The 144,179-nt window shown below is 45.7% G+C and overlaps 1 protein-coding gene across 1 annotated transcript; it reads right to left on the reverse strand.

Annotated features, from left to right (window-relative positions):
* Window positions 1-2,080: 2,080 nt before the first annotated feature.
* OXTR (oxytocin receptor) lies at window positions 2,081-104,042 on the reverse strand. The gene is made up of 2 exons (XM_068252774.1): window positions 102,515-104,042; window positions 2,081-7,302 (listed from the first exon to the last, which is right to left on the reverse strand). The coding sequence occupies exons 1-2, from the start codon at window positions 103,419-103,421 to the stop codon at window positions 7,052-7,054; spliced, it is 1,158 nt and encodes a 385-aa protein (XP_068108875.1). The 5' UTR covers window positions 103,422-104,042; the 3' UTR covers window positions 2,081-7,051.
* Between the last annotated feature and the right edge of the window lie 40,137 nt (window positions 104,043-144,179).

Raw genomic sequence — 144,179 nt, forward strand, 5'->3', positions numbered from 1 at the left:
CCTTGCATGCTGCGACACAACTCAACACAACGCATCTATTTTTCAATGGGATGCAACGCGACGCAACTCAGCGCAACGCAACCAAGTGTGAATCCAGCCTCAACTTAGTACTTGGTAACACCTCTCTCATAAGCCCTGCCATAGCCTGGGCCACATCCAATCCATACCTCGCCCTGATGAAAGCCATCTGAGCATGTTCCTAACTTATTCACATGTCATGAGTCTGCCCTGTGCCTAGTGAGAAAGCATGTGTGAAAAATGAAAGAATCTCAGGCAGAAATAGCCCAGCCTGATCAGAACTGCCCTACAAGGCAGGGGCAGTAAAATGGATCCAATCAGGCTTAGCTATTTCCACCTGAGCCCAAAGTGCGAAGCTCACACAGGAATGTTATGATCCTGGAGCCCGAGGTAAGTAGTCCCCAGGAGCACTTTTTTTTCATACAGATTCTCTTTAACATTTTTGTAGTTAATCTCTATTGACAATTGTTTTTACCAGGTAGAAATGACAAATGTTTTGTTTCCTACCCAATGCCCGATCCAATGAAACCTCAGTCAAGAGTTCTCCTTTAATCTATTACCATGTTTTGTTCTCATGGTTTGCAGCACATGGAACAGCTGCGCGCCGGGTACGGAGAAGCGCAGGAAGCATTGCGTGTAACATCTGGGAATGATTCGGGGCCGTCGCATTCCACCGCTTCCTTATTATGGCACAATGATAGATGACAGATCTTTTCTCTATCGTTATTAATTACACCCTCCATTAATTCAGGACATATTCCTCCATCTCGCTTACTGACCCCCCCAGCCCCCGCTCCCTCACAGACTTATAAGGGGAGGGGACATTTGGAGGTGTTCTGATCAACCCTTTGAGACCATCATGTTATATTGATGGATGTTGCAAGCTGTGCATATAATGTACGGCCGATTGTGCAACGGGTAGCATCCAGCCTTGTGAGCAGGGCTGGCGCTTCCATAGAAGCAAAGGGGCAATTGCCCCTGGGCCCCAGAGCCTGTGGGGGCCCCCCAAGGTACCACCTCCCCTCCAGTTGTGGTGACTCATGGAAACCCCCAAAATGCTATTTAGGGGACATATGATGGACACCTAATGCTATTGTGTGATGGGGGAAATTGGATCTGGCCTGGCAGCCAGCTAAGGGGCCCTGGGGGTGATTTGGTTGCAAGGTGGCATCAGGGGGCCTCCCAAGTTACTTTTACCCCAGGGCCGCATTGTAGCAAGAACTGACCCTGCCTGTGAGATGCTACACCAGGCACAATCCCCATTTTACTGCTTGGCAGCTGAGGCTTTTTGTGTTTAAAGTTGGAGTAGTAATAAAGTTTACAGTTCAAAATCTGGATTGAGTCTAGATGGTAATGATTAAATAAAAAAACAAATGTTCTACTTTGTACATATTGAGCAATAAAGAGATTTTATATGTCTGGAAATCCCAAGCAGCTCTGCAGATAAATCATCACAACACAAACAGATCTCGTAAATATATCAGTGTTAAAGGAAACCAGAGATGATGAATACTTATCGTTTTATACATACCTGAAGCTTTCTCCAGCCCCATGCACACAGGTCGCTCCCATGCCGCTGTCCTCCGCTGCGTGCAGATACGGTATCGGGTCCTATTACTTCGGCCAGTCGCAGCCAGTCTGTGCAAGAGGAAGTGCACGCTCTACGTATCTCTTCAGTGGCCGCTGGAAAGATACGTAGAGCGCACACTTCCCTTGTGGCAGAAATTACGGGACCCGATACCGTAGCTGCAGGCAGCGGAGAACGGCGGCATGGGAGTGATCCGTGCACATGGGGCTGGAGCAGTGGCGTAACTAAAACTCATTGGGCCACCCTGGATGGATGGGGGCCCCCCTTGACCCTGCTGAACACTGAATAGGGACTGTCTACAGATCTGTGTCTGTAAAACTTTGTATGATTCCTTATTAGTGGCTGAGCACATGCAGTCATTAGAAAAATTGTGTAGAGAACAGAAATTGTTTTTCTCCTTACCCTTAGTTGTCAGTCTCTAAGAACAGGGAAAATGAAACTCTCCCCCCCCCCCCCCCTCACGGGGCCACCTGCAGCTTCTGGCCCCCCCTGCAGCTGCATCCCTTGCAGGGTCTATTGTTACGCCCCTGGGCTGGAGGAAGCCTCAGGTATGTATAAAATGGTAAGTATTTGTCATCGCTGGTACACTTTAAACACACACCGTGTTTCAGGAACAGATCATGGAAAAGTAAGTGTTGAAAAATTAAAGTGGGCTTCCAACCAGAGATGGACGAAGATGTAATGGGGCCATAGGCAAAGTAGTAGATTTGGGCCACCTTGTGGTCCTTTTGGTAAGCTGAAGTGGAGAGAGGTCAGAGAAGGTGGAGGGTGGGCCCCCTTGACTCCCACTAGGCCCCAGGCACCTGCCTAGGTTGCTCGGTGGATTACCCTGCTCTACTTCCAGCCAAAACGTTTTGGATAGGTGCACACTTCGCAGAAACGCAAGCGTTGAGGAAAACACTGCGTTTTTGCCGCTAATGGAAGTCTATGGGCCGCATGAAAAAACGCATATGTTTTGTATGCGTGCGTTTTTAAAAACGCTACTTTTGTTGCATGGTGTTCAAAAACGCATCAAAAACGCACATAAAGAAAGTGGAGTGGGGACACAATATTACGTTTTGTATGCATTATTCATGCGTTTTTGTTTTTTTTAAATATTGTGATGTATTTCCGCTTCCTGTTGTCTTCCAAGTGATTTGCATAAAACACAATGTAAAAACGCATTGAAAATGCATACAAAACCCATATGCGTTTTGTAGATGCGAACTGCAAACGTGTAAAAATGCATACATTTAAATACCCAAACAATGTGATCACAGACTGAGTTAGTGGGGGAGGGACTCACCACAGCTGAATCCGGTCTGTTGCCGAGCGGTTCCCGTGTCCAGGATACCGCCCCGAGCCTCCGGCGCGCACATTGATCACATTGTTTGGGTATTTAAATGTGTGTGTCATTTAGCTCTAATGGTCTCTGAGGAAGCAAGCAGCTTAGCTTGCGAAATGGCTGTCAGACCAGCTACTTGTTGCCTGTGTTTGTCTATGAGTGGGATGAAATAAATTGGTGAATTGCAAACTATTGGTGCCCGGCTTGCCTTTCTCTTTGGACTGCTGGATAAAAAAAGCATATACTTGCGTTCTGCAAAGGGAACCTAAACTGAGAAGGATATGGATTTTTCCTTTTAAAATAATACCAGTTGCCTGACTCTCCTGCTGATCCCGTCTCTCTAATAATTTTAGCCACAGCCCCTGAACAAGCATGCAGATCAGGTGCTCTGACTGAAGTCAGACTGGATTAGCTGCATGCTTGTTTCAAGTGTGTGATTCAGTCACCACTGCAGTCATAGAGATCAGCAGGACTGCCAGGCAACTGGTATTGTTTAAAAGGAAACATCCAAATCCCTCTCAGTTTAGGTTCCTTTTAAGGACTGTCTCACCCAAAAATCTAGCATGTGTGCAGCTGCCCAATGAGCCCTTTGTGCTGGTACTTATTTGCCTTGCTGAACACCGCTCCCTCATGCATTGCCGCTTCCCCCCTCAGTACATGCTAATGCTACCTGGCTGTAGCCTAACAGTGTATCTGTACAGGGCTCATTCCCTGCAATGTCAGCCTAACGATTAAGCAACCAATGCTAAGGGCGACATTCATTGACAGTGTGTACAAGATTCAGGTGTGGTGTTATCCATCAGATATGGCAGCTATTGATTCGAGATGGTCACTAGAGATGATCAAAGATATGCAAGTTCTTCTGAGTTGATGCAAATTTTTATGGAAATATACGCAACTTGAAAATGGGCCAATCAATTTAAACCTGGGTTAAAATTGATTAAATTGATTGGTCCATTTTCAAACTCCATACATTTGCATAATTTCAGAAGAATTAGCATCTCATTGATCATCCCTAATGGTCACTGAGATGCTAACAAGTCCACCTCGCATGTAAATTGTATGCAAATGCACTTCCTGGCCCAATTCCAAGATGCATACAATTATCTTAAAATATGAATGAAAGCCAGAATTACTAGCAACCCCTTGACGATTAGGGGTGGTTAATGAAATGCAAATAATTTTGCATGCAAATTTATGCAGATGACAAATGGACCAATGGAATTTTATCTCAGCAGGAGTTGATTGATTCTTGTTCAAGCTGCGTATCTTTGCATACAAAATTTGCAAAATGCTGCATCAACTCAAAAATATTTGCATCTCACTGACCATCTGTAGTGGGATGGAACAGCTTGAGGGCGGTTTTAGACTGTCAACTGCCGGTAGCGGTGTGGTGCAGCTCGGGGGCTGCATCACCAAAAACAGGCCTTCGTTCGAACTTCTAACGGTACTAACGCGGTAATCCCCATCAGGCAGATGGCCAAGCAGGAAGTGTCGCTCACTTCCTGTTGGGCAATCATTAACATGCAAGGAAGTGTATTGCTTAAATACGCTTCAGCGCATGTGTAAAACTATGGAGGGTCGGTTTAAAACACGTGCGTCGCTATAGACTTACGTGATTCCCGGTCCACCGCACATAACGTAGATATGCGCTCGCGTTACATAGGATACTTCCGGCGCAGCACACCGCTAGTTCACCTAACGACTCACAATACCTGTGGTAGGCTGCAGCGACAATGCTGCACAGCACTGCCTCAGTGTGAAAGGGTCTTGAAGATATTTGAGTGATTTTTAAATAAGGCCCAACCATGACAGGAATGATTGGACAAAAATTGTGCAACCAGATTTTTGGCCAACTTAAACCCAATTATTGAAAGGATGTCTCTAAAAACACAGATTTGTAGGTTAGCTATGCAGTAAATGTCTTCAAACAGGGCACAAAGAGCAATAAAAACCCAATTCAAACCTAACCCCCCCCCAAAAAAAAGTAATGACCGGACATCTACTTTACAGACACAGACAGCAGTAAAAGTTCTAGCCCTTCCCCATTCAATCCAAAATATAACAAGAAAAGTATTGACTGCAGCTCCACTTTACAGAAGTGTCTCCACTTTCAATGAGTTCTGAAAAGTAATTAAAACAGGAGTTAAAAGAGTCGACTTCTTTCTTACATTCTTATAAACTCTTCGGCATATTCGGTTTGCCCTGATGGGCCAGGCTGCTTGAGAAAGCATTCCACGCTACGCGTCATTCAATGCTGCCGGTGGCGGCCACTAAACACGTCATAAAAATATTGCACATCATTTTACAAAGCGATAGCTGAAGAATCCAGCAATGTGAGGGCTGCGTAGGAAAGAGAGGGGGCGCTGTGATCCAGACATGACTGTGCCGGGAATACAGGTGAGTATATTTTGTGGATCCTATACAGGGTGATTTGTGATAGTGCAAGAGGGCAGCAGTTATGATCAGACCACAGTCATGTTCCACACCATCCAATATCTTTGACTGGTACTGCCACGCCCAAGTCTGTGATGCCTTCAAAGTTGGATATTTTGTGTTAGCTGGCTGGAAGGCAGTGACATCACCAAGGCCATGAGGCAAAGCAATCTGTCCAGGCTCGGTCGTTTTCAGTAAGATGGCATGGGTTAGGGTCAGGGATAACATCGTTCATGTGAACTGTTGACGTTACTGGAGCCATTTTATGACTGTTCACCAGGAAATTGGTTCAGCACAAGAAGTCTGTCAAGCCATAGCTATGCTGTGTGTCAAGTTGTTGCTGATTCATGACATCAGTGACACCATTTTGTCAACTCACTGGTAGATAGTGACTCAACAGATGCCATTTTCTGTCAACGCATCGGGAACGAATGATAAAGCTGGAGCTTAATGGAACTGAAGGTTTCTCTGAGGGCTTATTATGTCACCTCATGTGGAACTACTGACCCAACAATAGCTGGCTAAATAGATCTTACATCAAATCACCAGAGGCTAGTGGCATGACCAAAGTTTTGCTATTCAAGTTCAGCTTCTCAGCTTCTTAAAAGCTTTGAAGTCCTAAAATACTTTTCCATAATATGACACAGATTAATTGTGATATCCCTCAGCTTCTTCACCCCATTCAGCAAGATCAACAAAGTCTACAGATAGATCCTTTTCTCGTTTTGCTTTCTCCTGCCCTCAAGGACCTGTTCTACCATTCCTAAAGGTTTTCAAGTTCCCATTCTCGGTGGTTGCTAAACATAATATAAATTACACCGAAAGGAAAAAAAAAACCCTGGCTCCATTAAGATAGACATGCTCCTTGCCCTCAGCTTATATCTCTCTAAAATGCAATACTAAATCATAATCCTACACTAAAGTCTATAATATGATAAGTATGTCTGGGAAAGTTTAAAGAAAAATAAGCCAATGTTTACGGGGCCCCCTTTTTTTTTTTAATCATCAAGAAGAATATGAGTACATCCTAAAAATAATTTCAAATACAGTATCATAGAGCTAAACAACATTGATTTCAAGATACATTGTGGCAAATTTATCTAAACCAGCACCAAGAAAATTAGACACTTTCTATGCTTCTGCACTTTTTATGTGCCACTTTTGTTTCAATTCTTCTGGTACTGGTTTTGTTAAATCTGCCCCACTAAGTGGGAAAATGTGCACCTGGTAGTTATGCTATTACCAGTGGACAGTAGGGAAGGGCAAGGAGTAGGCACATCTAAAAGAAGCTAGGAGGCATTTTTCATAGAAAAGATAATATAGACTGACTCGTCCCCCCTTCCACCTCCACTCATGGATGCCTCATATCTTCCAGGAGTTTGAGGAACATCTAGTCTACATAGAACAAAATACATCCTTAGAACTGCAAGATGCTGGCATTAGTTCGAAGAGGTATGGACAGTAACATAACAGTCGAACGTTATCTTTATCTAAAACATTTTTGGTTTTTTCACCCTTCTGTCTAGCCTAACTTAAGTTTCACCCTTTAACATCAGCTCCAAGGCAAGGTCCATCATCTACAGCTTGTAGTTCCCAATGCCTTGTCTACTTATGTCTCGTGAGGAGGTTCTCATTCAGGATAAGCATCCCTTCTCAATTGTTTGCCCAACAGTGGGCGGCAGTAGTCATGCTGTAGATGGCTGAGTGATACTCTTCTGACTTGAACTTTTGCGACTCAAGACGAAGGTTGAGGAATTACTCTTCCTGCTGGCGCTCAGGTCGCTCCCTTGCTGCCTGGACTTCAGGTACCGCGCAGAGCAGCAGAGGAACCGTTGCAGGAGATCATGGAAGAGATGTCCGGTGAAGAGCATGTAGATCCAGGGGTTGCAGCAGCTGTTCAGACTTCCCAGGAGCATCGCGATGATGAACATTGAGGCTGCATGAAACAAAGACAAGGAATCAGACCGGTTCATGTATCAGAGGGGTTTTTTATACATAAAACTTATTACTAGACTTTTATTGCTCCCCTTTTAGGTAAAGAACATTGGGGTTACTAGCCATTATTTTTTGTATTATTATATAGCATTGACATATTCCCTAGCATTTTACAGAGTAGACAGTCATGCCACTTACTGCCCTTCAGAGAAGTTCACAATGTATTCCATTTATCCCCCACTTTAGTCATATGTGGCTATCATGGTCAAAGGCCAATTTTGAAAGAACCAATTAACTTGTCTGTATGTGACTGGTATGTGGAACTTAGGGAACCCACAAACACTCAGGAAGATCATTAAAATAGATAGGTAATATAATCTCTTACCCACCCTGTTTTAAAAGAACAGGCAAATGTTTGTGATTTCATGGAGGCAGCCATCTTTTTCATGGGGGCAGCCATCTTTTTGGTTGAAAGGAGGTGACAGGGAGCATGAGACATAGTTCCAACTGTCCTGTGTCCTGATCACCCCTCCCAGCTGCTAGGCAACGAAAACAACAACATCAGAAAGCCCATCATGCTTTGAACAGCATCAGGCAAAAAATGCCCAGACATTTTTCTTTGATGGGGCGGAGCTTAGCTTCTAAGCAGCTAAAAATTAGGCTTGGTTTGAAAAACAAAGTTCTGATGCTGTGAAATTGTTAAAGAAGCACCAAGCCTTTTCAGTTCTGCTGAGTAGATTTTTAGTCTGGAGGTTCACTTTAAAGAGGAACTCCAGCCTAAACAAACATACTGTCATTAAGTTACATTAGTTATGTTAATTAAAATAGATAGGTAATATAATCGTTTACACACCCTGTTTTAAAAGAACAGGCAAATGTTTGATTTCATGATGGCAGCCATCTTTTTGGTTGAAAGGAGGTGATGGAGCATGAGACACAGTTCCAACTGTCCTGTGTCCTGATCACCCCTCCCAGCTGCTAGGCAACGAGAACAACAACATCAGAAATCTCATCATACTTTGAACAGCATCAGGCAAAAAATGCCCAGGCAGTTTTCTTTGATGGGGCGGAGCTTAGCTTCTAATGCTGGACATAGACGGTTCATTTCTGCGGCTTGATTAGCCACCGGATCGACTCCCGCCGCATCCCCACTCGCGCCTGGATCGATTCCCGCTCGTCCCGTGGGCGCTTCCTTATCTTCCGCTCGATTTCCGCTATTGTCCGTCCGTGGGTATCGAGCGGGGAATCGATCCGCGCGGTGATGGGACCTGTCGGATATTATCAATCGAGCCATCAGCGGCTCGATTGATAAAGAAAAACGAACAGTCTATGCCCAGCATTAGCAGCTAAAAATTAGGCTTGATTTGAAAAACAAAGTTCTGATGCTGTTAAAACTGTTAAAGAAACACCAAGCCTTATTAGTGCTGCTGAGTAGATTTTTAGTCTGGAGGTTCACTTTAAGTACACAGATCTTGTCCATTCACCAGCAATAAGAAGTTTGCCTTGGATGTATATGGTATGTCCTTTTATTAATGGACAGGTTTGCCTGGAGAAGTCCTTTAACCACTTGAGGACCGCCCCCAGCCGATGGGCGGCGGCAAAGTCCGGGCCCAAACGACCGCAATACGCCCATCGGCGGGGGCGGCATCAGCGGTGGCTGTGCGGCGATCGCGTCATCAATGACGCGATCGCCGCCGGCAATAGGATCCGCCCACCCTGCACGGAAACCCGCCGGCCAATTAGCAGCGCCGGCGGGTTTCAAATGCAGCGATCCGGCCAATCAGGAGAGTATAATACACTTTGTTATTGTAACAAAGTGTATTATACTGGCTGCCTCCTCCGCTGATGGTCACTCGTCGTGCGACCATCAGAGAGGACAGGCAGCCTACCGATAAGTAGAAAAGCACACACTTTGCCCCACACAGACCACCCGATCGCCCACCCCAGCCCTCAAAACCCCCCCTGACCACCCCAGCACACCACTGCTAGCACCCCACCACCCACCTAAGAACCCATCAATCACTCCCTGTCACTATCTAGGGACGCTATCCCCTAGGTTAGGTCCCTAACTGCCCCCTAGGGTCCCCTGATCACCCCCCCTACCCTCAGATCCCCCCAGACCCCCCTCCCAGACCACCCCCCTGTATGCTGTATACAGCTATATAGCTGCCTTACCCACTGATCACCTGTCTATCACCCATCTATCACCTGTCTATCACCCCTTGTCACCACCACCCATCAGCGCAGACCCTAAACTGTCCCTTGGGGGCACCTGATCACCCACCCAGACCCTCAGATTGCCCTCAGACCCTCCTGATAACCTCCCCAGTGCATTGTTTACATCTATTCTCCCCTGTAATCACTCACTGATCTCCCATCGGTCACCCCCTGTGTCTGCCACCCATCAGATCAGGACCCAATCTGCCCCGTGCGGGCACCTAATCAACCCCCCATAACCCTCAGATCGCCCTCAGAACCCCCCCCCCCCCCCCCAATCACCTTCCCAGTGCATTGTAGTTGATTGTGCTGTAATTGTATTTCATTGTGCTGACATTCAGTTTGATTGTGCTGCAATTGTATTTGATTGTCCCGTGATTGGCTTTGATTGTCCCGTGATTGCCCTGTGATTGGCCTGTGATTGGCTTTGATTGTCCCGTGATCGGCTTTGATTGTGCCGTGATTGGTTCGATTGGCCTGTGATTGACCTGTGATCGGCTTTGATTGTGCAGTGATTGGTTTGATTGCCCTGTGATTGGCTTTGATTGGCCTGTGATTGGCTTTGATTGTGCCGTGATTGGTTTGATTGCCCTGTGATTGGCTTTGATTGTCCCGTGATTGGCTTCGATTGTCCCGTGAATTGAGTGCCCTGTGATTGGCCTGCGATTGCCCTGTGATTGCCTTTGATTGTCCTGTGATTGTTTCTGATTGCCTCTGATTCCCCACTCGCCACCACCCCCCTGTCACTATCCTAGTGATCTAAAAACAGTGATCAGTGAAAACTGTCACTTTTTTAGTATCACTAGTGTTAGCAGTTAGGCCAGTTAGCTAGGCCCCTTTGTGTCAGTTAGTGCTCAGCCCACTGCACCACAGTCACTAATTAGCGTCATCACTGTCGCTAATCAACATTGGTACTATATAGTATCTGTAAGTGATCATTACTGATCGCAGTCAGATCTATTAGGGTCACTAGGATCCACACAAAAAACACAGTGTTTGCCCGATCAGGCCTGATCGTTCGCCTGCACTTGCGTTCAGCCCGCCCCACCGCAGTGACAGAATTTTTTTTCTGATCACTGCAAAAAAACACTGTACAATAGCTGTGGCACTGTAAACCTCAGTTTTGATTTATTTTTTTATCAAAACTCAGTGACCACAGCTTTCTACCTCTCAAATACTCCCTTTTGCTAGGTAGGTGCTCTTTTTTTCTGGGTAGTCTCAGAGGAATACCCCCTAAATTTAGCAGACCACCATGGCAAGAAAGGGGTATTCCGATGATGAGGTTCTCAGGTACATGGCCCAGTCGGATGAGGACGATTGGGACGCCTCATTCGACGAATCTTCCGGGTCAGAGTTTGAACCTGAATTGAGCAGTGTCTCACTGACCGAAAGTGATGACGAGGTTGAGGTCCCGGCTAAAGCCAGGCGTACCACACCCCATGTTGTTGGACCGCAGGTGGCGCAGGATCGGCCTCAAGGGCAGCAGAGTGGTGTTCGTGCTGGTCTGAGATTTCATGGTGGGGCAGGCACCAGCAGCACAACATCTCCTGGACCTAGCACCAGTACTTCCGTAGACCCTGGTGAAGTGGCGAGCACCAGCATGGAAGTTGAAACTGGTTCGGTGGCACGTGCAGTAAGATCCCAGTCGCAGCCACCAAGAAGACGGGCCCGTACTACCCCTAGTTTACCAGAGTTGCTGGCAAACCCAAATTGGCAATCCCCTGATTCCGCCGCACCCGTACTTCCCCCTTTCACCGCCCAGTCTGGAGTCCAGGTGGAGACAGATAATCTAGGATCGGCCCTAGACTTTTTCTATCTGTTCTTCACCCAGGATCTCTTAGACTTAATTGTGGCAGAGACCAACCGTAAGGCCACACAATATATAACCGCCAATCCGGAAAGTTCCTTGCCCAGCCTTTTCGGTGGAAACCAGTCCAAGTTTCCGAAATGAAAATTTTTTGGGGCCTTCTCCTTCACACGGGACTAGTAAAGCAGAATGTGTTGCGGTCTTATTGGTCTACGGACCCAGCATATCATGTTCCCCTGTACTCTGCTGCCATGTCCAGGACACGATTTGAGAACATCCTGCGCTTCCTGCACTTCAATAACAACGAAACCTGTCATCGAAGTGACCACTCTGCTTTTGACCGGCTCCACAAAATTCGACCCCTCATAGACCACCTGTCATCCAGATTTGCAGATGCTTATACCCCTGACCAGGACATATGCGTAGACGAGTCCCTCATACGCTTTACCGGGCGCCTTCGCATCAAACAGTACATCCCAAGCAAGCGCGCCCGGTATGGGGTGAAACTTTATAAGCTCTGTGAAAGGGCCACAGGCTATACATCTTATTTTAGGGTCTATGAGGGAAAAGACTCAAAATTGGAGCCGGTCGGATGCCCTGACTACCTGGGGAGCAGTGGAAAGGTTGTGTGGGACTTGGTGTCACCCTTGTTCCAGAAAGGGTACCATCTTTTTGTGGACAATTATTACACAAGTGTGGCCCTCTTTCAGCACTTAAAAATCGAAAAAATCCGATGCTGTGGCACCGTGCGGCCTAGTCGCCGGGGCTTCCCCCAACGGCTCATTACCACCAGACTTGAACGGGGGCAGAGGGCCGCCTTGTGTGCTGACGACCTGCTCGCGGTGAAATGGAAGGACAAGAGGGAGGTTTACTTCCTGTCCACCATTCACGCAGACACGACAGTTGAAATTCAACGGCGAACTCAGGTCATTGAAAAACCCCTTGTCGTCCATGAGTATAATACTAACATGGGAGGGGTGGATTTCAATGACCAGAGGTTAGCGCCCTATTTAGTTGCCCGAAAAACAAGACGCTGGTATAAAAAAGTGTCTTTTTACCTCATTCAATTGGCAATTTACAACAGCTTTGTTCTCTACAGTAAGGCTGGGAGAACTGGATCGTTTATTAAATTTAATAAACAGATCGTGATGGAACTCCTGTATCCAGGAGGTGCCGTGGCCCAACCCCAAGATGCAACTAGCCGGCTGCATGGAAGGCATTACGCCTATCCAATTCCGAGTACCCCAGGTCAACGAATCCGAAGAAAACGCTGTTGTGTCTGCAGCAGGGCTGGAATAAGGCGTGACACCACTGTTTATTGTCCCACCTGTCCTGACCAGCCTGGCCTATGCCTAGGGGAGTGTTTTGAGAGGTACCACGAGCAGGTACACTATTAGAGAGTAGGGAACTCCACACACAGCGGTAGGCACACAAGGGTCTCTCAGTGCTATTTCACACTGCTGCGATGCGTTAGGGCAAAATGCCTAGCAAAAGTCACACTTTGCGGTCCCCCCCTACGCCAGAAGTGCTTGACTTAACGCTAGTGCATGCCCACGTTACTGCGTGGCTTCTGTGGCAATATCGATCGGCCCGGAAGTCATGTTGGTCTATGGCGACGCAGTTCATTACTAGGCCGAATGCTACTCTTGTGGTATTGCCTGAAGGTCTGTTTTGGACTATACGGTGCGGCGGGCTCGACCCACCGGATATGTCAATATGCAGTGTGAAACCAAACATCGGGTTTCCAGAGACCCTAATACACAGGGCTGCCAGAAACCTCTCCTTTCACTTGGGACAAATTGCGTAATGTACTTCGCCACAACTCTGTGCGATTTGCACTTCGCACATTGTTCCATGGGGGAGGAGAGGTTTGTCCTCGGGAGGTAAGTTAAAAAAAAAACAAAAAAAAACAAAAAAACAGGTAAGCAAAGAAGTTAATGTTTGGTTTGCAATGTTAAGTTTTTTTATTAAAAAAGTTCAAAGTTTATTAATGTTAATGAAGTAATTGCTTTGCTGCTTGCTTGTTTTTTGGGTTTTTTTGTATTTTTTCCATCCAATAACCTTCCAGGTGGACCGAGCGAACGACTAACCAGCTGCAGCACTGATGGTGCATCCTGACAGAACATTGCGCGTCTGTCAGCTTACACACAAGTCAGTGCATGCAGTGCTGCAGGACGAGATTTCTCCTCCGCAGTCAAAAAGATACGTTTGCCGAGGCATATGGGCCGAGGAGTGGTGTTGGGGTTTCATATGCTTTGGCAAACACTTTGTATCAAAAAAGAACTCTGGCAATGATTTGTTCATTCACATCGATCGGTGTGAATGGATAAATCAGGTTTGCCAGGGCATACGAGCTGGTGGGTTTGGATTTTTGGGGTGGCAGCTCCTATGTCCTGGCAGACGCCTTCCCCTCCTTTTTGTATTGTTTTGTCTTTTTTCTTCTCTCTTTTTTCTATCCAGACCGACCAATCAGCTGCAGCACTGATGGTGCATCCTGACAGAACATTGCGCGTCTGTCAGCTTACACACAAGTCGGTGCATGTAGCGCTGCAGGACGAGATTTCTCCTCCGCAGTCAAAAAGATACGTTTGCCGAGGCATATGGGCCGAGGAGTGGTGTTGGGGATTCATATGCTTTGCAAACACTTTGTATCAAAAAAGAACTCTGGCAATGATTTGTTCATCCACATCGATCGGTGTGAATGGATAAATCAGGTTTGCCAGGGCATACGAGCTGGTGGGTTTGGATTTTTGGGGCGGCAGCTCCTATGTCCTGGCAGACGCCTTCCCCTCTTTATTTTTTTCAAAATTTTTTTGGCAGATATTTTTTCATCCACATTGATTGATTGATTGTTTGACGTTCATTTTTCCTTTCAGCCCAGAGTGCATTACCCTTATGCCCAATATAAGGCGTATAGCAGAAACTCCTAATACTGGCCATACATGTAATGATTGCAGAGACCCTAAAATGCCAGGACAGACCCCACGAATGATGCCATTTTGGAAGGAGGACACCCCAAAGTATTCCGTTAGGTGCATGGTGAGTTCATAGAATATTTTATTTTTTTGTTACAAGTTAGCAGAAATTGTGTTTTTTTTTCCCACAAAATGTCATTTTCCGCTAACTTGTGACAAAAAATAAAATTTTCTATGAACTCACCATGGCCCTCATGGAATACCTTAGCGTGTATTCTTTCCAAAATTGGGTCATTTGTGGGGTTTGTTAACTGTCCTGGCAAGTGGGGGGGGGGGGGGGGTGCTAAATTGTAAGCATCCCTGTAAAGCCTGAAGGTGCTCATTGGACTTTGGGCCCTTTAGCGCAGTTAGGGTGCACAAAAGTGCCACACATGTGGTACCACCGTACTCAGGAGAAGTAGTTTAATGTGTTTTGGGGTGTATTTTTACACATACCCATGCTGGGTGGGAGAAATATCTCTGTAAATGGACAATTGTGTGTAAAAAAAATCAAAAGATTGTCATTTACAGAGATATTTCTCCCACCCAGCATGGGTATGTGTAAGAATATACCCCAAAACACACTATACTACTTCTCCTGAGTACGGCGATACCACATGTGTGGCACTTTTTTGCACCCTAACTGCGCTAAGGGGCCCAACGTCCAATGAGTACCTTTAGGATTTCACAGGCCATTTTGAGAAATTTCATTTCAAGACTACTCCTCACGGTTTAGGGCCCCTAAAATGCCAGGACAGTATAGGAACCCCACAAATGACCCCATTTTAGAAATTATACACCCCAAGGTATTCCGTTAGGAGTACGGTGAGTTCATAGAAGATTTTATTTTTTGTCACAAGTTAGCGGAAATTGCTTTTTATTAGATTTTTTCACAAAGTGTCATTTTCCGCTAACTTGTGACAAAAAAATAAAATCTTCTATGAACTCACCGTACTCCTAACGGAATACCTTGGGGTGTCTAATTTCTAAAATGGGGTCATTTGTGGGGTTCCTATACTGTCCTGGCATTTTAGGGGCCCTAAACCGTGAGGAGTAGTCTTGAAATAAAATTTCTCAAAATGACCTGTGAAATCCTAAAGGTACTCATTGGACTTTGGGCCTCTTAGCGCAGTTAGGGTGCAAAAAAGTGCCACACATGTGGTATCGCCGTACTCAGGAGAAGTAGTATAATGTGTTTTGGGGTGTATTTTTACACATACCCATGCTGGGTGGGAGAAATATCTCTGTAAATGGACAATTGTGTGTAAAAAAAGCAAAAGATTGTCATTTACAGAGAGAAATCTCCCACCCAGCATGGGTATGTGTAAAAATATACCCCAAAACACATTATACTACTTCTCCTGAGTACGGCGATACCACATGTGTGGCACTTTTTTGCACCCTAACTGCGCTAAGGGGCCCAACGTCCAATGAGTACCTTTAGGATTTCACAGATCATTTTGAGAAATTTCATTTCCAGACTACTCCTCACGGTTTAGGGCCCCTAAAATGCCAGGACAGTATAGGAACCCCACAAATGACCCCATTTTAGAAATTAGACACCCCAAGGTATTCCGTTAGGAGTACGGTGAGTTCATAGAAGATTTTATTTTTTGTCACAAGTTAGCGGAAATTGCTTTTTATTAGATTTTTTCACAAAGTGTCATTTTCCGCTAACTTGTGACAAAAAATAAAATCTTCTATGAACTCACCGTACTACTAACGGAATACCTTGGGGTGTCTTCTTTCTAAAATGGGGTCATTTGTGGGGTTCCTATACTGTCCTGGCATTTTAGGGGCCCTAAACCGTGAGGAGTAGTCTTGAAATGAAATTTCTCAAAATGACCTGTGAAATCCTAAAGGTACTCATTGGACTTTGGGCCTCTTAGCGCAGTTAGGGTGCAAAAAAGTGCCACACATGTGGTATCGCCGTACTCAGGAGAAGTAGTATAATGTGTTTTGGGGTGTATTTTTACACATACCCATGCTGGGTGGGAGAAATATCTCTGTAAATGGACAATTGTGTGTGAAAAAAGCAAAAGATTGTCCATTTACAGAGATATTTCTCCCACCCAGCATGGGTATGTGTAAAAATACACCCCAAAACACATTATACTACTTCTCCTGAGTACGGCGATACCACATGTGTGGCACTTTTTTGCACCCTAACTGCGCTAAGGGGCCCAACGTCCAATGAGTACCTTTAGGATTTCACAGGTCATTTTGAGAAATTTCATTTCAAGACTACTCCTCACGGTTTAGGGCTCCTAAAATGCCAGGACAGTATAGGAACCCCACAAATGACCCCATTTTAGAAAGAAGACACCCCAAGGTATTCCGTTAGGAGTACGGTGAGTTCATAGAAGATTTTATTTTTTGTCACAAGTTAGCGGAAATTGCTTTTTATTAGTTTTTCACAAAGTGTCATTTTCCGCTAACTTGTGACAAAAAATAAAATCTTCTATGAACTCACCGTACTACTAACGGAATACCTTGGGGTGTCTTCTTTCTAAAATGGGGTCATTTGTGGGGTTCCTATACTGTCCTGGCATTTAAGGGGCCCTAAACCGTGAGGAGTAGTCTTGAAATGAAATTTCTCAAAATGACCTGTGAAATCCTAAAGGTACTCATTAGACGTTGGGCCCCTTAGCGCAGTTAGGGTGCAAAAAAGTGCCACACATGTGGTATCGCCGTACTCAGGAGAAGTAGTATAATGTGTTTTGGGGTGTATTTTTACACATACCCATGCTGGGTGGGAGAAATATCTCTGTAAATGACAATCTTTTGCTTTTTTTACACACAATTGTCCATTTACAGAGATATTTCTCCCACCCAGCATGGGTATGTGTAAAAATACACCCCAAAACACATTATACTACTTCTCCTGAGTACGGCGATACCACATGTGTGGCACTTTTTTGCACCCTAACTGCGCTAAGAGGCCCAAAGTCCAATGAGTACCTTTAGGATTTCACAGGTCATTTTGAGAAATTTTATTTCAAGACTACTCCTCACGGTTTAGGGCCCCTAAAATGCCAGGACAGTATAGGAACCCCACAAATGACCCCATTTTAGAAAGAAGACACCCCAAGGTATTCCGTTAGGAGTACGGTGAGTTCATAGAAGATTTTATTTTTTGTCACAAGTTAGCGGAAAATGACACTTTGTGAAAAAAACTAATAAAAAGCAATTTCCGCTAACTTGTGACAAAAAATAAAATCTTCTATGAACTCACCGTACTCCTAACGGAATACCTTGGGGTGTCTTCTTTCTAAAATGGGGTCATTTGTGGGGTTCCTATACTGTCCTGGCATTTTAGGGGCCCTAAACCGTGAGGAGTAGTCTTGAAATGAAATTTTTTAAAATGACCCGTGAAATCCTAAAGGTACTCATTGGACTTTGGGCCCCTTAGCGCAGTTAGGGTGCAAAAAAGTGCCACACATGTGGTATTGCCGTACTCAGGAGAAGTAGTATAATGTGTTTTGGGGTGTATTTGTACACATACCCATGCTGAGTGGGAGAAAGATCTCTGTAAATGGACAATTGTGTGTAAAAAAAAATCAAAAGATTGTCATTTACAGAGATATTTCTCCCACCCAGCATGGGTATGTGTAAAAATACACCCCAAAACACATTATACTACTTCTCCTGAGTACGGCAATACCACATGTGTGACCCCTTTTTGCAGCCTAGGTGCACTAAGGGGCCCAACGTCCAATGAGCACCTTTAGGCTTTACAGGGGTGCTTACAATTTAGCACCCCCCAAAATGCCAGGACAGTAAATACACCCCACAAATGACCCCATTTTGGAAAGTAGACACTTCAAGGTATTCAGAGAGGGCTATGGTGAGTCCGTGGCAGATTTCATTTTTTTGGTCACAAGTTAGCAGAAATTGAATTTTTTATTTTTTATTTTTTTTGTCTCAAAGTGTCATTTTCCGCTAACTTGTGACAAAAAATACAATCTTCTATGAACTCACCATGCCTCTCAGTGAATACTTTGGGATGTCTTCTTTCCAAAATGGGGTAATTTGGGGGGTATTTATACTATCCTGGAATTTTAGCACCTCATGAAACATGACAGGTGGGTGGAAAAGTCAGAGATGCTGGAAAATGGGAAAATTCACTTTTGGCACCATAGTTTGTAAACGCTATAACTTTTACCCAATCCAATAAATATACACTGAATGGGTTTTTTTTAATCAAAAACATGTTTGTCCACATTTTTCGTGCTGCATGTATACAGAAATTTTACTTTATTTGAAAAATGTCAGCACAGAAAGTTAAAAAAATCATTTTTTTTGCCAAAATTCATGTCTTTTTTGATGAATATAATAAAAAGTAAAAATCGCAGGAGCAATCAAATAGCACCAAAAAAAAGCTTTATTAGTGACAAGAAAAGGAGCCAAAATTCATTTAGGTGGTAGGTTGTATGAGCGAGCAATAAACCGTGAAAGCTGCAGTGGTCTGAATGGAGAAAAAGGCTCTGGTCCTTAAGGGGCGAAAAGACTGTGGTCCTTAAGTGGTTAACCAGCAAAGTCACAGAAACCTTTCCAATGATAGACATGACCAGGCACTTCTTGTAGAGTTCTCCTTCTCCCAGGGAATACGGGGAGGGATATACACAACATGAGATCAGCAATACTGGCTGATTTTGGTTTGTACAGTGATTAATGGGCATTAATGAACGGAAGGTAACAGACCTGCACACACATTAGCAGAACAGATGCAGTTTACAGATGGATTTATCACCATTACAGGAAAGCGTGGCCTCCCATATCCCTGAGATCAGTATTCTCCATACGGCCTCATTGTAGCGCAATCATTCCATGAGAGGGAGAGTGCAATGAAAGCTTGAGGGCCCGTTTCCACTGCTGCCGAAATCGGGCCGAATCCGCAGAGTTTCCCCGCAAGCAAATCACATGGCGAAACTCTGCCATAGGGGATAATGCTGCCGCGTCCGAATCGCTTGCCCTAATGATTCATTGCAGCATTTATTCATGCGGCAGGCAGCAAATCCCATGCATAGCACGGCTTCTGTGGTTCGGCTGCGAACTCGCACAGTAAGGACGTGCCGCCACACGTTTCACAGGACGCACGGTGGCTAGTGGAAACGGACCCGGAATCTGATTCTTGCAGCAACAGGGGAGCACAGACAGTCCTTATTTCTGGAGGACTGAATCATGCAACGTCACAGTAAAGTTAAAGTGGGATAAAACTCTGAAGTCACATTCAATAAAAATGTGTTTTCCTACTTTTTATTATCCATACAGTTACTATATTTGCTTTTGTACAAAGTCTGTTAACAAATTACAAATTCCCAGTACAGTGTATCTGCTCAGAAAGCTGCCGTTGCATTTTATTGCATAGCTGCTGTATTTATCTATTAAAATCTATCTAGTCATCAGCTCTTTCTGCTTCTCAGCTCAGTACAGCTCAGTTACGGCAGTCTGCTAATGTTTACTTAATGTATCTGGCAAAGGAATGTTGACAAAAGATAATGTTATCACCTCTTCGGATGAGGCCAGAAGCTGCCCCTGGAAGCAAGGAGCTTTCCACTGAAGTACAAAGTGCTGTGTTTAACTGTTTGAATGCTGTTCTGCTATTCATTTTACTTTTGTGGTAGTAGATTTTATGCTGTAAATAATCTTTTACAACAAATGCTGAGTTTCAGACTACTTTAAATGAGCTTTAATGGAAGGGCAGGCTCACACTAAAGTCTCTTGCTTTCCTGTGGGCCTGTTCAAGACAAGACAAATAACATTTATATCGCGCTTTTCTCCTGGCGGACTCAAAGCACCAGAGCAGCAGCCACTAGGGCGTGCTCTATAGTAGCAGTGTTAGGGAGACTTGCCTAAGGTCTCCTGCTGAATAGGTGCTGGCTTACTGAACAGGCAGAGCCAAGATTCGAACCCTGGTTTCCTGTGTCAGAGGCAGAGCCCTTAACCATTACACTATCCAGCCACTCACATATCCTTGCCCAATTTTGAGGTATATTTACTAAACTGCGGTTATGAGAATAACGTGTATGAAGTCTTATTTAGACTGCCCAGTAGTAAGAGGTGGAAATACAGTTTTTTTCTTTCACAGTACAGAAGCTTAACCACTTTGTCCTCCTTGACATATAAAAACGTCAAGGAGAACAGGCGCGCTCCCGCGGCCGATCGCGCGCGTGCACGCGCACTCCCGGCCGCGGATTCGGTAGCCACGGAATCAATGTATCGGGCTATGGAGCCCGATCACTGATTCCTCTCCCCCGCTGAAAAAGCGACAGCTTCTCTCGGAAGCTTCGCTTTTTCTGAAGCCATGTCCCTCTAAGCGTACATTGTACGCTTAGAGTGACGTCATGTAAACAAAATCGAGATTGCCATCTTGTGGCCAAAAAGTAAAACTACAAGTAAATGTAAAAAAACATTACCATACACAAATATTTCCCCAAATAAAACACTTTTATATCCCACCCTCCCAAAAATGCCCACATAAAATGTTTAATAAAAAAAAACTAAAAACATTACTATAAAAAAAACAAAAACACATAAATATTTACCTAAGGGTCTAAACTTTTTAAATATCTATGTAAAGATGAAATATTTCTCTCTATTTTTGTATTATAAGCTTGTAAATAGTGATGAATGCAAAACGGAAAAAATGCTCTTTTATTTCCAAATAAAATATTGTCGCCATACATTGTGATAGGGACATAATTTAAACGGGGAAATAACCGTGACAAATGGGCAATTACAATACGTGGGTTTTAATTATGGAGGAATGTATTATTTTAAAACTATAATGGCCGAAAACTGACAAATAATGAATTTTTTCATTTTTTTTTCTTATTCTTACTGTTAAAATGCATTTACAGTAAGGTAGCTCTTAGCAAAATGTACCATCCAAAGAAAGCCTAATTGGTGGCGGAAAAAACAAGATATAGATCAGTTCATTGTGATAAGTAGTGATAAAGTTATAGGCTAATGAATGGGAGGTGAACATTGCTCGGATGCATAAAGTGAAAACGACTGAGAGCTTAAGTGGTTAAAACACCCAGGGACCTGCACACTCATAGACATGTTCACATAAACACGCACTGCATTACATTCATACACAGCTCCACAAGTCATTATCAGTCACTGTACCCAATTTAAATAACTCTCAATTTTACAAGGGCTCTCAGCCCAATGCAGAATTTAACATCCCCTTGTGAATACACTTGTTGTTTCTCACAACGATGCTGTTTCTGAAAAATAGTCTATAAAGGATTACAAATTATTTTCTTACTATAATTGTTATGAGAGGCGTGCAGCCATTTATACTGTTTATGTTTAGCCTGGGTCTTTACAGGTCACTATATTGTCCCTTTGACAACCACTAAAGAGAGAAGGTAAGGTCTCTTTTCCACTGACTGTTGAGCTGTGTGCTCAGCAAGCAGTTACCAGGCAGCAGTGAGCAGTTACCAGGCAGCAATGAACAGTTACCAGGCAGCAGTGAGCAGTTGTGTGAGTTTGAGAGGCATTTCACTGCCTAACAACAGTCCGTGGAAAAGAGGCCTTATGCTGGGAATACATGTCTCAATCCTGAGCCATTTAGATGGCTCGATAGATAATTTCCGGCATGTCCATTCTCCCGCCTGATCATTTCGCCGCTCGATTCTGCATGGAGGACAATGGAAAAAGATAAGAAAAACGAGCGGAAGATAAGAGATTCGCATGCGGAATCGATCGAGCGGGGGAATCAAGTGGGCAGGAGAATCGAGCGGCAAAATCGAGCCGTGTATGCCCAGCATCAGACAATGCGCTAGGCTAGCTACATGATTTACAAAAAAAAATTTTTTAAAAAGTGCTGCGCCGCCTCCCTGGTGGTTTTAACCACTTAACATCTCAGTCGTTTTCAGCTTATGCATCCGAGCAATGTTCACCTCCCATTCATTAGCCTATAACTTTCTCACTACTTATCACAATGAACTGATCTATATCTTGTTTTTTCCGCCACCAATTAGGCTTTCTTTGGGGGGTACATTTTGCTAAGAGCCACTTTACTGTAAATGCATTTTAACAGGAAGAATAAGAAAAAAAATGAAAAAATTCATTATTTGTCAGTTTTCGGCCATTATAGTTTTAAAATAATACATGCCTCCATAATTAAAACCCACGTATTGTTATTGCCCATTTGTCACGGTTATTTCACCATTTAAATTATGTCCCTATCACAATGTATCGCGACAATATTTTATTTGGAAATAAAAGAGCATTTTTTCCGTTTTGCATCCATCACTATTTACAAGCTTATAAAAAAAAAATAGAGAGAAATATTTCATCTTTACATAGATATTTAAAAAGTTTAGACCCTAAGGCCCGGTTCACATTAGCGGTGGCCGTCCGGAATCGCCGTGCCGGAGCCGGACCGCTTGCAGAACGGACGGAACGGACGCACGGCAATAGCAATGAAAGCCTATGCGTCCGTTCACATGCGTCCGTTCTGCCGGACCAGAGCCGGACCGGATCCGGACTCTGGCGTCCGTTCCAACATGCGCTATTTTTTGGTCCGGCTCCTCCGGCAGCCGTATCCGGGGCGGAGCCGGACTGCACCATCCGGCCAATACAAAGTAATGAGAACCGGAGAGCGCACAACACACTGGCTACAAGAACCGGACGTTCTACCCCACTTCCTATGCATTTTGGATGGGGACCACATGGAGTTCACAGAGTGGGGCAGCAGCGATTTCATGCTGGAGCTCTAGGCAGCAACATGTCTGATATAAGTCTGATAACGAGGAGGCGAACAACAGAGAATTCCCAGGTATACGAAAAATGCCTGGATCCATGGTCCCAACTGCAGTCTCTGTATCCACGGATGGTCTCCACACGTCCACCTGTCTCCAACAATGACCCCAGACCCTTCTGCTGACCTCCCAGACCCCAGGTATTTACAGGTTGTTATCTCCTTAAGAAACCGGATCCGGACCGCAACCGTGTTCACACCGCACGGAAACCGGATGCAAACGGACCGGATCCGGACCGGATCCGGATAGGAACCGTACGGATCAGGTCCGGTCCGGATACGGTGCGGTCCGGACATCCGGTGCGGTTTTGACAAAACCGCAAGTGTGAACGGGGCCTTAGGTAAATATTTATGTGTTGTTGTTTTTTTATAGTATTGTTTTTGTTTTTTTATTAGACATTTTATGTGGGCATTTTTGGTAGGTGGGATATAAAAGTGTTTTATTTGGGGAAATATTGGTGTATTGTAATGTTTTTTGGCATTTACTTGTAGTTTTACTTTTTGGCCACAAGATGGCAATCTCGAGTTTGTTTACATGACGTCACTCTAAGCGTACAATGTACGCTTAGAGGGACACAGCTTCAGAAAGAGCGAAGCTTCCGAGAGAAGCTGACGCTTTTTCAGCGGGGGAGAGGAATCAATGATCGGGCTCCATAGCCCGATACATTGATTCCGTGGCTACCGACTCCGCGGCCGGGAGTGCGCATGCACGCGCACGATTGGCCGCGGGAGCGCGCCTGTCCTCCTTGACGTTTTTATAAGTCAAGGAGGACAAAGTGGTTAATAGACCGCCAGGGAGGTTAATTAGCACATAAATAGCACCTGCCATACTAGTGTTTTGCTATGCAGGGCTCCTTTGTGAATGAGCATCCATCCCTCTCTAAAAAAAGGACCTGAACTCAGAATTTCCTCTCTGCTCTAAAAGATACACAACAGCATTATAACCTTTAAAGAAAAACATTTCTTTGCTACAGGTGATACAAATCCTAGAATACATCTGCAGTGTTTACGTCCTGCTTTCATGGAAGCCAACATATTGCTAACAGCCTGCGCTTTCAAATGAGCTTATCTGCTGTGGCAGTCAGGTGACACAGGGGAGAGATGAAATCACAACTTGTGATTAGACACAAACTCTCTAAATACATACGGGGTGCATTTTTCTATGGTTTCCTTCTGTCCTGTGCAAGAGTTCAGGTCCACTTTAATGGAACTAGAAATGATGTATAAAAAAATTCATGAGGACTCGTTCACACTGGAGGCGCTTTTGGAGGTTTTTTTTAAGCGCTGGTGATTTTTCCAAATCGCACTGAAAGCGCTTGTGCAATGATTCTCAATGAGAGAGTTCACATCTGAGCATTTTGTTTCCGATCAGAAAAGCGCCGCCTGGAACATTTTTGAGGCGATTTGCCTCAATGGAAGGTATAGGAAAAAAATCGCTTTGTGCAGCGATTGCGTGAGCGTTTGTAAGAATAAATACATTGTATTTCAATCTGACATCAGGAAGTGAAAAAAGGAATCGCACTGCAAAACCGTTTACAAAAACGTTTACCAAAACCTCCCAACTCACAGAAATCGCTGGGAAGGGGGAAAAAAGTGTAAAAAAAAGTCCAACGCAAACACAACCGCGATCGGAACGCAATGTGAACGAGGCCTAAAGCTGAGTGTGCTGAGAATAACCCTGTGGCACACTATGCATCTGCTTGGTTTGCCTATGCCTAAAAACAGCCATGTGTGCAGCATTGCTGAATCGCAGTGTGGGGGATACAGTAAAATGTCATCGCTTACCTGCCTAAAAAGGAGCAGTAAGCTATAAAATGTCTCTCTCTGGCAGCATCTAATTCTAATAACTCTGATTCTGGCAAGCAAGGATTTCAGCAAACCTCACGCTACATGAGCCTGTGTGGTTTAGCACAGACTGCTTAATTAAAGGGGAACTGAAGTGAGAGGTATACGGAGATTGCCATATTTATTTCCTTTTAATCAATACCAGTTGCCTGGCAGCCCTGCGGTCTATTTCTCTGCAGTAGTATCTGAATAACACCAGAAACAAGCATGCAGCTAGTCTGTCAGATCTGACTTTAAAGTCTGAAACACCTGATCTGCTGCATGCTTGTTCAGGGGCTATGGCTAATAGTATTAGGCAGAGGATCAGCAGGACTGCCAGGCAACTGGTATTGCTTAAAAGGAAATAAACATGGCAGCCTCCATATACCTCTCTCTTCAGTTCCCCTTTAAAAGATGCTGAATGAAAATGAGAATCTCCGCCGATGGCCTGTAGATGGCAGTGTTTGCCCACAAGCCTCCTGACACATTTTCCGCGTATCGCGAGTTACCAGGGAGCAGTGAGGATAACATTAAACGGAAAGAAATTGTACGCCCCACGATTCCTGCATATAAAAGCATAATTAATAACAACAAGGCAGATCGCAATCTAATAATCATGTAAAGTACAGACAAACTACAAAGATAATTGAGCAGGAGAGAGGCATCCGCAGACCCGGCTCCCACAATAAAATGCTGGTAGACAATTCAATTTCCAACCAGTTTTCAAGCAAACTTGAAGTGAAAATAAACTTATGAGATAATTAATTGTATGTGTAGCACGGCTAAGAAATAGAACATTAGTAGCAAAGAAAAGGGTCTTGTATTGTTTTCCAGTACAGGAAAAGTTAAAAAAAAACTTCAGTCGTTATCTATGCAAAAGAGCTTCTTTGATCCAATACGGTCCTGTTTTCTGCAGCACTTAACAAGCAAGAAACAGTGAGAGACAGCTTGAGATAAGGTTTTGCTGCAGGAAAGTGCAAAAGGTCATTATTTCTGCTTTGTTTTATAGTTTAAAAGACAGAGGGCCATATGCATTTAACTTTCACACCTGCGTAATCTCCTAGGAGATCATTTTTCATCTTCTGTTTAGACTTATTTTAGTTACTTTTGCAATTGAAAGAGTAACAAAAAGTAGGTTAAAAATGCTATCAAAATTATTTTAAAGAGACTCTGTAATTTAACCTCTTGAGGACCTCAGTGTTAAACCCCCCTAGTGACCAGGCCATTTTATGTAAAATGTGCCACTGCAGCTTTAAGGCCAGGCTACAGGACCGCACAACACAGCACACTAGTGATCCCCCTACCTTTTCTCCCCACCAACAGAGCTCTTTGTTGGTGGGATCTGATCGCCCCCAGATGTTTGTTTGTTTGTGTTTATGTGTTGTTGTTTTTTTATAAAAAGGTGTTTTTTAATTTATTACTGTAAACCTCCCTCCCTCCCTCCACCCACCAGCCAATCCCTGTGATCAGCTGTCATAGGCTTCAGCCTATGACAGCCGATCACTTCTGTGCCTCAGGAGGGGACAGCCGTGTCACATGGCTGTCCCCAGTACAGCGCTGCTGCTGATCGCATCACTGTACAATGGAATTAGACTGCGGTTCCGCCGCTCAGAGACTGAAGGCGGAGCTCCGCACCGCCCACTGAGCAAGAGATGCGCACGCAGCGTGCGTGCGATCTCCTGCAAAACAGAGCCCCAGGACTTTACACCAGTTGGCGTTAGGCGCCCCTGGGGCTGCCGCCGCGGCCGTTAAAAAAAACCCTCTGGGGGATGCTTACCTCGGGAGGGGGCAGCCTTAGGGTCCCAATGAGGCTTCCCCGTCCTCAATAGCCTGGGGGATCCTGCGCTGGCTCCCCCAAAACCTCCTCGACAAGCCGGGTTGACAAGCGGGGATATTTACCTCACGCGATCCAGCGCAGGCGCAGTGGCAGCTCTTTGTTCGGGTAAGGCGGAAATATCCAAACCCCATCGTATCCGCTCTACTGTGCAGGTGCAAAGGACTCGCTCCTGCGCAGTAGAGCGAATCGATTGGGCTCGGCTATTTCCACCTTCACCCGGCAGAAGCGCGGCTAGTGCGCCTGCTCAGGATCGTGGTAGGTAAATATTTACCTCACCGCAGTTGGGGGGGTCCCAGCACTCGGACAGAGGGACGGAGGAGGCCTCCTTAGGATCCAGAGGCTCCTGAGGTAGTATTCCCCAGAGAAGGATTTTTTTAATTACAGATTCTCTTCAAGTATTTTCTTACTTTCTGGTGGGTTAAAAGGAATTTTATTGACAAGTTTAAAAATATCACCTAGGAGCAAACCCAGGAGAAAAAATGTATTGCAGATGGGCCAGAGTGTGCTATTAAAACTGCAACTGTGACAGTATGATGCACTGTTATAAAAATAAAAAAAAGCTATATAACTGAAAATAAAAATATGAGACTCTTTTCTTCGCTACTAATGTTCTATTTGTTATCCATACTACACATATATGGTCAAAGACAGATACGTTTTTTTCGCTTTAGGTTTGCTTTAAGGTGGCCACAAATGATAACATTTGCCGAATGATTGTTTATGAACGATTCTTCGTATGAATGATCAGAAATAGACAAAAATCTCCTAACCAATCTGATCAGTTTGGTGGGATCGATTCAAAAATCTGATCGATTTAATTAATCTGATTGGATTGGTCAGGAGTTTTTTTCCATTGTGGTCACAAATGATTATTTCCGAAGAATTGTTCATAAATGATCAAACGAGAATTGTTCAACAGCAATCGTTCAGCAAATTGTATCATAAGTGGCCACCTTTAGGCCCCTTTCACACTGGGGGAGTGCGGTGTGTCAAATTAACGCATTACTAACGCATTCCAATGAAAGCTTTTTGAGAAAATCGATTTTAAAAATCCAAAGTCAGCGTGTGGGAAATATTTCCCAGCATTTAATAGCAATGGCCCTTACATCCTAGCAACACCAAATTTGCAGGATATGTTAAAAAAGATAATGGGAAACAATATTTTAAAAAATATATATATATATTTTTGGGAAATGTTCTGAGTGTGGGAAATCAGAAAAAAAAAACGACGTGGGCTCCCCCCTTCCGAGCCTCTGTAACCCCTTGTCCCCCATGCAGGCTGAGATAGCCAGAATGCGGAGCCCCGGCTGACTGGGGCTTCGCACCCTGAGCTATACCAGCCCACATGGTCCATGGTATGGGGGGCTCCGGGGGACTTGGGCGGCCAAGTCTTCCCCTCTCCCTTCAAGCCCTTGTCCACCCCTCTCCCAGGAGTCCCCCCATACCATGGACCATGCGGACTGGTATAGCTCAGGGTGCGAAGCCCCAGTCGGCTGGGGCTTCGCATTCTGGCTATCCCAGCCTGCATGGGGGACAAGGGGTTACAGAGGCTCGGAAGGGGGGAGCCCACGCCATTTTTTTCAGATTTCCTACACTCAGAACATCCCCCCCCGCCCCCCATTTTTTTTAACTGTTTCCCACTATCTTTTTAACATAACCTGCAAATTTGGTGTTGCTAGGATGTAAGGGGCCTTTGCTATTAACTGCTGGGAAATATTTCTTACACTCTGTCTTTGACCGGCGGCATTTAAATGTATCAGGTTTTTTTTTTAACTAAATTTTAATTATTTTTTTTTAAATATTGTTTCCCAATATCTGTTTAACATATCTTGCAAATTTGGTGTTGCTAGGATGTAAGGGGCCTTTGCTATTAACTGCTGGGAAATATTTCCCACATGCTGACCGGCGGCATTTAAATGTATCGTTTTTTTTCTTTGAACTAAATTTTAATTATTTTTTTTAAATATTGTTTCCCACTATCTTTTTAACATATCCTGCAAATTTGGTGTTGCTAGGATGTAAGGGGCCTTTGCTATTAACTACTGGGAAATATTTCCCACACTCTGTCTTTGACCAGCGGCATTTAAATGTATCGTTTTTTTCTTCTTTGAACTTTTAAAATCTATTTTCTCAAAAAGTACAAGGTGTTTTTGAATTTTTTGCCTCTTGTTCCCACTGTTCTTCTTAAAATTCCCTGCAAATTTGGTGTTTCTGGCATTGAAGGGGGCTTTGCTATTAACCGCTAAAGTCAGCAGACGTTTAATTTTCCCACGGTCAGAAGGAGAATTTTAAAATCGATTTTCTCAAAAAGTATAAGGTCTTTTTGAAAAAAAAAATGTTCCTCTTGTTCCCACTGTTTTTCTTTACATTCCCTGCAAACTTGGTGTTTCTATCTTTTAAGGGGGCTTTGCTATTAAACGTTAAAGTCAGCGGGCAGACATTTTCCAAACGGCTGCAAAGCAGGGCTTAAAGGGATACTGTAGGGGGGTCGGGGGAAAATGAGTTAAACTTACCCAGGGCTTCTAATGGCCCCCCGCAGACATCCTGTACCCACGCAGCCACACACCGATGCTCCGGCCCCGCCTCCGGTTCACTTCTGGAATTTCAGTCTGAAAACCACTGCGCCTGCGCAGCTGCATCCTCGCTCCCGCTGATGTCACCAGGAGTGTATTGCACAAGTCCAGTATGGTCTTTGGTCTGCGCAGTATGCTCCTGGTGCCATCAGCGGGAGCGAGGACACGGCAACGCAGGCGCAGTGGTTTTCTGACTTTAAAGTCAGAAATTCCAGAAGTGAACTGGAGGCGGGGCCGGAGCATCGGTGAGTGGCTGCACGGGCACAGGATGTCTGTGGGGGGCCATTAGAAGCCCCGGGTAACTTCAACTCATTTTCCCCCGACCCCACTACAGTATCCCTTTAAAACGATAAATAACGTTCAGGCAGAACAAAAATAAGCAGGTTTTAAAACAAATTACGTTCAAAAGGTCGGCACCATTTTTTAACATTTAAAACGATAAATATCGTTTGATAATGTAAGTGAATGGGGCGCCATTTTTATCTATCGGTGCTGGGCACAATTTTTCACTGGCCTGACCTCTATATGTACCTTCATTAACAAATATAATATATTCAGTGCTGGGGGGCAGAGACAGAGTTCTAGGAAGGCCACAAAGGAAATGGCCTTGGGTGGTAAAAGTAAAAGAGCGGCAGGACTTTTTCTTTCAAGTTAGTCAATAAATGGTATCATCCTATTTCAAAACTTCCTTCTGAGTCCATTTAAGATCTGTCCTTCCTTGCTTTGTCTTAAATCGCCCTCTAAGTGCTAAATTGTCACTGTTTAAAGTACACCTGAACTGACACTACATCTATGCCAGCATGTGTAGTTTGGGATCCTTCTACTTACCTGTTCTCTGTCTTGGATGGGCTTCTCTCCATTGCACTGCCCTGTCCTCTGTTTGTGGCTCTGACCGCAGCCAGTCACACAGAGGATAAAGAAGCAGCGCATGCTCTGGCCACTCACGCTCCCTGCCACCTGTTTGTGGCTCCGACTGCAGCCAGTCGCACAGAGGACAAAGAAGCAGCACATGCTCTGTCCACTCACACTTCTTGTAATTTCCTGCTCCTGCCCGGATGTGTACAGCAGCTGAGGCTGGCAATGTTATGGCTATGCGTACTTGACAAGTGCTGTTCATACATGAGCATCACTTCTGAACTATGTATGCCCAGAACACTATCAGCTGCTATGAACATCCAGGCAGGAGTGCAAAATTACAGGGAGTGCAAGTGGACAGAGCATGCGCTGCTTCTTTGTAGAACGAGGAAGCAAACTGGAGGAGAGCCCATTCAAACCAGGGATCACTAGTCAGAGTGTTGGACAGAATGGGGGGGGGGGCATTGGGGGGCCCAATAATAAAATCTGCACTGCCCCCCTTCCCCGTACAACTGGCCTAGCAGTACCTGAGGCTGACACTTTGCCTCACATTGTCTCATAGCAGATGCGCACCACTGTTTCTGCCAATCACAAACACAGACAAAATACAATAAAAAGAAAGGATACAAACATTATAAAAATGTCAGAACAGCCCCCTGAGAAAGAAAGAAAATTAAATAGTTTTATGTTGGCGCTCGTAAATATAACCATTATAAGATGAAAAATTCAGAGTCCTGGCGTAAAAAAAAGGTCAGGATTGTCAATAAAAAAAACCACAGGCATACCTAGGATAATACAGCTAAAATCAAAGAGCACTGAATTACATTTCTGGCACAAAAACATCAGGCAGAAATATTTGTACAAGAATCAGAAATTAAACTAATTGAAAATAAAAACAGGATTGTGAGTTTATACCTAACAGACGCAGACAGAAGAAAACATGTTAGTTGTAACATTTTGTCAGAATCACATATAGATTTTCTATCTAATAATCACAGTACAGTACATACAGGTAGTCCCCGACTTATGAACGCCCGACTTACAAACGACCCGCCGATATGAACGACATGGATTCAGTGTTTCCATGGGAACAAGCCCCAAAACAAGTCTCAACTTGTAGTTTTTGAGAAAATCGATTTTAAAACATTCAAAGGAAAAATGGCTTTTAAACTTGTATAGGCATGTACAGAGGGCAGAGGTGACACAGAGGGGGACACTGGAGGCACAGAGGAGGTACAGGGGACAGTATGGCACATTGTTCTGACTTAAGAACAGATTCAGGTTAAGAACGAACCTTCAGTCCCTATCTTGTTCGTTAACCAGGGACTACCTGTACATAAGAACGAAAAATAGCTATAACTTTTAGGCTATGTTCACATTATAAATCGCCAGCGCTATCGCAAGCTTTTTAAAATCGCTTTTTTCTGCACTTTGCGCTTAGAAAAGTGCTTTTCTAAGCAGTTTTGCTGAGCGATTCGGAAATGAATAAATACAATGGGCTTGATTCATTAAAACAAATATCATACCTTATCAGAGTTAACACGCCTTATCAGAGTTAACACACCTTATCAGAGTTAATGTGCCTTATTGGAGTTGAATCTGATAAGACACGCTATTTGTCTTAGTGAATAAAGCCCATTGTATTCATTCATAAAAGCGCTTGGGAAATCGCTATACAAAGCACTTTTTCAAGGGCTTTGTGAATTCTCCATACCTTCCATTGAGCCAAAGCGCTCAGAAAATGGTACATGTAGGCATCCATCTGAAAATGGCACCTGTGAATAATGGCGCACAGTGTTGCCGCTAATCCGTTTGCCGCTTATCGCTATTTAACGTTAAAGCCTTATTGTTATTCAGCGTTAAAGCCTTATCGTTATTTAGCGTTAACACACAGAACCTTCTCTGTACCTATCCCTAACCCCTAAACCCCCCCGGTGGTGCCTAACCCTAACCACCCCCCTGGTGGTGCCTAACCCTAACCACCCCCCTGGTGGTGTATATTGTACTGTAACTATACCTAAAGGCCCATACACACGTCGGATTTCCGCGAACGACGGGTCGTTTGAACATCCCGTCGTTCCGTCGTTCGCCCCGCTAAATCGGGCGTGTGCCCGGCGGATTGCTCAAACTCACCCTTATCAAGCGAACGACAGTCTGTACACACGCCCGATTTAGCGGGCGAACAACGGAACGACGGGATGTTTAAACGACCCGTCGTTCGCGGAAATCCAACGTGTGTATGGGCCTTAACCTTACTCTCACACAGAACCCTTCCTGTACCTAACCACCCCCTTGGTGGTGCCTAACCCTAAGACCCCCCAGTGGTGCCTAACCCTAAGACCCCCCAGTGGTGCCCAACCCTAACCTTGACAGTGTTACATTAAATCCATTCACCGTTTTGCAGTTAAATAACGTCTGCAGTTTGGCTTATGTAGGCTAGCTATTGATAAATAACGTTACTGTGCGCAATAACATCTGCTGTTTGGCATATGAACGGCACTATTGATAAATAACCTTAGGGCCCGTTCAGATCACAAATGCGGATGGCCATGCGTGCGGAACGCGTGCGGACTGCAACGCGTACGAACGCATGGCCATCCGTGTTTGTGTGCGTTGCGTGGCTGATCCCATCCCTGAAAAGTGAATGGGACAGCCACGCGTTTTAGCAAAATCTGCGTGCAGCATGCGTTCCCGGACCGCACAGGTCCGGAACGCATGCAGTGTGAACATCAGACATTGCACTCTATGCAATGTTTGATGTCGTGCGTATCGGCCACCTGCACGCGTTTCCAAAACGCGGCTGGAAACGCGTGCAGTGTGAACGGGCCCTTACTGTGTGCCGTTTTTCTTCTTATTTCCCTGTGCACCATTATTATGCAGTACTAACGATAAATAGCGATAAGCGTATCTTTTTAATGCGGTGCCATTTTTATGCATAGGCGCTGGGCGCCATTATTCACTGATCCCACATGTAGCGCATTTGCGATTACCTTAGGACCCTTTTTCACAGAGAAATGTGATCACAATCACGCAATTTCCAATGCAGCGATTGCGCGATGCAAAGGCGGTGCGATTGTGGTGCATTTGCGATGAGACACACACACAAAAAAAAAACTGTTGAGAAAATGTTGCCGGGTCACAAAAAATAAAAAAGCAGCACAATTGCTATGCGAGTTTTACTTTGATAAAGAGCTAAAGGGCGCAAAAAATGCAGCAGACGTGATGGGTGAATAGAAACGTTCACCATGGATTTCATTATATTTTTAAAGTAACTAGTGTTGTGTGATCCGCAAGCGATTGGAATCGTATCGCAAATATGCTACTAGTGAAAAAGAGCCCTTAGGAGTCATGCACACTTGTCCTTATCGAAAAAGCATGCAATTTTCTGTATGCTGGATTCTGCTTTTGCATTTTTTGTATTCTTCTTAGAACGAACATCCGCACACTGTTCTGGAGAGAAATTGTGACTTATTCATGTGCAATGACATACTGTATATACTCGACTATAAGTCTAGAAATTTAGGTATGACTCACTAAATAAAAGTATAGGGGTCGACTTATACATGAGTCACATGCAACACTGAGCACACTGAGTAAAGTGTGTACTATTATTGACATACCCAATTGCAGCAAATTACCCAATGGTTAGTGACCCTTTCTTGATAAAGGAAATGCCAAAAAAACACAGGTCTGAAAGTCCTGGCCACAACAAATAACAAGGAAAGGGGCGGGGGGGGGGGGAGGGGAATACTGGGCTGCAGGAAGGGGGGTGAATAATTGCTGAACTTGGGAATCTGGAGGGGTTATTGGCTTCACTTAAGGGACAGGAGCGGTTAATGGCTGCAATATTGTATGCGGTGCAGTCATTAATCCCTCCTCCAAGTGCAACTGTTAATGCCTCCTGGTTCCAAAGTGCTGCCATGAACTTTACTTGGTAGACTTATACTTGAGTCAAAAAATTTCAAGCTTAGGAGGGTCAAATATTGTGGACTTGACCCTGGAGATTGCCAGTTTACAGATGGGCAGGCTATATTTCACAGTGGGCTAAAAAAAACCACTAATTTCTCTCAATTATTTATTTAAAGCTCATCTTTACTGTGTCAAAAAAAGTGGAGTTTTATTTACCTGGGGTTTCTTTCAGCCCCTCTGGTCTGTCAGGTCCCTCTGAGTCCTCTCCTATGTGCCCCTGTCCCCACAGAAAGAGCTGCAACTGGAATTCTAGCTGCAACTACTATGCACGTGTGGTCCTGTCTGCACACATTCTCGCTCCTGTCGCCTGGCGCGTTGCACGTGGTACTATTCTTTTGAGAATTATTTTAGCGCAGAACACTCCTTGCGACAGAAGCAAGATTGAGGCCAGTTTTACACCTGGCCACAGTGTTGCAGTGCAATGATCTGCACCCCTCCTCCCGTCCCAAAAAAATCACATGACTCTACAAAGTGCACCGACAAGGTCATATGCATAGCTCCGCCCCCGCCCAGTGACATACTCCCTGCTGGACAGGAAGTATGTCACTGGGATTCTTGGCTTCCCCATCATATTTGTATCATTCCACGCATGTGCGTCCCTGCCAACAAATTTTAAATTTCTGCGCCGCCCATTGACTTCCTTGCATTCCACCGCTACTGCGTTGCCGAAGTCACACGGTAACATGCTGATGAGTTTGCAGCGGGTTGGTGGTGATTCCACGAATAATAAGAATAACACACCGCGGTTAGTGTACTTGGCCCCATACACTTTCTTTGCTGTTGCGTTATCCTGCGTGCAGAAAGGGTAACGCAACGCAAAAAAACTGCCCTAGTGGCAACTGAAAATCCACTTTGGTTGTCCCAATTCAGGCGTTCTTAACACAGTTGCTATGCATTAAATATGGAAAGTGACCTATCACATAATGACTGCACAAAACAGAACCTAAACTAGGGCTATACTGACATAATGGCAGCTTCCAGCGACAGGAAGTGAGGTAACACCTTCCCAGCAGGCACAAAGACAGCCGTAAAAGCCCCAAAACACTCGTTCCACTTTCCAAACCATCCGCATCTGGAATAACATGTATTCATGAAATTGCGATTCTTAAGTTGGGCTTTGAAAAACCATTCCAGAAAAATGACAGGCATGAAATTCATTACTAAAAATTATAATATGGTTTGGAAGTTTTTAGATGCAAAACGCCTACCATTTCTTGCCAATGATGATGGGAAAAGGAAGGATTGAAACAAAAGGGTCATGTATTAATGTATGACACTCCGTTTACTTTTATAAACAGAGAGCGGAAAATAAGGAAGGACAAATCTTAATATAGTCTCCTAGCTACAGCAGGACGCAAGCATGTGCTGCTGCCCGCGGACAGAAGAGGGTGCTGTGGAGCAGGGCTTGGCCATGGCAGGCTGTCCCATAAGGCAGCATATCAGACGTAAGTCTAAATCTTATAAAGATCTCAGTTTCCGGAACTTCTCGTCCCTCTAACAATATCAGGGGTGATCACAGGAACCACATAATGTAGTTTGAATAGAAACTGATAATAATGGGCTGATAAGAACATGGCAGTTTGGAGCCAATGCGGTTGGCATTCGGGTGGTTTTGAATAGAAATCAGACTATAGGTTCCGTTTCCCACGTAGGGCCGGGAGGCTAATTGTAGATAGTGAGCGAAGATGACGGTTTGTAGGTCCCGACACGCAAGATTTCCATCAAACACAGGCCACAGCCGCAGTACGTAACCTTAAATAATAAACTATTGTTTCACTCGCAAGAATGGATAGTAAAGGATCATTCTAAGAAGCAGTCCCAATGGAACATAGAATATTTATATTGTGCTTTCCTCCTGGCGGACTCAACGCGCCAGAGCTGCAGCCACTAGGGCACGCTCTACAAGCAACAGCAGCATTAGGGAGTCTTGCCCAAGGTTTCCTCACTGAATTGGTGCTGGCTTACTGAAAAGGAAGAGCCGAAATTCGAACACAGGTCTGTGTCAGAGGCAGAGTGCTTAAAGAGGAACTCCAGTGAAAATAATGTAAAAAAAAGTGCTTCATTTTTACAATAAATGTGTATAAATGATTTAGTCAGTGTTTGCCCATTGTAAAATCTTTCCTCTCCCTGATTTACATTCTGACATTGATCACATGGTGACATGTTTACTGCTGGCAGGTGATGTCAGTGGAAGTAGCTGGTGCTTAATTTTTGGCAGTTGGAATCAACTGTAAACAGCTATTTCCCACAATGCAATGAGATTCACAGACAGGAAACTGCCAGGACCATGGTCCTCACAGTTTCCTGTCAGAGGGGTTTCACTACAATATCAGCCATACAGAGCCCCCTGATGATCTGTTTGTGAATAGGAATAGATTTCTCATGTAAAAGGGGGTATCAGCTACTGATTGGGATGAAGTTCAATTGTTGGTCACGGTTTCTCTTTAACCAGTACACTATTCAGCCACTGTCCAGACATAGACTTTTTCCATCCAGCAGGAGAGATCGGTCAGATTTTTTTTTCTGCATCAATATCTGACCGATTCAATCATTTGATCTATTCTGCTAGAAATCGGTGCAGAAAACAATTCTCGATTGTTATTCAGCTGAAATTGATCGATTCGATGGATTGTCCTGGATGGAAGATTTTGCTTGATGCATTGGAAGGGGGCACGCCGCTAGTGGCTTTCGATTTCGCAACAACTAATGGAGCAACGTAGCTTACACTCACCTGTCTGTTAAGCAGGGCCGGGATCACCATAAGGCACTGTAGGCTCGTGCCTACAGGCGCCTGTTGATGTTAAGGTGGCTTACTTCCCTCCCATAGTGTCTCCCTCCCTCCTTCTCTATGCAGAGTCCCAAGTGAAGCATAAATGAGAGGTTACTCACCCAGCTCTCAGCATTTAGCAGACGAGTTCTCCCTTCAGTCAGGGAAACCTCTAGCTACCCAATACCTAGAGGCAACTCTAGCAACTTAGGTAGCCAGAGATACACTCAGTATTAAGGGACACCTGTGGCTACCTACTGTGGGCAGGGGAAGTAAGGAAGAAGTGACAGCGGAGCCAGCCAGCATATTTGGGGTGCAGGTCAGCGAGGTGTTGTAGGTACGTGGAGAGCTAAGTTTAAGGTGCCAGAACATCTGTTCCTATAGGCTATTGTGATGTACATCCAGGCCTGCTGCCAAGCCGGGCTCTTCTTCCTGAATCTTCTCTCCCGCCACCTGTGTCATGTGATAAATACTAGAGGCTTCTAGTGTTTACCATGTGATGCAGCCCCCCCTCCCCCCGAGAGAAAAGAGGCAGGAAGGAGAGCCCAGTGGTGGAGTAAAGACATGCGGCTGATAAGTGAGAGCTGACTAATCTGCACGGCCTGGGAAGATTGGGGGGAAAGGGGTAGGAGGCTTCTCCTTCTGTGACTCTGCCCAAATTTATAGAAAACTTTTGCTGCTTATTGACAGCAAATAATGGAGGAGCTCTGTGTAAATCCCTCCTGCAGAAGGCAGACAATCTATCATGCTGGTGACAGACAGGACAGAGTCAGAGGACTTACGAGGCCTCATCCTCGATCTCCGCAGTGACACGGAGAGGAACACGCAGAAGACGATGAAGTCGGAGGCGCAGCAGACGGGAGGTGGGAGGTCGTCACAGATTGGACATCTCTCTCTTTCTTGAAACATTTTGTGGAATCAGATATAATGCAATGATCCAGAAGAAGAATAGTGCGGCTATACCGCCTGCTGAAGGTTCTTCTGAATAAACTTCTTCTGGACCAACGCAATAAAAAACAGAAAGTGGAAAATCTATAAGTAAAACTCATGCTAAACAACTATACATGTTCTGATAGATCAGCAAAAACTCAGTATACAGAGGCGCCAGAGTAGAGTATAACGTTTTAAAAAACGCTTAAAAGCAGAGGGGGATGTTAGGGTGGACTCACCTCCCTCTTACAAAAAAAGAAAACTCACTTGAGTCTCGATAAAACAGAATTGACAAATCATTTATTCAACTCAGTGAGTCAAGCACCTATTGCTTGACCCACTGAGTTGTGCTCCCATTTTTGCCTGAGGAAGCGGGGTCACGCCCGCGAAACGCGTTGCATTTGTGGAGTTGAATAAATTATTTGTCAATTCTGTTTTATCGAGACTCAAGTGAGTTTTCTTTTGTTGTAAGAGGGAGGTAAGTCCACCTTAACATCCCCCTCTGCTTTTAACCTCCCTGGCGGTTAGTTTTTTTTTTCAAATGGGCAAAAATATTTTTTTTTTACATTTTTTTTTTGTTTCATGTAAAGCTACCAGAGTGGTAGCTACATGAAACACCACTAGAGGGCGCATGTGTCCCCCTAGTGCGATCGTTGCCGGCACTAATAGCAAACAGGGGAGCGCGTATATAACGCGTTCCCCTGTTTGGCTTCTCCTGTCCCCCATGGCGACGATCGGAATGACATCATGGACGTCAGCCAACGTCCTGACGTCAGGCGCACCAGATCCAGCCCATAGCGCTGCCCGGAACTCATTGGTCCGGGCAGCGCAGGGCTCTGGCGGGGGGGGGCCCCTCTTTCGCCGCTGCGTGCGGGCGATCACCGCAGAGCGGCGGCGATCAAGCTGTGCGCGCGGCTAGCAAAATGCTGGCTGCGCGCACAGCACTTTGAATTGGGCGAATCGCCCCAACAGAGCCGGAGAAATCCTCCTGCGCGGCATAGCCCGAGCTCAGCTCGGGCTTACCGCCAGGGAGGTTAAGCGGTTTTTAAAACGTTTCACTCTACTCTGGCACCTCTGTATACCGAGTTTTTGCTGATCTTCTAGTCCACCCTGGGTGGAGGGGTGCATCCCCATCTACTATCTACAGAGAACGACTTCTTAACCTGAGTGGGGTCAGGTCCTAATGCTCCCCACCTGCATTTAAAGTGGTTGCCTATGGGTAACCCGTGTTTGTGAGTATATATACATAAAATTGTATTGAACTCTTCATTTTACCTGACAATACTGCACCATATTGGGCTCTCCATTCTCTTCTTGTTTTTAAGCATACATGTTCTGATAGAGACTAGAAACATAATAACATAATAAACATAGTAATATATATTATAATAATAGTATATTATTATAAAGAAACATAATAATAGTATTTTTTCTATTATACATATGTGACGTGTCACGGAGATCTGAGCATTTGTTGTGATGTGTCACAACGTCAAAAAGGTTGGGAACCACTGTCCTAGGAGATATCTCAGGAGAAAAAGTGATTTGCATATGGGCCTGTGTGTGCGTATGCGCGAAGAGGATGAAGGGGGGGGGGGCACAAATATCAGGTTTCGCTCAGGGCGCTGTGAAACCTAAGGCCAGCCCTTACAAGAAGGCTCACAGATGGCAAACTGTCAGGACCTTGGTCATGATATTTCACAGTGGGAGGGGTTTCATCACAATATCAGCCATACAGACTCATCCGATGATCTATTTGGGAAAAGGAAAAGATTTCTCGTGGGAAAGGGGGTATCAGCTACTGATTGGGATGAAGTTCAATTCTTGGTTACCGTTTCTCTTTAACCACTATTGCCTCCTGCAGCAGTATATCTTCACCCGCAGGACTTCAGTTCCCGCACAGATATACGGCCGTCACCGTGATCGCTGCCATGCACGCTCCCGAGCGTGCGCCAGTGCAGATTCTCGTCGCCACCAGTTAACCCAGAGATCAGTAAATGATCAACAATCTAATTGTCCCTGTCATTGATTGCCGGCATCAATGAGATGCCTGCGGTCAATGTAACAAAACAAAATTACACTTACACACATTACTTCCTGTTCGGCGTGCTATTAGTATGCGTCAGGAAGAAAATGCGTGAGGATAAATAGTAAAATTACACCTACATACATCTGACTACCTATAGTGGGGTGGGGGCTACAACTGGAATCTTAATACTAGGGAAGGGAGGGTCCTCATGCTCCCCATACAGGAAGTCACATCTGACTACCTATAGTGGGGTGGGGGTGACATCTGGAAACCTAATACTGGGGGGGTCCTCTGGCTAGCTATACTGGGAGTCACATCTGACAACCTATAGTGAGTGGGTGTCTACATCTGGAAAGCTAACATTGGGTGCTCCTTTGGCAACCTATACTGGGAGCCCCATGTGGACACCTATACTGGGGGAGGGGGTTGTATATGCCTGACTTCCTAATACTGTGAGCTCTTTTGGCTACCAATGTTGTGGGTCACCTAATACTGTGAGCTCCTCTGGCTACCTATGTTGGGGGTCACCTAATACTGTGAGCTCCTCTGGCTACCTATGCTGGGGGTCACCTAATACTGTGAGCTCCTCTGGCTACCTATGTTGGGGGTCACCTAATACTGTGAGCTCCTCTGGCTACCTATGCCGGGGGTCACCTAATACTGTGGGCTCCTCTGGCTACCTATGCTGGGGGTCACCTAATACTATGGGCTCCTCTGGCTACCTATCCTGGGGTCACCTAATACTGTGGGCTCCTCTGGCTACCTATGCTGGGGGTCACCTAATACTGTGAGCTCCCCTGGCAACCTATGCTGGGGGTCACCTAATACTGTGAGCTCCCCTGGCAACCTATGCTGAGGGTCACCTAATACTGTGGGCTCCTCTGGCTACCTATGCTGAGGGTCACCTAATACTGTGAGCTCCTCTGGCTACCTATCCTGGGGTCACCTAATACTGTGGGCTCCTCTGGCTACCTATGCTGAGGGTCACCTAATACTGTGAGCTCCTCTGGCTACCTATGCTGGGGGTCACCTAATACTGTGAGCTCCTCTGGCTACCTATGCCGGGGGTCACCTAATACTGTGAGCTCCTCTGGCAACCTATGCTGGGGGTCGCCTAATACTGTGAGCTCCCCTGGCAACCTATGCTGGGGGTCACCTAATACTGTGAGCTCCTCTGGCAACCTATGCTGGGGGTCACCTAATACTGTGAGCTCCCCTGGCAACCTATGCTGGGGGTCACCTAATACTGTGAGCTCCCCTGGCAACCTATGCTGGGGGTGACCTAATACTGTGAGCTCCTCTGGCTACCTATGCTGGGGGTCACCTAATACTGTGGGCTCCTCTGGCTACCTATGCCGGGGTCACCTAATACTGTGAGCCCCTCTGGCTACCTATGCTGGGGGTCACCTAATACTGTGAGCTCCTCTGGCTACCTATGCTGGGGGTCACCTAATACTGTGGGCTCTTCTGGCTACCTATGCCGGGGTCACCTAATACGGTGAGCTCCTCTGGCAACCTATGCTGGGGGTCACCTAATACTGTGGGCTCCTCTGGCTACCTATGCCGGGGTCACCTAATACTGTGAGCTCCTCTGGCAACCTATGCTGGGGTCACCTAATACTGCAGGCTCCTCTGGCTACCTATCCTGGGGTCACCTAATACTGTGGGCTGGGCTCCTCTGGATACTGGTACTAAGGGTCACCTTATACTGGGGGGACCTCTGGCTAGCATATGTCATCAGTGCTCCTGAGACTGTAGGGGGAGGGGAGGAATCTTAAACCCAAACAGATATTAAGTTTCAAAACTACCCTGCCTTTGTGCTTCACCTATATCTGTATACAATGGTCACTATGGTAGCCTTCCTGTGTTACCTCTCCCGACTCGCTGTTTAGACTGTAAATGAGCATTACTGAGGGAGAGGTGAGGTCCTCCCTTCCTGAAGGCTGCCTGCACGCCCCCCTCCCTTGACTTTCAGTGGACTCAGACACTCAGTGCAGAAGCCCAGGTCTAATTTTGGGTGCACAAGGGATCATGGGAGGCTAATATAAAAACTGACTTCAGCCGGCTCAGTGGCAGTGGTTAAAAATACATTTAATGATGTTTGATCTAATACATTACGGGATTAAATGAGGTTGATATGCACTTGTAAACAGACTGTCAATTTAAATCATTACAGCGAGCCAGCTCATCAGCGGATATATGCAGCGCTCATTGCTCAGAGTAGAAAGACGAATATAAACCCCTTCGCCGAATGTGGAGAGTGATAGTTCTGATCACAGGACAGCGGGTCACAAGGCTTCGCGCTCTGAGACCAGCTTCCCGCTAGAGACTTGGCACCATCAAAGTCTCTCACTTGTGGATCCACAGCCAGGAGAAAAGGAGAAAGAGACACACCTTTCTCAGAACATAACAGGAGATTCATATACAGGGTTCCACTACAGGGTCACTTTAAAGCAGGGGTGTCAAACTGAAATACAAAGTGGTCCGCCATCGAAAACTGGTCTAGTGCCCAAGTTACTCCCTTATAAAGTTCCCTGGTGTCTAATGCCCCTCTCCCTCCCCTATGCAGTTCCTTGGTGTCTAGTGGTCCTCACTCCATCCTCTATACAGTTCCCTGGTGTCTGGTGGTCCTCACTCCATCCTCTATACAGTTCCCTGGTGTCTAGTGCCCCCCTTCCTCCCCTATACAGTTCCCTGGTGTCTAGTGCTTTCTCCTCCCTCCCCTATACAGTTCTCTGGTGTCTAGTGCTTTCCCCTCCCTCCGCTTTACAGTTCCCTGGTGTCTAGTAATCCCCCTACCTTTCCTATACAGGTTAGGCGTTAGGGGTGGCTAAGGTTAGGCATCAAGTAGAGTGTTTGTGGGGGCTGGAGGGTTAGGGTTGGGCGTTCAGGAAGGGTGTCCATGCGGGAGAGGGGGGGGGTTGACATTTTGGGTTAGGCGTCGGGGGGAGGGTTCTGTGTGAGAGAAGGGTTAGGTTTAGTTATAGTAAAATATCGGTATAAATTAGACGTTTTGTGGCTGATATTTGTATTTAGTGACTACCTTTTTTCTATGCATTTTAAAAGGAAAATTAGGAAAAAAGTGAAAAAATACACAATTTATCCACTTTCATACATTATAGCTTTAATGTAAATAGTTCTATTGTACAATAAAGCGATCCCAAGCCTAAACTTGGAATCAAAATCAGATACCTTAACTATTTGACATTCCTGGACGTGAAACTCACGTCCAGGAAGCCATGTGCGCTCCTGCGCGTTCCCGCAGCCGATCACGCGCGTGCATGTGCGCTTCCGGCCCGCAGTTTGTTGGCCAGCGAATCAGTGAATCGGGCAACGGTGCCCGATCACTGATTCCTCTCCCCCGCAGAAAAAGCGACAGCTTCTCTCGGAAGCTACGCTTTTTCTGCTTCCTATGTTCCCCTACATCGCTCTAAGTGTACGTGTTACGCTTCGAGTGACGTCACTGTAAACAAACTCATGGCTGCCATCTTGTGGCCAAAAAGTAAACTGAGGCTAAATGTTAAATAAAAATAAAAATACACATATTTACAAAAAAAAAATACAATTTCAATCCCACCCTCCCAAAAATACCCACATAAAATGTTTAATTAAAAAAAAAAAAATTACAATAAAAAAAAAAAACACAAATATTTACCTAAGGGTCTAAACTTTTTAAATATCTATGTAAAGATGAAATATTTCATTTTTTTTTTTTTATTATAAGCTTGTAAATAGTGATGAATGCAAAACGGAAAAAATGCACTTTTATTTCCAAATAAAATATTGTCGCCATACATTATGATAGGAACATAATTTAAACGGTGTAATAACCGGGACAAATGGGCATATACAATACGTGAGTTTTAATTATGGAGGCATGTATTACTTTAAAACTATAATTGCCGAAAAGTGAAAAATAATGATTTTTTTCCGTTTTTTTCTTATTCTTCCTTTTAAAATGCATTTACAGGAAAGTGGCTCTTAGTAAAATGTACCCCCCCCCCCCCCCCAAAGAAAGCCTAATTGGTGGCGGAAAAAACAAGATATAGATCAGTTCATTGTGATAAGTAGTGATAAAGTTATAGGTTAATGAATGGGAGGTGAACATAGCTCGGATGCATAAAGTGAAAAACAACTGAATGCAAACTGGTTAAGAGAGGGAAGCCTCAGGATCCTATTGAGGCTTCCCACGTTACTCATATGTCCCCCGCCTCTGAGTGCAGCTCCCCTCCAGATTGGGGTCGCGCTCCTTCCTGTCTTGCAGAGTGGCCACGCAGTGGACATATGAGCATGGCTCTGGCTTACTGCGCATGCGCGGGCAACAGGGAGAGAAGCAGCGCGGCCCTAATGTGAAAAGTGAAAACGTATTAGCAACAATCGCTAATTTTCGAGGGGGGGGGGGGGGGTGTCCGCGCTCAGCGACGGGGGACATAAGAATACCGAGTAAAGCCTCAATAGGATCCTAAGGCTTGCCTCTTTTTAGGTAAGTATCCAATTTCGGGAACACTTTGAACCCACACATTTTATTTGTCTATCTCTCCTGCTTATTTTAACAGTTCATTTGTGTTCATCATGTAATTAGTTACACATTGTATACCCTACTAAATTATTACATCTGTTTTCTCTTGGAATGTTTATTTCACACTTGTTTACTCATTAGCCCTGCCATTGAATTCCCTGGGGGGAGCAGAGGAGTTTACTGTCATTCCTTTTCAACTCTTTAGAGTTTTTATCAGCTCAGAGATAAATAAACTGTGTTAGGCTCCCTGCACACTGCAAATCCGATTTGCGATTCCGATTTTTCCTGAATGCTATCAACAGAAAAACACAGAAAAAAACCGCAGCATGCAGTAACGATTAAAAATCGGAAATTGAAATTGCATGTAAAAAACGATTAACAATCGGAATCGGATTCGCATGCAGTGTGCAGGGGGCATTATCTAGGATTTTGTAGACTTATTTTTACGTCATGGGGCAGGAACTGGTTAAAACCAATATTTTACAATACTTCTTTACACTTTAATAGCAGAGTATCAATTAATATACCGATATTCTACTATCGGCTTTCCTGGGCGCCCACATTTCCAGGCACCCTTTTATTATGTACGCCGTGTGCAGTCCCTGCCTCCATGGCTCACAGCTGTTTGGTGACTCATTAGGGGTTCCGCACAATATTAGACAGGGGGTTGTGCCTGATCGATGAATCATCACCTGCTTTTGCCCAGGTTTGCTCGCTTTAATATAACATTTAGGAACGGCACAAAAGATGATTATGAACAAGCTGCGGATTCAGCTACAGAATAACACAATATGATAATATGTCGGTTGTTGTGCCTCTGCAGCAATGGTCTGATGTGCGCTGGGGTGTGTTCTTTGTAGCCAGAAGACACATTGCCTGGTTATATAACCTTGCACTGCATTAAAGTTGGTGCCAAGATTATTTAAAGGGATACTGTAGGGGGTCGGGGGAATATGAGTTGAAGTTACCCGGGGCTTCTAATGGTCCCCCGCAGACATCCTGTGCCCACGCAGCCACTCACCGATGCTCCGGCCCCGCCTCTGGTTCACTTCTGGAATTTCAGACTTTAAAGTCTGAAAACCACTGCGCCTGCATTGCCGTGTTCTAGCTCCCACTGATGTCACCAGGAGCTCACGGCGCAGGCACAGACCATACTAGGCCTGCGCAGTAAGCTCCTGGTGCCATCAGCGGAAGTGAGGACACGCAACGCAGGCGCAGTGGTTTTCAGACTTTAAAGTCTGAAATTCCAGAAGTGAACCAGAGGCGGGGCCGGAGCATTGGGGAGTGGCTGCGTGGGTACAGGATGTCTGTGGGGGACCATTAGAAGCCCCGGGTAACTTCAACTCATTTTCCCCCGACTCCCCTACAGTGTCCCTTTAAGCCGACCTGAACTCAGAACTTCCTCTCTGCTGTAAAAGATAAGCAACACCATGATAACCTTTAAAGAAACACATTTCTTTGTTACAGCTGATACAAATCCTGCAATAAATCTGCAGGGTGTCTACTCCCTGCTTTTATGGAAGCAGACATATTGTTAACATCCTGCGATTTCAAATGAGCTTATTTGCCGAGCTAGTCAACTGACATAGGGGAGAGATCAAATTACACTTGTTATTAGTCACAGATGAGGGGGGGGATTAGACAGGCTAAAGTCTCTAAATACATACAGGGTGCATTTCTCTAGGTTTTCCTTCTGTCCTGTGCAAGAGTTCAGGTCCACTTTAACAACATTGTAGGAGATTGTAGGAGGGCAGTCACTCCTGTGTGCCAGTCTCACATCCGCCCTTACCACCACCGATGGCCCCCCTAAGTGGCTTCATTGCAACAAGCAGACAGCGGGTCAAGTCCCCAAACTCTCACCCCACTCTCCATACAAATGCCACATCTGTTAGCAATGGCAGAGAGTAGCGCCCCCTGCAGAGAGTGGCCTCATTACTGCTTGTCCCATTGTCTGCCCTCCAAATGCGTCCGGCCAGTCTCCAAACCTATACCATTAACAACAGTCTGTGTCTGAAGGGCTACACAGCAGGGAGAGGGAACCGAAACAGCTAATTTTGGCGCCGCGCTGACGATTTGGGCACCGCCAAAGGCCGTAATGCAATTTAGGGATATAGCAGCGCTTGGTGACTAATTTAGGCGACAGCAATAGCCGGAGCTCAAATTAGCAAAAAGATGAGGTAATTTGGCTGAAGGCAATAGCCTGAGCCTGAATTACATGTTCCCCTAGTGAGAACAGTACTTGGCATGGGCAGGAGTTTGGCCACAGCAGGGCGAGGTGTCTTTCAGCTTTATCCCGCGCCAAAATTTGCCTGCGCCATTTTTAAACACACACATAAACACCTGCTGAAAAACTACAACTCCCATCATGCCGCCACGACAGATATATCTCCAGATTAAGGGCAGGCTCACATGGACGGTACGGGCCTATTTCCATGCAACTGTTGCATTTTACTGCAGCAAGCACCCGAATCCCTATATGGGCCGTTTCACACTTACGTTAAATGTTCGCGGAACGGATATTGTTCAAACAGAACAGATCCATTGTTAACCTATGGAACCGTTCACATCCGTCTGTTCGAACGGAACCACTTTGTACGTTCTGCTCAATGGACTGCAAGTTTGCTGATGCACCAAGCAAACTGGCAGGGAAGATGAAACCATGCATTGGGGCAATAAGAGAATGGACCAGTCTAAGGGGCAAAATCCACTGGGGGTGGAGGTCTGGGGGGGATGTAGTGACACGAACCGCGCCTAAAGTGTACCTGAGTGGGCGGGTGGGTGAGGGAGGGTTAAAATTTACCCAGGCTTCCGTCTTCTTCCGCCTTCAATTGTAGCCGGGCAGTAGGGAGGGTTTCTTTCAGGCTTCCGTCTTCTTCCGCCTTCAATTGCGTCCCACGTTGCGTCACATGACTATGCTTCCTCCTTCAACTCAGAATGTGGTCACATGATGCAACGTGGGACGCAGTTGAAGGCAGAAGAAGACTGAAGACTGGAAGAAACCCTCCCTACCGCCTCCTCTCTGCATCCTCCACTGCCACGCTATGCCCTCCCCCCCCCCGTTCCTGCAAGCTTTCCAGAGGGCAGCTCTCCCTGGCCACACCCCCTGCTGCTCCCCCGCCTCCCTGCACACTGTGAATGAGAGACACAATCTCTCCTTCCAGCGTCGTAACCCAGAGGTCATGAAGGTGAAAGTGGCCCACAGGAGCGGAGGAGAGCAGTGGTTTTGGCAAGTACCTGATCCGGTCAGCCCCCTGGACCAGGTAGCATAGGTTTTTTTTTAAATTTCATGAGCCCACCTCGGGCTCTCTTTAAAGAAAAAAATAGGTGAGCGGAATCCTCCTTTAAACCCGACCATGCTGAGGGATGAAATACACCGCTGAAATGTAACCTTAGCTCATCATGAGCAACCGTTCCAACCTCCGTGTCACATCTATAATCCCCCCGAGGCCTTGCTGATGTCACGTCTCTTGCCAGTATTTTTAGCGGTGGCAGAGAGCGGGAGCGGTGCGACGGCAGAATTTGTAGAGATTTAATCAGAGGGATTTATGAGACTGTTCTGTTGCCTCCGCTGTTATACAACCGCAGCAACGTGTCATTCTCAAGTCTGCCTTGTAAAGTTTACTAGAAAGTAATTGTTATTGTGGCTTACGCAATCTCCGGCCCATCAATTCTCAACTTCACTGCAAGAAAATAAGTCACGTAATAAAGCTACATACACGAGCTCAATAATTATCACCTGAAAAAGCCGTTAGTCGTTTCAGGTGACCAGCAGGTGCCTCAGCGTACTAGCTTACATGATGAACCCGCCTATGGCCACAGGTAAACGAGGTTAGGTTAGTGTAAGGCATTAGGAGGGGAGGTTAGTGTTAGGCACTAGAAGTGGTAGTTGAGTGATATGCACTAGGAGGGTTAGTGATATGCATTAGGAGAGGGGGGGGGGGGGGTAGTGTTAGGTTGTAGGATTAGGGGTTAGTGTTAGGCACTAGAAGTGGTAGGTTAGTGATATGCACTAGGAGGGTTAGTGTTAGGCATTAGGAGGGGGAGGTTAGTGTTAGGCACTAGAAGTGGTAGGTTAGTGATATGCACTAGGAGGGTTAGTGTTAGGCATTAGGAGGGGGAGGTTAGTGTTAGGCACTAGAAGTGGTAGGTTAGTGATATGCACTAGGAGGGTTAGTGTTAGGCATTAGGAGGGGGAGGTTAGTGTTAGGCACTAGAAGTGGTAGGTTAGTGATATGCACTAGGAGGGTTAGTGTTAGGCATTAGGAGGGGGAGGTTAGTGTTAGGCACTAGAAGTGGTAGGTTAGTGATATGCACTAGGAGGGTTAGTGTTAGGCATTAGGAGGGGGAGGTTAGTGTTAGGCACTAGAAGTGGTAGTTTAGTGATATGCACTAGGAGGGTTAGTGATATGCATTAGGAGTGGGGGGGGGTAGTGTTAGGTTGTAGGATTAGGGGTTAGTGTTAGGCACTAGAAGTGGTAGGTTAGTGTTAGGCATTAGGAGGGGAGTTAGTGTTAGGCATTAGGAGGGAAGTTAGTGTTAGGCATTAGGAGGGAAGTTAGTATTAGGCATTAGGAGGGAAGTTAGTGTTAGGCATTAGGAGGAGGTTAGTGTTAGGCATTAGGAGGAGGGTTAGTGTTAGGCATTAGGAGGGAAGTTAGTGTTAGGCATTAGGAGGGGAATTAGTGTTAGGCACTAGGAAGAAGGCTAGTGTTAGGCATTAGGGGGGGGGGTAGTGTTGGGCATTATGGAAGGTTAGTGTTAGGTGTTAGGAAGGGGGTTAGTGTTAGGCAGTAATGGGGGGAGTGTTAGACACTAGGGGCCTGATTCACAAAGCGGTGCAAAGTGTTTGCACGCCTGTGAAAAGCCCTTTATCACGCCTAAACTCAGTTTAGGCGTGATAAAATGAAACTCGCGCGAAATTCCCGCGCGCAAAGCATTAAACCCTATGGGCGCTGCGCGCGGAGTTGCGCGATAAAGAGCACAAAACGGTGCTAACTCAGCAGTGCAAAGGTTATCACGCCTAAAGTCTTTTAGGTGTGATAACTGAGTTATCACCGCTTTGTGACTCAGGCCCTAGAAGTGGTAGGCTAGTGTTAGTCATTAGGAGTGGAGGGTTAGTGTTAGGCACTAAGAGGGTGGTTAGTGTTACACAAGGAAAGGTTAATGTGAGAGTAGGAGACAGGTAAGTCAGTGTCATGTATGTCGGTTCTATGATGTAGGACAATTCGACAGACAGGAAATGATGGGAATGTAGGTTACTTTGACTGTGTAGGCTATTTTGCTGGAGCACCGGCCCTAGTTTAGCTCCCTGCCAATACCAATAGAATACCAATGGTCAGTAAAGGTTGGTCAAATAATTCCTGTTTGCATACAATTTTCATGCAAAATCTATGCAGCTTGGGAGTAGGCCAGTCAAAATCCACAGTAAGTGCCTGTGGTTGGCTCCAAGCTGCATACACCTTGCATGCAAATGGCCTTATTAGCGAGCATGGCCGCAAAGAAAAAAAGGGCCCCAAGCAGCAGCTGTGGGCATTAGGAGGGTCCAGGAAGCCTTTGGATGCAGAGGTTACTGAGGTAAGTATCTAATTAAAAAATATTTCCTCCTTACAGGTTTACTTTAAAGTGTGTGTTTATTATGTAGTCTACATCCTGACCCTGCATTCCAATCGAATCATAAATGTTTCTGCTGTAATAAATCTTATCTCAGTCACCCTGGCTCTATTTGGTACATTGCCAGGAAGAAGGAAGCTTGTTATCTCCCCTCCCACATTCCTGCTCCTTACTGATTGGCTGAGGGCAGTTCAGTGGGACATGAGACTGAGAAAGGAAATACACCTCACCCCTCTGCAGAAACTGCTGAAATATGATCTATGCTGTGCTCACATGTGTTTACAAAGCAAACTAGATATGACAGAGCAGTTTCTAGGAGAAAAAAAGAGTAAGGGAGGAAATTACATCAGGATTGGCTTCAGTCAGAGACAGTAAAGATGAAAATGCCTGGAACAGTTTTTTCACTATTTACTACATAAAATTCTCTGAAATAAAAATGTGGACAGCACAATACATATGTTATGTAAGTAGAACAAATATTTATCTACTTATATATGTGCGTTTCCCCCCTGGGATAGTATGGCTGCCCCTGTTGCTTTAACCACTTTGCATCCAGACCTTGTTTACCCCTTATGAACCAGAGTAGTTTTGAGCAGCATCTTAGCTATGTCCCTATTTAACCACTTCGCCATATCTGGACGCATATATCCGTCCAGATAGGCAGTGGTGCTGCAGCCGTGTGGTGCGCGCGATCGGGCGCGCGCCCGCACGCGCTCCCGCTGCCTCCCGCTGCCCCCCCCCGATCAGTGAATGGGAATATAATTCCCATTCACCGATCTAAGTCCCCGGCAGAAATACCGACGCTTTCTCATCAGAGAGCGTGGTATTTCTGCCCCCAGGAAACTTCTTCTCTTCATTTTAGTTCCTAGATGCGACATCGTTCGCATCTAGGAATTTTTTGAATGTGGCCATCTTGTGGCCAAATAGTAAACTGCACCCACATACCTGTATTGAATAAAAAAAAACATTATATTACATCTAAAATTGGCTATTTACCTCCCAAACTAAAATTACCCAAATACATTTTTCTATTAAAAAAAAAATAAAAAAAAATTACAATTAAAAAAAAAAACTACATAAATAGTTACCTAAGGGTCTGAACTTTTTAAATATACATGTCAAGAGAGTATCTTATTAAATTTTTTTTAATTATAAGCTTGTAAATAGTGATGGACGCAAATTGAAAAAATGCACCTTTATTTCTAAATAAAATATCGGCGCCATAAATTGTGATAGGGATGTAATTTAAATGGTGTAATAAGCGGGACAAATGGGCACATAAAATGCATGGGTTTTAATTACTGTAGCATGTATTAATTTTAAACTATAATGGCCAAAAACTGAGAAATAATGATTTTTTTCCATTTCTATCTTAATCTTCCTGTTAAAATGTATTTACAGTAAAGTGGCTCTTAGCAAAATGTACTACCTAAAGAAAGCCTAATTAGTGGCGGAAAAAACGAGATAGAGATCAATTAATTTTGATAAGTAGCGATAAAGTTATTAGCGAATGAATGGGAGGTGAACATTGCTCGGATGCATAAGATTTTCGAAGCTGTAGGCTGAAGTGGTTAATCAGCAATAACTTTATCCCTACTTATGACACCTAAATTAAAAATGTATCATTGTTACAAGACAAACTAGGCTTTCATTGTATGGCATTTCGTCCCTCGAACAATGTTATTTTCCGTGCATTTTAATGGGAAAAAGAGGGGAAAAAATTGAAAAAAAAAACACATTTCTCAGTTTTACCAAATGCAGTTTAAAAATAAAAAGCGCTACTGTAGATAAAAAACACTAATTTTGTTTGGCTATTTCTACTGTTTATCACAAAACTTAGATTATGTTCCTGTCACAATTTATGGTGAGGATATTTGATTCAGAAATAATGCTACAGTGTATATTTTTCACCATGAACTGAGAAAATAAAAGCATGTGTAATGGTAAAAATCAATTTTATTGGCTCAGGGAACATATATTCCAATTCAGCAATTAGTGCTGCAGCAGATAGTGCTAGAGGTGTGCACAGGAGCAATACCCAATCGTGCACAGCTGTGCTTTAGCTACAGGATGTATATCTACGTCCTCGTGGCTTAAAATGAAGTCCCAGAGGATGTAGATATAATGTAGTGGTGGATAAAGTGGTTCAGCTATAAGCTGGTATATTTGGCTCTGTGTACAGAGATGAACTTTTATAAGACACACGATAACTGATAGAGTAGATAGAGGAACTTTGAAAACTGAAGAAGCAGTTAAATTTGTCTACATTTTCATTTTTTTATTTTAAAATCGCATTTTCTTGTATCCCCGAATGTTCCTTTGAACGGACTGCCACTTTTTAATAGGCTTCAAAGGTATTTTTTTTTTTTTAAAGATTCTTTATTTTCAACATATAAAGGACAGAGTACAAAATAGCAAAGACTTGCTTATCTTATTTCAAACTGAACAGACGTGTAAGCTTCACAATAAACTTTATCAAGGTGATATCGTATACCACCTGACAGCACCCCCCATAATATACTTGCATTTAGAGACCATCCACTGCAAGAGGAAACCCTTAAAGTTTTGGTATCCTGGTGCCCCGTAGGGATCATACAGCCAGGTACCTGCTATATTAGAAGTTAACGGATCCCTTAATTTCCTTTTGGGAGCGCTAAGACTTATCATTTACTGCTATATATTAGCCTTGGTGCAGAAAGAAAAAAGAAAGGAGAGAGACAGGAAAAAGAAAGAAAGGAAGAGAAGAGGAGATAAGATTTCGGTGGGTTGGAGGTGAGCACAGGTATTATTCCCGGCGGCGTCCATAATTCCTGAGAGCAGTGTCAGGGGGCCGTGAATGGATAAGTTATCCGGACATGAGGGTGGTGAATTGAGGAGACTCTTTGAATTCAAACCACCAGAACCATGTTTTCCAGAATTGTTCTGACCTGTCATATATAGTGGCTGTCAAGTCTTCCAGCTGGCAGATTCTATCCACCTCCTTTAGCCAATCTCTCAAAACCGGAGGTTCTTGTGACTTCCATCGTCTAGCGATCAACGCTTTGGCAGCGTTTACTAGGTGTCTAGTAAGAGACTTTTTATACTTTTTGATGGACCATGTATTATGATGGAGAAGGAAAAATTCCGGAGAATCTGGTGGTAGGAAATCTGTCAGCGCATGTATCTGTGTGCGTATATCAAGCCAGAAGTTGGCGAGACAGGGGCAGGACCAGAAAATGTGCAACAGGGTACCTGGATCTTGTCCACATCTCCAGCAACTAGGAGAGATGGAGGGATACATCGCATGGAGTCTCGATGGAGTGAGATACCAGCGCGTAAAGATTTTATAACCCGCTTCCTGACTGCTCGATGATATGGATGATTTGTGGGCAAACAGTAAAATCTTCCCCCATTGTTTTGTTGAGAAGGAGATGTTAAGGTCAGCTTCCCACTTCAACTTCAAATCTGCGGACGGCTCATCTGTATCATTAAGCAGAGAGTACACGAGAGAGATAGTTCCTCTGATTGGTCCCGATCCCCTGCAGGTTTGCTCAAATAGAGTGAGGGGTCTTCCTAGTTCAGCCCTGGTACCCTGTTGCAATAGAAAATGTTTAAACTGAGTCCAGCTCCAGTGGTCCAATGCCTGGGAGTTCAACACGTTCCTTAAATTGGGTAAAGAATTCCATTCCCCCTCATGAATGAGATGATATGCGCAGAGCGGCTGGGCATTGCGCCAAGGAGGGTAACTCCGGGGGGGCAGACCTAGAGGGAATGCTGGATTATTAAGAATAGGTAGAAGTGGCGAAGGCCATGGGGAAATTAGTCTGCCAGATCTATATTTAGCTAAGACCTTGAGGGTATGGGTAACTAACGCAGCGGCAGGGTCTAGCGTACGCCTCGATTGAGTTTGCCAGGGGATTAGGCTGAGACTATCTCCTGCTAGTTCTTCCTCCACCTCCACCCACCTCTTCTGGGTGGCGTGTCTATTCCAGTCAATGATTCTAATTAAAACTGCTGAGGCATAGTATAATGCAGGGTTTGGGACCGCCATACCCCCCATTTCTTTAGGAGCTGTTTGCAGCGCATATCTCAGTCTAGATTTTCGACCTCTCCAGATGAATTTAGAGAATTCCTGTGTTAATTGTTTGAAGAATACAGCCGGGATGTATATAGGGAGAGTCTGAAAGAGGTACAATAAACGAGGCATGATTGTCATTTTGATTATGCACGTCCTTCCGAACCAAGAGAAATGGGGTTTATCCCATTTTTGTAGGTCTGATTTAATTCGGTTTAGTGCGGGGGTAAAGTTGGTGGCCATTAGGTCTTTTGGATGAGGAGTAATGTGTGTGCCCAGGTATTTAAGAGCTGTAGGTGGCCATTTAAAAGGGAAGTTGGTCCGCAGAGTATCTTTTAATGTGCCCGGAAGCAAGACCCCTATTGCTTCACTTTTGTCATAATTAATCGAGAGATTAGAGAGTAGTCCATAGTCCTGGAATTCCCGTACCAAATTTGGTAGGGAGATATGTGGATTTGTGAGAAAAAAAAGCATGTCATCCGCGTAAGCTGCGACTTTATGGGAGGATTTCTTAAGAGATACTCCTTGGATGTCTGGGTTAGCTCTGACTGTACATAAGAAGGGTTCGAGAGAGAGTGCAAAAATCAGCGGGGAGAGAGGACAGCCCTGCCTCGTTCCATTACGTATGTCAAAGCTATCAGATAGCACTCCATTTGCTTTTACTTTAGCGTTAGGTGAGGAGTATAGGGACATTATGCGTCTGCACATTTTGGTGGACAGACCAATATGCTGCAGAGTACCCTCTATGAAGTCCCAGTCCACCCTATCGAAAGCTTTTTCAGCGTCAGTGGAGAGAAGAAGGATAGGGGTGGACTGGGACCTTGCCCAATGGACTAGGTTCAGGGTGCGGATGGTGTTATCCCGTGCCTCCCGGCCTGGGACAAAGCCTACTTGGTCCGGGTGAATCAAGCCACAAAGAGTAGGGGATAGCCTATTCGCAAGCATCTTGGCATAGATCTTTAAGTCTACATTGAGCAGCGAAATAGGACGGTAGCTCTGGCACATCGAGGGGTCTTTCCCCTCCTTGGGCAATACTGAGATATGCGCTGCAAGCATTGTGGTCGGGAAATCCAAATTTTCTCCCTGCCTTTCGGAAATAGCATTGAAAGCCTGTAGCATGTATGGGGTTAAAACACTTTTAAACTTCTTATAATATTCGGAAATGTATCCGTCAGGTCCCGGGGCCTTCCCTGTGGGTAGTTGAGCCAATGCTATTAATAATTCGTCTTCCGTAAAGGGTTCTTCTAAGGTTTCAATATCCTCTATAGGGAGTGTGGGCATGCCTGACTTTGTCAAGTATTCAAATATTTTTGTACGTTTAGATTCAGGGGAGGGAGCACCAGCAGAGGGGGGAAGGTTATACAAGGAGGCATAATAATTCCTAAAAGTTCGTGAGATATCATCATATTTGTGCACCAGCTGTGAATGTTTATCCTTGATTCCAGATATGTAATTAGAAACTTGCTGGTCTTTCAGGGCTTTAGCTAGCATTGAGCCACATTTGTTGCCGAATTCATAGAAAGAACGGCGGCACCTGGATGCTGCATATTTAACTTTGTGGAATAGTAATTTCCGAAGAGTTTCTCTCTTACCTGACAATTCTAACAAAACTGTTGGAGAATTGCTCCTTTTGTGTTTTGTTTCTAGCTCCGCTATAGAGGAGAGAATATGTTCGACTTCTTTGTCACGTTCCCTCTTTCTCCTGGCTCCCTCCCTGATCAATAGGCCCCTGATGAAACATTTGTGCGTTTCCCACAGGATTAATGGGGAAGTGTCCTCCTGATCATTGAAATGGAAGAATTCCTCCATCTCAGCCTTGATTTTTTCAGATATTTGTTTGTCCTCTATCAGGGAGCTATTCAGTCTCCAAGAGGCGGGGCCGCGTCTGCACCCTCCCAGTGAGATCTCCACCGTGACAGGCGCATGGTCCGAAAGGGTCACGCTGCCTATCCCGGGAGAGGCCGACACCGAGAGAAGGTTGTGCGAAAGGAATATGTAGTCAATCCTCGAGTAAGTATTATGCGGATGGGAGAAAAACGTATAATCTTTTGCCGAGGGGTTGTGCATTCGCCAAACATCTACCAATTGCATGGAGTGCAGAAGAGAGTGGCACTTTCGTAATAATTTCTGAGATACAGGGCATCTCCCCGAAGAGGAGTCAACTAATGGATTCAAGGTGAGATTTAAATCTCCGCCCAGGAGGACACTTCCTTCCGCAAACGAGTGCAAGCGGGATAGGAAGGATTGAAGGAAGGAAACCTGATTCGTGTTTGGTGCATAATAGGAGCCTATAGTAATTTTTTGGTTGTGTAGAGTGCCTTTAATTAGGTTGAATCGACCTTGCGGGTCCCCATATTCGTCAATTAAAGTAAAGGGAGTGTCTTTAGAGAGGAGTATCGCCGTACCCTTCACCTTGGCCTCTTGGACGGGGCTACTGTATAGTGTTTTGTAATATTTATTATAAAGTTTAGGTATTTTGGGCTGTTTGAAGTGGGTCTCCTGTAGACACACAATATTAGCATGCTCTTTACGACATAAATTGAGAACGGCCGATCTTTTTTCTGGGACATTCAAACCCCTGACATTTAAGGACAGCAATTTAAGTGACCGCTGGAATGTTGGTCACTAGTAGACGCTCCCCGGGACCCGTACCCCCCAACAACCCACGTTTAGAACAGCAATTCTGTAGAGAAGAGAGAGAGAGACAAAGCAGAGAGGAAATATAGAGAAATGAAGTACGCAGAAAAGTGCGTATAGAGCACAATAGGAGCAAATGAGTTGAATAAATATTGTTGCTCACCCATCGTGCTCGCCAGGAAGCAGTCTCCTGACATTGGATAACGTTGCCTCGGGGCCTCATGGGCACCATTTTATGTCTGGCAAATCCCACTGGGGTAGGGGAACTCAATGAAAGGACCTCAGTCACGGGACCCCGCCCCGACCATGTACGCATCGCTAATAACATCTTAATACATTAACCTTTTGTCCCTTTTAAATCCTATAACCCCCCCCCCCCCCCCCCAACAAAAAAAATTATAAACCTCAGGCATATTAATAGTTAACTAGGTATCTTATCCCTCAAACGGCAGGAAGAGCATAATATAACATTTCCCCTCCCCTGCCGGCCCTCCCAGGCCCCCCAGGGTGTAACAAATTAGTTTACAGTGGAACATTATGAGGGCCCACCCCACTCTCCGGGAGGCCCATCATGCTTGTCCCATAGGGGATAGGCCCCCGCCCAAGATGCTACCTGCATCTCCCAGACCCACATCAAGTCCCCTCGCCCCCAGGAGTCCACCCAGGAGATCGCCGTGACGTGACGCACAGGGAGAAACACTGCTGTAGTGCTATTCGCCGGAAGGCGGAAGGAGTAGAGCCGAGGCGCCACCGTACCTTGGTTAAAAGAGGCTTGTGGTAGAAGGCAGTCATAATTGCCGCCACCTTGAGAACACAGGGGCACCCAGGCTCCCCCCAGGGAACCGCCACAGCGCCCCGCGCGTCACCCGATGCACGCCACGCCAGAGCCTCCCCCACCCGTATACAAGCATGTTTATCCTGTTAGCCCATTAAGTCACATAACATTGAGCAAATATATAGAGTATCCCGCCATCCCCATCTATCGGGAGAGACACGAGGCCCCCCACCGACCCCCACGACCATTGCATACATATATATATATATATCGTTTACCTGAGGAGTGCATTACCCCATGCCGCGGGAGGTGAGGCGCCGGTGCCCATCCTTGCATAGTAACGGGGGAGCCGAGGGGAGCGGGCAATTAAGCCCCCTCCCCTCCACCCCCCATGCTAGGGCCCAGTGACGCCCCACCAGAGCCGCTCAACCATTTCACCCATGCATTAAATCTTCGGAGGCGTCAGGCTCCCATACCGTGTATGAGTGAGAGCCACCTGAGCCCAGAACACTACACATTGTTTCTTGTAAATTCAGGCAGTTTTTCAGCTTTAAGGTCTCTGTCATGGTTTCTTCGGGCAAGTGGGGGGGAAGAGTCCATCAAAGTGCGCATGGGGGCAAAAGGGGGGCAAAGGGACCCGCCGAAAGAGTTCAGCTGCGTGTGGTGGGTACCATAAGATGATGCCGCATTTTGCAATTATGTGAGCACTGGGAGTCACAGGACACGGGGCAGTATGTAATCAAGCGGGCAGCAGGGAGGAGGGGAAACAAAACTTACATTTCGACCCACTTCTTATCGTTGCTTGCGTGGCTTCTGCGGCCCTGCAAAATCCATTGTGTCAGGATTCCATTCAGGAACCGCCACTGTGGGGATGTCCATTACTCGGAAGAATTCCGGAAGATCCTTTGGGTGGCGGAGAGAGAAAGACTGAGTTCCCTTCTTCACCATCAGCTGAAAGGGGAATCCCCACTTATATGTGACTTCTTCAGGGGAGAAAGACTGCAAAAGAGGCTTTAGCGCCCGCCGCTGAGCCAGCGTGGAGGGTGCCAGGTCTTGAAAGAGAGACACCGCTGCTCCTTCCCAATCCAGATTGCCTTTCTTCCTTGCTGCTATCATGATCTGCTCCTTCTCTTGATAATTGTGCAGCCTGCAGATGATGTCGCGTGGCTGCTCCTCCCTTCCCGGTGCAGCCCGGAGGGCCCTATGCGCTCTATCAAATTTTAGCTTTTGGTCCGCTGGTCTATTCAGAAGTCCATTAAAGAGGGTGCGTAGCGTGGGTATAATATTATCCGTGGAGACATGCTCCGGAACTCCCCTCACCCGTATATTGTTTCTGCGTCCTCTATTCTGCATGTCCTCCATCTGGGTGCGCATGGAACGGGAGACTGTAGATTGTCTCTCAGAGTCTTCGCGTAGCTTAGCCACCTCCGCTTTCAATGATGCCAAGTCTCCCTCCACTGATGTGACCCGATCAGCCAGGCCATTGATATCTGCATGGATGGCGGCTATTTCGGATCTCGTGGAGGCGACTATTCTTTCGGTCTGTTCCTCCATATCTTGCTTGGTGGGGAGCCCCTTCAGGAATCTCCATATATCCTCCAGACTTGTAAGGGCGGATGGGCCCGACTTCAGAGAGCCTGAGATTGCCGGCGGCGAGGGGGCCTGTTCCGCCATTTTGTGAGTAGCCTGGTTCTCACCTCGTGCCTGGAAGTACCTAGTTAGAGGTCTTTGTGAGGGGGTATTAGGGCACTGCTGGGCCGAGTCACCCTTCTTGGTTCTTTTCATGCCACTTCAGGTCAGCAGGGAAGGGATTCAAGGTCAGTTTGAGCTATAGAAGACGCTCATGGCCGGGAGCTGAGAGAAAGCGCGTCCTCACCCTTCCATTGCAGGCTCCGCCCCCAGGCTTCAAAGGTATTTTAATTTGATTTGGCTGTCTGATTGCAAAATGCTAGGGAAAAATAGATCACTAGGAATAGAAACGGCCAAAAAATCTATTAAGCAAGTATTGTATTTTGTAGATGTTATCGCTACGCTACACTAAGCAGCACCACATTGAGGAGGATGAGGCAGGCTGTGTTTGGCTCTTGCAAAAGTGGCGTTTTACCAAGACTGTTTGCTAAAAGTAAAAAATATATCCCCAGTCCACATACTGTACACACAGAGACATACCACAACGGGTTCAGCGGCGTCTGCTCAATAATTGTGAAAATATCCAGTTGGTTCTTGGCTACACAGTTATGAAGAATTTGTTTTTTAAGGAGACACTTTAAGTGAAAAAAAGTACCCCCAGGGGTACTTACATTGGGAGGAGGAAGCCTTTTGGATCCCAAGGTAAGTACCCCCAGGGGCACTTTTTTCCTTACATTATCTCAGGTTGTTTTTATTTTCCGATTTTCAACAGACAAATTTAAAGTGGGATTGTCACCATAAAAATCAAATTTCAACAGCAACTGGTCTGAGTGTATTAAAGGGGAACTGAATAGAGTGGTATAGGGAGGCTGCCATGTTTATTTCTCTTTAAGCAATACCAGTTGCCTGGCTGTCCTGATGATCCTCTGCCTCTAATACTATTAGCCATAGCCCCTGAACAAGCATGCAGCAGATCAGGTGTTTCAGACCTTAAAGTCAGATCTGACAAGACTAGCCGCATGCTTGTTTCTGGTGTTATTCAGATACTACTGCAGAGAAATAGACCAGCAGGGCTGCCAGGCAACTGGTATTGATTAAAAGGAAATAAATATGGCAGCCTCCGTATACCTCTTACTTCAGTTCCCCTTTAAGTGATAAAGATGCTTATCCTGCATTCTAAACTTTTTCTGCTGTTATGGTTTGGAGTTATAGCATACCTTAGAAGCACTGGCCTTTAATTGCAATTGCCATAGGCTGGCAAAACAGTTGCATGCTGGGGGGTCTTTTTTATCTATAATATATTCCTCCTCTTCCCTTTATTTCTCCTCCTCCTTATGACATAAGACAGTGCACTTCCTAGTATAGACCTCAGTGGGAGTGTCTGAAGACTCTGGAAGGAGGGCGGGTAATGAATACACAATTAGCAAGAGGAGAAAAAAGAGTGAAGGAGGAAATTATGTCAGGATTAGCTTCATTCAAAGGTAACCAAGATGGTAACTGTCTAGAATAGGATTCTCTGCTTCTCCTTTATACAATTCACAAGAATTTGTCCACATAACGTGGACAGTGCAATACATCTGTTATGTAAGTAGAACTAGTATTTATCTACTTATATATGTGTTTTTTATTTCTAGGTTAGCATGGGTGTTACTCGTTCTTTAACAAAGTAACCAAATCAGATTGTAGAATCGCATATACATGTAGCCATATTTCAATCTCTGATATCTGATAAATGTAACTATATCATACCACACATTTCTTTTCTTTTTGATCTTCCTGAAAACATTACTGACTACTATGTCTTGTGGGTCAACTTAGAAAGAGGAAAAAAATAGAAAAGAAAAAAGGAAATTTGGTTCATGTGTATATGGCGGTATGGGGTCCGGGACATTCCGAACGGTATAACCAAAACCGGTTATTAGGAGTTTAATGGGTATCTACATTTTAGTGGGGGATAAAAATTATTCCCTCCAGAAGACCTAAATACATTGCAAGGATTTTAGCAAACCTGAATACAACCAATGTGTCTGTTTTTTTGTGTGGGTCCAGTTGGGGGACAATAGGCACCTAAAAAAGTACAAAATAGTTTATAAACTATAGAATAGAAACGGAAGATATGTGTAATTGCAACAAAAACAACATTTATTTACACAGTGGCTTTTAGACAGTGGCTGGCGACAGATTTCGTGAGCTGAAACTAACTTCCTCAGGCTAAAATTTGTGGAAATAGACAATTCCGAGGAAAGCTTTGAGCACCTCGCCTTTTGTAGGCTGTAGGAACATCTATCAGTATTTATGTGACAGCGCTCCTCTTCAAATCTACAGATAAAACACAAATAAAAATCGCACATAGTGCATTACTGTAGTCTCAAATAACAAAGTTCACACGGCCCCAAAACGTGCATAAGTGATGTCAATGTGCTCCACTCGTGATGAACATTAACCCCTCCACACCAGCAGCTCACCAGATGGACACCACCTCACAATCCAGGTGGGTCTAGCGCTTAGCCTTAGAGCGGCAAACTTCAAATCACAGCCTCTACACTGCCTTTGTTCACAATCGAATCAATCCACTTTTAATACACAGTTACACTTGTAAAAGATAAATAAAAACATACATAGCGTAATATAGTTTTGCTAGTTAGATAGGCCTGCGCAGTTTCAGCGCACTCACGTAAGTGTGAAGACAAAGGGCATCTCGGGCATCACAGCCCAACAGTATCTTTCTCCTGCTCGCGGTGCCGGCGTCCCGATCCTCCGCTCCCCGCAGCTACTGCTTCCTTAACGTGTGCGTCTCTCTCCTGCTGCCCAGTGACGTCAGCGCTCCTGGTCCCGCCCTACGCGTTTCGTCCAATGGACTCATCAGGGGCTGACGTCACAGGGGCTCCGACGTTGCTTATACTATGGGCTCCTCCCCGTACGGGCACCGTAATTGACGCTTTCCTTCTTAGTACTCCGCGTTACTATACACCTACGTCATAAGCTATTATCTGGAGCGCAGCCTTACTGGCGCCTCGTGATGACCCAGTGGTTTTTCTATGGTACATGTGCTGACATCTTGTGGTCAAACCACTAACTACCCTTTAGTTTTTCAATCTCCTTACTGCTCATGTTCTAATCGCATACCTATGCCATAACTTATATTTCTAGACTATAGAATTGCCCTCAACCAGTGGCCTAATTTTTTAATTAGTTAATCATTATCCAATCAGCGGGAAATCTTTTTACTCCGTGGGATACCCAATTTATATTTTAATGTTTTAATAATTGCCATCCTCCTCATTATAAGGTATATTCAGATACTCTTGGGCTGCAATCCCATATCAGAGATTCTACCCCATGGTGACTATCAAATGTTGGCCACTTTCTATACATCCACATTTTACAATACAGTGATTATCACCAACCTCTGTTTACATGCTGGGGGTCCTAATGACCTGCCACTCAGCCTCGTTCTCTCCTGTGGTAAAAAGAGGCGGGAAGAAAGATTACGTCGAGTTCTAGTTGACTGTCGAGGCGGCTGCGTGCTTGAGGGTGAATATTATGTCCAAGTGTCATGTAACCCTGTGCTGACATCTTTGCCACGATTGCCTGCATAGTACACGTTGTAAGGAAATAGCCGGCTTTTGGGGTCTTAAGTCCGCATGGATAGCTCAATAGCTGCAGAAAGCACAAGTACAAAAGGCTATATTGAACCTGAAGAAGCAGGCAACCCCTACAATAAGCATTGTTGATGTCTTCTGTTTGGTCGTACCACAGATGTTCACTTGCGGTATGGTTTTATGATGGCATTTGAAGAGGAGCGCTGTCACACAAATACTGACTGATACATAAGGCTCTGTGATAGCGAACACTCAGTTAAAAGACTTTTATGTTTCTATGTTTATTTTACCTTATTTTATTGATCTTAACAATTTATATATAATATTGTGGTACGTTCATTCCATGCTAATTCTGGCAGGCGCAGTTTGTGTTTAAAGAGAGAGTAGGACCATCTACAATTTATTTAGAGCCTTGCAAGTGCTCCAGGCCAATTTATTTTAGCACAGTTTTTTTTATTTCATATTTGTTACATTTCCTTGCTACTAATTAGCAATTCTGTAATTTTGGCCACTCTGTATTTATGGCCACTTGTCACTACCGGGCAGTGTGAGACAATAACAGAGGACCTCTGCTTTCAGTTTGTCTATTTCTACTTGCATAGAGATATCAAAGCATTCCAAGAATTTACAGCATGAGTTCTGCCGACCTGCATATCCTGATGCAATCCAGCTGGCTCGCCCTTTGAAGCACACCACAAGCGTGCTGGCTGTTTTCAGGTCGACCCAGCTGTTATGCCTTCTCCCGAGTCCTTGTCTGGGGCATTTGCGCTCACCAGTCCCATCCAGTTTTCTATGCTCCGGAGGTGATGTGGTCATCAGGACTGCAGGACAACCTGCTCCGGTACATAACAATGGAGTTTAGTATGGTTTTCCAACATGTCCAGTCGCCACTAACAAGCTGCCAGCAGGCATCAGGTGCCACCTGTATACACTTGGAGAATGTACTTGAAACAAGTGTCTATGATTGTTTCAACCAGAGTTTTAAGATGATACAACAACCTAGGTATGCGTCTCTCCAGGTACCGTATCCAGGGCAGTTTCTAGGCTTAATTGCATTCAGGGCGAGGGTGTAAAAATTGCGCCCCCTTTCTGCCCACCCCCATGGACTTGGACTTGTCACACAGCCACAGGTCACAAGTAGATCTGCCTATTTACTAGTGACCAGCCACTCATCCAGGAGGAAGTAGGGACCAGGAAATCACACAGGCGAAGAGAGCCCGGAAAGCCGACTCCTCCAGGGGCGCCACGTACTGACAGCCTGCAGTACCGCTACCGGACATCAGGTGTCATCATCCGGTGGTGACGAGATGATGACTTGACGTCTGATGCAGGCAGCCCAGGAGGAGTCAAGGAAGGTAATCGCGCTGGTAATCTTTTTTCTTCCATTTGGCTGCACCGCGCGTCACCAGCTTCTTAGCAGTTATGTCCTTCTGTCTGCACCCCCCTTCTTCTACTTGCTGGTCTGCGCCCAGGGCGGTCGCCCTGCCCTCACTGCCCAAGAAACAGCCCTGACCGTATCTACAGGTTCTCTTTAATGATGTGAATTGTGGTTTGCCCCACCCCGTGTTTTTCTCCCCCCTCCCCTTGTTATTAGCCAATCTGAGCTGTGGACTGCTTTCTTCCTCTGAGAACAGACATAGATGTCAACTCTCATTTCTGCTCTACGGTGAGCTGCATAATATCATGGTGCTTCATAAAACCAGGCAATAAATAATGGAGCTCTTTGAAAAGGTTGAGTGGCTCTGTGCACAAAAGATGCAGTATTGCAGGTCAGAGATCCCCCATCTGTATGGGGGAGATATTTCTGGAACCTGGAAAAGGTCATAACTCCTGAGGAACGTCTATGCTGTGGCATTTACAGGAAGACCTGACCGATGGTGGTGGGACATTAAGCTCCTTCAGGCCAGGAAACCACTGAAGCCCCTGGAAGAACAGAAGTCAGATTAATGGTCTATGTAATACAGGCCTCCATGGCTCAGTAAGACCTTCTGGAAATCGTAAAAGGTCAAAAACACCTTCAATGGAAGTCTACACCTCAGTGTTTGCGTAAAGACGAGGTCGCTGCCGACTTCAGATGTGGCAACAAGAGAGCTCTGGCCACTTCCTGGGAAGAACACAAGTCAGATTTGAGGCCAGTGTTTGGTAAGCGGAGAATCACAAGGGACAGTTTTCCCAAGTATAAAAAAGAAAAAAAGCAATCTTTAAGCCTTTCTACAAACAGCCCCATAAAGGGAGAATTGTGTTTTGTCAGCCTGGAGGCTAACAGACGGAGCTGCTGGGTTTCTGCAGAGAAGTAAAGTTTATATCTGTACTAAGAAACCCGAGGCTGCCAATTCATCATTGCCTGACAGTTTAATTCTACAGCTGAAGGAAGTCGCTCTGCCTTCGAGCCGCTGCAGCCAAAAACCCAGCGATCAACCACATGCAGGGCAAGCCATTTCACCCGCCAACAGATTGGAAACGAAATGCAGCGCAAATTGCCCAGGTAATAGTCCAGCCGTGAGAAGCGACCTCCATGTAAGCCTATGTCGTATACCATGCATATGGGTGCGGAGAGAGAAACAGCGGCCCCTATGTATATCCATATACTGGCAGTGGCATTTCTAGGGAAAACTGCATCTATGACAAACACTGAAACTGCGGCCCATGGTGTGTGTGTGTGTGTGTGGGGGGGGGGGTTAGGGTGTATACCCTCCAAAAAGTTTAATGTGTAGTCTTAAGTTCAATTGGTTGTGTCCAAGCTGAAGTGAAGCATGGCCTGTAAGAATGAAATATGACTATAGGTCAGCGTACGTGTCCCCCAAATAATATGTGGGAAAATCTAAAGTTCTATACTATTCCAAATAGTCCAAGCTGTTCTAAAGCATCCTAATGACCCTGATTAATTGGGAACAGCTGTTTTAATCAACTCAACAGGTGAAAAACAGCAGCTCTCTGCAGTTGGTTTGTGGACAGTCATAGCTAAGACAAAGGAGCTCAGTGAGGACCTGTGGCTGTGCATTGTGGCTGCTCACAAGTCAGGAAAGGGCTACAAGGCCATTTTTAAATGTTTTCAAGTTCCAATGGCTACAGTGCAAAGTATTATTAAAAAATACAAGCTGATCCGCACTATGGAAAATCTCAGAGGACGTAGTCAGAAGCCAAGAGTGACACCTGTGCTGGCCAGGAGGATAGTGAGAGAGGTGAAAAAGAATCCAAGGATCACCACCAAGGCTATCCTGGTGAATCTGGGCTCTGCTGGTTGCAATGTCTCAAGGCAGACAATCCAACGGACACTGCACACTGCTGGATTTCATGGATGCAGACCAAGAAGGACGCCACTTCTCCAGATAAGCCGCACAAAAACTTGCTTGGCCTTTGCAAATGCTCATCTGGACAAAGAAGAAGACTTCTGGTTTTCTGCGTTATGTTCAGATGTAACCAAAATTTTCATTTTTTGGTCACAATGATGTATCCTTCATCTGGCGTAAAAAAGGAGAAGCCTTCAACCCAAAGAACACCATCCCCACTGTCAAACATGGTGGTGGGAACCTAATGCTTTGGGGGTGTTTTTCAGCCAATGGACCAGGGATGTTAATCACAGTAAATGGCAAGATGAAAAAAGCAATACATGAAGATTCTCAACGACAACATCAGGCAGTCTGCAGAGAAACTTGGCCTTGGAAACCAGTGGACATTTAAGCATGACAATGAGTGACCCAAAACACACAGCAAAAGTGGTGAAGGAATGGCTAGCACTAGCAAACAACAACATTAACGTTTTGGAGTGGCTCAGCCAGAGTCCTGTCCCATTTAATTGAGAATCTGTTGTGGAGGGAGCTAAAGATCAGGGCGATGGCAAGAAGACTCTTCAATCTGAAAGATTTGGAGCTCATTGCTAAAGATGAATGGACAAAATACCTGTGGAGACATGCAAAAGGCTGGTCTGCGATTATAGAAAGCATTTGATTGCTGTAATAGCCAATAAAGGCTTTTCTACTGATTATTGAGAAGGGTATGAATCATTTTGGACTGGACACTTTTTGCTCAAATGTAAATAAAAGCTGAGAAATTGTTTTTTTTCCACAATAATGCCTCTTGTACATGGTCTTATTATCTTTTGGTAGCAGTAGAAGAACAGAGGCGCCAGCAGGATAAATTGGGGTACTATTAATAAATGTGTTTGTTTACACCTAGACAGTCCTTAGTGTCTGTTTTATGGAGGTAAGTCCACCACTTCCTCAAAGCAATTTTTTAAAAACTTGTATTTACTTTTATCCTGCTGGCGCCTCTGTTCTCCTACTACTACACTGAGTCCACCCCAGGTGGAGGGATGTTGCCCCCTTTTTTCTGATCTACAGAGAGTGACTTCTTATTCCTGAGCGGGGACAGGTTCAATCTCCTCACCTGCCTACACAGTGGTTGCCTGAATGGTAGCCCGTGTTTGTGAGTATACTCAACTCACTTTTATATACCTTCAACCATTTCTGACATACTACACTATATTGGGCTCTCAATTTTCCTTTTATTTTATTATCTTTTGGGATACACCTATGTAATTTATCCTCAAAAAATTACTTGCTGGTTGAATAAAAGTAACTTTAAGTCAAAATTTGCCAAGGGATATATTGTCTTGCTACTAACTGTCCCTTGAAGGAGCTCAAAATCTAGTCCCTACCATAGTCATATGTCTCTGTATGTATCATGTAGTGTATGTATTGTAGTCTAATGCCATTTTTTAGGGGGAAGCCAATCAACTTATCTGTTGTTTTGGGGGATGTGGGAGGAAACCTGAGTGTCGGAGGAAACCCACACAGACACAAGGAGAACATACAAACTCATTGCAGATGATGACTTAGCTGGGATTCAAACCGGGGACCCAGCGCTGCAAGGCGAGAGCTCTAACCACTGCGCCATTGGTCAGGACTCACGTTGGGCACTCTAGTTTCTGCTTTAGCCCTTGTGAGTTTCCTTATGGTGCACTAGCCCAAATGGCCCTCTCCATTTAGATATGAGCGTTCTTTTATGTTGTATCGCTTTCTAAATGGAGGAGGCTATTTGAGCCAGTACGCCATAAGGAAACACGCAAGGGCTAAAGGAGATACCAGAGTGCCCAATGCAAGTCCTAACCAGTCTAATACTGGTCACACAATCGGGTGAGTTCTCTCCATCACGGGGTGCCTGGTGGTGGATTCCAATCCCTGAAAGTGATGATGAGCGCTTTGTATACATATTATTTCCATTTATAAAATCCAGGAGAGGACCGCAGGCCCACTTATGTTCCAACCTCCACCAAACACTGAATTATCAGTTCTGTGTGTTCTGAGCCTTTGCAAAAAGTTCAGCCCCCTTCTCTGTTTCTCTGTGTTCAGATGTTCTTTGCAGTAAAATGCTGGATTCATCCTGTAACAGCACAGCTGCCGGCGGCCCCCGGGTGTCTATTAAACAGGTTTTCCACCTGCAGTATGTGCCAGTAATTTACTCGGAGAAGTCAGTTTGTAGCTGCTGTGTGCGGCTCCAGCACCTTCATGAACTGGCAGAGTCACTGCCCTCCAATCACGCTGAACTTCCACACATAAAAACCCACTTCTCAGATCAGTAGTGATGCTTAACGGGCAGGAAGCAAGGCGAAGAGCTGTGCCAGAGTCTGAGGGCAGACGGTATTTGTCCAGGGCCCATGGAAGGTTAATCGCCCACTCCAAGGATGGATAAAGCATTGCTGACAGCTAGACTATCATTCACTACAGAACGCCAGCTACAAACAAAAACACCACAAGTACCAGCATGCCCTGCCAGATGTTCGCGGAGAGTTTAAAGTGGAACTTTAGCAAAAAGGGGAAAAATAAATCAAATATATTGCAAAAGGTTAAAAAAATATGAGAGATCAAAAAAATTATAGCTATTCACCATGTAATTTGTTCGATCCCTAATCAGCCTGCATGGAATCATCTTTACTACTGGCAGACAAGAAAAAAAACTAGACCGCACCAGCTGCTATTATTTATAACCACACCCCCTAACAATCTGATAGGCTAAACAGTTGTTGTTTTTAATGGCTATACATATGCACAGAGGGAGATACTGGTTGCTTAGCAGTTGGAAACAGCTGTTATTTCCCACAATGCAAGAAGGCTCCCAGACAGTAAACTGTCAGGACCTAGGTCCTGACATCACACTGTGGGAGGGGTTTCACCAAAAATATCAGCCATACAGTCCCCCCTGATGAGCTATGGCATGCCGAATGGTTAAATTGGGTGTTAGTGTTCAGGCTAATATACACTGAGTGGCCAAAACATTATAGACACCCTCTAATAACGAGTTGGTGCACCTTTAACTCTGATCATAGCCGATATTCTGCTTGGCACGGACTCAACAAGGCGCTGATACCACTGCTGAGGAATGTTGGCCCATGCTGGCAAAATGGCAGCTCTAAGTTGGGTCAGATTGGATGATGGCGTTTCCATCAGCAGCCGTGTATAAACAGAACGAAGCAGGTCAATAGTGCATGATATGGGCAACCTTATAGCTGTAATGCCGTAGTCCAGGTACGTGTAATTCAGGTGCTGGCAAAAGCAGGACCCCGGAATTTCAGCAGGGTGAGCTTCATTCGAATCACCCTGCGCCAAACTGACCAGCGGCATACTAATACGTACGCTAACGAGAATGGACAGACACACTTATATGATTAACCTTGCCAGACTTAGTCCATGAACGTGAAAACTGATATCACCCCGTCACACAGAGCAGGATGAAGAATGCTTTTTGAAGTTATTAAAAGCGATCCCCTTCCTATTCCTGCCAAAGTCAAGTGGAAAAGGAAGTATTAAGATAAACTCGCAATCTATTTTATTTATGTCACTCACTTCACTTCTATAAACTGTCAGGCAGTGGAAAATAAATGTTTATTTTAGGAGGAACAAATCTTAATTGTAATCATTCTCATAATCGGATCAGAATCATGTAGCGAGTGCTAAGATGTTAAAGAGAACCCGAGCTGAGGAAATGTATCTCAAGAGAAAATACTTACCTAAGGAGAGCCTCCAGAAGTTTCTCATGCTGTCCTTTGCTCCTCCGCTGCTCTCCAGGACCCTCCTTTACATCAGGGCAACGGTCCTCTTCTGGCACAACCGCGCAAGCATGGCCGCCCCTGCCTAAGGGCACGTGAATGAGTACCTCCGGCTTACTGCACAGGCATGGCCAGGGGTGTAAATAGGGGGAAGAACCCCCTGTGACTACAGGGGTTCCAACTACTTACCTTCCCTTTCTCTGATAATCCAGATCAGGTGTTTTTGTGGCTACACATATTATGGATTCCACATCCATAATCTCCACGATCCTGATGGCCACATTTGTTTTATGAGCCTTGTAAGATGGGCCGTTACAAGTCTCTCACTTCTTCCCAGTCAACTTTGTTAGGCCACTGTCCCTCTCCGATAGATTGCCTGTTGCAACCAGGGAAGGCTCCCGACCACAGTAGCCCATGACTGTCCAGTCGGTGGGCTTTTGGAGGGGCACAGCAGCACAATGGAGTGGCCTGGGAGGAAAGCGAGGGACCTGCTAGGCTACAGGGAGCTGGCAGAAACCCCAGATAAGTAGAATTGAACTTTTTCCTCTGTCTCAGGTACACTTTTACAGACCGCACTTGTCAGACCTGATGAGCAGATATATGATCAGCACTAATACTGTTACACACGAGCAGGGTTGCCAACCGTCCGTAAAAGTACGGGCAGTCCATACTACAGACAGGGAATTTCCCCTGTCCGTACTTGTCCGTACTTCTAAGAAGGCGTCCGTCTAAAATGTAAACAGCCGCGATAACAGCAGCTACACACAGCACACGGCAGATCAGTAAGAACCCCCAGGCTTCTATCTCCTTATTCCCTCCCAGTCCCTCCAATCAGCAGTGCTCTTTGTGGTGCTTCTGCCTCTCTCCAGCCAATGAGAGAGAGCCAGAGAAAAGCAGCCGAGAGAGCCCGCCCCCCACACTCCCGTTCAGAGCAGTGCACCACGTGGGTCCAGAACTTCAGGAGTGATATCCATCATGGTCCCAGTCAGGTCAGAGAGGCTGATTAAAGGCTGATTCACTCTCCGTCCTCAGTTGCTCTCCCCCAGACAGCAGCAGCAGGTAACCAGCAGCACTAGTACTACTATACATTATAAAGATTAGGGAAAACTAGCTCCTTGCCACATGGATGGGTGGAGGAATGGACAGACAGCATGAGAGGTGGTAGAGCTCAGCTATGCACATTTGTGTTTACATTCAGATTGGGAGCAGATGAGAGACAAGCAGTGCAGGCTCAGTGACATGCTGTGTCTGAAGCAGCATGCTATGTCTCTGGAACTGAACTTGCACAAAGTGCAGAGCTGTGCAGTCACATCACCTCTCCTGCTGCTGTGTCTGTCTCCCCCCAGCTAGATGTGGCAAGCAGTTACCCTCTATGAGCTGCAAAGGCTGGGATTTGAGTGCCTGTATCTGATCCTCCTGATCATAGTGTTGTGGTCCTAATACAATCACACTGCTGAAAACAGTGGGACATTATTGAATACACCTGTCTTAGTTTTTGCAGTTGTCTCACCGTTTGTGCCCCATTCCAATGCAAAATCATCCCCCTTACTATTTTTCTCGCTTTTCCTCCTCTCTGTCCCATGTGCTATCATCCACCCCTCCTCTCTCCCTCCATATAGCTTCTTGTGGTCACTGTGTGTGACAGACCTCTGCAGGGCAGCATTGTGTGTGTCACAGACCACTGCAGGGCAGCATTGTGTGTGGCAGACCTCTGCAGGGCAGCATTGTGTGTGGCAGACCTCTGCGGGGCAGCATTGTGTGTGGCGGACCTCTGCAGGGCAGCATTGTGTGTGGCAGACCTCTGCGGGGCAGCATTGCGTGTGTGGCGGACCTCTGCAGGGCAGCATTGTGTGTGGCGGACCTCTGCAGGGCAGCATTGCGTGTGGCAGACCTCTGCGGGGCAGCATTGCGTGTGGCGGACCTCTGCGGGGCAGCATTGCGTGTGGCGGACCTCTGCGGGGCAGCATTGTGTGTGGCGGACCTCTGCGGGGCAGCATTGTGTGTGGCGGACCTCTGCGGGGCAGCATTGTGTGTGGCGGACCTCTGCGGGGCAGCATTGTGTGTGGCGGACCTCTGCGGGGCAGCATTGTGTGTGGCGGACCTCTGCGGGGCAGCATTGTGTGTGGCGGACCTCTGCGGGGCAGCATTGTGTGTGGCGGACCTCTGCGGGGCAGCATTGCGTGTGGCGGACCTCTGCGGGGCAGCATTGCGTGTGGCGGACCTCTGCGGGGTAGCATTGCGTGTGGCGGACCTCTGCGGGGCAGCATTGCGTGTGGCGGACCTCTGCGGGGCAGCATTGCGTGTGGCGGACCTCTGCGGGGCAGCATTGTGTGTGGCGGACCTCTGCGGGGCAGCATTGTGTGTGGCGGACCTCTGCGGGGCAGCATTGTGTGTGGCGGACCTCTGCGGGGCAGCATTGTGTGTGGCGGACCTCTGCGGCAGCATTGTGTGTGGCGGACCTCTGCGGGGCAGCATTGTGTAAGTGGCAGACCTCTGCGGGGCAGCATTGTGTAAGTGGCAGACCTCTGCAGGACAGCACTGTGTGTCAGTTCAGTGGGACTGTGTTTCACATGAGCCTTATGCAGTAATCACCTGCTTCAGCTATGTTTATTTCCTCCCAAAATTAACAAGTTTCCTAAAAAAAAAGCCCGCTAATGACTCCGCCCCCTGACTCCACCCCCTGTCCGTCCAAACCTTGGGGTGTCCAGATTTTTTGACCATTTTGTCCAGGAAAAATAAGAAATTGAGTTGGCAACCCTGCACACGAGGTGGGATACAGGAATAAGTTAACAGGGAAGGGAAGTTGTCGAGCCACCTGGCAGCCCCCACAGCAGTGCTTAGTGTACCTTTAAGGTGCCCATACACTCGTCAGATTGGCAGCAGATAGATAAGAAATGCATCTAATGATCTATCTGATGCGTTTTTAGAACATTTTTTACCAGGATAGAATTCCAATAGATTTCAGTTTGAAATCTATTGAAATTCGATCTGATGGCATTTTTTTGCCATCAGATTTCCATTAAGGCCAATGCAAACTGATAAGCAATCTCATCAGATCGACCTAAATTTTCCACCCTGCCAGTTCGACAGAAATCCATCGAAATTGGTCGATTGGCCAACCGATTTGCAATCCATTGATCGATCGATCGGGATCGATCGGTCGGCCAGAAAATCGGCTGAGTGTATGGGCCCCTTAAGTGTACAGACTGAAATTATAGAAGAAGTATTTGCAGGGCTGGATTTCTGGAAAGACAACAAAGGCCTGTGTCTAGGGCAGCTGCTACCCAAGGGGCGGTTTACCATGGAAAAGAGGATGCTGAATTTAGAAAATAAGGCTGCAAATGGGGAGCAACATATGTAAGAGAAGAAACGCTGCTCAAGGAAGCTGTTCATGAAAGAGAGGGACTGCTATAATGGATGTTACACACAGCAGAGGGGGTTGCACATGGAAGGGGAGGGCGCTGTTACCCATAGATGGATAGGGAGCAGCAAAAAAGTTGGGCTAGGCGCAGAAAAAGTATAAACCTGGCTTTGAGTATTTGTGAGCAACAGGAAGTCAAGGAATTTCTCAGATATTCTCAGATTGCATGTATATGTAACACACACATATCTTTTGAAAGTTCAGTTCCAAAGGTAATGCTTAGAATTTGCTCTAATCAGCATGACTGTTAAAACCATGTTTTGTTTACGTTGCGTTTAGTTGTGCTTTTAAGTCCCCGATATGAAGGCGGAGGGGAGACCTGTCAGCAGCTGTAGAATAGCCGGCTATCTATACTATAATGTAGTGTCCCGGGACTTATACACAGAGAGGCTGTCCAGAAGAACGTGTGATAGAATTATGTACACCAGGAGCTGCATCACAACTCCATTCCCTCCAGATGTCTTCTTGTGTTTGCAGCTTCTAACAGGAATCAAAACAGTTCCGCTGCTGCCGCCTCGCCTCTGGTCCTCCGCCGGTCAATCTCTGGATGCCATGACTACAGCACGATGATGTGACACTAGAAACGTTCATCGTGATCCCAAATTTATTCAGCGGGGCTGCAAATACCAGCTGCCTTGTTAATGGACAATAGAAGACTACCTTGCGCTGGCTGGACATTGTGATGACAACCAAAAGGCATCATGGGAAATGTGATCTAAAGAGGAGTCATGATGGGGGACTGCTTTAGCCAAATATATGCACGATTTGAATGTTTCACAAAAAGTTGGGACAGGCCATGTCAACAGTGTGTTGCACTGAACAGTCTGAACTGCATGCATGTTCATTTAGCAGCCAGACGCTATTCCTATGGAGTCATGCTGTTGTAATACATACTGTATGCAGTTTGGCACTATTTTGCTTAAAGAGAACCCGAGTTGGGTTTGTGAAATCCTATTAGGACACAGAGGCATACTCTGTATACAATGACCATCCTCTGTGCCCTTCTATAGTGCGTCCAGCCCCCCCCCCCCCCCCCCGCTGTCCTCCATTAAAAAAAGCACCAGGCTAACAACACGCAGATTGTTATTTACCTCTGCCCTGTCATTCAGCACCGCTCCCCCACCTCCTGTATAGCGTGGCTCCCTGCCTGTGTCCCTCCCTGCCTCCGTAAGCGAATTGTAGGAAGCTTACGAAGGCGGGGAGGGAAGGGACACAGGCGGGGAGCCGTGCTATACAGGAGGCAGGGGACCGCCGGTGAGTGGCAGGGCAGAGGTAAATAACAGGCTAGCGACAATCTGCATGTCACTAGCCTGGCACTTTTTTTTAATGGGGGACAGTAGAGTCCGAGGGGGGGCTGGACAAACTACAGAAGGACACAGAGGCTGGTCATTGTATACAGAATATGCCTCTGTGTCCTAATATGATTTCACAAACCCAACTCGGGGTCTCTTTAAATAAGCTAAAATATGGATGGAAACATGTGGGCACAGATGCTGGTCTTCCACCTGGGTAGTAATAACAAGACAGACAGCCTTTCTGCCTTTTATCAAGGAATTCACCGCACCTATGATATCAAACAGGCATGTAGCAGTAGCCATAGCAACTGTTATGGGGCCTTGAAGACGAGGGGGCCCATGTGGTACTTGATGTGTTCAGTGTAAACTTTCCTCTGTTTCTCCACCCTCTGACTGTCTCAGTGCTCATGGACTATACACAGTGTACATTGCACGGAAATGTAAATTGCCCAGTCACCTCATATCCATAGGGACAGGTGGTATTGCTCGAAAGTGCCTAGATCTAAAGGCCTCATGAAAGTTTTGCTATGGGGGCCCATAGTCTCTAACTATGTCACTGATTTCAAAAGAAAATGTTACATTTTCATTTGTGAGACCACAGGGAAGTTTTACATTTTGCCTTGGCCCATTTTAAATAATCCTGGACTCAGAGAAGGGGGTGGTGTTTTTAGATCATATTTATATATGGTTTCTTCCATGAATGGTAGAGTTTTAACTTGCATTCTCTGTTCTTCTCGCCACAAACTCCACTCCTGCCCAGTGTACTGAGTACAACAGCATTACTTACTTATCTGGGATCTACTGATCAAGTCTGGTAACTCCACTTGGAGATGCTTTGCCTCCCTCTCATTCCCTGACAGACCTGCTGTACAAACAACAGATACGTGAGAGGTACTGGAAGATATGTAGGGAGCAAGGAGGGCCACAGATGCGTCCTGTGAAAAATGGTGCCGGTTAAATAATGGCGCCCCCTTCTGCCCGATATTTGTTTAAAACTATATTTATCGTTTTAAAAGGTTAAAATAGTGCAGACCTTGTGAACGTAATTTATCGTTTTGAAACCTGCTTTTTTTGTCCTGCCTGAACGATATTTATCGTTTTAAGCTCTGCTTTGCTGCCGTTTGGAAAATGTCTGCCTGCCGACTTTAACGTTTAATAGCAAAGCCCCCTTAAAAGCTAGAAACACCAAATTTTCAGGTTATGTTAAGAAGAAAATTGGGAACAAGAGGAAAAAAAAATTCAAAAAGACTTTACAGTTTTTGAGAAAATCAATTTAAAAATTCTCCTTCTGACCGTGGGAAAATTAAACGCCCACCGACTTTAGCGGTTAATAGCAAAGCCCCTTTAAAGGGAACCAGAGATGAACGATTCACACAAAATAAACATATCAGTTGATAGCTTGTAAAGAATAAAAGCTCTACCTGATAATTTCGCTACTCTGGTGTGCCTTTTTGAGTGTTTTTTATCCATTATTGCTCCAGGAAATATCCAATATGGCCGCCGGCTCATATCCCTTCTGCTAGGTTATTAGCTGTTCTGGATGTGCTGTCTAGCCTCTATGAGACTATAGACAAGCAGGGCTGCTGCAGCCTTTCATCTGTCTGCTTTCAACTTTATTATTCTGGTATGCTGTGTGGCTGCTAGTAGGAAGTGTCTCTCATAGAAATGAAACTGCATACAGTAGATAATGACTGGCTGCACACTGCACACAGATACACTTGTCTGTTTCAGAGCTTCTTTCTCTGCAGCAGCAGCCCCTCCTATGTCAACAGCTCTGAGTAGGAAATCTGAGCCAGGAGGGGCCAGGCTTGGGCTTGAAAAGACTCCACAGAAGAGTGACTCAGCTATAATGATTCCAGGTCAAACCTAGACTGAATAGTCGGTGGATTCTTATCAAAGTTGATAACAGATAGATTAGACTGAGAAGAATAAAACTAAAAGCATGATAGGTGTTTACTGTCATGTTCCCACTGATAAATGTAATAAAATACATTAGGGTGCTTCGTCTCTGGTTCTCTTTAAATGCCAGAAACACCAAATTTGTAGGGAATGCTAAGAAGAACAGTGGGAACAAGAAGACATTTTTTTGTTTCAAAAAGACCTTATACTTTTTGTGAAAATCGATGTTAAAATTTCAAAGAAAAAAAGCATAGTTGTGGTGCCTCAGTCGCAGGCCCGTGGGAACGGGGGGTCCACTAGACGCTCAGGGAATGCTATGGGGGAACTGCCAGGCCAGACCAGCCAGAACAGAAGCCAGGTAACTCTGCCTTGTTATGTGGTATGCTGCATTTTTTTCTGTATTGATGCAGAGGGGGCTTCATCCAATATTTTGCTGGGCAGGTCTACTTAGACCGTTGTTAAATTCATGTAAATTTGGCTCCACCCATGACCACACCCACATTCTGGTGCGTGGCCACACCCATTTTATGTCTGGAGTGCCCAAAAGTGCCCCGGATCTCTTAGGATCCTAGCAACGCCCCTGTAACTCTTGGGAAAAAAATCAAAAATCAATTATTTATTTTTATTTGGTAAACAAGTAATAAGGATGCTAACCAGGCGATCCAAAAGTTAAAAATCACACTTCATTTTCTTATCCATGAAACAACATTCCCCAGTTTCCCTGGCTCTTATTTGGTACATCTGCCACACTAAGGAAGTTGCAGGGCATGCTGGGTTGTCCTTTTTTGCTTCTCTATTTCCCCTCAGACTTAACTAATGCAGCTGAAGCCTCTTTCCTTCCTGTTTTCCCCTCCCAAACCTCTGTTCCTCACTGATTGGCCAATATTTCTGGGACAATGCACTTTCAATTGCAGAGCTGGGTGGGAGTGCCTGAAGACTGAGAGGAGGGCAGGCAATGCATACACAATTAGGCAGAGGAGAGTAAGGGAGGAAATTACATCAGCATTGGCTTCAAAATAGACACAGTTAAGATGGAGAATCCTAAGAAGGATTTTCTCTTTATTTACTATAGAAAAATCAGTCAAATCAAAACATGGACAGTGGAGCTACATATGTTATGTAAGTAGAGCAAGTATTTATCTACTTTTATATGTGGTGGTTTTTTTTCTGAGATAGTATTGCTGACAGCTCCTCTTTAAAGGACAATCGAGATGACATGTGACATGATGAGATAGACATGTGTATGTGCAGTGCCAAGCAAAAAAATAACTAGGCTGTGTTCCTTTTTTTTCTTTCTCTGCCTGCAAGAGTTAAAAATCAGGTATGCAAGTTGACTGTCCGGGTCAGAACTGGGTCAGACTATAGTGTAACCCTCACAGATATGGAAGTCCAGCCATAAAACACTTTCCTGGCAAACAAATGGCATCTGAGAGCAGGAAAGAGATAAAAAAAAGGTCAACAGTTCATAGATTTTAGCTCTGGCACACTCCAATGAATGTGTCATTGAGCACAGACAATGAAACACTTAAAAAGTAGATTTATAAATAAAATAAAACTGCGGGATTTCTAAAAAAAAAGTAATTTTTTTTTAAAGAAGGAGGATAAATACAATTGTTTATCTCATCGGTTTGTTTTCACCCCATGTTTCCTCTAAGTTGAGTTACATTCAAGCCATGGCATAAAGGGCCAGGAAGGACTCTCTCAGTTATCTTTTAAAGCAGATTTCAAGAACAGTTGCTTAAAATTACTTGCAGTAGCTTATATAACTAAGGAGATACCTTTATTCAAAGCATTGGCTTCTCCTTCATACGGAAAGTGGTTTCTGAACAATAGGAGTCCAGAGAACTTGCAGAGCTGTATGGGCTCGGGGTGGGATAAAGGGGGGTGGGAGATAAAGGGGGGGGGGGGGGGGGAGTGTTAGAAGAGCTAGAGAGGCAAACTCAGCCATTCCTTATAGTTCCCTTTTTTTTCTAATGACACTTTATTCACTGGTACTGCGATGATGGATCCATGTTATAGAATCCACGTTTTGCTTGCTGAGCTCCTTTTATCCTCACTGCGGATTGAAGAATTACAGACATTTATGGAATGTGGGCTTTATTCATATCTGCTGTGTTATGTCACAGCACTGCCACAACGCTGCAAGCTGTGTATACACAACGAGAGCCGGGCACAGGCAGGGACATGAGTCTGAATCTTCCACTCATGACAGCAGCAGCACCTTCTGGTCACCCGGAGGTCACCATCCGAGAAGGTGCGAGATACCTTCATAATGAGGAGCAGGATTATGCCACCACTACTGTAGATCAACAGACAAGACACCGAACATTTACCAGTATATCGAGCTTTTCTTCTGGTGGAGTCAAAACACCAGAGCTGCAACCACTAGGGCGCGTTCTATAGGCAGTAGCAGCATTAGGGAGTCTTGCCCAAGGTCTCCTCACTGAATAGGTGCTGGCATACTTAACAGGAAGTGCCGAGATTCGAACCCTGGTCTCCTGAGTCTGAGGCAGAGCCCTTAAAGGACTACGATCTAAAATTCTAAATGAAACATATACTTCCAGTAATTAGCAAATAGCAATGCAAAGGCTTTTTTTCATCTTTTCATGTTTTATTTGAAGAAAATGACATTTACAGAGAACAGTTCTCACTGTGGACATTACTATGGAGGAATGTGCCCAGCACATCCAGCATACAGAAACTATCTTCACTGGCTCTAATACTGTGACTGGAATCTGTTCAAAATGATAGAGAGCAGAAATATAGCTTCAAATGTGTGTAAATAAACATCAGCTGCAGCTCTGTCTGTGTGTTCCTGTCACTCTCTCTCTCTGCCACGCAGTGTAAAGTAAACAGTTTACATCCAGGTTACAGTTCAGCTCTGCCATTTTATATACTGTAGTAAATAAAGAGAACATAGTTTCAGGCATTTTCCATCTTCACTGCCTCTGACTGAAGCCAATCCTGATGTAATTTCTTCCCTTATTCTTTCTTTTTTCTCCTAGAAACTGCATTGTCATACCAAGCTTGCTTTGTAAACACGTGTGAGCACAGCATAGATTGTATTTCAGCCGCTTCTGCAGAGGGGTGAGGTGTATTTCCCTTATCAGCCTTGTGTCACACTGACCTGACCTCAGCCAATCAGTGAGGAGAAGGAATGTGGGAGGGGAGATAAGAAGCTTGAGCAGACAGCTTGAGCAGACTGCTCTCACTGCTATATAGAGCTTCCAGGCCAAGCATACAACTGAGAGCTCAGTCAGTGATTTTGACAGAGGAAATTACAAGCTCACAGGGCAGATCAGAATGAAACAGACTGCAGAGTAAGTTTCTGTTCTCATGTCCCAACTAATATATAGTATGAATTAAAGCAGGTTGCTTTGTCTCTGGCACACTTTACTGAAAGAAAAGTGAGAATTGGGCGTGTCAGTTTTCTGATAAGTGCTGGTCTACCTCTCAAGCGCTGCAATGCATTCAGTCCTGTGCAGCTAATTACGCATGCAGGAAGAGGGAGGTCCCTGGGATATTTACTGGCCAGTCTGTAGTTTACACAGAGCACTAAACAGTACAGGTTTAAAGGGACCCTGAGCAGTAAAAATAAACAAAATCTGTACTTACCTGGGGCTTTCTCCAGCCCACCGTAGGTCGGGAGATCCCCCAGCGTCCTCCTGGCTCCTCTCTGGGTCCCGCTGCAGAATACACCACTGGCGACACCCGCACCGAGTGTTGGGCTGACACTTCCTTATCAGTGGCGCTACGCGTCATCATGGCTGAAGTGACAGTACTGCACATGCATGTTTTTCTAACTCTAAACCACGCATGCGCAGTCCTGTCACGCCGGCTGCCGTGATGACGCGTAGCGGCCGGCGTGATAAGGAAGTGTCAGCCGGACACTCGCCCCGGGTGTCGCGGGTGGTGTATTCTGCAACGGGACCGGGAGAGGAGCCAGGAGGATGCTGGGGGACCTCCTGACCTACGGTGGGCTGGAGAAAGCCCCAGGTAAGTACCAATTTTGTTTACTTTTACTGCTCAGGGTCCCTTCAAACGGAGGCTGAAGCCAAAAATTAAAATAACAAATACTTACCTAAGGAGGGGGAAGGCTCTGGTTTCTATAGAGCCTTCCCTTTCCTCGTCCCATAGTTCCTGGCTGGCTGGATCCTCCGTTTGCAGCCTCCTACCCATGGGTCGTAGACTGCTCTCTTCCGCTGCGGGTGGGCTTTGGAAGCCTTTGGGAGCCCGTGTGCTCCTGAAGACGGGCCGCTCCATACTGCACATGCGCGAGCGCCCTCTCTCACACACTTGCACTGTACAGAGTAGACTATCTTAAAGAGAACCAGAGATGAAGCACCCTCTTGTATATTACCTTATAAATCAGTGGGAACATGACAGTAAACACCTAATCTGCTCTTTGTTTCATTGTTCTCTGTTTAATCTGACTGTTATCACCTCTGATAAGAATCCCCGACTGAGCACTCAGTCTAGCTTTGCTACGGAAAGATTATAGCTGAGTCTGTCTTCTCTGGTGTCTTTTCAAGCCCAAGCCTGCCCCCTTGTGGTTCTGCTATAATGACTCAGCTATAATTATTCCCTGCAAAGCCAGACTGAATGCTCAGTCTGGGATTCTTATCACAGCTGATAACAGACACTTTTAGCAGTGAGGATGAAACAGAGAGCATGATAAGTGTTTTCTCTAATGTTCTTACTGATACATATGGTAAAATACACAAGGGTGCTTCGTCTCTGGTTCCCTTTAAGGAGCGCACAAGCTGCCGAAGTTTCCCGCAGCGGGATATTTAAACAGAGGAGCCTGCGGGGGAACGATGGGACCAGGAGAGGAAGGGGAAGGCTCTATAGGGCCCAGAGTCTTCCCTCTCCTTAGGTGAGCATCTGTTTTTGTTTTTCAGTAAGGCTTCAGATTCTCTTTAAAGACAACGTTAATTTTATTAACACCAAATTACAACATGATTCGGGTACCACTGATGTATGTTACAGCAATTATTTTTTAATAAAGGTGGAATTTTACTTGAATATGGAAATTGGACAGGTGCCCTTTATAAAGCTCAGAGTTCATCGTGAAATGTCAGGTTATCTGGCAGAGGTTCGGGATACGAGGAATCATCTGTCTTGTGGAGTGACTCACGCTGCAGGGTCTGAATTATTTAATAACGGCTTGCAGAGTCATCAAGATGCATATTAGACACAATCACAAAACTCCTGACTGGTTGGGGAGATAATGAGAAATCACTCTCGGAATAGAGAACGTGAAGAAGCTCATGTAAAAGCTGGCGTACGTCGCTCCATCGCATGATCCGGTCACAGTCAGTCGCTTGGGCTGCGCAGAGCTAAGGGGTTAAAGTGAAGTGAGCAGCATTTTTAGCCCCAGGGCATCTCAACAGCACATTAAAAATGCATGTTAACAATGTGGCCTATTACTAAAATAAATTCTACTCTACTTTTTACATTTAAAAGTTTGTTAGAGGCTTTTATTGCTCTGCTTTCACAGCCTGCAGAAAGAGCAGGCACATAAAGATGGCTGTGATTAGAAGTAGCAATGAGCAAATGAAAGCCTTCATCAGCAGGGGGTAGGGAGATAGGACACTGTATTTCTAACAGTTCAGAGAAGTCAGACATGCTCACCTTTCCCTGGATAAATAAGGGCATTGGGAAGGAGGGGGGGGGGGGGGGGGGATGGCAGCTACTTTAGCTATTAGAAACCAGGACATACAGCAGAAACAAAGCTGCTTGGATCTCTCTTGCTTTGCCACTCTGGAGTCCTGGGTCCAATTTTCACAAAGGAATCTATCTTCATAAGGTGTGAGTGTCCTCTCTGTGTGATTCACCAGCAGATATGCTCTAGAAAAAATATACTGGTACACATACTGGGACACTGTGGTGACCAGGGATGGTCAATGACATGCAAGTTATTCCGAGTTGATGCAGGATTATAAAAATGTCATATGCAGATTTATGCAGCTAAATATGGACCAATTGTATCCTGCCAACATATAATTGTGAACCCTCAGTGTTAAGTGTGGAAAAAGTGTCAGTGCTCTAGAAAGCCGTTTTTAGGCATAGGCTATCCAGGCAGATGCCTAGGGCGTTACCTGCTGGAAGGTATTTTTAACACTTTGTGCTTTGTGGGATTCTAGTACACAACTTCTAGTTCCATTAGGAAAGGCATGGATGGTAAATGTAAAACCTAAACGAGCACTAATGATTAGCATAACAAAGCAGACCTGAATAGCACAACAACGACATGACAGGTGCTACTTATGTGCTAATTAAGCTGTAATTGTTTTAAATTTAGCCTGCATTGATAGGAGCAACTGCCTTGCCCAGGGCACCAAAATATCCAGAAGCACGCTATACTGTATGGCTAGCTTGGCACTTGCAAAAAAGAGGAATTTTAGGCTTTCCCAACCCAGAAGAGCACGTTCAACGGAGACAGAAATCTAATAACTGATTTATCTATGAGTGTTCAGACAGCAACCGATCAGGTGGACAGAAGGAGAATCAGGCTCAATGTCCGATGGCCACCTCGTCACACGTAATGACAGGGTGACACTAGAGTGTTGAGCAAAGGACTAAGGAATGTCAGCTGCAGGCATATGAGGCACAATCAAGCGTTATACAATTAGTCCCTGAATTACAAACACAGACTTTTGAACGACCCGCCGATACAAACGGCCAGAAACTTTATACTGTATATACTGGCGTATAAGACGACTTTTTAACCCTTAAAAATCTTCTGCAAAGTGGGGGGTCATCTTATACGCCGAGTATCAGTCTGGAGGTAGCGTCAGTAGTTGGAGGTGTCAGGCTGTGGTGAAATGACCAGTCTTCCTGTGAATAGAAAAGTAGATTGCGCTCTGTGTTTAAAGAAAAGACTTGCTGTAATAGTTTCTTGCGAGCAGCCGCTCACGCGGGTATCAGTGCGGCTTCCGGGGTCACCTGACTGGTGACGCGTGCGCTCCACAATACAGCCCGGAAATCTCATCAGTAGAGCGCACACGTCACCAGTCAGGTGACCCCGGAAGCCGCACTGATACCCGTGCGAGCGGTTGCTCGCAAGAAACTATTACAGCAAGTCTTTTCTTTAAACACAGAGCGCAATCTACTTTTCGATTCACAGGAAGACTGCACGATTAGGTAATTTCACCCCAACCTGACACTGGGGTAGTCTTATACGGCGAGTATACCCCAACCTCTATATTTTAACTGGAAAGTTGGGGGGTCGTCTTATACGCCCAGTCGCCTTATAGGCCGGTATATACGGTATTTGATTCTGTGGAAACAAGTAAAAAAAATACTCAAAAAGGCCTTGTAGTTTTTGAGAAAATCGATTTTAACCAGTTCACCACTAAGAGATTTTCCCCTTATGGACTAGAGCAATTGTTTACCTTTCAGCGCTCCTCCCATTCATTTGCCAATAACTTTATCACAACTTATCACAACAAAATGATCTATATATTGTTTTTTCGCCACCAATTAAGACTTTCCTTGGGTGGTAGGTTTTGCTAAGAATTATTTTATTCTAAATGCATTTTATTTGCTCATTTTTCCCGGTTATTACAACATTTCCCTATTTCCCTAGTACAACATATTTTCTTTGGAAATAAAGGTGTATTTTTTTAGTTTTGCGTCCATCACTAGTTACAAGCCCTTATTTGCAAAAAATAACAGCAATATAGCCTCATGCCATACATATTCAAAAAGTTGAGTCCCTATTTATGTTGGTTTTTTTTTAAATGTAATTTTTTTAAATACAAATATTTTATTTTGGTAACTATGGGAGAGTGGGGGAGGTAAAAAGTCAATTTTAATGGGGGATTTATTTATTTTTATTTAATTTATTGTATTAGGGAGCAGTTTTACTTTTTGGCCACTAGATGTCCTCCCTCAGTTTATCCCTGTGTACTGTGAACAGTACGTAGTGTGTGTTTGCTTTCACTTTCATTGTATCAATGACCACTGGCATCTCATTGATGCTGGTGATCATTGATCACTGGCACTTTAATCAGTGAATGGGAACATGCATTTCCTTTCACCGATCAGTCTATTAACGGGTATCGTTATGAGCAGGCACAATTTAAAGAAAAAATGCACTTGTGATTTTTGGACATGAATCTCACTTCCAGATTAGTGTTTCTGGAGGTTCCTGGATGTGAGTTTCATGTCTTGCACTAATTTCCTCCTCCGCGCGTGTGCAAGTGTGCACCCCTGTCACATCCTACAGGTAAATCAATCAATAAAGCTGAACAAAAAGTTGAAAAAGATTTAAAAAAAAACAAAAAAACTTAAAGGACTTACGAGCTGAATGGTATATAAAAACGTTTGTGTCTATTTTGAATCTACGGAGGACGCCATCCACGCCCTCCGTTTAATTCCGCCGGGTCCCCGCTGTGCTACTAGCCCCCTGGTCAGCTCCCGACCCCACCGCCCAGGTCAGGCTCTCATTCCTCCAGTAACATGGCCGACTGACCTTGCCACGGCTGTGTAGTCCGCATAGACGCGCAGCTCTAGGGCCTCCCCCCAATCCACGCACAGGAAACAGCCTGTAGTGAGGACGCGGCGGGAGGAGCACTAGAGCTGCGCAGCCGCACTCGCGTCTATGCGGACTGCGCAGCCACGGCAAGCTCTGTCGGCCATGTTACTGGAGGAATGAGAGCCCGACCCGGGCGGTGGGGTCGGGAGCCGACCAGGGGGCCAGTAGCACAGCGGGGACCCAGCGGAAGTAAACGGAGTGCGCGCATGGCGTCCTCCGTAGATACAAAATAGACACAGGTGCAAACTTTTTTTTTATACCTTTCAGCTCGTAAGTCCTTTAAATGACAGTGACACATGAAAAATTTTAATGTTTTTCTTCCTGCATTGAAGTTTTACCCCCTATGCTTGGCGTTGAGATCTATTAACAGCTGTAATGGCTACCGCCTCTAATGATTGGATGTAATCGCTATATTTATATATAGATATCATTTTGATGACATAAGTTTTGAAAAAGTTATTGCTTTATCAAGAGCGATAGAGCCAAAATGACAAAATTATATTAGGGGGTAAAAAAACCCCGAAACCTGAATTGGTTAGACTAGTAAAATGACATTTTGTTGCGGTACACTGAGGGCACAGGGGACAGAGGTGACACAGCTTCCCCCCGAAGCACTGAAGATATGGAGGAACAGAAGTGACACAGAAAGGGAAACTGATGGCACAGGGGGATGGAGGTGACACAAAGTGGGGACAGAGGGCTACACTGAAGGCACGGGGGAACAGAGGTGACACAGAGGAGGACCCTGGAGGCACAGGGGAGTACAGGGGACAGAGATGGCACAGTGTTTCAATTTTGAACAGATTCAGGTTAAAGAACAATTGACACCCATGCTAACCTAGAAATAAAAAAACACATATATAAGTAGATAAATACTAGTTCTACTTACATAACAGATGTATTGCACTGTCCACGTTATGATTCCTGTGAATTTTATAAAGGAAAAGCAGAGAATCCTATTCCAGACCGTTTCCATCTTGGTTATCTTTGAATGAAGCTAATCCTGACATCATTTCCTCCCTCGCTCTTTTTTTTTTTTTCTCCACTTGCTAATTTCTTGCTAATTGTAACATCCAGTAAGAACAACAGCCGGAGCACCAACTCATGCAATTAGGGTTTTATGGCAGTCACATAGGCATACAGGCAATCCAGCAAAGGTGATAGGGAGAGAGAGATACCGGCCTCCATCTATCTTTTATCTACCCTATTTCTTGCTAATTGTGTATTCGTTATCCCCCCTCCTCCCAGGGTCTTCAGACACTCCCACTAAGGACTATACTAGGAAGTGCACTATCTTGTGTCATTAGAAGGAGGGGGAAATAAAAGGAAGAGGGGGAATATATGATAGATAAAAAGACTCCCCCCCGCCCCCCCCCCCAGCATGCAACTGTTTTGCCAGCTGATGGCAATGGCAATTAAAGGCCAGTGCTCCTAAAGTATGTGATAACTCCAAACCATAACAGCAGGAAAAGTTTTGAGTTTTGAATGCAGGATTAGAATCTTTATCACTTAATACACTCAGACCAGTTTCTGTGGAAATTTAATTTTTCTGGTGACAATCCTGCTTTAAGAACAAACCTACAGTCCCTATCCTGTTCATTAACCGGGGACTACCTGTATCATCACACTGCAATAACAAATCCCTTCCAGGAATGTATACACTTATGCTGGATCCACCCCATACAATTTTTTGGGCAGATTTACTTGCCAGATCGATTATTTCTAGCATGTCTGACCTGAAGATCGATCGTTTTTTTATCTATTTTCTGATCGATTTCCGTTCGCTTCTATAGAAATCGATCAGAAAATCGCTTAAAAAAAAAGATCGATCCTCAGATCATACATGCTGGAAATAATCGATCTGGCAGGTAAATCTGCCAAAAAAATTGTATGGTATAGATCCAGCATAACATTTGACTAAAGCAACCTAAAAGAAAGAAGAGCGCTCATTAGTCATGTGACCGTGACGTGACCTGTGTGTGACAACCATGCAAGGGCCAACTTCACATCAGATTTATACTCCCCTCTGGCTGTGTCATAAAATTATTTTTAGCCCTATAAATAGAACATCTTAACTGTATTCAGGTATTAAATCTGCCCCAGGTGATTCTGTGTTTGCGTTAATATGTAATACTACCGGTATTTCCACATTAGAGTTACGTTTATTTTCAGCACAAGCTGCACTGCAGATGACACCATTATCTAGCGAATGTGGCAACAAGGGGGTTCTGCTGCAGGTTCTCCCCCATGTAAGCTGGGGCGATGTATAGGTAAGATGTTCTGCCTTGGGCACATCTTCAGGAGCGGGCTTCTGCATTTACACACTGGGCTGGGGGAGTGCAGGAAGGGTCAGGGACAGATAGTGGCACAAGGGGACATAAGGAGGCACAGGGGGACAGAGAGAGGCACAAAGAGAGACAGAAGGAGTCTAGGCACAGTGGGACAGAGGGATGCACCGGATGGTAGAGGTGGCACGAGGGGACAGAAGGAGGCACAAGGGGACAGAAAGAGGCATGGGGACAGAGGGAGGCACAGAGAGACAGGGGGAGGCCTGAGGGCCAGAAGGAGTCACAAAGGACAGACGGAGGTACGGGGACTGAAGGAAGCACACGGGGACAGAAGGAAGTACAATGGGGACAGAAGGAGGCACAATGGGGAACAGAAGGAGGCACAGGAGTAAAGAAGGAGGCACAGGGGAGCTGAATGAGGCCCACAGAGGGATAGAGGGAGGCACAGGGGGACAGAAGGAGGCAGGAGGGCCAGAAGGAGTCACAAAGTAGGACAGAAGAAGGCACAGGGGGACAGAAGGAGGCACAAAGTGGTTCAGAAGGAGGCACAAAGGGGGACAGAAAGAGGCACAATGGGGACAGAATGAGGCACAAAGTGGTTCAGAAGGAGGCACAAGGAGGGACAGAAAGAGGCACAATGGGAGACAGAATGAGGCACAAAGTGGTTCAGAAGGAGGCACAAAGGGGGACAGAAAGAGGCACAATGGGGACAGAATGAGGCACAAAGTGGTTTAGAAGGAGGCACAAAGGGGGACAGAAAGAGGCACAATGGGGGAGAGAATGAGGCACAATGGGAGACAGAATAAGGCACAAAGGGGGACAGAAGGAAGCACAGGGAGACAGAAAAGGGCACAAAGGAGGATAGAAGGAGGCACAAAGGGGGCAGAAATCAAAACAAGGAGACAGAAGGAGGCACCAATAGAAAGAAAGAAGGAGGCAGAGGGGGACTGAAGGAGGAACAGGGGGGCAGAAAGAAGCACAAAGGGGCACATAAGAATGCACAGGGGGACAGAGGGAGGCACAGTGGACAGAGGTGGCACAGGGGGACAGAGGTGGCACATGGAGAAAGAAGGAGGCACAAAGGGAGACAGAGGGGGACTGAAGGAGGAACACGGGGGAAGAGGTAGCACAAGGGGACAAATCGAGGCACAAAGAGACAGAAGGAGGCACATGGAGACAGAAAGAGGCACAAAGGGGGACAAAGGGGGACAGAAGGAGTTATAGGGTGACAGAAGGACAAAAGGGGCAGAGGTGGCACCTGGGATTAAAGGTGGCACAAGGAGAAGGATGCACAAAAGGCCACAGAGATGCACAGGGGAGAGAGCGGGCACAGAGGGACACAGTGGCAGCTGCCTGCAACTTACGCTACCCGGATGCAGCAGAAGCAGGTGATAAAACACCATTGGGGCGGGGATTAAAGGAAACCTTAAGCGTTATTAAAAAAGGCAGATTTATTTACCTGGGGCTTCTACCGGCTTCCTGCAGTCGCCCTGTGCCCGCACCGGTACTCAACAATCCTCTGGTCCCCCCGCCGCGGCTCAATTTTGCTTTCGGACGACAGCCTGTCGCCAGGCACTGCACCTGCGTGGCTGTGGCCGTGCACATCCTCGTTCACACTCCTGTTGCCGGGAGCGGTCTGTGCAGTTGAGTACGAGAAAATCTCTACTGTGCCTGCGCAGGACGCTCTTGGCGATCGGAGCGTGAACGAGGATGTTTTTATAACACAGCAGAACTAAGATTCCCTAAAAAAAGTTTCACTTACCTGGGGCTTCTGCCAGCCCCTTGCATCCAATCTGTGCCCACGCCGTTTCAAAACAATCCTTCATTCCCCTACCGCGGCTCACTTTCACTTCACAGAGTGGGTGTCCATTGTGCCTGCACGGTCCTGGCCACGTGCGCCCACCAGGAGCGTACTGCACAGGTGCAGTAGAGATTTTCTCGTACTGTATCTGCGCAGGACGCTCCTGGCTACAGAATGCATACTAGGATAGGCGTGGCTAGTGAAGAAAAGTGAGCCGCGGCGGGGAACGGAGGATCGTTTTGAAACAGCGTGGGAACAGGTTGGCTGCAGGGGGCTGGCAGAAGCCCCAGGTAAGTGAAACTCTTTTTTTTTTAGGGAGTCTTTAGTTTCGCTTTAGCAGGACTGTGAAGTTGGAGTCGAGGAGCCGGCGCAATTTTTGGGTACCTGGAGTCAGAGTCGGGAGAAAATGCACCAACTCCGACTCCTAATGAATTTAAACTGTAATTAAAATAGAAAATATAATAAAATGTTCTATTTCTCAGATAAGTCATCATAAATAATGTATATATACAATAATAGCTGTGCTTCGTCCACAAAAATGAAATAAACCAATCAAAAAATAGTTACTTGTGCTGCTTCAATAAAGCAGTCCCCGTATTTTTAAAATCAGATATACATATCTGATTGTGACTGTATATATGAGGTGTACACAAGAATCTTTTATATATGTTACGGCCAGAACCCGAAGTGTGGCCACTTCTAGTTCTGGCCGGCCACTTCGGGTTCTGGCCGGCCAATTTGCGAAGTGGCCGCAGCGCAGCGGCCAATGTTAGAAATGCAAAGCTACACTTATTTTACGGCCGTCTCGCTGCGGCCAAATGTATTAAAAGTTGCTTAAATTTAATTAAATATAGCCGGCGGCGATGTGATAGATGAAGCCGCCGGCTTTCGCACTGCCTCCCCCCCCCGATTCTCTCCCCCCCCCCCGCCTCTCTCCTTGTCCCCGCCTTCCATACAATACGGAGCCGCCGGGAGAGTCGTTCGTCGCGGCAGGGGAAGCAGAGCGGGGAGGCTGCAGACATTGCTTCTGCCAGCGCCCGCTCTGCAGGAACGGCAGGATTCCCCTGCCGCGACGAACGACTCTCGGGGGACACGCGTGTCCCCGCCCGGCTGCTCCGTATGTCGTATAGGAGGCAGGGGAGAGGAGAGAGGCGGGGGGGAGGAGGAGAGGAGGAGGAGGCAGTGCGAAAGCCGGCGGCTTCATCTATCACATCGCCGCCGGCTATATTTAATTAAATTAAGCAACTTTTAATACATTTGGCCGCAGCGAGACGGCTGTAAAATAAATGTAAACTTTCCATTTCTAACATTGGCCGCTGCGCTGCGGCCACTTTGCACATTGGCCGGCCAGAACCCGAAGTGGCTGGCCAGAACTAGAAGTGGCCACACTTCGGGTTCTGGCCGTAACATATATACTAAACAACATCTATGCTGTAAGAATAGAGCCTGTTGTGTAGCTGTGTCACTGATAGAGATGGTCAATGAGATGGAAAAAAATCTGCGTTGATGCTGGTTTATGCAAATGTATGCACTCCCTTTGCTCATGAAATAAAAAAAGGTGATATGTTGTAAAAATTTGGTTTGGTGACTACGAATTAAAGGGTACCTAAGACGGATGAAAAGAAACGTTTTATACATACCTGGGGCTTCCTCCAGCCCCCTTCAGGTTAATCAGTCCCTTGCTGTCCTCCTCCGCCACCTGGATCTTCTGCTATGAGTCCCAGTAATTAAGCCAGTCAGCGCAGTCCGGCCACGTGCCGCTACTACAGCCAGGAGCATTCTGCACCTGCGCAATAGTGCTGCGCAGATGTAGTACGCTCCCGTCGGCGGAGTGTGTGCATGCGCACTAACGCCCGACTGGCTCAAGTACCTGGATCTATAGCAGTTGGCAGAGGACAGCAAGGGACTAATTAGCCTGAAGGGGGCTGGAGGAAGCCCCATGTATGTATAAAACTTTAATTTCATCTGTCTCAGGTTTACTTTGTTACACAGTAGTACTATACTCTACATATGCACTCTCCACAGAGCTGCAGGGAATCCACTGAGAATGTTGTGCACGTTGAACACAGAGGCGTTGTCTATCACCCATAAACCTGGTTCAGATTGTGCATGAAGAATGTGTAATAGAGGAAGAATCCCCTCATTCTCCTGCAGAGTACCTGCACATCACTCTTACATGTACCCACAGTCACATTGCCTAGGACAGCGATGGCTAACCTTGGCACTCCAGCTGTGGTGGAACTACAAGTCCTGTGAGGCATTGCAATACTCTGACAGCTCTAAGCATAACTCGGGGAGGCAGAGGCATGATGGGATTTGTAGTTTTGTCACAGCTGGTGTGCCAAGGTTAGTCATCACTGCCTGATAGATGTTCTTTGTTCCTGTCTTCTACAAGTACTCTTACCAAGAGTCTTTGACTAAAAGTATTAGAGGCAGAAGATCAGCCATCTAGCCAGATAACTGGTATTGTTTAAAAGGGAATCAATATGGCAGCCTCCATATCCCTCTCACTTCAGTTGTATTTTAAAATTCCTAAGCATTGGCAGTTAAGAGATGCAGAGTCGAGGAGTCGGAGTTGGTGGAATCCTAACCGTCGGAGTCGGTGGATTTTTGTACCGACTCCACAGCCCTGCACTTTAGGTATGTCTTTAACTGTCAGATATGCAATAAGTGTGACAGGCTGTCAGCTGACAAACTGCAAGGTGCAAAATTCCGCATCCCAATGAAAATAGACAACGTGATGTGTTACCCACACTGACACACGCACTGCACGAGAGGACGGCTGGCCTAAAGTATTGCTTGTTTAACCACATGCATATCAGTAGTCTCTCGCCCCTTAAGGACCAGAGACTGCTGGTACAAAAAACGTGGTTCACCGGTGTCACGCCACATGGACCCGTCGCTCTCGCCATTCGCGTTATTTTCCCAGCGCTGAAGCCCACTCGCTCTGCCGTCACTATGACAGCAGAGCTCTGTGAGCCGGTTAAGAGGCAATTTCATTGGCTCTTGACCCTATGATCACTGCAAGCCAATAAGATTGGCTGCTGATTGTGTAGTAAGTACAGGTAGTCCTCGGTTAACGAACGAGATAGGGACTGTCATCTCGTTCTTAACCTGAATCTGTCCTTAAGTCGAGACAGCGCCGGATTGCGGCATTTTAAATGTTTTTAAGTATTATTACATTGATCTAAAGACGCCATGTGTGTGTGGGGAGGTGAGCAGCTACATACCGCACACCTCCCGTGCCCTGGCGTCACCCTCCGCCTCTGAAAAACACCTCCGTATCATTAAACAGATCCGCACCCTTTGACCCGGATACTGTACAAGCTGCGCATGCGCATTACGCCAGGTCGCATCCTGGAGGTGTTTTTCAGAGGCGGAGGGTGACGCCAGGGCACGGGAGGTGTGCAGTATGTAGCTGCTCACCTCCCCACACACACATGGCATCTTTAGATCAATGTAAAAGTACTTAAAAATATTGAAATCACCGCAATCTGACGCTCGCGGTGACGTCATCGACGGGGCGTTCGTAAAGCGGGCGTACGTAACCCGAGGACTACCTGTATAGGAGTTGATTAGGAGTTGCTTGCCCAGAACAGAGCCATCACCTGACTTAGTCCACTTCCTCCCTCTTGTGCAGCACTAGAAGGAAGTGGGTGGGGTCATTACTGCATTTAGGTCGAAAGATTGGCTGGTGTCTCCTCCTATCCACTCACTGAACATGTGATGGTGACTGGATAAGGGAAGGAGGCTGAACAGCTGGCAGACGTGCCATTCTCTCAGCCAACCAAAACTGGCAACATGGATGAAGGCCTAACACACGCTAAATCACAGTTTCTTTAAAAAAGCGATCCCTGACAGCACAGAGTGAACAAAGTTGGGGCACATTTGGATTAAATGACAGCACAACGACGGTCTATCGACCAATCATTAGCGGAAGCACAAAAATGAGGGCCTGGAAGTATGAAATTCATATGTACTTTGAATGGAGTAATCGGTTGTCATCATTCGGTATGAACGACTAAAACCGATTATTGTCTGAACCAATCTGCCAGGATGGATTGGTCAATATGAATGATAATCGCTGTCTTTTACTGTCAGTGGGACACATTTTTAAAGTGTAACTGTCAGGTCTAAGATCAAAAATCAATTCTTTATTTTTATCTGATAAATAAGTAATAAGGATGCTCTTATTATTCTTATCCATGAAACATCATTCCCCAGTTTCCCTGGCTCTTATTTGGTACATCTGCAGCACAAAGGAATTTGCAGGGCATGCTGGGTTTTCTTTTTTTCTTCTTTACTTTCCCCTCAGACATAACTAATGCAGCCTGATTGGCTGAAGCTTCTTTCCCTCCTGTTTTCCCCTCCCACACCTCTGTTCCTCTCTGATTGGCCAATATTCCACATGCTGAGACAATGCACTTTCTATTGCACAGTTGGGTGGGAGTGTCTGAAGACTGGGAAGAGGGCGGGCAATGATACACAGACAGAGTAAGGGAGGAAATGATGTCAGGATTGGCTTCAAGATACACACACTCAAAATGGAAAAGCCTAAGGATTTCCTCTTTTTTCACGATAGAAAAATCACTATGGCTGACAGCTCCTCTTTAAATTATTCTTGGTAGACCTATCACTTGTTTCGGGCGGCGGAGGTCAAGGGTGTGTATGGAACTTTTGATTTTTTCGACTATTTTTTTTGGCCGCGAACAGTCATTTTTGTGATATCGCATAACATAACGGGCAATCAATATGAATTTTCGTTAAATTATGTGTTACGTTTCTATTGAACAGCCGTCATGTTGGATCACTGAACGAGCAATCGATCAGATCCCAATAGACTTCCCGCAGAGATCCCCGATCCATCTGGCCATGGGTACTTAGCTGCGAATACAGTCCTGACCACTGGGGGGAGAGGCGGTAAATAATAGGAGGACATGATCAGCCAAATTTGCCAAATGTCTAATGTCCAGATAAGGAGTTGAGTTACGAGACGACATATTACTGTAATGAACGTCAGCAAATAACTTAGAACATATGTTGATGATAAATCAGCCTTCAGAATTTATGATGGATCTGACTGTTTAATGTTCATTGTTCTTCTTTTTTATTGGAAACTCTTTTGAAGGACTGTTGCTCAATAAAGAGAGGCAGAGGGAGCAGTACCCTCCAGCGCAGCCAGCACAGATCCACTTCCACCAGCGCCAAGAGTTCTTGAAAAGTTAATAATTAATCACCATCCCCTGCCGCAGCCTTGCTCCACATTCCCCGGCCCCTCGCAGATGTTGTGGTTATGCAGCGTTTACATCCTGCCGTCTGTAATTAGACGTGTGATGCAAGCCTCATTATGCGCGATTCCAGACAAGGAACGACGGCAAAACCAGCCCTGAGAGCTATGTGAGCGGCGGAACTCCTCTGACCATCACTGCAACCAGAAGTGGCCACAAAACTTAGCCTGAGAGCAGTGTGAGCAACAGAACTCCCCTGACAATCGCTGCACCCAGAAGTGGCCACAAACCTGCCCTGAGAACTGTGTGAGCAATGGAACTCCTCTGACCATCGGTGCGCCCAGAAGTGGCCACAAAACCTGCCCTGCGAGCTGTGTGAGCGATGGAACTCCTCTGACCATCGCTGCACCCAGAAGTGGCCACAAAACCTGCCCTGAGAGCTGTGTGAGCGACGGAACTCCTCTGACCATCGCTGCACCCAGAAGTGGCCACAAAACCAGCCCTGAGAGCTGTGTGAGCGGCGGAACTCCTCTGACCATCGCTGCACCCAGAAGTGGCCACAAAACCTACCCTGAGAGCAGTGTGAGTGAAGGAACTCCTCTGACCATAGCTGCGCCCAGAAGTGGCCACAAAACCTGCCCTGAGAGCTGTGTGAGTGACGGAACTTCTCTGACCATAGCTGCGCCCAGAAGTGGCCACAAAACCTGCCCTGAGAGCTGTGTGAGCGACGGAACTCCTTTGACCATCGCTGCACCCAGAAGTGGCCACAAAACCTACCCTGAGAGCAGGGCCGTTTTAAGGGGCAGGCTGTACCTGAATACCTAATACTGGAAGCTTCTGTGGCTACCTATACTGGGGACGCTGCATCTGGCTACCTATACTGAGGGATCCTCAGCACACTGATTATGACGAGAGGGAAGCGATATTACAGAGTTGACCCAGCATACAGCGCATGTGCTGCGACCGGGTCAAAGGGCACCAACCATGTTAGGATGCTGGAGACAGGGGAACGGAGGGGGACGCAGCCACAAGGAAGGCGCGGTAAGAGACTGCACACTTCCCCATAGGGTCAGCTTTTATACCCCTCAAAAATGTAAGCCCTCCCAAAAAAGAAACCCTAGCACATCTTTTGCAGGTAAAATGAATAAAAGACACTGTCTTATTTTCAGGAAACAGAAGTGACTTTTGAAAGAATGAGCGTTTTTGCACATTCAGTCAACCAAAATCGCTCCAAAAAATGCTTTGTGTTTGAGAACTTAAAAAATCACAACGCTGCTTTGGGAACATCCTCATAGGGTTACTGTTGCCAAGCGCTGGCGCTTTGAAAAGCATTTAAAAGCTCTCTTGGTGTGCACTAGGCTAGCCCATACTGGGGCACTTACCTGGCTACCTAATACTGGGGGCTTCTGTAGGCTAGCTATTCTGAGAGGAGGGGAAGCTGTAACTGGCTACCTAATACTGGGGACTCCCCTGGGAAGAAATGTTTATCACATTACCCCAGCAACCAGCGTGTATGCGCACTGAACCCGGAGCCAGCGATGGACAGGTAAAGTATACTGCAGCGGGCACCGGACGAGATTGTTTTACATTAGGGGGGACAGCGTTCAGGGTTCCGTAGGTCATCCCGATATCACGTGCTGTTACCACCACTTACCCGATCGAGCAAGTCGGCCCTACATCTTGTAGCATGTCCAATCGATACATGCCACTAATTTCGGGCTCAAAATTGGTTGAATCACTGATCGGCATGCTCTAGATGGCACTGATTATATTGATTGAATCGGATGGTCGATCAGCTGCCAAGTCACCTGATGTTCGGCCTCTTTAAAATAATTAGAGGCAGAGGATCAGCAGGACAGCCAGGCAATGAACATTGTTTAATAGGACAGCCTCAATATCCCTCTTTCATTTCAGGTGTGCTTTAGGTTTACAAATTATGCACCAAATACACCCAGCCATTACATCGAGTCAGGGGCGTAGCTATAGTCACAGCAGCCTTAGCAGCTGCTATGGGGCCCTGGAGCAGAGCGGGCCCAGGTGGTACTTGATGTATTCACTAATAAGTTTCTTGTGTTCCTCCACCCTCTCAGTGCCAATGGACTATATGCAAAGAAAATTGCACAATAATGTAAATAGCCAGTAACCTCATAACCATAGTGTAGGGGCACAGCTAAAGAGTGCCACCATCCGAGGTCCCCATGAAAGTTTTGCTATGGGGACCCATAATCTCTAGCATCATCACTGCATCGAGTTTAGAACATTCGACTTTAGAGTTGCTCTGTAGAGTGTCGAGTGTAGAAATGACTGCTGTGATACAACTGATCTGTGATAACGAGTACTTGAGGCAGATTAGATGGTTTCTGAACACCTCTGCAAAAGCTCACAGTTCTTGATATAGTGCACGTCATTCTTGCTATTGATCATTGTTGTTGTTTTTGTGCAGTGATCACATGTGAACGTGCGTCACTGGGTGATGACATCAGACATCGCCTTCTACGTTTACGTCACATCAGAGAGTGGAAAATAAAGTTACAAATGCTCAAACTACCTGTACAGAGAGCAAATACCTGGAGATATAAAGTGAAGATCCTACCAACGCCTTTCCCCGCCCTGGACAGAGTGAGGAAGCACTAGAACAGGGGTCAGGAACCTTTTTGGCTGAGAGAGCCATAAACGCCACATATTTTAATATGTAATTCTGTGAGAGCTGAACGATATGTTTCAAACTGGGACAGTGCGCATGTGCAGCAAAGGGCTCACGTCCCTGTTGCCATGGATAATGTGTATACAGTTGATACGCTGTGCAGCGGAAGTGTCAGACATGTCTTCAGCTTCTCTTGGGTTTCAGCAACATCAGCAATTTCACCCGAGAGCCAGACAGGAGAAATACAGACTAACAGCTTGTACAATTAGGTAGGTGACTTGGGGGTTGATTCACTTTGTAGGACGAGATCTCGTCCTACAAAGTCACTGGACCTGACAGGGTCCGGAGTGGAACAATTGGAGCAACTGTTCGTTTTGGGGGTATTGTGAGTGAGTAAGTTAGTAGTGCATGCTACAGCATTAGCGTGCCTACTTTGAAAATGTTATTTGCGCTGCCACACTAAGCTGCACTGCTTGATGCTGCTTGAGCAGTGTAGCTTAGTGAATCAACCCCTACTGATTTATCTATGAGCCAGATGTAGCCATCAAAAGTGCCACATCTGGCTCCCGAGCCATAGGTTCCCTACCCCTTGCCTTAGAACATTTGTCAGCTGTCTATGTCCCTTATGTCTGTTAATGCTGTCTATGTCCCCATGAGGAATGTTTTCAAATGCTTCCTGTCTCAGAGATACGAAACAAAGTTAGAGAAAATGGCTGTAAAGCAAACCTTAACTGAAAATAAAAGTCAATATAATCATCCACACCTCATACTTATTATGAAAAAAAAAAATAAAAAAAAACTTTTCCTTTTAACCCAAGCCACCTCCACCCCATTTCCTAGCAAACCCCCTATGATGTACTCATCCCCTCCCTGAAAAAAAACTTTACGTCTTTAAAAACTATCCCACTCAATGAACGAGCTGCCCCCCTGTAACAGACAAATCATTCCATAACATAACCGATCTCCCCTTGGTAAGATAAACAGTCTACTGAAGGATTAGTCCTTCCCTGCCACAACTAATCCTAACTACCCCCAACCAGAAAGTTCCACAAAAAGAAAGAAATGGTACATTTGTGCTGAGAATTATTGCTCTGCTGCCTGTGGTAAACCCTGCCTCCTTTTAAACAGGAATGAGTCTTACTGGGAGCGTTTCATCAGACAAATGCGCTGTTTTATCACACGCTGGTGCGCACCGAGCGTACGCAAATCTGCCGGAGGGAGACCGGAGGGGAGTTTACTGAATGACTAGCTAGTAATACACACACTGTAGAAGCCTCTATAGCAGACAGGAAGCCTGAATCCCTCTGACAGCTGCAGAACTTTGAGTCTGTGTAAGCCATTCGACTCACAATTTCTAAATGTTCATTCAGATAATACCGTTAGCTTTACATCTAATTTTTACGTTGCGGTGGGGTTGTGATGCCCTTGCCTCATCCCACCGCTACGCAAAATATGAGTAACATATGGCCCTGAGGCAGAGTGCGCTGTCAGGGTCATATTCAAAGCGCCACACCTCCCTCATGCCCCTCACCCAGTGACATACTTCCTGCATGCACCGGCGTAACAATAGGGGATGCGACCCCTGCTGCAGCGGGCGGGCGGCAGCAGACTGGACACGTACCTCCTTAGCGCAGGGGGTCTCCGATCTCTAAGAGCTTCATGTTACTTCCTGTTTACACAAGAAGTAGCATAATGCACTTACTGATGGGAGACCTCCGGGGCTAAGGAAGTATGTGTCCAGTCTGCCGCCGCCCGCCCGTTGCCCCTATTGATTGGGGGGGGGGCCCGGATTTTTTTTTCAGGGGGGCCCGGGGATTTATAGTTACACCCCTTCCTGCAGGACAGTAAGTACAGCACTGGGATTCCCGCCTGTACACACGCTTGATTATAGGCTGAGGCGGTCGTTATTGGCCACCTCAGGTGACTATAGTAAAGTGTGTGTACAAGGTTTTACCACCAACCAGGTACTTTTGTGTGGTATTGTGTTGCACAAAACCACACTGCCACTGATAAACCTTCTAACTGATAAAGAGTCTGAAATGAAATGTAAAATAAGTGATCCGAAAAGGTGGCACAGAAAAGACCACCATCAGATGCACCCATGTATGACAATGTAAATACCCTCAACATTGGGTATTTGGGCTCCACTAAAACAATCTCCCTACCCCACTTCAGTGTTGCCCAACATTATCTAGCTTGGCCCAATGCTCAATTAGAAAAAGTGGTTTAAGTTGCTATGTCAAGTGTATTTGTACAAAAAATGGCAGTAAATGTACAAATAAACTTGGAATAAAAACTTGAATGTGCCCTAGACTTTTTCTAATTGAGGATTGGACTGTTGTTGCTTATCGGGAAGTGGCCACTTCTTGTGACTGTCTGGGGGTTTGGTGTACCTGGCCTCTTTTTCCTGAGACTATCTAGCTTGGTCACCTCCTCACACTCCCACATACAGGACTTCTCACGAGCATCACCTCTCCTTTGGTGTGCTCTCCCACAGCCGCTCTGTCATGCTCAGAGCCTGCAAACCTTCAAAGTACTTTCAAAACACACCTGTTCCGAGAAGCCTATAATTTCCTATAGGTAGCATGGGAGACTCATCCGCTAAACCATGTGTCTCCTTCCTTAGTGTTTCCACCCCACAACCCTCTAGACTGTAAGTCTTCAATGACACTCTCCTCTGAGTGTTACTTATTATACTGTAAATTATCATATGAAAATGTAGTGATGTCTCAAACCACTCATCAACTCTATAGGTACTTGTATTGCTGGATGTCCTGATTGTACAGAGATTTGAATTTCTCGTGTATCTATGCTCTAAATTATTTGTTTTGCACTATGTACTGTGCTACAGAAGGATGTTGATGCTATATATTGTAAATAAAATATAATAAAAATAACACTAACCCCACATCCCATCTTTTCCCTAAAACTATAACCCTTCCCCTTGTTTCTAACACTTCTCTGTATGCCGAGAATGAAGATTAAATCTGACAGTTTACCCTTTTTTCACCAAACTCCTAAACCCAACCTTAGACTTAGCCTAACCCTAACCAAAAAAAAAAACCAGTTTCTAAGTCTCCCCTAAAGGCTAAACTATTTTTAATCATAGCCTAATGCTAGACCCACCTTACTAGTGTAACAATAAGCTTAAAAGAATGATAAAAAATGATGTTTGCTAAAACTGAACTGTAATTTTAAGATTTTAAGCATGATTCATTATTTGTGATGTCTTTACAGTTAAATGCTCTTAAACACATTAGTGAGATGAAGAATCTTGATTGAAATTATTTCAATCAATGGAATCTTCAAATTATTATTTTTTAGTATTTATGTAGCGCTATATTCCACAGCGCTGTACAGGTTATATTGTCTTGTCACTTAACTTTCCCTCAGAGGGGCTCACAATCTAATTCTTACCATAGTCATGTCTAGGTGTGTATTGTGTAGTGTATGTATCATAGTCTAGGGCCAATTTAGGGGGAAACCAATTAACGTATCTGTATGTTTTTGGGATGTGGGAGGAATCCAGAGTGCCTGGAGGAAACCCACACAGACACAGGGAGAACATACAAGCTCCATGCAGATAGTGCCCTGGCTGGGATTTCAAACCGGGGACCCAGCGCTGCAAGGCAAGAGCGCTAACCACTACACCACCTTCCTGCCCCAGATTTCTTTTCAATCGTCTTAAAAATCAATTGCTTCAGATGACTGCAATGTAATCTGTGTGTGTGTGATCAGCGTAACCCGATATTATAACATAACCAACTTATAACTCTAGCCTGACATTTTGAAAGCCCCTCAAGCATAAACTAATGCTGGGAATACACCATACAATTTTCTGTTAGATTTACCTGCCAGATAGATAAAGTCCAACATGTTGGAAATGTATCTATCTTACCATCTATCTGCCGAGCAATTAGGCATTGTTCTACTCAGCAGGAGATAACCAGAAGACAATGCACCAGAGATAATGACCAGCTCTACAGAAAATAATCTAATTACAGTAAATCTAACAGAAAATCTAACAGAAAATTGCATGGTGTATTCCCAGCATAACTCTTACTTGGGGAATATTGTGCTGGAAGGTCCTGGCTCTCAGCCCATCACCCACTGACACATCACACCAGCACACTCAACAGCATTCATACTTATACATTAGTTTGGTATGGAGCAGATGAGTGTAAGAATCCCTCTACCTCTATCGGATTTATGCTGTAGGACCCTGGAGTGTGCGGACCATTTGGACCACATGCAATTCACTTTTTCACCTGAGATTTCTCCCAGGTGATATTTTCACAACTTGTAAATAAAATGCCCTTTGAAACCCCCAGCCACGAAACAAATACTCAAAATAATTTCGACAGTGTTTTTTCACCTACTTTTTAGTACTCTTTTGACTACAAAATGCTAAAAAGTTATTTTAAATGGAAGATGAAAAATGATCTCCTAGGAGAAAGCTCAGGAGAAAGGGGGAATTGCATAGGGGCCCTTGTATACTACAGTTCTTTAGAACAGTTTTACAGTTATTCTTTACAGTTTGGGATTTATTGCGGCTCGTGTCCTAACTGAGGTAAGATTTACCAGATCAGGTTGATTGTGTGCTGCGACTGACTGGCCTCTAATACATGCCTGAGTTGGGTAATCGGGTGCCCAGGCAATCATTTGTGCGGCTCAGGTGGCTAGTAGCACTTACAAAAGGCGTTAGGGTTAGGTATCAGGTGTGGGTGTGTGTTTTGGGGGGGTGGTAGGTAATAGATGGGGGGAGAAGGCACATACAGGAGGGGTTAGGTATCAGGTGTGTGTGTGTGTTTTGGGGGGGGGGGGGGGTAGGCAATAGATGGGGGGAGAAGGCACATACAGGAGGGGTTAGGTATCAGGTGTGTGTGTGTGTTTTGGGGGGGTGGTAGGTATTAGATGGGGGAGAAGGCACTTACAGGAGCGGTTAGGGTTAGGTATCAGGTGTGTGTGTGTGTTTTGGGGGGGTGGTAGGTATTAGATGGGGGAGAAGGCACTTACAGGAGCGGTTAGGGTTAGGTATCAGGTGTGTGTGTGTGTTTTGGGGGGGTGGTAGGTATTAGATGGGGGAGAATGCACTTACAGGAGGGGTTAGGGTTAGGCATTAGGTAGGGAGTTAGGGTTAGGTATCAGGTGTGGGTGTGTGTGTGTGTTTTGGGGGGGTGGTAGGCGATAGATGGGGGGAGAAGGCACTTACAGGAGGGGTTAGGGTTAGGCATTAGGTAGGGAGTTAGGGTTAGGCATTAGGTAGGAGTGTTAGGCACTTACAGGAGGGGTCAGGCATTAGGCAGGGGGATAGGGTTATTAGGGTTAGACAGTGGGGTGGGGTGGTGTGTGTGTTTGTTTTAGGCACTTAGAGTGGAGTATTAAGGTTAGAATAGGTGCCAGGTAGCGCATGGTAAAATATTGGCAATTTTAATTACTGATAGTTTACAATTAGCCCCACCACACTGTGCTGCCACAATTCCTACTCAGATTTAATTCCTTGGTGACACTCATATATATCAGCAATTCTCTGGGTATCATTGAGATCGGTCATTATGAGTATTCTTCCCAATTGTGACCCAGAGAGCAAGAACAACCCTGAAAAACCAAGTTGTGACTAGGGATGGGCTATACTGGACCCCACAGTAAGAATGTAATAGTTATAGGACTGCCACTCATTTCTTACCTTCTTTGGGTGCCTCGGGGTCCCAGACTGACCACATCTGGACAAAGAAGAATGGGGTCCAACAGATGATATAAGCCAGCACAATGATGAAGGTCATTTTCACAGTCCGAATTTTTGCCTTGGAGATGAGGCGGACGCTGCTGACCCTGGATAAGGTGGCCCTCCTACTACTACTGAGCCTCAGGCTGCTTTCACAGACGGTCTTCAGACGAATGTTCTGCCAGATCTTGTAGCTGATGAGCCCATAGCAAACACTCAGGATCATGACAGGGATGATGTAGACAGCTAGTGTGATCCAGGTAATATATGCCTTCGGACCCCAGGGCTGGATAAAGTCAGCCCTGCAGTCATATACCCCATTGCCCACTTCTGTGAGGGAGAAGATGAGGATCTGAGGGATGCTCAGCAAGAAGCTGATGATCCAGGTGACAAGGACATAGACACAGTCTGATCTTCTGTGCAGAGACCTCAAAGGCTGGCAGATGGCCAGACACCTGTCCAGGGACATAAGCAGCAGCATGTACGTGGAAGCAAACATCCCCACCACCTGCAGATAAGTGACCAGTCTGCATAGGAAGTCAGGAGCATAAAACCTGAAGGTTATGTCCCAGATGAGCTGTGGAAGGACCTGAAAAAGGGCCACCACCAGGTCTGCAATGCTAAGGTGCTTCATGAAGAAGTACATGCGGGAGTGTTTGTGCCTGTTTATGTGAATCCCAATGAGGACACAGATATTCCCAGCCAGAGCCAAAAACAGGATGAGGGCCAGTACAGCCACCTCCACTTTGGCTACCTCCTCATTTCTCTTTAAAGGGTCCCTAGTGGTGTTGGAACCTCGAGTCCTGTTCTCCAGGCTTGCATTCCCCAAGGAGATGTTCACACAGTCGCTGAAGCACAGACCTTCCATGATCCTGTAGTCTAAGTCTACAAATCCAGAGAAAAGCCACAACAATCTAAAGAACTCCCCTTTGTCCCCATGGAGCCTCAAGAGGAGGATGCCTTTAGGCAGGAGACTACTGCTCTTGCTTAGGTTCTGCTTTCAGACTGCACTGATAAACAGTGAGGCAGAGGTGGTCTATTGCAGACCCACCCTTTTCTGGAGAACATGCAGACCCCCTTCCTAAAACAGCAGACAATTTTTGATTCCTCTTAGTTTATGGAAATTGTTTTAAAATCCATATTGACCCTCAGCTGCATGAATGAGGGGAAAGTCTCAAACATAAAAAGTCAGGGCAACCAGGTTGCTTCTCCTCGACAATGTGCAACTTGCGTCTCCTGTGCAATCTGCAAACTAAAATCCTGCTGCCTCCTGTGCAATGAGGTGCAACAATCTTCTAGCTGGTGCCCCTTGCGCAAGGAGGCATAGAATAAAGTCCAAGTTTCAGTGTCCATGTAATATGAGAAGGGGAGGGAGATCCGCCCGGAGCCCCCAGCCTCAGTTTAGGGAGAGATTCCTCACCACTGTGCAAGGACCTTGAGCAGCCAGCCACCCCCACCATACAGTCCCCCATTCATGCCCAGGAGAGGACAGAACAGCCCCAGAGAGTACTCCAGCTCGTAGACCCGTCCGACTGAGAGTGAGGAAGACGCAGACACAGCAGTCCGCACCAGCCACTGAGAAGTCACATTGAGATTAATAAATACTTCTGGCAAGGGGGTTGAAGAGCCTTTCTGCACTTCGAAGCGTCGGCCGCTAGATGTCGCTGCAGGACGAGATTCTGTCTGTGCATCTGAATGGAATAGTGGTGGTGCTGATGCGGGAAGCTCGCTATCTCATTGTAGCAGCGATGTGAATGGACGGGGAGGATGCAGGAGGCGCTGAAACCCCATCACTGCCAAAGCCAGAGAGCCCACACCTGGCTGGTATCTCCTGGATGCAGATTCCTTCAGCTCCGCGAGAGTTCCTCTTTGAGCTCTTTCCTACTGATTAGCATAACTGAATGAGGGTCAAGTCACTAAGAATGCAAATCATTTTAAATGATCACAGGTCTCCTTATTCCTTGCCAGCTCAGGAGTGCTTTCAGCGCAAAAATACTTTTTATTTTATAGGCAGCCAAGGGATATTCATAAAGTAAAGGCATTTATCAGTGGATAGAGACGTTTCAAAGAGCTCTTTCTCTCTGAATTGGCTTCATCAATCTAATAGAATCAGTGGCGTAACAGAATGGAATGCAGAGGTTGTGGCTGCACCGTGGGCCCATTGGACCAGACGGGCCTGCTAGGGCCATACTTCATCCATCTTATTAGCTTTGCATTGGTGCTTATGCTGGCAATGAACACGTCTATATGTGCATTGTATAGTGGTTATCCTTAACCCCTAGGTTCTCAACGTGTGGTAGGCGTACCCGGGGGGGGGGGGGGGGGGGTACTCAGGATTGATATGCCTGACCAAGAATAACACATTTCGAGTTTTAGAAAATGATAAATCTTATTTAAGAAACACCAAATTAGTATTTTAGGTAGTTAAAGGGAAGGTTCAGGGACTAGCTAAAAAAATAATAATAACTACTGAGCCTGCGCAGTACAGCCCGGAGGACCATGGAGCGCAGAAGAGGCCCGACCTGGCCGCCGGCCTGGCCAGGTCGGCCACCGGAGACCACCGGGAGCCTGCGGAGCGGCGCCGAGGGCACCTCCTGCCTGCCACGGGCTGGAGGAAGCCCCAGGTAAGTGGAAATGGATTTTTATTTTTTTTAGCTAGTCCCTGAACCTTCCCTTTAAGAGCAATAGTAAATGCTTGGAAATTGTTTAGAACCAATTATCATGTACTACGATTAAATATATATTGGTCAAGGGGTACTTGTGATAATGATTACTATGCTAGGGGGTACTTGGTGAATACAGAGTTTTAAAAGGGGTACATACCAATAAAATGTTGAGAAACACTGAGTCTGAAGCTGTAAAAAAGATCTATTTTTACTTACAATCCCTATAGAGTAGTGTGGAGCTAGCTGAAACGCCGCTATCCCGCAGCTGAATCCTTCTTTTTCCCCCAAATACCCGGGGCAAAATCCGGGGATCGCTTCCTGTTTGAGGCAGAGCTTTCCGCCTTAGCTCTGCCTCTGCTGTGTTAATCGGCACTGATCGCCGCCTCTCCCAGTCTTCCTTCACAGAGAGGGGCGGGGGACAGGCAAATATACGTGTGCAGATTGACGCGCATGAGGCAGAGCTAGAACGGAAAGCTCGGCCTCCCCAGGCAGCAAAATCCACGACCAAGAAAGTCGTGGATGTCTGCCCCAGGGATTTGGGGGGAAAGAAGCATCATTCAGCCGCGGGGTAGCGGCGTTTCAGCTAGCGCCATACTACTCTATAAGAATTGTAAGTAAAAATAGATATTTTGTAACACTTCAGAGTCTCCAACTGTTTCATTACTCTGATTACACTTCTCTGACACTGCAGATGTGGTAGGTTTTGGGTCTCCATACAAATAGAGTGCTTGGGGCCCCAGGTAAGACTCGCACTGAGGCCCCAAGCTTCTTACTCACTGAGTATGATTACGTATGATGTCATTCAGATTTCCATAAGGGCCCTTTTTCACTTGCTGCTGATTTTTGGATCACTTATGATTTGCAGATCGCAGCAGCACTGCGGTTAACACGTAAATTGTGGTGCTTTTTTCTTTTTTTTTTGCCTCTGCAGCATTTTTCCTGCATTTGCTTACAGGGAATTAGCATAGCAATCGCGCCAATATGCGATTTTGCCACGATTTGACAATTCAAATTATTTTCCCCCCAGATTTTTTCTTTTTATCCCCCATCAGAAATTGCAAACGTTACAAGCGTGAGATGACCTCTTGCAGAAATATATAAATAAATAAATAAAAAAAAGACTGCAATCACATTGCAGTAGAAAAGGGGGTTAGTTTTCATTTTGTAGTGCAATGTAGCAGTGCTAGGGCAGAGGTATAATAAGTGACCATAAACCAGGGGATCTCTAGTGGGCTTGGGATCCCTATAGCAGGCTACAGGATCATGGGGGCTCCGTGCTTCAGCAACTGTGTCTCTAAACAACAGTTAAGTGATGTAAGAGGAACTGTAACCAAGGATTGAACTTCATCCCAATCGGTAGCTGATACCCCCTTTCCCATGAGAAATCTATTCCTTTTCTGGAATAGATCATCAGTGACATCTGCATGGTCAATATTGTGGTAAAACCCCTCCCACAGTGTGATGTCATGACCATGGTCCTGACAGTTTGTTGTCTATGAAGCTTGTTGCATTGTGGTAAAATAACGGCTTTTTCAAACTGCCAAGCAAGCAATATCTCCCTCTGTGCATAGAACTCTCAGTAACAAACATCCTGTACAGATCACCTGATCACCAGCAGTGATACATTTCAGAATGTAAATCAGGGAGAGGAAAAAAATTACAATGGGAAAACACTGCCTAAATACTTTATAAGTGAATATTGTAAAAAAAAAAAAAGCAATTTTATTCATTATGTTATTTTCACTACAGTTCCTCTTTAAAGAGAACCCGAGGCGGATTTGCTAAATCTTAATAGGACACAGAGGCATGTTCTCTGCACAATGACATGCCTTTTGGTGCCGCTTGGGCTCTGCTGTCCCCCCTGAAAAATAGCGCCAGGCTAGCGACAATCTGCTTGTCGCTAGACTACTGTTTACCTGGCATGTGTCAATCACCCTGTGCCTCCTCCATTGACGGCTCCTGCCTCAGTAAGCTTCCTCCAATCGGAAGCTAAGCTGCGACCCGGAAGTACTTTCTGGGTCTAGGCTTAGCTTCCGATTGGAGGAAGCTTACAGAAGCAGTGGGTCCATCTGGCGGTGGGTACTTAGCTTAAGAGGAGAAGACTCCTGTGATGTTACCCTAGAGGGAAGATTGACCAAAACGCTCATGACCTTGTAATTTGGGTTGCAACATATAGGATAACCATTGATATTGGTCTGTGGTGACGGGACACACTGTCTACATCCAGAAGCATGGTGGTGGGAGAAGAATTGTGTCTTGAGTCTTCTTTGCTTTATATTGACTTTATTATTTGGGGAGGAACAAGGACTGGAATAAGGCAGTCTTTAGTTTTCATGTTTTGATAGACAGACTACCCAGCAAGCTCATGGTGAAACAGAACTCATTGGAGTGTGTAAAGGGGCTACAATGGACCTAAAAGCCCTCTTACTGAAAGGTTAAGCAAAACAAAAGTTTGCCTTCTTAAACAAAAGGTATTTGTGATAATTCAGGAATGAGTATATGTCGTCTCCCACGATACCTTCTGTTTTAACAAGGCAAAGTTTTGCTTTGCTTAACATTTTAGTAAGAGGGCTTTTTGGTCCTTTTTAGCCTCTTAGGCTGGTTTCACACTTTTAGGGCTGGTGCACACCAAAACCCGCTAGCAGATCCACAAAATGCTAGCAGATTTTTAAACGCTTTTTTTTATTTTTATGAGGCGTTTTGCTAGCGTTTTGCGGATTGCTGCTGCGGTTTTCAGTATAGTAGATTTCATATATTGTTACAGTAAAGCTGTTACTGAACAGCTTCTGTAACAAAAACGCCTGCAAAACCGCTCTGAACAGGCGTTTTTCAGAGCGGTTTGCGTTTTTCCTATACTTAACATTGAGGCAGAAACGCATCCACAATCCAAAAAATGCCTCACCCAGGCATTTTTCGTTTCTGCAAAACGCCGCCTGCTCCGGTGTGCACCACCCCATTGAGATACATTGACCAAGCGGATCCGCAGCCGCAAGCGGATCTGAAAACGCCCAAAAAGCCGCTCGGTGTGCACCAGCCCTAAATCAGTGTCAGTAGTGCGGTGCGTAGCACCCGCTGCACCGCCAAAAACAGGCCTTTAGGGAACACAGTGTTCCCTGTCTGACCACCAGCCAAGCAGGAAGTAACATGAGCTTTCGGTCACTTCCTGCTTTGGGTATGCAGAAGCGTATTGTAAAAATACACTTCCGCGCATGCGCATCGCGACGCCGCAATGCCGTCATTTTTTAAAAAAACCTGCATTACCATAGCGTAACATGACTTTCGGGCCGACGCAGATCGCCTCAAATCGCCGTGGGGCCCCACAGTAACGTAGTTCTGTGCTAGCGCTAGATTTGGCACTTCCGGAGCAGCGTACCGCAACGTGGGAAGTATGAACTTCCTCATAGGGTTACATTAGGCTGCGGTAGCAGGGGCGCAATTTGACGCCCCGCACCACTGTGAAAGGGCCCTTACACACTCCTAGGAGTTCTGGTCTCATCATGAGCTTGCTGGGTACTCTGTAACTCTGGATTTTTCAAGTCTTACCCCATAGAGCCACATTTATTCATGCCATGCACTGATGAGGATCAGCCAGTCTGATGCATGCTGGATTATTGTGGCTCTGTAACATTAACAAGCTGACACATCATTGCATTCCAGTGGTTCTGGAGGTGTGCTTAGCTATCAGGGACAACAAGGATGATTTGCATATTCAGCAGTGATGCATCGTAGAAGACATCAAATGCTCACTCCAACCTGAATTATCGCAAATACTTTCTGTTTTAAGAAGGCAAACTTTTGTTTTGATAGCACTGGTAGCTCAGGACCGGGCCACCCATGAGGTGGGTTCCTCCAGTCGGCAAAGTCGGGGGGAGGATTGGGTGGCACCAGCCTGGCCGTGGGTGGGGGGGGGGGGGCGCCAAGCTGGAGGGGGTAGCAGGCAGGAAGGGGAGCAGAGGGCACAGTGGCGGGGAGGGGGTCCAACCTCCCTCACCTAGGCCCCCGATCTGCATTGCAGGAAGAGAGTGGAACGCACACTGGAACACGGAAGAGATGAGTCATCCCAGCCCGTTGCCTGATCATACCACAGTGCTGCGCTTAATAGCTGGAGGCGGAGCGCAGATAGGGGGACCCAGGTGAGGGAGGAACCGGCCCTGTGATAGCTCCTTTGTTGTTATTTCTAGAATTGTGAAAAGGTCTATTTTCCTTGCAAAACAAGAAAGCTGTAAATTCTAACCTTTCCTACACACTCTGCCGTCAGAGGAGGGCGGTAAGATCTGGCGGTTAGATGATGAAGGGCATGGGGCTCGGATTGCGTGACACAACCATGTTATTTCCCTGGTGGAGAAGTTGAAGGGAAGCCAGGATTTCATGCACACAACACGCTTCTTCCCCCGTCTCTAGGAGCAGCACGTGGCAGCACATGATGACAGCACTGGCGCTGCAGAAGACATTTCCCATATGGATGGGGTGGAGGTGTCGGCCATCGCATTCCGCAGAGGGGGAATCCATCCCTCGCACCTGCACACTCACCTATGAGAAGAGCACATGGCCACACTCAGCAGTGTATAGAGGGGAACGGGACATGCAGATTCCCAGCATTCTCCGGATAAGCATCTGGCAGATGCAGGAATACGAGAAAGCGGTGGCCCGCAGCCAACACATAGGGGCCCATCCACAGGGTCAGCCGAAATATGCAGATCCCTTCATGATATGAAATATAACTCTTAGCAGTTTCTAAAACTTATCGGAGCAATAATCTCTGCTCACTTCTGTCATGTTTTCCATGAAGGAGAACGTAGAGGAGATTCTGGGATCAGGTAACATCAACAAGACTTCCAAGAGAACCTCTCCCTCTCTTCAGTGCTGAGATATGAATATAGACCTCTGCAAATATATGGTAAGCGGCAGAGCCTAAAGCCAAGCAGGGGGTATATGAATCATGATAGTAGCCTTAGCAACTGCTATTAGGCCTATTGTCTAGACCAGGCATGGGCAAACTTGGCCCTTCAGCTGTTACGGAACTACAAGTCCCACAATGCATTGCAGGAGTCTGACAGCCACAGCCATGACTCATAAAGGCAAATGCATTGTGGGACTTGTAGTTCCGTAACAGCTGAGGGGCCAAGTTTGCCCATGCCTGGTCTAGACCCAAATCACCACACCTTCTCAGGCTTATTCTGGTAACCCCCCCCCCCCCCCCCCCCCATGATGCAAAGTGGCACAGGGAGTAATGTACCCACTTGCACCAGCTTACCCTCCTTAGTACTGAGGATGTTTTAGGCACCAGTGAGCATCGATCAGTGAGTCCCACTGCTGGTCATGTGACTGTCACACTAAGGCCTCGGGCAGCACGGTGGCGTAGTGGTTAGCTCTCTCGCCTTGCAGCGCTGGGTCCCTGGTTCGAATCCTAGCCAGGGCACTATCTGCAAAGAGTTTGTATGTTCTCTCTGTGTATGCGTGGGTTTCCTCCGGGCACTCCGGTTTCCTCCCACATTCCAAAAACATATGGATAAGTTAATTGGCTCCCCCTAAAATTGGCCCTAGACTACAGTACTTACACTACATAATATAGACATATGGCAATGGTAGGGATTAGATTGTGAGCTCCTTTGAGGGACAGTTAGTGACAAGATATATATATACTCTGTACAGCGCTGCGTAATATGTCGGCGCTATATAAATACTAAATAATAATAATAATAAAAAGGCCTCTTTTAAGCCGGGAACAAACTAGCTGCGATTGCGTACAATTCCACAGGTTATTGAAGACATTAGCCTCGCTCTAGGCCAGCCAGCACACTTGCAGTGTGGTTTGTGGGGAGGGTTTGTAGGTTCATGAAGGGCAAAGTCTAGGGTGCCAGGAAATCTGTGCCTATAGGCTACAGTGATGTAAATCCAGGCCTGCTTTAAAGATATCACCTAAACAACTTTTGTTTGTCTTTGGATAGCAAACATACAGTATGTCTGTATGGTTGTCCCTTGAAGTCAGCAGCCAATCATACTGCAGAGAAGAGACATTTGCTTAAACTGATTTCTGTACACAATCGGTGTCATGTTGCCCAGATGGAACCCAGCAATCACCAGCCCCTCCCTGTCCATAGGATTGAAGTGGGTGGAGCTGAATATACATGCTCACGTACGCGTCTATCCTGGCGGCTCTCATATCAGGCTATACAAAGCTCCAGAAATATTCCAAGAGAAGGAAATGAGAGTTCTCAGGACGGGAGCCAACATCACTATCATTATTCTAAGATTACACGCCCGGATTAGCCAGATGTCAGAGGTCGTTTTATTAAACCCGCTGGAAGGGTTAAAGGTCAAGCATGATTATTATAGCTGTCACTATTTACACAGGAATTACCCCAAATCCTCCTGTATTAAAGCAAGTATCTGAGATAGGAAGACGCGAGGACCTATTAGGCATCCCTAGCTATGCAAAGCTGACATTAAGATGACACATTGCATTTCAGCAATAGTGTCAGTCTGGGATCCGCTGAAAAGGGCTCCTGAGTTGCCTGTATGAAAAGGGCTCCTCCATAGACATCAATGTTATTTCTGCAAATCTGGGCTACAAGGTGGTAAAAAGGTCTCCCCAGTTTTGATATAGGCTACAAGTGGGCGCCCCTTGGTAACCCATATTTTTATTCAGTTACAAGGTTTTTGGCTACAGTAGAGCGCCCCTTTGTAGCCCATATTTTTATTCAGTTACAAGGTTTTTGGCTACAGTAGGGCGCCCCATTGTAGCCCATATTTTTATTCAGTTACAAGGTTTTTGGCTACAGTAGGGCGCCCCTTTGTAGCCCATATTTTTATTCAGTTACAAGGTTTTTGGCTACAGTAGGGCGCCCCATTGTAGCCCATATTTTTTATTCAGCTACAAGGTTTTCGGCTACAGACCCTTGGACCCTTTGGAGTCCATATTTTTTATTCAGCTACAAGGTTTTAGGCTACAAGGTTTTTGATTCTGCTACTAAAGGGCACTCTTTTATAGCCGAGATTTTTTATTCGAGGGTGCAGGGGAGGTTAGGATTAGGCATCACAAGGGGGGGGGGGAGGGTCTTAGGGATAGGCACCACCTGGGGGGGTCTTAGGATTAGGCACCACCTGGGGGGTCTTAGGGTTAGGCACCACCAGGGGAGTCTTAGGGTTAGGCACCAAATGGGGGGGGGGTTCTTTGTGAGAGTAGGGAGCAGTTAGGTCATAATAATCACTTTTCTTAGCTATATCTAGAGCCCTTTTATAGCCCAACAAATTTTGCCTATAACAGCATCCTTTTAAATAAACTAAAACTAGCTTTTTCGGCTACACCAAGTACCCTTTGTAGCCGAAGTTGGCATATATGGGCTACACCAGGTGCCTTTTGTAGCCGAATTTGGCATATATGGGCTACACCATGTGCCCTTTGTAGCCGAAGTTGGCATATATGGGCTACACCAGGTGCCTTTTGTAGCCGAATTTGGCATATATGGGCTACACCATGTGCCCTTTGTAGCCGAAGTTGGCATATATGGGCTACACCAGGTGCCTTTTGTAGCTGAATTTGGCATATATGGGCTACACCAGGTGCCTTTTGTAGCCGAAGTTGGCATATATGGGCTACACCAGGTGCCTTTTGTAGCCGAAGTTGGCATATATGGGCTACACCAGGTGCCTTTTGTAGCCGAAGTTGGCATATATGGGCTACACCAGGTGCCTTTTGTAGCCGAAGTTGGCATATATGGGCTACACCATGTGCCCTTTGTAGCCGAAGTTGGCACATGGACTACACCAGGCACCCTTTTTGTAGCTGAATTTGGTATATGTGTGCTACATCAGGAGCTCTTTTTTCCTGGAGCCCTTTTCAAATAGACGCGTCAGTCTTACCAGTCTAAACAGCCTTTAGCTTCCCCATACACTATACAATCTGGATTAGATAATCTTGTCAAATTTTATCACATCTATGTATGAGAAGAATAAATTGCCATATTGTACTATATTAACATGTTCATTTGGAAAGCCCTGATTCTACAGGAATGCGCTAAGATTGGACATGACTTTACAATAAAGATTGTATTATTATTATTGATCTATACAGGGCCAACATATTCTGTGGCGCTGTACAAAGTAAGATGCAAACATGGGGTACATAATGCATACAATAGTATACACTGGTACAAAATGCAGAGTTGGTATGTATAATGACAAAGGTAACATGATGAATAAAATGTATAACAAATCCCAAGACACAAAAGGTGATAGAGCCCTCCCCTTGCGAGCTTACAATGTAAAAGAATGGGTGTGTGTGTGGGGGGGGGGTTATAAATTGTGGCTTCCTTTACTGTCCCCTATCACTCCATAAATCCACCCCCTCCCCCAGTGCTCTAATGAGGAGGTAACTCCTTGGCCTCCTCTGTTCCCAGCTTGTCTTCCAATGACATCGACATGTGACCCTCTTCCTCTTTTGGCCATGCCCCCTTCCGTGTACAAGCACAGCCATGCTGCACAGGCACACAGACACCCGTGCCTGCATGGGGGAGCGCGGCCACATGCAATCTTCCACTTCAAATAGGAACTGTAACCAAGGATAAAACTTCATCCCAATCAGTAGCTGATGCCCCATTTCCCACGAGAAATCTTTACCTTTTCTGGAACAGATCATCAGGATAGTCTGTATGGCTGATATTGTGGTGAAACCCCTCCCACAGTGTGATGTCATAACCAAGGTCCTGACAGTTTGCTGTCTGTGGATCTGTTGCATTGTGAGAATAACAGCTTTTTCCAACTGTCGAGCAAGCAATATCTCCCTCAGCGCACAGAACTCTCAGTAACGAACATTCTGTACAGATCGCCTGGCAGAACTAAATATGCTGAAACCAATGATACATTTCAGAATATAAATCAGGGAGAGGAGAGATGTTACAATAGGAAAACACTGTCTAAATAGTTTATAAATGACTATTGTAAAAATTAAGCAATTTTATTCATTATGTTCTTTTCACTACAGTTCCTCGTTAATGTTGATTATTGTTTAGCGGGCCGCAGTGCAGGAGGGGGGAAGGTCAGGGGAAGTCTTTTGACCATCCAGAGGCTTCTCCCTTCAGAGGTAAATTACATTTTTTTCCTTGGAAAACAAAAGTTTGCTTTCTTAAAACAGAAAGAATTTGCGATAATTCAGGTTGGGGCGAGCTCCGAGATATCTCCCACGATGCATCACTGCTGAAATATGCACATCAACCATTGTTGTCCCTGGAAGCTGGCCACACCTCCAGATCTGCTGTAATGCAATGATGTGTCAGCTTGTTAATACTACAGAGCCACAATAATCCAGCATGCATACAGATTGTTTCCTTCAGAATCTGGAAAGCCAACAGCACTATGATCATCCACAAAGACTTCCTCAAGGTACTGTGGATCTGGAGGTGTGGCTAGTTTCCAGGGACAACAATGGATCATTTGCATATTTCAGCAGTGATGCATTGTGGGAGATATCTCGGAGCTCACTCCAACCCGAATTATCGCAAATACTTTCTGTTTTAAGAAAGCAAACTTTTGTTTTCCATAGCATTTTAGTAAGAAGGCTTTTAGGTCCATTGTAGCCCCTTACACACTCCTAGGAGTTCTGGTTCACCATGAGCTTGCTGGGTAATCTGTACCTTTTTATTCCTTGGGAAGACTTCAGGTTTCCTTTAAAGAGAATCTGTATTGTTAAAATCACACAAAAGTAAACATACCAGTGCGTTAGGGGACATCTCCTATTCCCCTCTGTCACAATTTCGCCGCTCCCCACAGCATTAAAAGTAGTCAAAAACAGTTTTAAAAAGTTTGTTTATAAACAAACAAAATGGCCACCAAAGCCGGAAGTAGGTTGATGTACAGTATGTCCACACATAGAAAATACATCCATAAACAAGCAGGCTGTATACAACCTTCCTTTTGAATCTCAAGAGATCATTTGTGTGTTTACCTTCCTCCCCCTGCAGCTCTCATACACTGAAGAGTGACAGGCTTGTTTCTTCTTGCAGACAGCTCTGCGGTGTCTGTAATTACTCAGCATGTGACAGCCCAGCCAGTTCCTTTCACAGCCTAAAGGCCCGTACACACGCCGGACTGGAGGCAACGACGGGTCCGACGTCACCTCCCGCTGGGTGGGCGTTCCAACGACAGTCCGGCGTGTGTACGCACTGTCGGCGGACTGATACAGCTGTTTCTGAGAGATACGCACGGCGGATCGCTCAGAATCAGCCGTATCAGTTCGCCGACAGTGCGTACACACACCGGACTGTCGTTGGAACACCCACCCAGCGGGAGGTGACGACGGACCCGTCGTTGCCTCCAGTCCGGCGTGTGTACGGGCCTTTACAGAGGACAATTTATGCAGCTTGTAAAAGATAAGAGAGCAGAGAGGCTGCCTAATGTAAATAAAACACACGGGAGTGTGCATAGAGGGGGCGTGCATAACAGATCAACAACACTGAAGAGTTGGCAGCCTTCCAGACTCAGGGCGACAAATCAGACAGGGGAAAGATAAGTTGATTTATTACAGAGACGGTGATAGTTGAAAGTGCTGCAGTAAGCCAGAGCACATTATAATAGGTTTAGGAACTTGTCGGATGGTAGAAAACAGGATGAAATTTTTGTAACAGAGTCTCTTTAAAGTCATGTAGATGTCAGGGACAAAGTGAGAAAACAAGGTCTACCAGTCACAAAACTTACAGGACTTTTTGCTTTGATTTGAGGGCTTGAAACACATTTAAACAGCATCCAAACAAACCCCAAATACGTAAACGCTCATCCAGCCCCTCTTCCTGTCTCCCCTGTATGCAACCTGATACCGCTGCATTATTATCTGCAAAATCCAAAATATGCTATCGAATACATGATGTCAGGAGAGAAGAGTCGGCCAGACAGTTTTATTGTCGAACATAAATGAGCCCAATTCCCTTTCTGTTTCCATCAGGAGTATTCTGCAGACTTGTCCCTCGCTGGCCCCATGACAGGTCAGCATTGTCCACTCGCCAGGTCCATCCGTCCGTCCACAGTCAGGGTGGAACCCACTGTGACATTGTGCAATGCCACCAACAGCAGTGTTATAGGAGAGGACATGAAAGATCAGCCGTTGTCTGGTGATATCTGATCTCTGGTGCACTGTACTGTGCCAGCAGCAACACAGGCTGCAATCCTTCTCATCCCCTCCTTCCCCTGTCTTCTGCGCTACCGAGGCAGCTGTGTATATAATAGGCAACACGCAACAGACCTTCATTTATTAGGATCAGTACTAAAAACAGATTTGAAAGTGTTGTTGTTTTTTTTAATCAAGAAAACACAAAATAGCATCAGAGGATGTTGTACATTTAGGAGGAGCTCCACCCACTGGTTTGGCTGTCTGGTTTTGTATCACAAAAGCAATCTTGTTTTACTGTTGTGTAGTAAAGACTAGAGATGGTCAATGGGTGCAAAGTTAATACAAATTGCAAGCAGATTAGAATTGAGCCAATCGCAATCGTAAGGATTTGCATTTGATTGGCCAAACTCCAAGCTGCTCATTGCTTTGAACTTGCATGCAAGCAGGAATTATTATAATTTTTTTATTGTGAGGCTTAATAACCCCGTGCTTAATCTGGGGAAGTCAGGGAAATAAAGGGGAACTGAAGTGAGAGGAATTTGGTAGCTGCCATATTTAATTTCTTTTAAACAATACCAGTTGCCTGGCAGCCCTGTTGGTCTATTTGGCTACAGTAGTGTCTGAATCACACCAGAAACAAGCATGCAGCTAATCTTGTCAGATCTGACAATAATGTCAGAAACACCTGATCTGCTGCATGCTTGTTCAGGGTCTATGACTGAAAGTATTAGAGGCAGAGGATCAGCAGGGCTGCCAGGCAACTGGTATTGCCTAAAAGGAAATAACCATGGCAGCCTCCATATCCCTCTCACTTCAGTTGTCCTTAAAGTGCAGTCAATTGCAGTGGTAGCTCTCCTAAAAAAGTAACTAGAAGACAAAAAACTTGTATCTGTCTGAACAAACACTCCTGATAACAGCATAGTTCTGACAAGTTCAAAAGGTGATTGTTCCTCTGTGAGGGAGCTGATTGACCAGAGCTGTTTATACTCCAGACTTTCAAGTAATGACTCTGACGATATGCAGTGCAGCTCTCTGTACATACTGTAGAATGACTCTGCCACTCTGCAGTGCAACTCTCTGTACATAGGACAGGAAGTGATGACTCTGCCGCTCTGCAGTGCAACTCTCTGTACATACTGTAGAATGACTCTGCCACTCTGCAGTGCAACTCTCTGTACATACTGTAGAATGACTCTGCCACTCTGCAGTGCAACTCTCTGTACATACTGTAGAATGACTCTGCCGCTCTGCAGTGCAACTCTCTGTACATAGGACAGGAAGTGATGACTCTGCCGCTCTGCAGTGCAACTCTCTGTACATACTGTAGAATGACTCTGCCGCTCTGCAGTGCAACTCTCTGTACATACTGTAGAATGACTCTGCCGCTCTGCAGTGCAACTCTCTGTACATAGGACAGAAAGTGATGACTCTGCCGCTCTGCAGTGCAGCTCTCTGTACATACTGTAGAATGACTCTGCCGCTCTGCAGTGCAACTCTCTGTACATAGAACAGGAAGTGATGACTGCCACTCTGCAGTGTAGCTCTCTGTACATAGAACAGGAAGTAATTACTCTGCCGCTCTGCAGTGCAACTCTCTGTACATAGAACAGGAAGTGATGACTGCCACTCTGCAGTGTAGCTCTCTGTACATAGAACAGGAAGTAATGACTCTGGCTTGCCGCTCTGCAGTGTAGCTCTCTGTACATAGGACAGGAAGTAATTACTCTGCCGCTCTGCAGTGCAGCTCTCTGTACATTGAACAGGAAGTGATGACTCTGCCGCTCTGCAGTGCAGCTCTCTGTACATACTGTAGAATGACTCTGCCGCTCTGCAGTGCAACTCTCTGTACATAGAACAGGAAGTGATGACTGCCGCTCTGCAGTGTAGCTCTCTGTACATAGGAAAGAAAGTAATGACTCTGCCGCTCTGCAGTGTAGCTCTCTGTACATAGGACAGGAAGTAATGACTCTGCCGCTCTGCAGTACAGCTCTCTGTACATAGGACAGGAAGTAATGACTCTGCCGCTCTGCAGTGCAGCTCTCTGTACATAGGACAGGAAGTGATGACTGCCGCTCTGCAGTACAGCTCTCTGTACATTGAACAGGAAGTGATGACTCCTGTAAAGCCTTGAATACACAGAGCAGTCGAGGACACTAGCAGGAAATTCTGAATCGCTGGCGATTGGGTAGAATAAGGCAATACATGCCAGAGTTTTCCCCCCAGAGGAGAGAAGAAATTCCTGCGAGATCTGCTGAAGTCTTAATTCAGTTATTCTCCTCTCTAAGCTGCAATGAATGTGAATTATTCTTCTTTTGGATAAATGAACTGTGCGGAGATGGAGGGTCCTCACTTCAGAAGGTGCAGGCCCAGGGCTGTCACGGCTATACAAGGAGAGGATGATAGCGTGTATCACGGTCCTTCCTGTAGTAGGTAATCAGCCTGAACACAAGATCCTAATCTCTAATTCACAAACACACTGAATATATTAACAGACCACATGTCAAGCCTAGACACAATTTAAACATCACAAACTAGAGTTCTACAAATGCCTTGCCTTATGGTGGAGCGCCAAGACATGTTTTACATCAGATTTTGTGTTGAAGCCAGTTTCCTGATTATATGATATTGATCCAACTTTATTGGAGGTTAAAGACAGAGAAAATCACAGGGACAACGGAAGCCCAATCTGGTGCAGTAGCGTTGTGCAAGGATTGTCACAGACAATATACACAGTAGAGTGATACAAAGGTGGATTGCTAGTCAGGCAACCACTTGTTTAAAGAGAGGACAAACCTTGGGAGGGAGAAGCCTCTAGATCCTAAAGAGGTTTCCTCCTAAAGAGGCTTCCCACTCCAAAGGTTTGTTACAGATTTTCTTTAAGTATGTGGAGAGGTACGGTTCCCCCACTCAGCCGTGAAAGTTCAGTTCTGGGCGCGGCTCTTCAAAAAGTGAACTTTAGATTTTTAAAAATTATCTATTTCGGCTCCCCACGGGGGAAAATACATACAAGGAAGAACACAAGAGAAACTTAAAAATTTTTTTTTTGATTATGACCCAATAAAAGAAGAGGTAAGTATCAGCTTACCTTCAATAATTCACTGAGCAAAAGATTCAGACTTCTATTCTGCACAAAAAAAAATAGGCTTCACAGCCAACAACCGCTTCACCGGGTCAGTAAACAGTGCAAAATGCGTAATGTGGAGCTCTGAGCGCCAACTTTATTGGAGGCACCGTGAGGTACCGTTGTTGTAACATGTTTTGCACACTGGGCTTGGACTGAATGGAGAGACATTTAAAGCAAACCAAAATTTACATACAGTTATAATTGTCACTATGCATTCCTGAGGCAGACTGTGCCAATAGTAAGAATATCGGTAACATACTGTTACTGACATTCTGCTACCGGCTTAGCAACAGTTCTTTCCCTATCAGTGCTAATTTCGTTTGTACCCTTCTGTAACCTCCCCCTACTTGTCCTCTAACATTAACTATACTTTTGATATGCTACCTTTACTACCTAACAACACTAACCTTCCTAATGAGACAGGACCTAAGATGCCCATTAATCTCACTAATCGTATAAATGTGAAAGTTTGGATGTTTTTTACGCAATCACACAACAATGGCTGAACGGATTTCAATGAAGTTTGGCACACACGTAGTAAATTACCTGGAATAACATATAGGATACTTTTTATCCCCATAACCCAAAAGTGGGCAGAGACAAATACAAATTTTACTGGGAAAATGTAAACTGCAGCCCTTCTTACATTGTTAGTGGTAGGGTTCTAAAACTCTGCACAGTTGGTCACTGGGTGACTGGGATTAATATTCAGAAAAGTGGGTGGAGTCTACAAAAGCTAATCAAAATTCTCCTATTGATTAAGAGAATATTTAATTGCTGACATTCTTGCACTGTTAATGGCACACGCCTCAAACCTGGTACAGTTGGTCATTGGTTGGCTGGGGTTCAAAATTTAGAAAAGGGGGTGGAGCCACAGCCAATCATATTTGTTTAATTTCAATGCAAATTATTGATGCCAAAGACCTTAACAGCTTACAAACTAGGTATTTGAGTCATTGTGTGTTGGGGTTAGAAAAAGTGGGCACAGCCAACACCAGCCAAATACATACCCGGGCAACGCCGAGCCATCAGCTAGTGGTACAATATCCCGGCAATACAAACCATCGGATACTATTAGTGGTGCCAATCAACGATGAATTCTTGTTCTATCGAATGTACCATTGATCCAAATTTCTGAAAGATTAATTTTGTCTTATCGAATTGCTTATCATTTTCTCCTCCATTGGTGGGCCCGAAATTGGATCGTTAATGGCCACTTTAACACTTGCCGAAGACTTACCAATGTCTGCATCTAACTCAAATACCCCGACGCCATTTGCAAATCACATGACTGCTTGCCAGTCAACCGCTGCTGCTTGCAGAGTACTCACACTGCTTACCACGGCCGTACCCAATTGCAGCAACATTAACCAGATGCCCATTCAACCAGCAATAATGTTATCATAAATATATTTATAATGCCTTTATATCCTATTTTGGGGAGGGGAAAACGAGTCTTTATTTGAAAAGTATTTTCTCCAAAGAATAATTTAATTTTCTACACCTTTTAATGCAAAAATTTGAATGAAAACTGACAGAAATGCTTAACTTCTCAGTTTTCACCCATTATAGTTGTAAAATAAAATCTGCTACTATAGATCAAAGCCACAAATATTATTTGGCTATTTCTGTTGATTACAAAACTTATAAGATAAAACGTACCTGAAGACAGTTAGAAAAGTTAGATACTTACCTCACTATTTTTATTATTTAGTATTTATATAGCGCCGACATCTTCTGCAGCACTGTACAGAGTATTACTTAACTGTCCCTCTGAGGAGTTCACAATCTAATCCCTACCATAGTCATATGTCTATGTTTGTATCATGTAGTGTATGCATTGTAGTCTAGGGCTAATTTTAGGGAGAAGCCAATTAACTTATCTGTATGGTTTTCTTTTTGGGGGAGGGGGGGCAGGAGTGCCCGGAGGAAACCCACACAGACACAGGGAGAATATACAAACTATGTGCAGATAATGCCCTGGCTGAGATTTGAATCGGGGACCCAGCGCTGCAAGGCAAGAGCGCTATCCACTACACACCACCGTACCGCAGCAGTAGGGGGAAGCCTCTAGTGAAGGAGTTAACAGGAGGTGCTGATGGAGTGAGACACAGAAAGATCACAGCATGAAGCTCTGTAAGGCTGTGCTGCAGCAAGTGGCTGATGAAGTGGTCCCTCACCACGGTTACAAAAACTGTTTCATTTCAACACTTGGGAGTTTCTATCAGGATCACAACGAGCTCTAGCACTACCTGCCGTCACAGGACTGGGAGAGCGAGGATGAGCTCCTAGCCTCACTGTCTGCTGATGCTGATTAAACACTCTGCAGCTGTGAGTATCTGCTGGATCTGGAGGAGCGGATTGCAGTGCAGGTGACATCTGTACAGAGGCTGCCACTAATAATTCCCTGTAAATAGCACAAGGCTTACAGCTAATCCCTAGAGAAACCACCGGCCCTGTGCAGGCAGAGCGTGCGCTCCAGAGGGGATCATCACCTCATTTACTGCAGGATTCTAGAGCAGGGGGACCCACATGTAGCTCTCTTCCAGTTACTACATTAGCTTTACACTGGTGCTTTGGTATATGTGCTGGGAATAGTGCAAATCAATAACAGAAATCCATTTCCCCCGCGCTGGGGGGGGGGGGGGGGGTATAATTTGCACTGGGGCCAATGGTTCTGTAGCCATGCCACTGCCAAACAACGGTGCACAGACAGTAGCTGTATTTCATTAACCCAAAAGGCCAGTTATTCCAAGAGTGGTTTGGGAAGTAAACTAACTGGTACACTTTAGAGAGAACCTGAGATAAAAGAAGTTTCAGGTTTTATACTTACCTGGGGCTTCCTCCAGCCCTCTTGAGGCCACTCGGTGCCCGGGGAGATGGTGAGGGACTGAGCGGCCTCAAGGGGGCTGGACGGAGCCCCAGGTAAGTATAAAACCGCAGACTTCTTTCATCTCAGGTACACTTTAAACAGGGCATGGTTGTGTGTGATGGTGCATAGAAAAACGAGAGAGGCAATGCACAATGCAATTCATAAGCTACTGGGACTGGGACCACTGATAGTTTAAACTACGCCGCACTTGTGGTTGCCTAAGCCTGATGTGGCGTTGTTTTAAAGCTGGCGGCTCCCGAGCATAGGATGCAATAGCGTCAGGCCCGGATTTACCTCACAGGAGCCTATAGGCACAGATGTCCTGGCACCCTAGACTTTGCCCTTCATCAACCTACAAACCTCCACCAAACTGCACCGCAAGTGTGCTGGCTGGCCCAGCTGTCACTTCTCCCTTACTTCCCTGAAGTAGTTACAGGTGCCCCTAAGTATTAGAAAGCCAGAAGTACTCTCAATATTAAGTAGCTAGAGGTGCCCCCAAGTATTAGGCAGCTAGAGGAACCTCAGTATTAAGTAGCTATAAGTGCCTCTGACTGAAGGGAGATTTTGTCAGTGGAAAGTGAGTAAACTCATTTATACTCTCAGCAGGACTCTGCATAGGAAAGGAGGCGCTTGGGGAGGGAAGTGAGCCGCCTTTCCACCATCAGGCGCCTGTAGGCACGTGCCTACAGGCCCCTTATGGTAAATTTGTCCCTGAATAGCGTGTCCCTGCCGGTACAGATCTCCACTGTCTAAAAACACCAGATCTCCGTAACTTGGTCAGGAGCCGTTTTCATTGGCTCCTAACCTCCTGATCACTGTGAGCCAATCAAGCGGAAAAGTGAGAAAAGGGTCTGGTCCTTAAAGGGATACTAAAACCATGTTCACACACTGGATGGTTCTCGACCAAGGCATGCATGTTCTACCAAGACTGGCATGTGCATGACGGCCCTGATCCCACCTTGATAAATCAGCAAGAGAACCAGGCTGGATCATCTCACCCGAGTCAGTTGTACTTGGGAGAGTGTGGAGGATAGGTACATAATGCATCTGACTCAATTACCTTATCTTCATAGGCATGAATGAGCCATTTATTTAACTTGTCTACCATTGTAGGAAATGTGAATCCACCAGCCTATAGTCGTCCTCAGCCCCCCACCCAATCATATTCACGTGCATTCTCTCTGCAATACCACACTCTTTCCGTTTAGTCACTGGGTTTTAACTATAATGCATTTCTTTCTTTTAGATCCATCAAAGCTTTTGTGTCACCCTGGGTGTGGTTGAATTTTCCCATTTTTGAAACAACGGTCTGTTAAAAGTTTTTCATGACTGATCCTAGGAACATGGCCGGATATTTGCTTGGACTGAATATTGGGTATCGAGGAGAACGCCAGCGCATACCACTAAGGCTGCATCTGAAAAGACCACCAGCTCAGTGTGCAGCACCTAAATAGATTTTCTGCACACTTTGCATTCAATTCAGATGCAAATCATATGCAAATCTGCTACTACTTATTATGCAAACAGGAAACTCAGGAGGAGGGGCTGGAAGCAGCTAACCTGACAGTTACATAGTTACAAAGTTAGGAAAAGGTGAGGGGAAAGGCTGCGCGTCCCTAAACATATGTTGCAATTGAATGGTTAATCGCACAGGCATACACCGCCTCTGTTGGACTGAAAAATGCATGCCCTGCATCCAAGACAAGTGCTAACATTTATTAAACTAGGAGGAACTTTAGCTTCCAATATGGTTTGCATGCAAAGCATATTATACTAGACACTTGCGCCACGGTGAGGCAGACCTCCGGGCAAGTGACCTAACCTAAATTTAAAACCTTGGGAGCAGCTAAGCAAAAAAAATGTGTAACTTACATTTGGTAGAACAGCGAGGAGAACGCCAGCGCATACCACTAAGACTGCATCTGAAATGACCACCAGCTCAGTGTGCAGCACCTAAATAGATTTTCTGCACACTTTGCATTCATTTCATTAATAAATGTTAGCATTTGTCTTGGATGCAGGGCATGCATTTTTCAGTCCAACAGAGGCGGTGTATGCCTGTGCGATTAACCATTCAATTGCAACATATGTTTAGGGACGCGCAGCCTTTCCCCTCACCTTTTCCTGAATATTGGGTATGTAATTATTATTATTTAGTATTTACGGTATATAGCGCCAACATCTTCCACAGTGCTTTACAGAGAATATATATTGTCTTGTCACTTAACTGTCCCTCAGAGGGGCTCAGACTTTCCAGCAAGCTCATGGTGAACCAGAACTCCAAGGAGTGTATAAGGGGCTACAAAGGACCAAAAAACCCTCTTACTAAAATGTTAAGCAAAACAAAAGTTTGCCTTCTTAAAACAGAAGGTATTTGTGATAATTCAGGTTGGAGTGAGCTCTGAGATGTCTCCCACAATGCATCACTGCTGAAATATGCAAATCATCAAATCATCAGAGGGGCTCACGATCTACTCCCTACCATAGTCCAATGTCTATGTATGTATCGTGTAGTGTATGTACGGTAGTCTAAGACCAATTTTAGTAGGAAGCCAATTAACTTATCTGTAAGTTTTTGGGATGTGAGAGAAAACCGGTGTGCCTCAAGGAAACCCATTCAGACACTGGGAGAAGATAAAAACACAGTGCGGATAGAGCCCTGGCTGGGATTCAAACCGGGGACCCAGCCCTGCAAGGTGAGAGTGCTCACCACTTTGCCACCGTGCCTCTCTGACCTTTAGTGACCTTAACCACTTTGTCCTCCTTGACGTATAAAAACGTCAAGGAGGACAGGCGCACTCCCGGCCGCGGAGTCGGTAGCCACGGAATCAATGTGTCGGGCTATGGAGCCCGATCATTGATTCCTCTCCCCCGCTGAAAAAGCGACAGCTTCTCTCGGAAGCTTCGCTCTTTCTGAAGCTGTGTCCCTCTAAGCGTACATTGTACGCTTAGAGTGACGTCATGTAAAAAAAATCGAGATTGCCATCTTGTGGCCAAAAAGTAAAACTACAAGTAAATACCCAAAAAGATTACACTACACCAATATTTCCCCAAATAAAACACTTTTATATCCCACCCTCCCAAAAATGCCCACATAAAATGTTTAATAAAAAAAAACAAAAACATTACTATAAAAAAAAAAACACATAAATATTTACCTAAGGGTCTAAACTTTTTAAATATCTATGTAAAGATGAAATATTTCTCTCTCTTTTTTTTTTTTATAAGCTTGTAAATAGTGATGTATGCAAAACGGAAAAAATGCTCTTTTATTTCCAAATAAAATATTGTCGCGATACATTGTGATAGGGACATAATTTAAATGGTGAAATAACCGTGACCAATGGGCAATAACAATACGTGGGTTTTAATTATGGAGGCATGTATTATTTTAAAACTATAATGGCCGAAAACTGACAAATAATGAATTTTTTCATTTTTTTTCTTATTCTTCCTGTTAAAATGCATTTACAATAAAGTGGCTCTTAGCAAAATGTACCCCCCAAAGAAAGCCTAATTGGTGGCGGAAAAAACAAGCTATAGATCAGTTCATTGTGATAAGTAGTGATAAAGTTATAGGCTAATGAATGGGAGGTGAACATTGCTCGGATGCATAAGCTGAAAACGACTGAGATGTTAAGTGGTTAAAATGGAGAGAGCCTCTACCTCCTCCTTCTCATATAGTACCTGCTCTTCATCCACATCTTTCCCAGTTCCCCAATCAGGGGGACTCCAGCTTCTTCCCAAATTGAAGGTTTAACAAGACAAGCAACAGGAATAAATGTATGTCCTTCTAAACCAGAAAAAGGTCACCTCCTTTGGTGAAATCAGCAACTCCATGGACAACATAGATATATGACCAGGGCTGAGATGATAATCAGTTACGTAAATGCATACCTTTCAACTTTTTGACATAAGAAAGAGGGACACTTAAGCCACACCACTGGTCCTTTTCTTGAAAATAAAATAGGAAATACTGCATATCAATTTAAAGGATGGGAATAAAGTTTAGTCTGTTAAACACATTTTTAATTTCAAAAATACATACTGTATATTTACACTGATCTGTACATCAGTCCTGAAAGAGGGACAAATTAAAGTGAACCTCCAGACTGAAAATCGACTCAGCAGCACTGAAAAGGCTTGGTGTTTCTTTAACAGTTTCACGGCATCAGAACTTTGTTTCTTTTATGCCAGCCTCATTTTTAGCTGCACAGAAGAAAACTGCCCGGGTAGTTTTCCCCTTATGCTGTGCAAAGCATGATGGGATTTCTGATGTTGTTGTTCTCCTTCTGCTGTTTTGGTGCAATTTTTTTTTTTACATTTTGAATTTGACATTTGAATCCTAGTGCGTGCAGCTGGGAGGGGTTATCAGGACACAGGACAGTTGGAACTGTATCTCATGCTCCCTGTCACCTCCTTTCAACCAAAAAGATGGCTGCCCCCATGACAAAGATGGCAGCCCCAATGAATCACAAACATTTGCCTGTTCTTTTAAAACAGGGTGGGTAAAAGATTATATTACCTATCTATTCTAATGAACATAACTAATGTAACTTAATGACAGTATGTTTGTTTAGGCTGAAGTTCCCCTTTAAGAAGAACGGGGGACAGAGGAACTGGGTTCCCAAAGAGGGACTGTCCCTCAAAAAAGGGACATTTGGGTGCTATGGCAAACATTTAAAATGTCCCTACTTTTCACTTTGTTCGTTTTTTCTTTTATTTGAGATATGTTTCAACGGATCCTCCTGCCATTTCTTCACTTTCTGACCTAAGAAGGCACATTTCTCCGAGTCTTCTATTCTCTGACCTAAGAAGGCACATTTCTCCGAGTCTTCTATTCTCTGGTCTGATTTCCCGGTAACAGTAAATTCGGGCGCCTGAGGCTAGTGGACAAATCGGGCGCCGCCATTCACTCCCATAATAAATATCGTTTAATGGGCGCCCGATAGGAAAAAAGGGCGCTGGAGAAAAATAACGTTTTAAAAGCGGCGCCCGGAGACTTAATGTTTTATTACTGCTTCTCATGATTACACATTATTTAATGATTTATAATTTTTTTAATATTATTTTTAAACGAAAAACAGTACAATATTTTTTTCAAACATTATTTTTAAACCAAAAACAGTACAATTTTATTTTTTTTTACATTATTTTTAAACGAAAAAACCGCACAATATGTTTTTGAAACGTTATTAATGCTTATCACAGGGGGTCTTAGGTTTAGGCACCACCAGGGGGGTCTTAGGTTTAGGCACCAACAGGGGGGTCTTAGGTTTAGGCACCAACAGGGGGGTCTTAGGTTTAGGCACCAACAGGGGGGTCTTAGGTTTAGGCACCAACAGGGGGGTCTTAGGTTTAGGCACCAACAGGGGGGTCTTAGGTTTAGGCACCAACAGGGGGGTCTTAGGTTTAGGCACCAACAGGGGGTCTTAGGTTTAGGCACCAACAGGGGGGTCTAGGGGTTAGGGGTAGGTACAGGGAGGGTTACTTAGTAATTTGTTTTTTAAACGTTATTATACGTTTTACTATTTAAACGAAAGATTAACGTTTTTACAATTGCCGATTTAATGCACATTATTTAATGATTTATAACTTTATAAAACATTAATTTTAAACGAAATACAGTACAATACATTTTTAAACGTTATCCATGCTTATCGTTTAAAACCCCGCGCCCTTTTTTCCCAGCGCCCCTTTTTAACGTACGCTGATTTCCCAGGAGTTCTGATCATCCCTCTTCTGGCTGTTCTGACTATCCTCCTCTCATCTGTCTCTCCGTTGTATGTCCGTTTCTATAAAACTAAACCTGGTCTCCTTGGGGAAGTTCTGTATAATCTGAATTCGTACACGGACGACATAAGTCACTGGAGGTGTTCCTACAAAGGCGACGACTTCCATGCCTCCTTGGCTAACTACTTCCTCTCCTCTGTCAAAAGCCAAATATCTCCCCGTTTTGCCTAATCTATTTTCTCCCCGAGGTATTTGCTTTGTTTAGCAGCTTTTAATTGTTTTTGTAACCTCTGAACCTTCTTTTTATGTTGTTATTAAATCTTTCAAAATCCTTATGGGATTTAGAAGCATCTGGTTGTTTACTGCTATTTCCTCCTCTCATTAATCAGTCCTTGTAATGGAATCTTCTCTGCTACTACTATCATCTTCATTACTTTAATCCCATCTTCTATCGCCTCCTGCTGCCAGTCAGGCAGGTAGGTAACAGAAGTGGTGTTTGTGTTTCGCAGGGAACAATCTCTTTCTCGGTCCTTTATTGCAGTGGTGGGAATAGACTTTTTTTTTAGCATTTTTTGCTGCATTATAGTAGATCTTTAAATTTAGAATGATGAAAAAACAACTAAACTCCCATCTCTTCTGTCGGAATTCCACTGAGTTTTTGTTATGTTTACAATTTGGTTGAGAGATGTACCAATATCGAATGCCGACGGTGATTAACCACTTAAGGACCACAGGCTTAAACCCCCCTAAAGACCAGGCCATTCTCACAAATTGGGCCACTGCAACTTTAAGGCCTCGCTGCAGGGCCGCACAACTCAGAACACAAGTGATCCCCCTCCCCCCCCCCTTTTTGGTCCACCAACAGAGCTTTCGGTTGGTGGGCTGTGATCCCTGCTGGGATGTTTATTTTATGTAAATATTTTGTTGTTTTATTTTTCAATAAAAATACCTATTTCATTATTTATTTTTTACACTCCCCACCCTCCCTCCCCCCGCCAGCCAATCACCGTGATGACAGCTGATAACTCCTGAGGCTCTAGAGTACAGCGCTGCCGTAGGTTGCAGCACTGTACTGTGTTAATAGATACCGGTTTTGCCGTCTAACAGTCTCCACGCGGTGATCGCCGCTAGGAGACTGATGGCGAAGTGGAGCTCCGTCATCCACGCGGAGATGCGTGTGCATCGATGTGCACGATCTCCTGCAAAACAAGCCCCATGGACTTCTAGGCGGTCCTGGGGCTGGCGGTTGCCTAGTGGTTATCTTCACTGTGTTTATACCACAATGAAATGTTATGAAAACTAATTCCAATAGAAATCATTGATTTCATGTTCTGACCACTGCCCGCATTGAACCACTGATGAACATAGCACGGCCCTGGACAATGCGTGCATATATCCCATAGGGATGCGCACATTATCTGGAACACTTAATCACACTTGGGACCACCTGCATCAGTGGATACAGGGCCTAACCATGTCAAGATACATAACACTGTCCAAAAGTTTTCTTTTTTTTAGTGAACTGTATGAAAATTCAAATACAAATTGTACCAAGGAGGTGCGAGCAATCCTACAGTCAGGGAACCTCCCACAACTAACCCCCGATGCAATACAAACAATACCCCAATTTTAATAGATGGTAACCCAAAAAATAATTAAGGGAGTTAAACTTGAAAATGCTCCTGGACCTAATGGTCAAATGGCACTCTACTATAAAAATATGCAGTTGTGGTCTCCCAACCTGAGCGTTTTAAATATACACTCATCTAAAGGATTATTAGGAACACTATACTAATACGGTGTTTGACCCCCTTTCGCCTTCAGAACTGCCTTCATTCTACGTGGCATTGATTCAACAAGGTGCTGAAAGCATTCTTTAGAAATGTTGGCCCATACTGATAGGATAGCATCTTGCAGTTGATGGAGACTTGTGGGGCACGAAGCTCCCGTTTCATCACACCCCAAAGATGCTCTATTGGGTTGAGATCTGGTGACTGTGGGGGCATTTTAGTACAGTGAACTCATTGTCATGTTCAAGAAACCAATTTGAAATGATTCAAGCTTTGTGACATGGTGCATTATCCTACTGGAAGCAGCCATCAGAGAATGGGTACATGGTGGTCATGAAGGGATGGACATGGTCAGAAACAACGCTCAGGTAGCCCGTGGCATTTAAACGATGCCCATTTGGCAGTAGGGGGCCTAAAATGTGCCCAGAAAACATCCCCCACATCATTACACCACCACCTTGCACAGTGGTAACAAGGCATGATGGATCCATGTTCTCATTCTGTTTATGCCAAATTCTGCCTCTATCAAGACTCATCAGACCAGGCAACATTTTTCCAGTCTTCAACTGTCCAATTTTGGTGAGCTTGTGCAAATTGTAGTCTCTTTTTCCTATTTGTAGTGGAGATGAGTGGTACCCGGTGGGGTCTTCTACTGTTGTAGCCCATCCGCCTCAAGGTTGTGCGTGTTGTGGCTTCACAAATGCTTTGCTGCATACCTCGGTTGTAACGAGTGGTTAGTTTAGTCAACGTTTTCATCCTCCGTTACCAGAGGATGAATGCAGGTCAGGCTGGAAGACCTAGGATATTCTTGTAGCAATCTGTTCATCTGAATTCCAAGCCACATTTCTGTCAACACAGACACATTAATAGTCTTACTGTATTCAGACTCAGGGTTGCACTTACGAGTTATCACAAGTGATTACGAGCGATTCAAATGAGGTTTAATTGGCTCAGGTGTGCGGCGGGGATACAAGGGGTTATTTACCCATAATTCCACTGTCCGCCCTGCTTTCCAAACAGCTTGCATGCATCCTATTGGTTGCGTTACAAGCCTCACCATGGAGCACTTCCTCCTTCAAGCAGGAAGAAGGAAGTGCGCTGGTGTGAGGCTTGCAACGCGACCAATAGGATGCATGCAAGCTGTTTGGAATGCAGTGCGGACGGCGGAATTATGGGTAAAAACCCCTTGTACCCCCGCTGCACACCTGCGCCAATTAATCCTCATTTGAATCACAAGTAATCACTAGTGATAACTCGTAAGAGCAACCCTGTTCAGACTGTGTAAAGTTGTGACTTTACACTTCACACTTGTGACAGGAAGTGATGTATAGGAAACAGTTATCATAGCATACCTCACAACTTTTTGAGTTAGGAAAAAAGGACACTTAAGCCACACCCCTGCCACACCCTTAATCACACTCCTAACACACCCCTAGTCACGCAAACCAAAAAGATTTCAAAAAAAAATGATGTTGTTTTCTAATTCAAACCACACTGGTCCTTTCTATCCTGGTTCATTTTTCTTCGGATTAACATTTGAAAATAAGAAATATATCAATTTAAAGGATGGGAATAAAGGTTATAGTCAAAAAGACATTTTTTTTTCGTAGAAAAATACATAGTCCTGAAAGAGCGACAAATAAAGACGAAAGAGGGACAGAAAGACAAGGATTTGGTTCCCAAAGAGGGACTGTCTCCTCTGAAAGATTGACAGTTGGGAGCTATGATTATAGTATTTTGCCTCACATATTAACCTTTGTTTCTTCAACAATGAATTCAAACATTGGCCTTTATGTTCAGTTTATTTTAATCCCATCGCTGTCTGATCTGAAGTCTCTGCAGATTCATTGACTTGTTCAATTATCTTCAATTTCAGAAAGAGGACAAATCATCCCCCCTCCCCTGCGGCATTTCCTGGGGAAACAAAAAACAAGAAGCTGGGACATTTGTGGATAATTAGCGTGAGGCGGGTGACACTTCCCTCACAGACAGGCAGTTTGTGATTTGCTTTGTACTCCTTGTGTTCTGTAAGGGGGGGGGGGGGGCTTAAAGAGTATCTCCAGGGAAAAACAAGAAAAAAGTTGGGCGGAAACATTGTAGTTCTCTCTCCCCTGGAATGTACTTGTAGACCAGGGTTGTCAAACTTGATCACGTATGGGGACAAAATCTAAAATATAGTCTAAGTCGCAGGCTAATTTTTTTATCTTTTTATCAAGATTTAATACTTATTAAACAGTCTCAAACTAAGTGGTGTAACTATAGCAACCATGGGGGGCTGCTCCTCCCCCTTCTGCAGAGTAGCACAGTGGAGCAGTTCAATATTTACCTGCTCCAGCACTGCTTCAGGTCTCCTCCAATCTTCCTGACAGTCACACGCTCTGTGCTGCGTGATCTGGAAAAGGAGGTATGCAGCATAGAGCGTCTGACTTCCAGGGAGAACAGAAGAAACACAATGCTTTGCTGGAGCAGGGAAATATTACACTGCTCTGTGCGGGAGATGGTGTTGGGTGTAAGTGTTTTGGTCTTTTAAAAGCCACATGAGGCTTTGGGGCAGGGTGCCGGCGTGCTGGGGCAGGGTGCTGGCTTGCAGGGTGATGGCTTGCAGGGGGAGGGTGCTGGTTGGCATGGACAGGTTGCTGGCTTGCAGGGGCAGGGTACTAGTTTGCTGGGGCACGGTGCTGGTTTTTGCTTGGGCACGGTGCTGGTTTTTGCTTGGGCAGGGTGCTGGCTTGCTGGGCCAAGGTGCTAGCTTGCTGGGGCAGGGTGCCAGTTTGCAGAGGCAGGGTGCTGGTTGGCTTAGGCAGGGTGCTGGCTGACTTGGGCAGGGTGCTGGTTTGCAGAGGCAGGGTGCTGGCTGGCTTGGGCAGGGTGCTAGCTTGCTTTGGCAGGGTGCTGGCTTGCTGGGGCAGGGTGCTAGTTTGCTGTGGCAGGGTGCTGGCTTGCTGGGGCAGGGTGCTAGTTTGCTGTGGCAGGATGCTGGCTTGCTTGGGCAGGGTGCTAGTTTTCTGTGGTAGGGTGCTAGCTTGCTGGGGCAGGGCGCTAGTTTGCAGAGGCAGGGTGCTGGCTTGCTGGGGCAGGGTGATAGTTTGCTGTGGCAGGGTGCGAGCTTGCTGGGGCAGGGCGCTAGTTTGCAGAGGCAGGGTGCTGGCTTGCTGGGGCAGGGTGCTAGTTTGCTGTGGCAGGGTGCTGGCTTGCTGGGGCAGGGTGCTAGTTTGCTGTGGCAGGATGCTGGCTTGCTTGGGCAGGGTGCTAGTTTTCTGTGGCAGGGTGCTGGCTTGCTGGGGCAGGGCGCTAGTTTGCAGAGGCAGGGTGCTGGCTTGCTGGGGCAGGGTGCTGGCTTGCTGGGGCAGGGTGCTGGCTTGCTGTGGCAGGGTGCTGGCTGGCTTGGAAGATTCTTATCCCAGGCTTGAAGGGCTCCATAAACAGTAATACTTTGCACAGAAGGCTGAATTTACTGACCGTTCTTCCCGTGTGACAGAAATTTACAGCAGGAAGAACTTCTGTCTCAGGAAGGGGAAACCGGCCAGGAATAAAGTATCCGTTCATCTGATTAGAAAGAGATTGATTGGATGCTGATAGAGAAGAGGACATGTTGTGATTGTTCTTTTGGAAGCTGAGATATGGCCTCACACGACAGAAGTCTGTGACAGTGTGAGGTGTTTGCTGGTCTCTAAAGGGAACCTGTCATGGAGATCAGAGAAGAATTAACGTAAAATAGGGCCCTAGGCAAGATACTAAATTTGGCTTACCCTGCTGTTCTCCAGGCTTCTTTAGTAAGGTAAGAGGGGGAATGGGTACAGAAAGGGTGCCAGCTATGCCCCTGGACACCCACCAGGACCTAGGCACCTGCCTAAGTTGTCTTGAGGATGATCCGGCTCTGATAGAGAGATGGCCTCCTGTGTAATGCAGGCTTTTGTAGCCTGGACCACAAGTGCGGGGCGCTCCTATAATATTTCTGCACAATCAGGAGGCCTCTTTCTTTTTGTAGAGGCCCCAGAGGGCATGAGGGCCCCAAGAGCAGAAGAGGCCCAGGAAGGAGAAATAATAATCTAAAAATGTAAATAAAATCTGGAATTATTATTATTCTATTATTATTTATTGTATTTATAAAGCGCCAACATATTACGCAGCGCTGAAATAGAAGTAAATATGATTAGTGGAATCTTTGAATTCTGGTTACAAATTCTGTTCCAAATGCCCAGACTAATTTTCGGTTTAGGAATTGACTTTATGCTTTCAAAGTCTATGATGTCTATTTACGGGTTAACGTGTTACCATTATGACTTTTTCTATGTACAGGTACGTTGCTTTCATTTCATTACATTTTTTAGTTTATTAGACTTTGTAGCATTTAAGAAAATGTATTTTGAATTTTTTTCTGCCCAGAGCCACGACAGACTGCAGCAGTTTTAGGGCTGTGGTAAAAGGAATTGTCATTTCTCATTTCAGGCACCTAGGTTGAGCAAGATTGATACTGGATTCAGGAGCTTGCAATAACCACCCTGGCGTTACAATTATTGCAGCCATGCGGCCACAGGTGGCTTTTTTTTTTTTTTAAAGAAAAGGTTATTTTTTAGTGTAGCTAGTACTAGGCTAGCTACACTCTCCCCCCAAGTCCCCTGGCACTGTCCCCCCCCCCCCTCCGCCGGCAATATTTACCTGGCCGAGATCCTTCGATGGCCGAGACTTCCGCCATAGCTTTAGGCGTTGCTATGGCGACGATCGGACATGATGTCATCGATGTCATGCGCAGTTCCGATCGCCGCCATAGCAACCCCTGGAGGCTATGGCGAGGCTGCGCCGGCTTGCTAGCCAAGTGCTAGCTACACCCCCTCCGAAAATTTGGTGCAAAAAGACCCTCCAGGGGTTGAGCAATCCACCGCGGCGGTAATGGACAAGCTGAGCTCGTCATTACCACCAAGGTGGTTAAAGAGATAATGAAGTGAAAAAAATAATAATAACTGGAGTTAACTCTTCCTAGACTTATTTCTCTGTTCCTAATGTTTTATTTCTTAGCTGTACTACACATACAAATCATTATATCATAATTTTTTTTTTCGCTTCAGTGTCTATTTAAGGCAAGGGGGCAATTGTCCCAGGGGCCCCCGAATGCTGACAGGTCCACAGTGCTGCTGGTCCCTGGACCTCCCCCTTACCTCTAAGGCGTCATTCAGATTATACGTGCTGCTGTGCGCATTTTGGCAGCGCGTATAGTGTGCGACACGCAAGAACGGTAGAAGAGCATAGACAGCCCTTCTACCGTTCCCATCTTATGCGCTGTGTGGCAGCGCGATTGCGCTATCGCGTACTGCACGCATTTTTGGGAATCGCAGCGCAGATCCCATTCATTGTAATGAATGGGATCTGCAGCGCAGCGCATAGGAGCGCAGATGGCGTGCGATTGGACGCGTTGCGTTCCGATCGCACAGCCATCTGCGCTAAATTATGTGAATGAGGCCTAAGGGTCTGTACACACTGCTGCGATTGAGCTGCGTTTTTGCAATTGCATGCGATTTGTAAATCGCAAAGCCTTCATGAAAATAGAAAAATCGCATCGTACCAGTGTGTTCAGAGATTCACGATTTTCATAAGACCTTGCGATAAAAAAAGCATGCGATTTTAAAAGCCTGCCTCTTGTGACCGGCGCATGTCATTACGCTTACACATAACATGCGCTGATCACAAGAGGCAGACAGCAGGAAGAAGTCAGGAGCGGTGCGCCAGCCGCCGGGACAGGTAATACATAGGCTGGCATCGTGCAGGTGTCCTGCGAGCACATAAAAGCTAAGGGGGGGGGGGGGATTAGGGGAGGCGGCAGCTGTTTTGGGGGGGGCCTGGGGGCTAAAGGAAGGGACCCAGGTTACCTTTGCCCCAGGGCTTCATCAGAGCTTGAACCGGTGCTCCAACGAAATAGCCTACATCAACGAACTAACCTACATCCCGTTGACATTATTATCCCTTCCCCCTCCCTAACGCTCACCCTCCTGCCTATGCATTTGTCAATGCATGTAGGCAGATTCGACGTGTAGGCTATGGCAGGCCGGCTCTGACTGGATTGATAGTGGTGGTGGTGATGGGGTGGTCTTGGCATCGCCAGCTTGGGAAAGGTCACTTTTTCTGGACTCCGGACACAGATGGGAAATATGCACCAGAAACTTCTCAAGGAGAAGGGTTTGTTCTGGCTTTAGGAACGTAATCATGTTTTCAGCACTGCAGATAATTTATTAGTTTTTATTTTTACAAAGTTAATTCATCAAACTGAACTGCGGTGTCAAGCGACCCGTAAACTGTTTTCTCCCCATCCACGATGTATAAATTTAGACAGCCGGTAAGACACAGGAGGTAGGAGGGTTCTCAGTGCTCCTGCCCTTAAAGTAAACGTGTTATGAGAAAAACGTGGAGGAAGACAGTCCTGACTACTCAAAATGCTGTCTAGCTATTATACTGATCCTCTTGCTATAATATATATGAGTCACTCACAAGGGAAAGGAAATGTTCCAGAACCTAATCTGCATACTTGTCCAACAGGAGTGATTCACAGTGTTATAATCACACTATCAACATTATACAGTAGCCTGGCAATGATCAGCAAATGGTGACCTCCATATTTCTCATGGCAGATGTATTTTAATAATACAAAATGCAGAGGCTCTAAGCAACCAATCATCCGTTATATCACTTCCTAGTGGGCAGGGAAATCCATTCTGTCTAGCCTTGTCCCCTGCTCCTGATTGGCTGGCTCTGTAGTGCAGGGGAATCCATTCCATCTAGCCTTGTCCTCGGCTCCTGATTGGCTGGCTATGTAGGGCAGAGGAATCCATTCCGTCTAGCCTTGTCCTGTGCTCCTGATTGGCTGGCTCTGTAGGGCATGGGAATCCATTCTGTCTTGCCTTGTCCTCTGCTCCTGATTGGCTGGCTCTGTAGTGCAGAGGAATCCATTCTGTCTAGCCTTGTCCTTTGCTCCTGATTGGCTGGCTCTGTAGTGCAGGGGAATCCATTCTGTCAAGCCTTGTCCTTTGCTCCTGATTGGCTGGCTCTGTAGGGCAGAGGAATCCATTCTGTCTAGCCTTGCCCTCTGCTCCTTATCCTCTGATCCTAATTGGCTGGCTCTGCATGTCAGGAAAATACATTCTGTTTATCCTTTGTCCTCTGCTCCTGCTTGGCTGCCTCTGTAGGGGAGGGGAATTAATTATATTTAGCCTTGTCCTCTGCCCCTGATTGGCTTGCTCTGTATTTGGAGGGAAATACATTATGTCTAGGCTTGTCCTCTGCTCCTGATTGGCTGGCTCTGTAGGGCAGGGGAATCCATTCTGTCTAGCCTTGTCCTCTGCTCCTGATTGGCTGGCTCTGTAGGGCAGGGGATTCCATTCTGTCTTAGGCTTGTGATCTGCTCCTGATTGGCTGGCTCGGTAGGGCAGAGGAATCCATTCTGTCTAGGCTTGTCCTCTGCTCCTGATTGGCTGACTCTGTAGGGCAGGGGAATCCATTCTGTCTAGGCTTGTCCTTTTCTCCTGATTGGCTGGCTCTGTAGGGCAGGGGAATCCATTCTGTCTAGCCTTGTCCTCTGCTCCTGATTGGCTGACTCTGTAGGGCAGGGGAATCCATTCTGTCTAGGCTTGTCCTCTGCTCCTGATTGGCTGACTCTGTAGGGCAGGGGAATCCATTCTGTCTAGGCTTGTCCTCTGCTCCTGATTGGCTGGCTCTGTAGGGCAGGGGAATCCGTTCTGTCTAGCCTTGTCCTCTGCTCCTGATTGGCTGACTCTGTAGGGCAGAGGAATCCATTCTGTCTAGCCTTGTCATCTGCTCCTGATTGGCTGGCTCTGTAGGGCAGAGGAACCTATTCTGTCTAGCCTTGCCCTCTGCTCCTTGTCCTCTGCTCCTGATTGGCTGGCTCTGTAGTGCAGGGGAATCCATTCTGTCTAGGCTTGTCCTCTGCTCCTGATTGGCTGGCTCTGTAGGGCAGGCGAATCCCATCTGTCTAGGCTTGTCCTCTGCTCCTGATTGGCTGGCTCTGTAGGGCAGGGGAATCAATTCTGTCTAGCCTTGTCCTCTGCTCCTGATTGGCTGACTCTGTAGGGCAGGGTATTTCATTCAGGCAGGTATTCAGCCTAGTCTTGTCTGCTTAATGCACATGTATTTTTTACATTTTAGGTTCACTTTACTTAAAGGGACTCCGAGCAGTGCAGAAACTATGGAAAGATGCATATCATTTTAAAGTTCTCTTTCTCCTCTTTCTGACGACACATAAATCGTCGCCCTACGCCTTTTAGTTTTCTCTATTTTCGCCGCGGCCGCAATTTCGATCGTGAAAATAGTGAAAACTAAAAGGCGCAGGGCGGCGGTTTATATATCATTGGAAAGAGGAGAAAGAGAACTTTAAAATGATATGCATCTTTCCATAGTTTCTGCACTGCTCGGAGTCCCTTTAAGTAATTTCACATACCGTAGATTGGCACAGCTCACTGTACTGCTGTCAAAGCTATAAACCAAACGTATTTCCATCTACCTTAAAGTAATGGACAACATGTGAATCTATTGACAGATTTGTGCCACGTCGTGTCCCGTCTCCTGAAATGCTTCCCAAGTGACGCTGTCTATTTTTACCCATCTTCTTTACGAGGGGTCACTTTAGCTGAGAAAAGTCCTGCACAGAAATCCGTCAGATATGAGCATGTTCTCTATGGGTCATCAGCGGCGTCATGTGACAAGCCATGCGTGATATTAGGATGTGGGGAGTAAAACCGCAGTGAATCATCACACGCGGCCTCATAAAACTAGAACGAGGTGATAACACTGGTGTCCTCATTCCATCTCCACAGAAGAAGCTGTACCAGTTCCCTAGCATTGTACAGTAAAGTAGCAGGAAGCTGCAGGTAGAGTAAATGCACCCAACACCGGGATAGCAAGATTTCATCAGTGTGGATCCACACTGGGGGGGAGAATTGAGCTTAGCCGGGGCTTCTAATAGTCCCTCGCAGACGTCCTGTGCCGGCACAGCCGCTCACCAATGCTCTGTTCCCCGCCTCCTGTTCACTTCTGGAAATTCCGACTTTAAAGTTGGAAAGCCACTTCGCCTGCGCAGACGTGTCCTCGCTCCCGCTGACCAGTGACGCCACCAGGAGAGTACTGCGCAGGCGCATACCATACTAGGCCTGCACAATACACTCCTGGTGACGTCAGCGGGAACGAGGGCGCAACCACGCAGGCACAGTGTCATACTCACCGTGCTGTGCCGCGGCATTCGGTATCCCGTGGTGCACGCCAGGTCTGTTGTTTACTTCCTGGTTGGTCTCGGCAGGATCTTGCGTCCAGACGTACGCGTGCACGTTTACCCGGATACAAGTTTAGTATTGGCCGCGTTCGCGTTCCCATCGCAGACGTTTGTACACGTCGGCGCATGCGCGAGATTCAAATCTCGCGCCCAAATGGGATTTCCCCTATAAAAGCCTCTTCCGCCCAATAGCAAGTGCTGAAAGTTCGTTTCAGCTAGTTCCCGTGTTGCCAGCGTTCCTGGTGTGCTTCTCCTGATTGACTTCTGGTTTCCTGACTCGGCTTGCTACTGACTACTCCTGATGTCTGGTATCCGGACCCTCGGCTTGTTCTTGACTACGTGTAACGATTGTGTAATTCTTTCCGTGGTCAGTGCACAGAATGCGCACTGATACTGCGGAAATCCTCCACAAGCGTATAATCTGAGAGAATCCAGTAATGGTGCTATGCACCAGTAGAGGGGAATTCCTGCCGGCAGATGGAGCTGTGGAGTGCAGAGGAACAGATCCTCTGCACAGCCACAGATGCCAGGTAGGAATTGTACGAAGGGAAGCAATGCAGGGCAAGATAGCCCTTAAAGAGAGAGAGCACAGAGACAGGGTGTATGTGTGTGCACCAATCTAGTCGCCAACCAGCGACGGTGAACACACAACAGCAGAAACAAAGTAAGAACACAATCGCGAGAGAGGCGATTGCCAGAAGGGACACAAGACTGAGCAGGACAGAGCACGAGAGTAGCAAAGGCACAGCAAACAACAATGAGAAGATAAGGAAAATAACAAACGTTAGCTAAACGCGAACACCGCACTCATTCGCAACAGCGAATGCGTTTCGGCACGATCACCGCGTGTTAGGCACCCAGTGATAAGCGTGCCACCCTAACTAACCACAAGTAATAATATAAATGAACACAAATAGACTGAGACAGTCAGAATGAACGCTTGCGAAAGCAAGCGATTAACACAGACAAACAGGTTGCGTAGACGCTTGCTAATTGGTTGCCTCACACCAGGCAAAAGCAGGCGCAAACACAGGACAAGACAGACAGATGAGTGCAGCCAGTGGCCACCGCGGCTATGGTCTACACTCCAGGAACTCAGGCCCGGAAGATCCACCGCTGCTACCGCTAGAGCGAGTGCGATCCAAACAGACAAACAGATGGGGCTACCAGTAGCAACCGCTGCTCTGGTTAGCACCCCCAGACAGACAGAACGATTTCCTGTCAACCGCCGCTGGTGGCAGGACAATCGCAGCAGAGAGACAACACAGGCAAAACAGATAATGCAACCTGACTGCACTAGAGGAGCTGCCTAGTGCAGTCCCAAGGAATTACTCTAAGATAACCTTTAACAAATAAACAGGGCTGATACTCCAGGAGAGCTCATCAGTAACAAACCATCTTGACCAGCAAAGGATTGTCGGATCACATGGTATTTATGCTGCAAGCCTTCAAAGGAGGCGGTTAGGCAATTTGCATGACAAATGTATGCAAATTCCTCAGCAGCAGAGCAGGTCTGAAACTTGCAAAGTGAAGACAGGTCTCTCTCCCAGAGACCTGCAGCCCACAGACTTGAGGAATGGTCAAACAGCTGTCTGCCTGTGCAGCCAGCTGAGTGGATCATTCCACTACGTCTGTTATCCGCCTGCCCTGACTCCTGGCTTGCCTCACCGATTAAGATTGTTCTCCGCCTGCCTCGACCTCCGGCCTGTTCCTGACTACGATTCTCTGCTACCTGCCCACGACCTCTGGCTTGTTTCCTGACTACAGCAAAATCATCTACCAAGGCTCCACCTGTGGTGTCGCCTGTTCTCTAAGTCACTGTTGGGGTAACCTGGGGTGCAACCTGGTGGGCACTAGGCAGCTGAAAGTCCATCATCCCTTGCGGGGCGCTCTGGTGAAAACCCGTGGTCACTTAGACTCTGCACTCTGGAAAGCCCTAGCCTCAGTGGTGTGTAGAGTTGGGCCGAACGGTTCGCCGGCGAACGTGGTTCGCGCGAACGTAGGTGGTTCGCGTGCGGGTACCGCACGCGAACGTTTTGCGGAAGAAGTTCGGTTCGCCCCATAATGCACCTGAGGGTCAACTTTGACCCTCTACATCACAGTCAGCAGGCCCAGTGTAGCCAATTAGGCTACACTAGCCCCTGGAGCCCCACCCCCCCTTATATAAGGCAGGCAGCGGCGGCCGTTATGGCCACTCGTGTGCCTGCATTAGTGAGAGTAGGGCGAGCTGCTGCAGTCTCTCATAGGGAAAGATTAGTTAGGCTTAACTTCTTCCTGGCTGCATACCTGTTCTGTTCAGTGAGCCCTCAGCCCACTGCATACCTGTACTGTGATCCTGCCACTGCATACCTGTTCAGTGATCCTGCCACTGCATACCTGTTCATTGATCCTGCCACTGCATACCTGTTCATTGATCCTGCCAGTGCATACCTGTTCAGTGATCCTGCCACTGCATACCTGTTCAGTGATCCTGCCAGTGCATACCTGTTCATTGATCCTGCCAGTGCATACCTGTTTAGTGATCCTGCCACTGCATACCTGTTCAGTGATCCTGCCAGTGCATACCTGTTCATTGATCCTGCCACTGCATACCTGTTCAGTGATCCTGCCACTGCATACCTGTTCAGTGATCCTGCCACTGCATACCTGTTCATTGATCCTGCCACTGCATACCTGTTCATTGATCCTGCCAGTGCATACCTGTTCATTGATCCTGCCAGTGCATACCTGTTTAGTGATCCTGCCACTGCATACCTGTTCAGTGATCCTGCCAGTGCATACCTGTTCATTGATCCTGCCACTGCATACCTGTTCAGTGATCCTGCCACTGCATACCTGTTCAGTGATCCTGCCACTGCATACCTGTTCATTGATCCTGCCACTGCATACCTGTTCATTGATCCTGCCAGTGCATACCTGTTCATTGATCCTGCCACTGCATACCTGTTCAGTGATCCTGCCACTGCATACCTGTTCAGTGATCCTGCCACTGCATACCTGTTCATTGATCCTGCCACTGCATACCTGTTCATTGATCCTGCCAGTGCATACCTGTTCATTGATCCTGCCAGTGCATACCTGTTTAGTGATCCTGCCACTGCATACCTGTTCAGTGATCCTGCCAGTGCATACCTGTTCATTGATCCTGCCACTGCATACCTGTTCATTGATCCTGCCAGTGCATACCTGTTCATTGATCCTGCCACTGCATACCTGTTCAGTGATCCTGCCACTGCATACCTGTTCAGTGATCCTGCCACTGCATACCTGTTCTGTGAACCCGCCACTGCATACCTGTTCCGTTCAGTGAACAGTTTGGTGTGTCAGTGTGAAGCAGTACCTTAATTACACTACCTGATTGATGTATACACATGCAAGATGTTTTAAAGCACTTTAGGCCTGTCATTTAGCATTCAATGTGATTTCTGCCCTTAAAACGCTGCTTTGCGTCAAATCCAGATTTTTCCCGGGGACTTTTGGCATCTATCCCACTCCGCCATGCCCCCCTCCAGGTGTTAGACCCCTTGAAACATCTTTTCCATCACTTTTGTGGCCAGCATAATTATTTTTTTTTTTCAAAGTTCGCATCCCCATTGAAGTCTATTGCGGTTCGCGAACTTTAACGCGAACCGAACCTTCCGCGAAGGAAAATCGGAGGTTCGGCCCAACTCTAGTGGTGTGGTCAACAGGCTTTTCTGCAACCTAACAGTGACTGTCAGCCAAATGGACACTACTGGAGCACCTACTGACATGGATGTTCTTTGTAAGTTGATCTCGGATCTTCAAATCACAGTCCAAGAAGTTCACGCCGGATACCATCAAATTTAAGATCAACTCCAGAATATCTCCGCTTCTAGTGCAGCTACCCCTGCTATACCTGCCCCTGCTAATGTGACAATCAATGCTCCTGCTCCGAAACAAAAATGCCTTTGCCTGACCACTTTTCTGGAGATAGAAACAAGTTTAGAATTTTCAAGGAGGCTTGTTTAATGTTGTTTGAACTTCAACCTCGTACTTATGCTACTGAATTAGCCAAAGTTGGAACTATCATCTCTTTACTCCAGGGAGAACCACAGTCATAGGCCTTATGCCTTCGTGAGAAACATGATCCAATCTTGGACTCAGTCACTTCCCTGTTTAAGGCTTTAGCTGAAATATATGACGATCCAGGTTGCACTGCCTCTGCTGAAACTGGATTAAAAAACCTCTACCAGGGTCGTCGACCTGTCGAGGACTACGTGTCTGAGTTTCGCAAATGGAGTGGGGATATATCTTGGAATGACTCTGCTTTGAGATTTCAATTCCGCCTTGGACTTTGTGATCAACTCAACAATGAGCTAGCTAGGTTTTGTGTTCTCGAGACATTGAAAGATATCATTCAGTTATCAATTCAGATTGACCGACATCTTCGTGAACGAAGACAAGAACGAGCTGGATTTGGTACGCTCTTCATGGTTACCAGTCTCTTCACCTGCTGCAGCCTCTTCAACTACCCCTGCTGCTTCTAGTGACAACAGTGTTGAGAAGCCGGAACCTATGCAGCTTGGTTTGGCTAGAGGTCCTCTCTCTGAGGATGAACGACAACGTGAACGTTCATTAAATCTGTGCATGTACTGTGGACTTTCTGGACATTATCGCCAGACCTGCCCATCCAGACCTAAAGGTAGATATGAGAGCTCAATTGATCATCATCTGGAAATTGCCCAGCCTTCCTCAGCTCATGTGTCTTTATCTCTTTTGTTCCAGGTTCCAGGAGGAACTACTAAAGTAGAAGCTATTCTTGACTCTGAAACATGTTCTTGTTTTTTGGATCTACACCTGGCTCAACAGTTTAATCTTCCTGCTCGCAAAAAGACTAAACCCGTACTCATTCAATTGGCAGATGGATCCTCAATCCTTACTGGTCCAGCCACTCAGGAAACCTATCCTTTACTGGTGACCGCTCCTGGGGGTCATCAGGAGTTCCTGACCTTTGATCTGTTACCATCACCTCTGTTTCCCATCATCTTAGGTATCCCCTGGCTTCAGGCCCATAATCCACTCATCAACCTGTTGCTCAAAGACTGTTA

The sequence above is a fragment of the Hyperolius riggenbachi genome, chromosome 9, assembly GCF_040937935.1.
Source record: "Hyperolius riggenbachi isolate aHypRig1 chromosome 9, aHypRig1.pri, whole genome shotgun sequence".
Lineage (NCBI taxonomy): Eukaryota > Metazoa > Chordata > Amphibia > Anura > Hyperoliidae > Hyperolius > Hyperolius riggenbachi.

What these genes read in the sequence shown, in the direction of transcription:
- OXTR (XM_068252774.1), bottom strand. Translation starts at nt 103,421, where the DNA reads ATGGAAGGTCTGTGCTTCAGCGACTGTGTGAACATCTCCTTGGGGAAT. An exon ending in CCCCGAGGCACCCAAAGAAG is followed by an intron (nt 7,303 to 102,514) that starts GTAAGAAATGAG and finishes TGTTTCATGCAG; the next exon opens with CCTCAATGTTCATCATCGCG.